This window comes from Rutilus rutilus, assembly GCF_951802725.1.
Source record: "Rutilus rutilus genome assembly, chromosome: 11".
Lineage (NCBI taxonomy): Eukaryota > Metazoa > Chordata > Actinopteri > Cypriniformes > Leuciscidae > Rutilus > Rutilus rutilus.
The window spans coordinates 38001282-38145460 of record NC_140216.1 but is presented as its reverse complement, the minus strand read 5'-3'; the positions used below and the strand labels follow the sequence as shown (position 1 = coordinate 38145460).

At 38.4% G+C, this 144179-nt stretch overlaps 4 protein-coding genes across 6 annotated transcripts; 2 read left to right on the top strand and 2 right to left on the bottom strand.

Moving 5' to 3' along the window:
* Positions 1 to 15181: 15181 nt before the first annotated feature.
* sh3bp5a (SH3-domain binding protein 5a (BTK-associated)) lies at positions 15182 to 32920 on the top strand. Its single transcript, XM_084424767.1, has 9 exons — positions 15182 to 15506; positions 16583 to 16645; positions 18951 to 19079; positions 26961 to 27125; positions 27249 to 27379; positions 28198 to 28240; positions 29202 to 29421; positions 30107 to 30430; positions 32076 to 32920. Exons 1-9 carry the CDS (start codon positions 15426 to 15428, stop codon positions 32261 to 32263), a joined length of 1344 nt encoding a protein of 447 aa, XP_084280893.1. The 5' UTR covers positions 15182 to 15425; the 3' UTR covers positions 32264 to 32920.
* Positions 32921 to 64539: 31619 nt separating this feature from the next.
* On the top strand, positions 64540 to 67207 carry btd (biotinidase). Its single transcript, XM_084422677.1, has 3 exons — positions 64540 to 65151; positions 65600 to 65749; positions 65859 to 67207. The coding sequence occupies exons 1-3, from the start codon at positions 64921 to 64923 to the stop codon at positions 67068 to 67070; spliced, it is 1593 nt and encodes a 530-aa protein (XP_084278803.1). The 5' UTR covers positions 64540 to 64920; the 3' UTR covers positions 67071 to 67207.
* An 820-nt stretch (positions 67208 to 68027) lies between these two features.
* ankrd28a (ankyrin repeat domain 28a) lies at positions 68028 to 103148 on the bottom strand. 2 transcript variants are annotated; one of them, XM_084423236.1, is made up of 28 exons: positions 102900 to 103148; positions 94589 to 94672; positions 93068 to 93146; positions 91130 to 91200; positions 90851 to 91051; positions 89080 to 89167; positions 88850 to 88992; positions 87682 to 87894; positions 85189 to 85267; positions 84994 to 85108; positions 84826 to 84908; positions 83627 to 83690; positions 83476 to 83544; positions 82910 to 83050; positions 81650 to 81761; positions 81536 to 81562; positions 80979 to 81053; positions 80425 to 80626; positions 79856 to 79943; positions 79649 to 79766; positions 79224 to 79434; positions 76618 to 76705; positions 76448 to 76531; positions 76230 to 76375; positions 75133 to 75215; positions 69684 to 69766; positions 69496 to 69587; positions 68028 to 68994 (listed from the first exon to the last, which is right to left on the bottom strand). In XM_084423236.1, exons 1-28 carry the CDS (start codon positions 102921 to 102923, stop codon positions 68705 to 68707), a joined length of 3153 nt encoding a protein of 1050 aa, XP_084279362.1. In that variant the 5' UTR covers positions 102924 to 103148; the 3' UTR covers positions 68028 to 68704. The 2 variants fall into 2 exon arrangements, with proteins under 2 accessions (XP_084279362.1, XP_084279361.1); XM_084423235.1 differs by lacking the exon at positions 102900 to 103148 and adding an exon at positions 97414 to 98041.
* Positions 103149 to 105736: 2588 nt separating this feature from the next.
* Positions 105737 to 140495, bottom strand: snx13 (sorting nexin 13). Of its 2 annotated transcripts, XM_084423844.1 has the most exons (26): positions 140340 to 140495; positions 131423 to 131535; positions 131242 to 131344; positions 129031 to 129120; positions 125238 to 125359; positions 124922 to 125043; positions 124537 to 124641; positions 122696 to 122784; positions 121001 to 121084; positions 120777 to 120915; positions 120452 to 120540; positions 119927 to 120026; positions 118185 to 118381; positions 117208 to 117312; positions 116993 to 117125; positions 116330 to 116367; positions 116175 to 116244; positions 115165 to 115307; positions 113380 to 113487; positions 113178 to 113288; positions 112104 to 112265; positions 111762 to 111833; positions 110863 to 111008; positions 110705 to 110773; positions 110512 to 110624; positions 105737 to 108318 (listed from the first exon to the last, which is right to left on the bottom strand). In XM_084423844.1, exons 1-26 carry the CDS (start codon positions 140349 to 140351, stop codon positions 108086 to 108088), a joined length of 2868 nt encoding a protein of 955 aa, XP_084279970.1. In that variant the 5' UTR covers positions 140352 to 140495; the 3' UTR covers positions 105737 to 108085. The 2 variants fall into 2 exon arrangements, with proteins under 2 accessions (XP_084279970.1, XP_084279971.1); XM_084423845.1 differs by lacking the exon at positions 112104 to 112265.
* Between the last annotated feature and the right edge of the window lie 3684 nt (positions 140496 to 144179).

Below are 144179 nucleotides of genomic sequence, written 5' to 3'. Positions count from 1 at the left end.
TGTGTGTTGAAATGGCACTGTAGGTTGTATCTATTGTGCTCCACTAGAGGGCAAACTTAATCCAGTGTTTGGAGCAGTGGGATAACACAGGGTTGTTCCATAAAAGATGCTAAGAAAAGCGGGGGTTAAACTCCAAAACCCGACTTGAATAAACCTAACAAATAAGTTGGGGCTAAAGCGGTTTCATAAAAGGTAATTAAAGTTCACGCAATCCCACTAATTTGATCCAGGTTTATCTAGTCTAAATAACTGCATGTGCACGCGTTTCTGAAGCAGCCCTAGAGGTCGATCATAGATCAAATCGATCCACCATCAAACAGCGTATATTTTGTTTGAGACATGGTGTTTGCAAAACTTACATTTCACAGGAATATTCTCCATCTGTAAATCTTAGAAAGTCGTGCAAATATTTCCATTTTGCTGCTAAACTTCACATTGAACGAGCGCTGCTGCGCGCATGCGCGCCAAATAGTAGCGCAATAATTCTGACCAATATATAAATTTTGCTTGGAAAATTAATAGGCTATGCGATATTTTATGACACCAGAAATATCTTCTAATTATAATCATTTATCTTTAGGATGTTGGATAAGTTGCAGTGAACTTATAGCTCATTACACTCATATATTTTATACAAAAAAAAAAAAAAATTCACAAGTAATTCAGGGAAGATTTTTTTAAGAAACCAAATATAATAAAGATACAAAATATAGTTTTGAGTTTAGGACCTAAGCTACTTAACAAAGATGACTTATGCTTATTTAGAATGCTGAAAATTACAGCTTTTAAAGCAATAATTGTTTTTTTGACAACATTAACAAACATTTCACATACAATTTAACACGTTTGTAGGTCTATATTGTCTCATTTATCATTGTAGCCTTATATAAGTTGATGTTCTTTACTGTATATTTATTTTTGGACTGACAATGGTTAATAAAGTCAAATAATGGTATGAGAGAGTGTCAGTCATTGTGTTCCTATTGGTCAGTGTTAGAGGATCTGTGTAACAACTGAGGCTTAGCCTGACAGTTAGCCTGCCCTGGACCAGGCTAGTTTCCCAGCATAAGTTGCCAGAGTAACTGAGTTCGAACTATTTTAAGTTTGCTTTATGAAACAGAATCATCTGACAATGAGTCTGACTAGCCAAAATAAGGCTGGCTTGTATTCTAATCTTGTTTTATGGAACAACCCTCTGAACTATTTGCCGTCGGATTCCGTTCCCCCTATGTTTCTTACACAGTGAGGTCACAGTGAAACAAATTACTATCCTCAATAGCCTAGTTAGTCCCCTGACAATATATATTTTTTTTAGCTTTGGGCGATCCGAGTTCAAGTCCCGGGTCGTCGAACTCTCTTGATAGTATACTGTCCTATCATGATAAAAGGCAGAAAAAAATGTCTTTAAACTGATGCAAGTTAAGCTCCATCCACAGACTATATTTTGCATATTTTATATGAATAAGCATATTTTAAGCCGATACATCAACATCTCTCATCATTGGGCTGGGGGAACAGATTTCGACAGCTGAACTCTCTGCCGTCGGATTCCGTTCCCCCTATGTGTCTTACACAATGAGGTTCAGATATTTCTCACATTGCAGCAAATTACTAGCCTCAATAGCCTAGTGGTCAGTGCCCTGAAAATATGTTTTTTTGTTTTTTTTTGGCCGACCCGAATTCAAGTCCCGGGTCGTCGAACTTTATTGATACTATACTTTTCTATCATGATAAAAGGCAGAAAAAAAAATCTTTAAACTGATGCAAGTTAAATTCCATCCACACACAAAATAGAATCAGCATTTTTTAAGTCATTACATCAACACCTCTCATAATGGGAGTGGGGGAACGGATTCTGACAGCTGTTTTTTTGCCGTCGGATTCTGTTCCCCCTATGTTTCTTACACAATGAGGTTCTAATATTTATCACATTGCAGCAAATTACTATCCTCAATAGCATAGTGGTTTGTCCATTAGTATATTTAAATAGTATATTTAAATATACTGTATTTAACAGGTACTATAGGTAAGCTATGTTAACCTCCCTGAAAATGATACATTCTCTAAATTGATAGATACATCTCTTTAAACAAGAAGCTGCTAATCATGGACACAACATGTCAAGTTGAGATTTTAATATGTGACAGAGATAGTGGTTATTGTATAATGAGTGGTAAGGTAGTGGTTCAGGTTGCAAAACGTATCTTTATTTATAAAGATGCAGGAGTGTGAAAACTTCTCTATCGCGGCGCACACAAGCGCATTCGTGGAAGCAAGCTAAAGGATCAATCCGCTATAGGCTCTTAACATTTTAAGCAACAGAACAACACCATTATGTTCTACTACACTTATTATAAGTTTATTAGTCCTGTGAAGTTTTTTAACCCTTCATTACCATCCTAGTACTACAACAGTATCAATAAAAAATCTATGTCTATTCCTTTAAGTGGTAAAGTACCCCCCAGTACCCCCTGTAATTCGAACTATGCTGTCAACCCTTATCAACAATTCACAAAAATGCCAGTTCTCAGCTTACTCTGAAAGAATGAATTAAAACTAAACTGAGTTCCTTTCCCATTTGAAATTTGTACATTGCAAAGTAAGACCCAATGTCTAGCATTCAAGGGATTTGTGAAGCGTGTCTTTTCATGAAAGCAACATATTTTGGCCCATATAAACTCATGTTTATTTGATCATAATTAAATGACAAAAAAAAAAACTGTTTTTATCCTGAAAACAGCTGAGCAAACTTTTACAATGTTTACATTTGAAAATAATAATAAAAACATTACATGGAATTACATGCAGAAAATGCCCTCTTTTCCCTCCCAGAAGACAGCATGAAAAATAGAAATTCATTCCCTTTTTAAAAAAAAACCTACTTTTAAATGATTAAATGTATTTTAAGAATTATATTCTTGAGGAATAGTGCAAAATCAAACTTATCTTTAAATGAACCTACACCCTAAATCGAGAGTGTGCTGTAATTGCAAATATTATAAGATACTAATATGCTGTTTAATTTGTTACAGCATGCCTTGCTGAACTCTCACATGTGGTTGATATATGATTAAAGGATCTACAGGAAAAGTCTTAATATTTTTCCCATAATAATGAGGCCTGTTGCTTGTAGCAGATGTGATTCAATCTTTGATGCACTTGAAGATGCAGCCGCTGTAGCAAGAGCTGTAATAGAAAGATTAGCAGATCAGATCAAAAATACCTTTTTTGCTTCATTCAAGTCAAAATGAGAAAAAAGTGAGGGTTTTGTATCTTGACCCTATGATAATAACATGACAGAAGAATGTCTATTGAGTAATAATGCTTACTGGAACCATTGACGGAAATTGTCTGAGAAATGATGTTCAATGGATTGACATTTCCTGGTTCTGCTGCTGTCAGGGTGTCTGGACTCTCTGTGCTGGATGGTAAAGATTGGTTGAAGCTGAAAACTAGTTGTGTTCTCCTGATGAAATATATTAAAAGGATGTAATAGGGGAATCCATTTTGCAAGCACATATAATTAAAAGTTCAATGTTCATGCTCAACACACACACACACACACACACACACACACACACACACACACACACACACACACACACACACACACACACACACACACACACACACACACACACACACACACACTTACCTATCTTTGACAACAAATTTCCAAAATCTAACACTGGGTTTGTAGACAGTTTCAAGCTGGAACAAATAACAAACAATAAGGAATATCCAAAGTTAAAGTGTTAGTCATTTTCTCCTCTGTTAGAGTGTTTTACAATTGCTAGATCAATCCCATAGAAATGTTTTCCTGTTGTGATATTTCCCACAATTAAACGATAATTTAAGAATGACTCTCTCTACTGTTCAGAATACACTGCAGTTTATGTTGCATTACAGTACAAAATTATTCCTAAGTTTCATAGATTTTTGGTGGTGTTTGTGTCTGAGTGAGAAAATAATCAATGTATTCTGAAATATGTTGTTATTGAATGCATTTTAGAGCCAAATCAATGACAAATGATCCACAGTTTAGCCCACATAAACTGCTGTTGTGCTCAATGTGTGTAGAGTTTTGACAAAGTGATTTAAGTATTGAGAAATGTGTCCTAGTGATTATTAAAAAAAAGCTACAGGTTTTAAAAATCAAGACATTTATCATCAGAGAGGCTCCAGTTGCTTCAACTCACCTGATCCTTCACAAGCTTAGACCTATTCTTGAACTCCCGAGACTCTGAATTGTTGAGAGCATCTGTAAATGTGTCAAAAGAGTGAAACTCCAGATCTGTTAGTAGCTCAGGTACTATTTTTGCAGTGGTTGTAGGCACTTTAGTTGTGGTGGGTGTAGTGGGTCAAGTTGTAGTTGTTGTGACTCCAGTGTTAGTGATGGATGATGGAGCAAGAGTTGATGTGGCTGTTGAGGATATTGTTGTAAGTGTTGTGGATGTTTCGACTGTACTTGCAGAAGCTGGTGAAAAGGAGCCGGCTGAAATCAAGGTAGAAGCTGTTGGTGGTGATGCTGTTGTGGTAAGTGTTGCACTAGTTGTGGATGTTGTGGTTGGTGTTGTGGATGATTGAGTTGCATGAAAAGCAGATGAAGAAGGAGTGGCTGAAGTAAATAAGCTAGTGGATGACGCAGCAAGAGTCGATGTGGCTTTTGTTGTGGATGTTTTGCTGTTGAAAGTACCTGTTGGTGTTGTGGATGATCCAGTTGTACTATGAAAGGCTGAAGAAGGAGAGGCTGAAGCAGGCAATGTTGCTGTAGATGCTGTTGAAGTGAATGCACTAGTGGTGGGTGGTCTAGGAACAGTTATTGGTACTACTATTGGAAATTCTGATATTAGAAAAAATTATAAAGTTAGATTGAACCTCATGCCAACACCGACGTCTGACAAAGAAATGTCATTGTATCATATTTAATGAATTTTCAGTTCAGAAATACTTTATTTTGTACATGACTTTTTCTGTAAGATTGAACACATTTAAAACAAGATTTATTTTTTATTTTTTTCAGGTGTTACCAGACCTACCTGAATCATTAACAGTGACAGAAGCAGAACTTATGTTCAGGTTATTGATTTCCAATAATGCAAGTGCTATCTCATCAGCTGACGGCACATCTCCTTCAAAAACGAGCTCTAAGTCTGTAACAATTGTCCCAGCTCTGGAATGAAATTCAGAAACAGTATTATACTGTGTTCCTTTATAATTTGACAATTTGGCCACAGTATATTTACTCTTGCTTTGTCCCAGTTTCATGCATGAACACACACACACACACACACACACACACGCGCGCATTCTTTAAATATTATAAATATTATATACTTACCTGAAGCCTAAGACGTGAGCTCTTATGAAGGAAGGATACTTCAATTTGTAGATTGTCTCAAGCTGTAACGAATAACAGACAGTTACAATAAACACCTGTAATTTGGTATGATTTGGCTTGTGAGTTGATGAAAAGCTTAAAATGCAAAATAAATATAAATAGCTGTACAGTTACAGTTTCTTCCAATTGCTAACACACTAAAATGACACGCACAGCACAGTTATTTAAACTGACACACAGAGAGCAAATCCTCTTCTCAAGTCTCCAAAAGTCTAAACACATTTTCTGCTTTACACACATTTTGCAATTCAAAATGGCACTTTTTAAACGCGCTGAACACGGTTCTCTGCATAAGACACAACAATCTGACATAAAGTCACATGTTTGCCATTTCAAAACACTGCCATTCAAAATGACACTCCATGAGCTGATTGGCCGACACATGTGTCACCTGACCAAACACCTCAATGGTTAATCAATAACAATTCAATATTTTTCAGTTTACTGTTTTTTGTGAGCATATTTTTGTGTGTGTGTGCCTGCAAATATTTCTGTGCATGTGAACAATCTGAAGAATTTTCTACAATTTGAACTATTTTAGTATTATGGCAGAGCATACTAAAGATGAGAGTGCTTTTCATTATGCCCAACAGTGTGTAGTTGGTTAGACAAAAAACATTTCGTGCAAAAGTTTGACTTTGATAATGCTATTTGTAGTTTTGGTTGCAGTGCTTCATTTTGCAGGATATATTAGGTATTTTGCAGTTTGGGTGTGTGGTTTTGTGAATTGTGTTAAGTATTTTGATAAAACCAGCCTGTTTGCAAAATTGTGTGTTAGCAAGTGGAAAAAACTGCAATCAAAATCAAACTGAAATCATGATATATCAAATCAAAAGCTGTCGCTGTTTTCAGGGTCTTGAGTCAGGAAATGCTTCCGACAAACTCTCTGTATATACTGTGAGTTTAATACGTATTTTTGGAAGGCAATATGCAATTTCTCACATTTTTGAGTGCAGAAGTTTACAGCATTTCACCAGTAAAATGAAATAAAAAATAAAAAAATAAAAGCTTGAGGATTTAAAATGGGTTTGGATGTTTGAAAGTGAAGATATTAGTGAAATATGAGTTTGTTTTATTCATATTTTTATTTTAATATAACTATTTAAGATGTTTATTTTGAAGTGCAATTATTATCATTATTAAAATAATAATAATTATTCCGTTTGATTGGGCTCCTATAACTCCAGTATGCATGTAATGTGGACTGTAATTTGGACACAAGAGGTTTGAGTTCACTCGCAAGTCTTGTTACAAAAACTACGACAAGGCATTTTTTTACAACCAAATAAAACACTAATTGAAAATTATTATTTTTTTAAAATATTTTATCTGATTACCTGCGTGTCATGTGACTATTAAACAACATTAGAGAACCGTGAAAATAGGAATGTGCCTTTATTTTATTAAAAAAAAAAAAACCTTTCCCTTAAAATCCCACTTATCATGCTTATGCTACTCTGAATAATGCCTGAACTTCGTATTCTGAACACTTCTTGCGTTGTTGTTGTCTTTTGCCTCTTCATGATGACTCGCTTAATTTAGTCCTGATTTGTAAGTCGCTTTGGATAAAAGCGTCTGCTAAATGACTAAATGTAAATGTAAATGTAAAATCTTAGGAAGTAGCCTATCAAGTAAAGTTTAAGGGGTTCAGCTAAGTTTGAGACTCCCTGATGTAAGCTGTTGTTATAGTGAATCAGTTAAGTGGGTTTAAACTCACATTCTCCTTAACATGCTTAGCCCTGTCCTTGAAGGCCTGAGAGGATGAGTCGTTGAGTTCAGGTATAAATGTCTCTGAACAGCGGATCTCAAGCAGTGCATTGGCTGTGAAAGGAGACATTGTTGCTGTTTCTGTAGCTTCTGGTGTTGTGGAGGATGGTTCAGCAAGAGAGGTTGATGACGGGGATGATGCCGAGTCTGTCATTGTGGACTGAGTTGCTGGAAAAATGATGTAAATTTGATATACAAGTGAATCAAAGATTGTTTTTAATGATAATTTTGATCTCAATTACTGTAAAGTTGATTCACCTACCAATCAAAATATAGAAAATAATAAAAGCTTTTCTCTCCATCTTGGAAAGCGTCCAGTGAGTCTGCAACGTGAGTCACTGAAGAGTTAATGAATGTGTAAACTTTATTAGTATAACCAGCTATAGTTTTATAATGCTTCTGGAATATTTTTTGTGAAAAACAAAACAATCCGGAAAGACGAGATGAGAGATGGCAACATCTGTTCAAATAAACCTACTATACAAGTAAGCTAATGTCAACATAAACAAAGTTTTACTTTTACTACTCTATAATTTACTCCAACACACATTTGACATCTTACTTCTGTTTATCCATTAGATATCACAAAATTCTAATCAAATTCTAACTGATTATTATTTACTACAATATTTTTCTATTATGACACTCTTATTATTAATATTTATTTGTGTTTAGCTACATTATTTTCCTTTGATAGTAACACCAGAATTTAAATGGATGCCCCTGACTGGAATTTGGTTCCCCCATAGAAAGAGCATTTCCCAATTAAGATATATAAAGTAAAGTAAGACAAAAGCTTATTTATATTGAACATAATATAAATATAGTTGTCACATAGGGCTTTACAATATAAACCATAAAGATTACTTGTAAACAAAATAATGTTACTGCAATTTTTTTTTGTAACTGAAGAAGTTTTACAATTACAAAACTTAATTATTTAATTTAATTTAATTTAATTTAATTTGACACATATACTGCTATGTCTGACAAAGACAAAACCAGGCATCCAATATAAATGTTTTCCTGTTGTGATATTTCCCACAATTAAACGATAATTTAATATATAAACATAATTCACACAATCATCTTTAGTGAAATAAAATGTTCTTACCAATCTTTAAGCAGATATATTACTGAACACGTTGATTGTAATTTCGCTGTTGCCTCGGTGGCTTAAGTCTGCAGGTTATGCCTCTTATACCTGTGGCGATACTGCCTTTTAAAAGCACATAATGACGTCCGGACGTTTTTTTCTGCCTTCATTAAAATACAGAATGTTCCTTGACATCTTGTACACATTTCTCATTAACTGGGTCACTTGAAATGATCTAAAAAAAATCCCATACAAAGATTGCATTGTAGCTGAAGAACTAACAATTTCTTTCGCATCAATTTCATTATCATCATTTATCTTAAGAATAAATTTGTAGTTTAATGTAAACATGGAGAATGTAGCTTGAATTCAATACAGTAGAGAGGTCCCTAGTGGAAAAAAAAAAAATATATATATATATATATATATATATATAATGTGTTTGGAAAACATTTATTTTGTGCTAAGTATACTACAAATACATTTACATATTTATGTGCTTAATAAAAATACCCTGCGATTGTTCTTTTGGTATATTAAACTGGTCTTCTTAAAGTCTGCTAAATTGGATGTGTAATTTTCTTTCTTTTTTTTTTTTTTTTTTTAAAGAAATGTTACTAACCAAAATGTGCAATGCTACCTATTGTTTGTGTTTTTTAGCTTAGTTTGCTTTTTGAATGTGAAATGAGCTCAAAGTTTGATAGGAGAACTGTGTGAAGACTTTTGAAAAAGTGACTTTTGGGTCACTTGGGTCCTAGCTACTTAAATAATAATAATAATAAACATATAAGGTAAATCTTTTGTAACATTTCTTTAGAATGTTCTTATCTGTTTTCTTAAGATTTAATCTTAAGAAGAATTTTAATTTAACGAATGATCTTAAAAATGCTACAAAAAGTCAAACAGTGTTCTCTGTTTGTGAGAATATGCATTTCTCTCACTGGTGTTTGCAGGTACATTGGCAGCATTGAACTGTTCACATGCTTCTGTACAGAAAGGACAACATGTTCCTAGATCTGTTCTGCAGAAACGGCCCTTGCCTCTTCAAGGAATTCCATCATTTATTTCCGTGAATGAATCATTTTCATCCTTCCTGTGTGTGATTATGACATGTTTCCAGAATGTTCACAGCACTAATCATTTGCTTTGTTTCTTAAAGGGATACTCCACTTTTTTTGGAAATAGGCTCATTTTACAACTCCCCCAGAGTTAAACAGTTGAGTTTTACCGTTTTCGAATCCATTCAGCCGAGTTTCTGATATTTAGAAGAATATCAGTAACCAGACAGTTTCTGGTCTCATTGACTTCCATAGTATTTTTTTTTTTTCCTACTATGGAAGTCTTCCTGAAGGTTGAGGAGCTCAGGGTGGAAGCTGGAGGAGCTGAACACGCAGCGCTTGGGCTTTGGTCCTATAGGATGTTAAAGGTTCCTCTTTTTTTTTTTTTTTTTTTATGATGATGTCCCAGTGTGATCACAGCTCAGTCCAATAGATGGCGGTAATGCACAATGATTGCAAGCTACCAATACAATTTACAGAAGAAGAAGAAGAAGAATGTTCCTCAACAGTTTTTCAGCATAGGAGCAGCAACCACAGCTGCAAAAAAAGGCCTCTCCCAGCACCAGATTCAAACGCTTGGTCGCTGGTCATCAGAAGCTTTCAAGAATTACATCCGATCCAACCGCTTCCACATTAAAGAAGCTCAACAAACACTTATCAGCTAACTTCAGCTCCAGCTCGTTCTCCCACTCAAACCCACAAGCCATCTGTTAGGGGTTAACAGTTTAGGACCCAAGGACCAGATGTTTGAAAGAAGACCCGGAGTCAGAATTATAAAAAATTGTTTTACTGAAGATAGTTTGCAGTTTCATCAACAGAAGTTAGCTTCAAGACTCACACAGGAGTTCGTAGGCCGCCCCGCTTACAGTTACAAAGATCACAGCAGTTATACCATTTCCAAGGTCTAAGCTACGTCATTGCTTACAGGCTGAATGATTCTTATTGGCCAAGAAATTGATAAACATAGTAATTTTCCACACATATACAGATAGACAGAAGCATATCTCCATAGATTATGCTGCTGACACTCGGACCCTGAAGTTAGGCACGTCATGACCTTCCAGGTCGCAAATTTGGGTTGCTGGGTGCCAGCATGTCCCGAACAACAACTCAGTCAATCTCCAACAATGCCAGTGGTTCCTTAACCTGTAAGCAAGAAGACTAACACACACACCGACACACAGCTTTTCCAAGGTTGGATTTGGCCAGGCTCTAACTATAAACAGGAGTCTCGTCTCAAAACATCAAGATAACAAGTTCTTTCTCTCAGGATAGGACACTTTATCCTAAATGGAAACTATAGGCTTTAACTGACAAATGGTCCCTTAAACTATAGACTTAAATGACCCCTATGTGTTTTAACATGTTGAAGACCTTTCTCAAACACAAAACCAGTCCCTATTTAATTTCTGGAAGCTGGGATAAATAGGCAAGCAATGTTACTGCATTCAAATATCAAATACTGACATTAATGAATACATGAAAAGAACATTTCAGTAATCACACTGGTAACTTCTATAACAAAGTAAAATCTTCAGAGAAGTCATTCAACTCATTTGATATAGAAGGAAAAGTATTGATTAATACCTTGATTATAATCACTCATTACATATACATTGAAGCAGCAGTGGATTCCAATCCACTCCCTTCACATCTTTTCCAACTCAAACCACTAAAGTAGAGGCTATTCAATTCCAGCGCCACAGCAGAGATGTCCTTTCCGCTCCCACAGGAGCTCAGTTTCTCTGGAAATTTCCTCAACTGCCGCAGCAGTGATGTTCTCACCCTTCTGACGCCACGACCATCAAAAAACTCATCCCATGACGCAAGAAACCCTCCTGATCCAGCAACACATTCCCTCCACAAGATAGGCACAACTTCAGCCTTCACACTCTGCAAAGTTTGGGGGGATCGGCATCATTTCTGGCGGCTGTCCCACGTTAGTTTTCAAATTTTGGGGGAGTACTCTGGGTTTGGGCCCAATTTCCGAGCTCGGAGCCCTCTACCCGGACAACACACCAAATATGCATACCATTTATTCTATCTAACTTATTTGTAAGTGTGAACTCGTGAAATGATGTTTTATTAACAAAGTTCGGGAGGAGCACATTCAAATAATTGATCCAATTATCACATCATTCCAACCAGCTGTCAACAATCAGTAATCAACATGTCTATCCAATCAGCATCAGTGGAGACCTGTATATATATATATATTTACTCATTTGACTCACCAATGTTCCTAGACAGTTCTTCAGCATCCCTCCACCACCCCGTCTCCTCACACTCGCCTGGTTACTTCCTAACCAGCAATATGGGGGGAGTACTCTGGGTTCGGGCCCAATTTCCGAGCTCGGAGCCCTCTCCCCGGACAGCACGCCAAATATGCATACCATTTATTCTATCTAACTTATTTGTAAGTGTGAACTCGTGAAAATAAGATCAAAACCATAATAGATCAGATAAAGCTTTATTCCAAATGTCTGAAACCTTTCACCAAATTAGACAAGCTCAAAGCATTTACATTTTTAAAAGCATCTTAAGACATATGTTTTTGCTTTTGAATAATTTACCTACCTTTATTTTATTTCTTTTAAAAGTTCTTTTTTTCCGAATTATGTCATTCAAAACCAAGGAAAAATAATAATAAGGTTTTGTTAGTGGTTGCTAGGGTGTTCTGGGTAGGTGCTAGGTTTCTTACTAGTCCTGCACCCTCATGTCTGATCTTCTGGTATCAGGTCAATTTCTCAACATGAATCTGTGGGGGGGGGGGGGGGGGGTTCACCTGTTTTATCATCTTGGAGAAAAGTGTAAGTCTCCTCAACAAAACACATAGGCCTAATTTAAGGTTTTTTATTTTTTATAAATGATAATAAAACACTATTTTAGCAGAGATCGACCTATAACCGGTTTTACCAATATTTCTCTATTTTTCCATAATCATGTTGTTGTCACAAACTGCTCAGAGATGCAAAGGTTGAGGATCCAAATGCAGCCTTATGTAGGCCTATCTACTGTACCTAATTTTTATACAAATGAATCGATATTGAATGACCACGACACGAGATTATTTTCAGTGGGATAGCACCAGAACAGGGGGCAGATCGCAAGGGCTTGACAAGCTTCACGGGAATCGTGCATGCGATGCGATAATATACACCCGTTTCCTCAAACTGCTACTATATAAATAATCATATATTTTTATGCTATTTATTTAGTAAATATAAATGATTATTAACAACAGCAACAACAACATTTCAAGTATATGCTGACGTCTTTTTTAAAGAAATATAGGCTATAGCCTAAGCAATTTATTTTTGTTTACAATTTTTTAGGAATTTAAAGAATGTAAGCGTCTTTTAATCAATTTATATTACAGCATAGATATCATTAAGATTAATTATTTATAACTAGGCATATTAATGCATGAACGTGTGTGTGTGTGTGTGTGTGTGTGTGTGTGTGTGTGTGTGTGTGTGTGTGTGTGCGCGTCTTTTACAGTCTATGGTGCGCGTGTGTGTGTTTTAGGTCGTATCTATTGTGCTCCACTAGAGGGCGCCATTAGTCCAGTGCTTGGAGCAGTGGGAGAACAGGGGTCAGATTCACGTACATTTTAATCGTAGGGTGCAACGAGGCTAAAGGCACACCTTAAGAAATAAGATTGATTTATGGAGCAATAGATTTTGTGTGAAAATTGTGTGTTTATTTAATTTAAAAATCGTATAAATGTATGAGGTTGCAATGTGGGCCTTTTACCCCACAGACACACGGTGTAAAACCAGCATGGGGCAAAAGAGACACAGTATTTATACAAATACTTTAGCTGAAATACTTTGTTTTTAATAATATCTGAGTTAATACATGTTCAAAACAATCACTTTAGCAAAGTTTGCACTGTTTTCTGTTTATTTTGATCCATAAGACAATTCATTTTTTTTGTTCAATAAATATACTGTCATTAGAATATGTTAATAATATATTAAAAATATATTTTAAAAATACATAAAATCATTGTAAAGTAAAGATTCTGAAAGCATTGAATGAGATCCCATTATAATTAAATTTAGATAACATTAAATCACATTTTATTATATGATATGATTAATGTATTTTTAAATATGTTTCATTATTAATATGGTGATTATCTCTAAGGAGAACACCCAACTTAATATATGATATTTACCATCTGAATCTAGCCATGTCATGTCAACATATGGAAAAGTCAGACAGATATTTATTATCATGTAAGTGTGCTGTGTTAGACTAAACTGGGAATGGTCACAGCACTTGCATATCGTTGTCCTATTGTTAGTTTAATGGCTTCTATTGCTCTCCTCATTTGTAAGTCGCTTTGGATAAAAGTGTCTGCTAAATGTAAATGTAATGTAAATGCAATTCTCTGTATATTCTCTCGCCTTACACTAACCCTACCATTAAACCTATCCATCAAAGGAAACTTTCTGCAATTTATAGATTTAATCTGAGCATCAAGTATCCTTACTGTGCGTGTGAGTTTATGTTTGACACAGTGCTTTTGTTTTGACAGCAAGTTACAGCAAACTGGACTGGAATAACTAGGAATGTAGGAAGTTTGTTTACCATTTTGCAAATATGGAAAGGGCAGAAAGCAATGACATTCCCTGAATGAGATCCCACACACATTCAACTATCCCTATTTGTTTGTAGCTTATACATAGGCCAACAGTGTGAGTTAGGTGAATTCAGGTTGATTGGAACCCTGATCTTCTGATCTGCTGCTGTAGAGCAATACCGAGACTTGCTACTGCCAATACATTCACAGTCCTGCTTCTGTGAGCATGTGAGTCATGATGTGACATACAAAGACCCGTAGCAGATCTATACAGGTGGAGCTGGGGAAGGAGGAGGGTTTCTGAAAGCATGCTGCACTGATAACAGCAACGCTACCATATTTAAATGTTGAGCCGCAGCTCATTGGCTGCTGATGCAACAACAACCAATCAGCTGTGTAATCGATAATGATTTGATCGCTACCAAATGAGTTAAGGACCATTCAGCCTGCGCCATCTAGAGTTTCATGCCAGAACTTGGTATTGCCTTCAAAAATATTTATTTTTAATATCTGACTGACTGGGTCATTTTATGACACGGCACCGTTGTTATTTTGAAATGACCAAAAAGAGTAAAATAAGATCAAACTTCTATTATTTGGACAAAGATTAAAATACTTTAAGTGCTAAAAATTGTTTCTTGTCATTCCTTATAGTAATTAAAATAGTCGTTTTAATATATTTTTATGAACATGTCTTCAACTATGAATTCACAAAGGTAACAAGAATTATATTTTTGTAGTTTATTTTGACGTTAACAATAAAATCATCTATTTTTAGAGAGATAATTCAATGCATATATGTAGGCCTATATAAAATGTAACATTTTCAATAACCAGTTCTTGCCTTTACTCAAAAAGATCTATATCTAATCTATATCAATCTCTCTCTCCGCTGTCTGTGTGCGTGTGTGTGTGTGTGTGTGTGTTCATGTTTTTCTATCCCGGTGGGGACTTCACACAGACTCATGGGGACTCTTGTCACAGTGGGGACCTAAATTGAGGTCCCCATGGGTAAACAAGCTTATAAATCATACAGAATGAGGTTTTTTTTTTGGAAATGTAAAAATGCAGAAAGTTTTCTGTGATGGGTAGGTTTAGGGATAGGGGCAGTGTAAGGGGATAGAATATACAGTTTGTACAGTATAAAAACCATTAAGTCTATGGAGAGTCACCGCAAAGATAGTAAACCAGACATGTGTGTGTGCGTTTGTGTGTGAACTGCAGTGACCCTCATTCAGGACACCGGAGGGGGCGGGCGAGATCTCACTAGATCTCCGAGCTTTAGCGGCTCCTCATTCTCATGTCTGCCGGTGTTCTGTGTGTTTGTGTCTCTGCAGATTCATATCTGTTGGATATGAGGGATCGTGCGTGTTTCTTTTAATCGCGTTTGTCTGGATGAACTAATGGAGTGACCGCAGAAGCGCGGCTCTGCGCGGATCATCGGAGCCCGTTATCCCGGACAGAGACCCGCTTTGTTCGGCTAATAATAAACGAATCGCGTCTACTATTAAAATGAACGACACAGAGAAAGAGAATAAATCTGATGAAGACTCTGAGTCTCTGGAGGAAGAGGAGGTTGACCCGAGGATTCAGGTACAGTGAAACAAAATCAATTTCGACTGATACATCTGAGAATTCACATCGACAAAATCCATTTAAAGCGGATTAACGAAACTCGACTGAATACTTATAGGCTATGTTGGCTGTATTGACATGTTATGTTGTTCTATATGTCGATTATTGTTCTATATGTCGATCAGAAGTCATTCCTGTTTAACCTTCCCGAAACCAGAACTGAAGTTAGACGGGGTCAAACTCTTTTTGGATTAAAGCTCGATCAGATCGTAGATAAATTCATCAGAAGTCTATAATATGCACCGATTATCCGATCAGATAATGTTCTGTTGGTTCAGATTGTTCAACAGCTGGTGTTTGATTCGATCAGGGGAACCCCATTGTGACATCATCTCTTATATTGTGTTACATTGTTTCGTTTGTTACATTGAGGAACCGCGTTGACAATCAGATACATGTTTACTTTGACGTCATGTTTAGAATTCGGGTTCATTTTTAAAGGAAACGGTCGAGTTTACGCGCCCTGCATGCAGAATGAAGACGTGCTTGTGAAGTGTTAGATTCCTGTTAGAATTATAATGTTTTTTATTCGTTAGAAAACGATCTACAATTAACCATTAAAAAGTATTTGGACACACTGCTATATTGTTTGACCCAGCACTGTCAAAAACTAAAATCACCAAAACATCACAAACAAATTTTCTATAAAGCATGTTTTTTGTGTCCAGATACATTATTATCAATTGTTTTATCATTTGAAACGTTATAGTAGCTACTTTCTTTACAATAAATGACACTTTTAAATGCATTTTAAAATGGTAAGAAAGTGCTCCAGAGAATCATGAAAAACCTTTATGTAAGACTGTTCAAGCTGAACTGGTTTTTCATCCTCCACCCATGAAAGAAATTAATCCCGTAATGAAAACAACAGTGTGAAACATCTGTGTGTCATCAACGTGTAGCTAACATGGGAGGAAAAGCATACATATGAGCTTCATTTCAGTGTTGGGTTACTTGAAGAACACGTTCCAGATGTTGCTGGCATTGCAACAGACATCTCACTGCGATCTCAACTGGCTTTCTCTCTTCAACAGGGCGAACTGGAGAAACTGAATCAGTCTACCGATAACATCAACAGATGGGAGACCGAGCTGGAGGTAAGGTTCACATGCCTGCTTTCTGCTGTCACTGTTTTTGCTGAAAATGGTTGCAGGCTGAATTCCAAAGACATGTCTGAAAGCTCAGCGCCCTCCCCCCCATCCGGCTCTGACCAATAGGACCATTCCTTCGTGCGACTGACACCCTTTTTATCTACTGAGCAGACAGAGGAAATCTCTTCAATCCGAGTCTGGCATTCCTGCTCTGAAAGCCTCAACAGCTAGGAACATATACTTCCTCGTTTCATTCCAAACCCCAGTGACTAACTTTCTTCTGTGGAACACTAAAGGAGATACAAATAGTAGTAAATTGCCAGTTGCTAAATTGGCACAAGAAATATCCAATTCCATGTTTTGTTTCAGCTGATCTATGATTTCCTTTTAAAATACAGAATACACTCTTACTAAAAAAAGAATGTGCTGGTACCACGGTAAAGGTAAGGTGCGGAGTGACAATAACATGGTAGTCCAAAGTATTTAAAATAATACCATGGTACTACCATGGTTCAAAAATACTAAGAAATAAGGAGCAAAATGCAGTCATAATCTATGTAAGGATTATTGTAAAATTAGCTTTATATATTTGTATATGTGATTATCAGATATTTTTTGTGTCAGATATTTTTAATCAGTGTTATTTTAGTATTTTTAGGGCAACATTGTAAAACTTTAGTTTAGTTTGTTATATATATATATATTTTTAAATTCCCTCATATTATTATATTTTATTTCAGCTTTATATCTATGAACTAAAATGCTTTTGAAAGTTTTAGTTAGCAATAATAACACTGTGTAGAATTCAGACATTCATAAGTCAGTAACACTTTATAATAAGGTTTCATTTGTTAACAAAATGCATTAATTTACATTAACTAACCATGAGCAATACATTTGTTACTTCATGTTAACAAATACAACTTTGGATTTCAATAATGTATTATTAAATGTTGAATTTAACATGAACAAATATTAATAAATGCTGTAGAAGTGCAGTTCATTATTAGTTATATTATTAGTGTTAACTGATAATATTAACAAATGAAGCCTTATTGTAAAATGTTTCCCATAAGTTCTCTTTTAGTCTTATTTCAGATTAATTTGTTCCTCATCCTCTTTTTTTTTTTTAAATGACATATGATCTCTCACGGCTCTCTGTATTTCACTGTATTTGGCCTGTGATTAATCAGCAGAAGGAACTTTCTGTCAGAGGAAGTCTAAATCCCTCTGACGTGTCTTTTGTCACCGAGGTCCTGTGTGGAAGGATGTAGATGTCAATGTTTTTAAATATGTCCAAACCCAGTCCACAACAGATTCATGACCGGCAGAACTGGACACGACACGCGGACACACGCACGACTCAGGCTCACAGGCCCCGCTGCTCATCTTATGCTACAAACGTGCTTGTTTCTTTCTGCTGAGGGAGAGTTTTCTGTCTAGAAAGCAGGGAGTAGATTCCTCCTTAACTGGGTTAAATGCTGAATTGAGTTAGCTGATCCAGCGCTTTTCAGGGAGCAACAAAAGGCTGGCTAGTGAAGCGTTGCATTGCTGTGAAAGTGAAAGATGGAAACTCATAATTCAGAGAGATTCCTGAGCATACAGTGCATGTTGCCTGGATATGATGAGCCTGGGATTTATTCAGGTTACACAGACTGCATGTACTGTAATTCACACTTCAGGATACTTGTAAACACAAGAATTCAGTCGTTCATACAGCTAAAAATGTTCAGGGAGTCAAACCTTAGACAGCACTGTTCACAACATTTTTTGTTAACACTTTACAATAAGGTTCATTAGTTAACTACCTTAGTTAACATGAACTAACAATGAACAACACGTCTACAGCATTAATTATGTTTAGTTAACATTAATTTCAACATTTACTAATACATTATTAAAATCAGTTGTATTTGTTAACATTAGTTAATGCACTGTGAACTAACATGAACAGCTGGATTTTTATTAACTACAATTAACAAAGATTAATAAATACTGTTACAAATGTATTGCTCATTGTTAGTTCATGTTAGTTAATACATGAACTAATGTTAACTAATGAACCTTATTGTAAAGTTTTACCATTTTTTTTAATCTGATTTGCTAGCTTTATGCAATATTTAGGAGTGTGAGTGCACTTTATCAAGAAACAAAGTTGTATCAAGTTCCCAGTGCTTTCAATGAGGAACTACCCACTGAATTTGACAGATCTGTGAGTTTGTGCCATTGAATACTGAGTTTTGTTTGAGACATGTGTGTGCGTGTGTGATTTTTAGATTCACTGTCTGTTATTGACCTCTGTTTTCTTTAGGATTCCCGGCAGAAGTTTCGCGCCGTCCTGTTGGAGGCCACCGTCAAACTGGACGAGCAGGTCAAGAAGATCGGTAAAGCCGTAGAAGACTCTAAACCGTACTGGGAGGCCAGGAGAGCGGCCCGCCAGGTGAGACGCAATAATGTTTGTTTTGCTGGATTTTTGCATGGTGTGGAATCTTCTGGAATCCCATCCAGGGAATAAATGATTAGGAAAAACACTTAAAAAGAACTTTTAAACTTTATGAAATATAGTCGTTCACTACTGTAAAAAGGAAAGCAGGCTAAAGAACAGAGTTATGTAATGAAGGTTTGGCTGTTGCCATAGAGGCCCGTTGAACAGCAGGAAACAGCTGGTGACCCGGTTCAGCGGGCATGACTCTGGTTCACCTCATATACCTCTACCAGTAGGTTAAACACAGCTATGTGCAAAGTAAACTGTTGAAATGACCTTGCATGTCTAGAGCTGGACAATATATATAAAAAATATTCATAATTCTTATGATATAAAATTAAGCAAAATCATGAATATTGCAATTATTTTTGCTTTTAGCTATTAAAAATACCTTTTTCCTTTGGCCATGAAGTAAACATGTTCATCATGATAATGATAGATAGATAGATAGATAGATAGATAGATAGATAGATAGATACAGATAGATAGATAGATAGATAGATAGATAGATAGATAGATAGATAGATAGATAGATAGATAGATAGATACATGCATACATACATTATACACACATACATAGATGCAAATCATATTTATATATACAAATAAAAAACATAAACATAATATTGTCAAAAGAGTGAAACATATTTAGGGTTCATATCAAGGGTTAATTGTCTTTGTTGTATTGCCCAGCACTAATCTTGATTTATGCTTAAATAGCCATCCATAATAGGCTATATAAAACAGAAAATTAGCCGTGCGAAACTATCTTGCTGACTTTACACTGTAAAGTGTCATGAACTAATAGTGTAATCTTTGTAGATTAACAGCAGATTAACATTAGTAATGTACTGTATTAGTGTGCTATGATCAAAAAAAGTGTGATGTTTAAAAAAAAAAGTGTGATGTTACAAAAGAGTGTGACTCAAATTTTGGTGGAAGAGTTTAAGAAAAACATGTTTGCCCCAGTTTAACTTCTCATAATCACATGACCGCCTTCCACCCCCAAACCCAGCCGGCGCTGTCAGCTTCTGAATAATGAATGACCTGCAGTGCAGCGCACAGACCATCATCATTTGTTTGCAAACAGGCCTGTGTATTTTCTATAGATAGAAACAGCTAAGGAGAGAAGACTGAACATGACGTCCTTCTAATGTGTCTAAATGCATGAAAAGCCTCTTCTCCTCAGAACATTTTTAGCATAGTGACAGTTATTACAATCAAAATCTAGATTTTAATATGAACAAGCATGTGTCATTAGTGTCATGTGAGTGTGCGTGAGGATGGACTTGAGATCCCTGCTGCTTTCAGCCATGAAATTCTCCATATTATCACCTTGTGACAGTGATAAATCAACACAAATGTCTCTGTCATAAAAGAGCTTTTTATATCCAAGAGGTGACTTTAGTGAGAGTTCTGCTCAGCTTCTGGCTCTAACGCAATTATAACACTGTCAAAACCCAACAGAAGTGCAGTGTTTATCTGCAGTGTATATTCGGTAAAATTTTTCATTTTTATATATATATATATATATATATATATATATGGAGAGAGAGAGAGAGAGAGAGAGAGAGAGAGAGAGAGAACTCTCATTAGATAAACTAATTTATTTCAAATGAAGTGATGAAGAGATTGACTCTCGTGAGAAAGCTGTGAGAAGCCTTCAGAAAGACAGAAGCTCCGGTCACTCGCTCATATTCTAAGTCTATTTTTAAACGCATTGAAACAAAATGATCTGACATTAGTCATGAGTCAGTATGTGCCGCCAAGAAAAAGACAACGCTAGCTAACCTTTTAAAAGCTGCTGGTAAAACCTGATTCATTTAAGCTGAAGTGTACACAGATCGTAAGCAACACATCTGTACGTCAGCATCTACTCACTAACTATCTTATTGCGAACGATACGATCAAAAGAAACATAATAATTCAGATGGAGTAAATAATACGCAGCACACACACACTGTTATTGATGTTAGCTAATATGATTTAATGGCTTGATTTAATCTTAATATGCATTATACCACTGTGTTTGATCTGTGTAAAGCTGAAGTCAGTGTGTGTGTGTGTGTGAGTGTGTGTGTGTGTGTACATTTCCCTGCGCTGGTAATCAAATGAAGGTGGTCTTTAACTGTCCTGTCATCACCTTAAAAGACCACCATGATCTGTCTGTGTCAGTGGGTGAGACACATAGCTAAGACTGGCAATGCCAGCTGTCTCTTAGTCAGAATGCCAACGCCCACTTTACAGCCAATCAGAACACAGTACACGATCACCTCCAATGAGCTACAGCTGATCAGACAGACAGACAGACAGATAGATAGATAGATAGATAGATAGATAGATAGATAGATAGATAGATAGATAGATAGATAGATAGATAGATAGATAGATAGATAGATAGATAGATAGATAGATAGATAACCTTGATTCGGTCGGTCTGTCCGTCGGAATATCTGTCAGTCTGTTCATCTAAATAGATAGATAGATGGATGGGTGTGTCTTTTAACAGTGTTCAGTGTGTTCTGGCGCGTCTCTCACCTCTCGTTCCTCTGGCATCTGTTCTGTCCTGTGACACGTGATCAGACATCAATGACAGGCGACTCCAACACGTGTCAGCTGACCTCACACCTCACGTCCCCTCACAGCGTGTGTGTCTGAGTGTTGATTAGAGATGAGCAGAGGTTTTAAAACAGACACACACACACACACTATCATGGTCAAATCAAGGTCATTTGAACTGACAGTACATGAAAGGTGTTATCCAGACTGAGACCGCACTGGATCTTCTGCTGCTGCAATGTCTCATATGCAAATGTAGAACTATTTTAGTTAACCACTCAGTTGGACATTAAAATATTCAAACATTTCTTTTCTGCTCACAGCAAAATGTTGTCCGAACTTCTGTTTGTTCAAAATAGCATACTACAGTACTACTTGTACTGTTTCTGCAGTTTACTATGCACTTTATATGCATGCAGAAAATAAACATGACATACTACATTTGCACAAGAATTATATTAGGTAATGAATGACACATCTTACTATCAACCCGCTCATTTTACTCATTATATTTGTTCAGTGTGCATTATGTATACAATATGCACATGTATTCATGGAATACCTGGACGACCAACTACATTTGCCGTAGTGTGCTTGTGTATAAAACAGTGCAATGAATATTGTCCCCGATTATGACCTATAACCTTGTATTTACAGTGTGATGATTGAATCAGAATTAGATTTTTCTCAAAAGTTTCTTAAAATTAATAAAAATGCAAAATAATAATCGTTATTTCTAAGATTATAACTGAATATGACAAAATACTACTGTTTATTGTTGCACACTGCATCACATGTCATTAAGAAATAGCAGGCAGCATACAGGAGACACTGTAGTATTGAACTAGTGCGCTGGAAATGTTAAACTTCCTGTTTTCTACACAAATATTTGGCCTCAACTTAAGATTTATGTATTTGAATTGCATATAAAACATCAACTTGCACAGTTTTAAGCAAATAAACTTAATGTAATGCATATTTTTCAGTCATATTTAAAAGAAACAGGTATGATTTGTGTAATAGTAAACATAAACATTAAACTAATCTTTGAACTAATTGAATATTGTTTGTTCCACATCTAGCCATATTCAAACTTTTTAAATGAATACATTTAATTGTTTTCACAATTATAATATGTATGCTCATTCAATGCATTTTGAAAATATGGTTATTTATAAAAAAAGTTTTAAATATATGCAAAGAGCTAATAATAAACTAGCCATTTAGTTTTTTACACTTCAGGGCCACTATATTGTTCTCTAAAAGCAAGACCATTTTAATTTTAAGTCAAATGAATTATGCTATAATAGGAAAGATTAAAACATCAACTTGCACAGTTTTAATATAGACAAGCTAATAAACGTAATGTAATGCATATTTTTCAGTCATATTTAAAAGAAACAGGTATGATTTGTGTAATAGTAGTAAACATAAACATTAAAAAAATAATTAAATACACAATAACCAGGTATATGTATTTATCATCAGTCAATCCAATTTGTTTCAATCTTTGAACTAATTGAGTATGGTTTGTTTCACAGCTTGCCATATACAAACTTTTAAAATTAACTAATTTAATTGTATTCACAATTATAATATTTATGCTCATTCTATGCATTTTGAAAATATGGTTATTTAAAAAAAAGTTTTAAATATATGCAAAGAGCTAATAATAAACTAGCCATTACACTTCAGGGCCACTATATTGTTCTGTAAAAGCAAGACAATTTTAATTTTATGTCAAATAAATTATGCTATAATAGGAAAGATTGCGGACAGAGAGAGAGAAGGAGCTCGTATTGCATAAATCATAGTCATGAAGAAAGATCCGGATTGTTGATCCCTGTGGATCTGTGCAGAAGGAAAACAGCCGTCTTTGTCTCATTTTGGAAGAGGTTGTGGAATTCCACTGGTTTGCTTAATGGATGCTGGGAGATCTACACTCTCGCTGTCATTTAAAAAAAGGGATGTCATTTAAAAGACCTTAATGTGTGATCATGCTAAAACCAGCAGGAGGAAGTTTGATTATTTACAGACAGTGAAGTTAACATGCACACATACTTCTGCATTTAATGCGAATGCTAATAAAACCACGGGGAAGTTTCCTGCGTTTAGTTGCTGAGGTGATTATGCATCTTCAGATCATACTGAAGTCTTTAAATGGTAATTCAACACGATTTCGTGAATGCTGCTCATGAAAAATTCACCGCGTCTGACCGAGTTTAGGAAGAAAATAGGTCAGCAAACCAGAGAAAATCATACTTGTGCTGCCTGTCAAACACATTACCAGGAGGAGAAAATGGGCAGTATAAGAAACAGACTGTTCCCTTCTCAGTCCAGACACACAGAACATAACAAGTGTGTGTGAACAGACAGGCAGATGAGCGAGTGTGTGTGATTTTGACCTTAAAAGCTCCACAGCAAGAGAGAACCTTTATTGACGTAACTCTAATCTGTCATTAGTGTTAACAGAGCTCAGCTTCACCTGACCTTGACCTTGACATCGTGAGGGAAAGTGTCTAAAGTTGATCGGATCACAAGTGGACGACACTAAATACAGGTGTAAACAGGGTCTTAAACGTTTTGAGCTTGTCCACTTTTGACCACTTCAACAACACATTAGACCGGATTGCTTTCGTTGTGTAAACGCTCATATGGTCTACTAAAAGACCGTCTACTAGATGTTTTTCCAGCTTCTAGCATCTCTCATTGTGCATCAGTATGTTAGGAATCCCTCAGTGGGTCACTGGAGAGTGTTCAGGAGCACAGTTCATCACGAGTTACATCACAGCCACAGTGACGGCTTTATGGCTGCCGTCTCTCCAGACTCCGGCGGGCCGACACACAAGCTCTTTGTGACTGAGCAGCTCGGTCAAAATCACAGTGTTATGAGTGACACACAATGGCCAGTTGACAGATCAGGAGAAATGCATCATCTCTTATCATCTGTGGGCCGCTGTTCTGGGTTACTCTGTGGTCATGTGCTGCACAACTGGGTGTTGATTGAGTCATGCATTTTGTAATAGCCAATACTGAAGAAAGAACATTTATAGAACAGTGTGCACAACGGCCTATATAAAGATTATAATAATATACACTACTGTTCAAAAGTTTGGGGTTTCAGTAAGATTTTTTGTGTGTGTAATTAATACTTCTATTTATCAAACATACATTAAATTGTTCAAAAGTGACAAGTGTTAAGTTTTCTATTTCAAATAGTTGTAGAAATAGTATCTATTTCTTACTTTTTGAACATTCTATTCATTAAATGTATCATGGTTTCTACAAAATATGAATGTAGAAACAATGTTTTCAACATTGATTTTAAAATTAAATGTTTCTTGAGCAGCAAATCCGCATAAGAATGATTTCTGAAGGATCATGTGACACTGAAGACTGGAGTAATGATGCTGAAAATGCAGCTTTGATCACAGGAATAAATTACATTTTACAATATATTCACGTAGAAAACAGCTATTTTACATTACAATAATTTTTTAATCAAATATGCAGCCTTGGTGAGCAGAAAAATCTCACTGACCCCACATTTTTAATGTTAGCGTGCTCATATAATACAGTTTAATGACAAATAAGACCTACAGAAAACTGCTCATATCAAACAAACACCTTTTCGATTAAAATGTTTTAAAAAATCACTAAAAACACTTAAAAACTGCCCCACTGAGAAGCCAAAGCAAATTTAGATTTTAATGTCTCAGTGTATTGCTTCAGACTTCAGTGTGGAGCGTTTGCCCACGCAGACATGCCATCATCACATCCTTGCATTAGCAGAGGCCTAAATAGAGCTATTGTTTGATGCTGTACATGCATTGTTTCATGATGCTGAAAGCTCGGTTTTGAACAATGGTCAGAAAGGTCAGTTCTGGAAACGTTTGACAAGACGCATTACCAAATGTGTTCGCGAACCCGAGGAAACCGAGCGCTCCGCTCATCTCGCTAATGCTAACTGACGTGTAAAGTGTGTGTGAGTCGTCTGTCTGGAGAAGTGCATGTCGTCTCTCGCTCTCTCTCTACCTTCACACTGTATACTGAGCACTTCTGGATTCTTCCATGCAAAACAGAAACACACTGACGTTAATTCACACACAGCGCTGACTCCAGCTGGGATTTTTAATGCACTGCGACACAGATAAAGCAAGCAAGACATAAAGTTAGTATGAAACTAGCATAGATAAATTCACTTACTAACCTTGTCTGTGTAAAGTTATATCCAGTTTTTGAATCTCCTGTCATGAGATTAAAGCTGGAATACTTTTTTAAATAAACACTCTTATAAATAAAGGTTCTTTATTGGTACTGATGGTTCCATGAAGAACCTTCAAAATCCATGGAATCTTTCCATTCCACAAAAGGCTTCATTAGAATTGTAAAATGTTCTTCGCACTTAAAAAAAAAGGTTCTTATTTCACTGAAATTTATTTTGGGGAACCAAAAATGTACAGCATCACTGGGAAACCCCCCTTTCAGAAGCTGAGAAAATTACAATTATTATTAGATTCTTTATAACTGAGAAAAGCCTCATGGATTTGATTGCACAGACCCAGGAGGTGAGATGATTGAGCTTTATGAAATATACATTAGCTTCTTTGTCTCAAGCTACTAGTTTTCTTTATGAATTCTTCAGCAGAATATAGATTTGAATAATGAAAGAGGGATCGTCTGTAAATGAGAAGCTCATCCCACAGAGAGACGGAGCCTGGTCATGTGATCTATTAAAGCTGAGCCACTAATGCCGTGACTGATGAAGCTTTATTGGAAATTAAAAGAAAACTAAAGATTAAATTGTGTAGTAAGATAGATTTAGAGTAAGATCATATTATGGGACTAATGCTAAATAATGTGGTACCAGTTGAACACACACTTTAATTCTTCCATAAATAGAAACTTCCCTGGAGAGTGTCTCACAATGGCACTGAATTGTGGGACATTTGCGTCATCAGTATATGAGCATTGAGTATTGACAGCAGTTGTTTACTATGGTATCTTGGTAACACTAAGGATGTGTCATCATCGTTTACGTAACAACGTGTGCACACTTGAATCTGTCTGCTGCGAATGCATTGCAAGAGATGAAGAATGTGAGCTGCTCGCTGAAGACATGAATTATACATTAGTCTGCAAATTATGCTTCAGCAAATTATACCGTATTGCATTCATACTAATTGCTTAATATATATACATACACAAGCTTAATTTCAAGAGTTTGGAAAACAGCCCAAAGACCTGAAACGATCGTAATATTGTGATGTGTTTCAGGCTCAGGTTGAGGCTCAGAAAGCCACACAGGAGTATCAGCGGGCCATGGAGAACCTGCGGGCGGCGAAGGAGACCATCGCTCTGGCCGAGGAGCGTCTGTTAGAGGAGGACAGCAGACAGTTTGACTCGGCCTGGCAGGAGATGCTCAACCACGCCACCCAGAGGGTGAGAGACACAACACCACTCACCATAAACATGCTAAACTATACATGAGTTCCTGTAGCTGTAGAACACAATATTCTGTTCTATGTTAATGTGATTCTGAACTGCTCTGATTGGCTCCTACAGGTGATGGAGGCGGAGCAAACCAGGACACGCAGTGAACTCGAGCACAGAGAAACAGCGACCAAATACAACGCCGCCATCAGCCACATGAGACAACTGGAGAAGAAGCTCAAACGCACCATCAACAAGTCCAGGTCAGAGGACAACCATCCATCTCTCCATCCATCCATCCATCCATCCATCCTTCCATCCATCCATCCTTCCATACACCCATCCATCCATCCATCCATCCATCCATCCATCCATCCATCCATACACCCATCCATCCATCCATCCATCCATCCTTCCATCCATCCATCCATCCTTCCATCCATACACCCATCCATCCATCCATCTCTCCATCCATCCATCCATCTCTCCATCCATCCATCCACCTATTTATCCACCCATCAATCCATCCACCATACATCAATGCATCAGTCTGTTTTTTATAAACATACACTACCACTCTAAAGTTTGAGGTCTGTAAGATTTGTTTTGTAAGAAATGAATGCTTTTATTCAGCAAGCACACATTAAATTGATCAATCAACAGAAAATCTTTTTTGAGGCATTTATAAAAATAATACAAATAAATCATGTTGCAATTGACATAAAGAAGAGACACCCTAAAATCTTGCTGAAACAAGTTCTGCACGCACTCATTCAGCAGGACATGCATAATTCATAATGATTCATTTCAAAAACATATTTGGGAATAAAAGTATGTTTGCTTCAGAAAACCCACAAAATGTTTCCTCTCTCACACATATAAATGACCAAAACTCTGTGTTTCCCCTTCCCGGGCCTCTGCTGTGGATGAAGTGTAGTTCAGTGCGGGGCGTCTCTAATGTGTTCCAGATGTGCTTCTGCTGATGGAATGTGCCGGTTCTTTCACAGCGCTCTGTTGTTGCCATGGAAACCGGCTCTGAGACTCACTCTGTTCTAATCGTCCTCTTTCTCTCCCTCTGCAGGCCGTACTTTGAATTAAAGGCCAAGTATTATCTGCAGCTCGAGGTATGTCAGTTTTTAATATTCATTCATTCATATTTATTTATATTTTATCTGAAGAAAATGAAGGCTATTTTTAAAACTGTTAAGTACTCATTTCACCCTTAATTCTCATTACAATTAAATTGTAATGATTTATGCATCATTGTAGTTTTTGTTGTACTGAAATTAACTTCTGTTGATATAAATCATTGTACTACAGTAATATTTGTAATATTTTAAAACTTCTTCAATTAAATTTAAATATAAATTAAAAATAATATTTGTCAAATATTTACAACATTATAATATTTTTTAAAAATGTGTTGAAATATTATGTTTTAATGTATATTTTATTTTAAAAAATACAGTATGTAAAAAAAGTAATCTCAGGAGAATCACCATTAAGAATAATGGAAATTACAATTAATAAATAAATATATATATATATATATATATATATATATATATATATATATATATAAAAACATACAAGCGCATTACAGTAATGAGACTAATTCAACTAAATGTATATTTAAATATATCATTGTTAAAAAAAATTGTTTTAATTTATTTGATATTTTATAAAAAAAAATACAGTATGTAATACAGTATGTAATACAGTAATGATAATCTCAGAAAAATCATCATTCAGAGTAATAGAAATAAGATAAATAAATACAAATAAATAAATATATAGATAAATAAATTTAAATACATACATACAAATTACAGGTGCATTACAATAATGAGAATTTGGGGGGAAATGTGCTAATATGTTATTAAAAATAATGTCACGATATTAAAAATGTAATGATCCAAAGGTCCCTTCTTTAGACATTATCTTTAGACAATTTTTGCATGTTTTTAGTCATTCAAGAGTATTCCTTTTAGAAACACAAACTAACATGTAGATTTGATCTGAATCTTGATTATGAATATATGTGTCCTGTTCTCCGCTTTACCTTGTCCTCCTTCTCCCACACAGCAACTGAAGAGACGGGTCGACGAGCGTCAGGCTAAACTGACCCAGGCCAAAGCCGAGTACAGGACGGCCCTTCGGAACCTGGAGACCATCTCGGATGAGATCCACGCACGGCGCCGGCTCTCGGCCATGGGGCCCCGGGGCCGAGGGGTGGGGGCCGAAGATGACGGGGCCGCTACCGACGACATCGCCAACTTCAAAATGGAGTCTGACGGCATATCGAGTGAGTGAGATCATACATAATGCGCATTGTAATTCAGTTTGTAATACATACAGCAGTCCTTAAAAGAAACATTTCACGAAAATAAATTCATTTGGTTTAAAATGGTATATGACATTTTATGATCCAAAATCATGCTGAATTACAATCAAATCTGTCAAGCAGTTTCACGCAACCTTATAATTCATTTTTTACTTCAGTTTTATTTTAGAGCTGAAACTAAACAAAAATTTTAAATGTTGCTTTGGCAACTAACTGCTGATACAAAATAATATTATTTTAGACTGACTACATAGTTTTTATTCATTCTTATTTCAGTTTGATTTCGCTTCAGCTGTGCCTGTTTTAGATCAGAGAGACGAAACAAAATTGAGCTTTTACAGTGGCACAAAAAAGTGAATATAAACTTCAAAAGTGTATATATTTTATTGCATCAGATAATGAAATATCATATTTGACCATTTCGCACCAAACCAAACTTCTATTAGTGAAATGTTTTGCCTACTTTCCAAGGCCGCTGTATGTATTTAATCATTTCTAGTCCCTGCATTTTTACTTTTACATGCAATTTGTCAAAAAGCCAAAAATAGTTATTAGATAACTGGATTGGTAAGCAAGCTAGAAAAGAAATAGCAACTAACAATATTCAAAATGCTGATGTAAACTCAAACGGTTGTGTTTTTTCTAGTGATGTCAGTGAATATGGAGGACAGCTGCACCGGCACGACATCAGAAGACGATCCCGAGACACAGTCCACCGGCAGCCTGAGCTCCACGTCTGCACCTCTCGACCTGGCCTGTCCGATCCCCTCCTCTCCCTCCTCATATCCCCTGCTCTCGTCCTCCTGCCCGTACCCGTCCTCCTCGCCCCCGTCGTCTCCCTCCGCCGCTCCTGAGCTGCTCCAGCTGCCCGGCTCGGGGTCTCTGGAGGGCTTCGAGCAGGTGTCTCCGGTGTTGGGCCCTCGCAGCGAGTGCAGCGGGGCCTCGTCTCCAGACTGTGAACAGGAACGAGGTGAGAGCCAAAAGACCTTGAACCATGAGGACTGACTCAAATGTGTGGAGTCATAAAGTTAACGGCCAACTAGCGAGTTTTATTCACTTGCCAAAGACAGTTTTACTTACAAGGAATTGTGGCATTATGTTGATTATCCACAAAAATTTATAAAAAATGTTTTTTATTTTATTTATTTAACAGATGTTGTGTCAGAGTTAGCTAATTTGCATCTGTGGTCCCTGGACATGTGGTTGTTACATAAAATGACAGCACTCCATTACAATCCAGAAAAAAGAAGAAAATAATAATAATAATAATAATATTACATCACAATATAACAAATTACAATATCACAATATCAAAAAAAATAATAATAATAATAATAATTAATGATCACATGATTGATTTTTCTTAAGCCAATTTTTTTTTTCTGTTTCTTTATTATATTTAAAAATTTGTGACAATAAACAAGCCAGAATGATTAAGCCATAATTTAAGTGCAGTTGCTTGTCCCCCATTTTCTTTAAAAAAAAAAGCAAAAAGGCACTTACAGTGGAAGTAAATGGGGCCAATCCGTAAACATTAAAATACTGAATGATTCAATAGTATAAGATCCTTTCCAATCAGAGTCTAAAAGCTCAATGCTTGAAATTAATTTGCTGCGTATCCCCAAAAAAGGATTACATGCACAATCTTCTTTTTATTACAATCTTTGGAAACATTTCGTCTTTATATACAATTTCTTACATGTCATTCAACACATGTACATTTAATTTAGCAATTGTAGACCAGTTACTCAATTAGAAATGAACAAATCCAAAGGAGGAGGAAAAAAACAGGACAGATTAAAGTTCAATCTATGTGCTTGTACAGTATTTAGACGAAAAATCCATTTGCTTTCAGTTTTTAATGATTTCTGTTCCATATTCGCACACCGACGCATTGGAAGTACCATGTCTATTCCACAAAAAGACATCTCATTAACTGGTATAATACACCTCTGGGAAATGTGGAGCAACTGGTGATTAACCATCAGCTCTCTTTATAGCACTCCTGTGTTCATTAATACGGAATCTCAGCTTTTTTGGAATATGCAGCAAATGAATTTCAAGCTTTGAGCTTTTTTTGGAAGGATCTTAATGTATCTTTGAATCATGTCAAACGTGGATTGAAAAATGCGCAAGATCCTTTTCTCTCTTTTTGATTCGAAAGTATCGCTACAAGATGTAAACAATATGCACGTAATCATGCTTTTAGTGTGAAAACGAAACAAAATCACTTACATTTTTGTTATATCCATTCTTACACCTTTGTCGCAATGCCATAAGCCCTAAAAGGACCGTAAAAAAATTACTTTAACAGCTCAAGTAATACACATGAACAGAAGAATTAATCATTTTACATTTGTTTAAAATTGAAATTTGAACATTTTTAAATCTTCCAAAAATTATCCCTATTCACTTCCATTAAAAGTGCTTGATTTTTACTTTATTTTAAAGAAAATTATTTTATTAAGGTGATAAACATCATGCCACAAATACTATCGACTCGGCTTAACTTGTTCTGAACCTGAACATACCTTCAATTTTAGATGTGATTTCTGACGTTCATTTGATGTGAATAAATGAACAGATTCTCATCAGTTGTGTGTGTTTTCGAACAGGTGAGAGAGCAGAGGGCGCAGAAGTTAAACCTGGCAGAACGAACAACACCAGCGGTCAGAAAAGCTCACGCCTGGAGAAGAGCCTGCGCAGTTTATCTCTCCAATCCGCAGACGACAACGACACGGACACTCGTTCTTTCACTGTGACCTCCAACACACCAGCAGTGCTGCTTCTCAACAGTGTTTAGGAACACAGACCTTCAGCACATGGGGCCAGAGCAGGGGCCCGGATCTGACACTACAGTATGACGAAGGAGCCATTGTGTGAATCTGTTATCATCTCAGTGTTATGGACATCTCATCTCAGACTGGTTTAAAACCAGAAAACCATGAAAGTATTAGAATTGCCATGCAGACATCAGCTATGAAGTGATGGGAGCTATATTGAACTTTTCATCATCACTGAGTGGATGCTCTTCATGTCTTCCTCAAATGTTCGTGTCGTGAATGGACACTGTTTGTATTGTATCTTCTGCCGTGGCGTCTCACTAGCTCACTTGAAACGGACTCCATTTTGATTGTTGTTGATGACACACTTACTAACTGTTGTAGCATAAACAATTAAGCGTCTGAATACGTAAAGAAAGCGTACGACTGAAAAGCGGCGAGTGGGACGCCAGCCTTAGCAGAAGATTTCTGCACTTGTTTTTCACTCTGTCGGCGTTGTGCGATGAACTTTCTCTACAGTCTTAGATTTACTCCACAGGTCATAACGTAACGAGGGACTCGTGTAGTTCAAAGCTATATATTTATACTCAGTGTTTATCTCGTTATCATGATGTTATCGATGTGTTTTCATGGCACAAAGTTCTTATTTGTGTAATAAACACATGCTCACAGCTTGAGTCTCTTTCCACTGTTGTGATTTCACACATTTAAGTTTTTACTCCTGTTAGGGGTTAACAGTTTAGGACCCAAGGACCAGATGTTTGAAAAGAAGACCCGGAGTCAGAATTATAAAAAATTGAAGAAAAGTTTTACTGAAGATAGTTTGCAGTTTCATCAGCAGAAGTTCAGCTTCAAGACTCACACAGGAGTTCGTAGGCCGCCCCGCTTACAGTTACAAAGATCACAGCAGTTATACCATTTCCAAGGTCTAAGCTACGCCATTGCTTACAGGCTGAATGATTCTTATTGGCCAAGAAATAGATAAACATAGTAATTTTCCACACATATACAGATAGACTGAAGCATATCTCCATAGATTATGCCGCTGACACTCGGACCCTGAAGTTAGGCACGTCATGACCTTCCAGGTCGCAAATTTGGGTTGCTGGGTGCCAGCATGTCCCGAACAACAACTCAGTCAATCTCCAACAATGCCAGTGGTTCCTTTACGCAAGAAGACTAACACACACACCCGACACACAGCTTTTCCAAGGTTGGATTTGGCCAGGCTCTAACTATAAACAGGAGTCTCGTCTCAAAACATCAAGATAACAAGTTCTTTCTCTCAGGATAGGACACTTTATCCTAAATGGAAACTATAGGCTTTAACTGACAAATGGTCCCTTAAACTATAGACTTAAATGACCCCTATGTGTTTTAACATGTTGAAGACCTTTCTCAAACACAAAACCAGTCCCTATTTAATTTCTGGAAGCTGGGATAAATAGGCAAGCAATGTTACTGCATTCAAATATTAGATTAGATTAGATTAGATTCAACTTTATTGTCATTACACAAGTACAGGTACAAGGCAACGAAATGCAGTTTAGGTCTAACCAGAAGTGCAATAGCAGCAAGTGCAGGATATACAGTGGTTCATAAGTGCAGAACATGGATATGTACTGAATAAATATAGAGTTGAATACTATTATAAACAAAAATTTACAGATAGATTGTCCTATGAATATAATATACAGATAACTATTACTGTGAACAGAATTTACAGCTAGATATGTACTGAATATAATAATATACAGATGGCTATTACTATAAACAGAATGTTTACAGATAGATATGTACTGAATATAATATACAGATGGCTGTTACTATAAACATAATTTTACAGATAGATATGTACTATGAATATATATACAGATGGCTGTTACTATAAACAGAATGTGAGCATAATATACAGATGGATATTACTATAAACAGAATTTTACAAATAGATATATGTATAAGTTAGGCTAATGAGCAGTATAACAATGGATTTAAAGTAGTGCAAATAAAGTTTGGACAGAAGCTATCCGAGTGAGTGCAGTGGAAAGTAATTGCATATTACAGTTAAGGTACGATATTGCAATGTATATATAACAGTCGGTACTGTAAATAAACAGTCGGCAGTGCAAATGAGCATATTCCAGTCAAGGTAGTAGTGCAAGATGCATATGTAAACAGTTGTTACTGTAATAACAGTCAGCAGTGCAAATGAACATTATAGTATTGCAAATAACAAAATGGAGGCAGGTGTGAGGAGGGAGAGCCGAGTCAATCAGTATATAAGGGGAGTGGGATCAATGAGGGTTAGAGTTTAATAAAGAGACAGCTCTGGGGAAAAAACTGTTCTTTAGTCTGCTGGTCCTGGTCCGGAGGCACCTGAAACGCCTGCCGGAAGGCAGGAGAGAAAACAGTCTGTGGGCTGGGTGAGAGGAGTCCTTAAGGATGCTGCGAGCTCGATGCAGACAGCGTTTCCTCTGGATGTGCTCGATGGCAGGTAGTGGAGTCCCAGTGATGCGCTGGGCGGTTTTCACCACCCGCTGCAGTGCCTTGCGCTCTGCAACAGAACAGCTCCCATACCACACTGTAGCACAGTTGGTCAGGATGCTTTCTATTGCACAGCGATAGAAGTTCACCAGGATAGTGGAGGAAAGCTGATTCTTCCTCAGTGTCCTCAGGAAGAAGAGGCGCTGGTGAGCCTTCTTGACCAGGCTGGAGGTGTTGGTTGTCCAGGTCATGTCCGCCGAGATGTGGGTCCCCAGGAACTTGAAACTGGAGACACGCTCAACAGCCATTCCATTGATGTGGATGGTGTCGTGTGTGCCTCTTGACACTTTCCTGAAGTCCACGATGAGCTCCTTCGTTTTGGTGGTGTTGAGGAGCTGGTTATTTTCGGTGCACCATGTGGCCAGGTGCTTGATCTCCTCCCTATAGGCAGTCTCATCGTTGTTGCTGATGAGACCAATCACCGTGGTGTCGTCCGCAAACTTGACGATGGAATTAGATCCGTACACAGGCTTGCAGTCGGAGGTGAAGAGGGAGTAGAGGAACGGGCTTAGCACACAGCCCTGTGGTACACCAGTGTTGAGTGTGATGGATGTGGAGCAGTTGGAGCCTGATCGAACATTCTGGGGTCTGTTGGTCAAGAAGTCCAAAATCCAGTTGCACATGGAGGTGTTGAAGCCCAGGTCTCCAAGTTTGGCTATTAACTTAGTTGGGATGACAGTGTTGAATGCTGAGCTGAAGTCAACAAACAGCATGCGTGCATAAGTGTTCTTATTGTCCAGATGTGTGAGCACAGAGTGCAGTGCCATGGAGACTGCATCCTCTGTGCTCCTATTGCTACGGTAGGCAAACTGGTGTGAGTCCAATGTGGATGGTAGAGAGTCTTTTAGGTGTGCCAGGACCAGCCGCTCAAAGCACTTCATTACGATGGGTGTGAGTGCTACAGGGCGGTAGTCATTAAGGCACTTCGGGCTGGAGTGTTTTGGCACTGGCACAATGGAAGTGCATTTAAAGCATGTTGGTACAGTTGCTTGGGCAAGAGACAGGTTGAAAATGTCTGTAAAAACCCCAGCGAGCTGCTCCGCACATGCCCTGAGTACGCGTCCAGGGATGTTGTCTGGTCCAGCAGCCTTGTGCGCGCTGATCCTGCTCAGTGCATTGCAGACATCTGTGGAGGAGAGTGTGATCGGTGGGTGGTCAGCTGAGGATTTGAGCTTGGTGGCAGTTTCTCTGTTGTCTCTTTCAAAGCGAGCATAAAAGTCATTTAGCTCGTTCAGGAAGTTGACATCAGTGGCTGCGGGGGTGGAGTGAGAGGGTTTGTAGTCACTGATGGCCTGAATGCCCTGCCACATGCGCCGAGGGTCAGCGTTGGAAAAGTGTCCCTCTATCTTAAGCTTGTAGCAGTGCTTGGCCTCTTTGATGCCCCTTTTCAGATTTGCTCTGGATGCGCTATAGGCTTGTGCATCTCCTGATCTGAAGGCAGTATTGCGTGTCTTCAATAGGAGTCGCACTTCCCTGTTCATCCATGGCTTCTGATTTGGGTATGTGGTGATCTGCTTCTGGGTTGTAACACTGTCAATGGTGGTATTAATATAATCCAGTACAGAGGAGGTGTAGCAGTCAATGTCCGTGTGAGAGCCACTGGTGGCTTGAGAAGCAAACATACTCCAGTCTGTGTGTAGAAACCTTTCCTGGAGTGAGAAATCTGCCCCCGCAGGCCACACCTTGATGGTCTTCACTGATGGCTTCACGCGATTGATCAGAGGTGCATATTTGGGGGTGAGGAACAAAGAAAGGTGATCTGACTGTCCCAAGTGGGGGAGGGGTGTCGCGACGTAAGCTTCAGCCATGTTTGTGTAAACATGGTCTAAGGTTTTGTTTCCTCTGGTGTGACAGGAAACATGCTGGTGAAATTTCGGTAGCACTGACTTTAAGTTTGAATGATTAAAATCACCCGCAACAATAAACGCAGCTTCCGGGTGAACGGTCTGTTGTTTACTGATGGCTGCGTGAAGTTCTTTCATAGCAAACTTGGCATCAGCATCCGGGGGAATATAGGCTGCAGTTATAATAGTGGAAGTGAACTCCCGCGGTAGATAAAACGGTCTACATTTAACCATGAGAAACTCAAGGTTAGCTGAACAATGTCTCCCAACAATAGCAGAGTTTGTGCACCAAGCTTTGTTAATGTAAATGCACAATCCACCACCTCTGGTCTTACCGGAGCCATGTAATGTTCTATCCGCCCGGAATGTATGGCGTCCCGCTAGCTCAATAGCGTTGTCCGGTATTCCGCTGTTTAACCATGTTTCCGTGAAAATTAGAACATTACAGTTCAAAAGTCTCTTGCTGTATGTGATGTTGAGTCGAATCTCCTCCATTTTGTTCAACAGCGACCGTACATTGGCAAGGAAAATGCTGGGTAAAGAGAGCCGGTGTGGTGTTAGCTTTAGCTTAGCTCTTCAAATATCAAATACTGACATTAATGAATACATGAAAAGAACATTTCAGTAATCACACTGGTAACTTCTATAACAAAGTAAAATCTTCAGAGAAGTCATTCAACTCATTTGATATAGAAGGAAAAGTATTGATTAATACCTTGATTATAATCACTCATTACATATACATTGAAGCAGCAGTGGATTCCAATCCACTCCCTTCACTCCAAACCACCGAGTCTTGATCTTGTGATCTTGGACTTGAGATCTCACCAGACATCAGACCTCATACGCCTCAGTCTCAAATTTAAAGGAATTATTCACCCAAAAACAACAATTGTCATCATTTACTAATCCCCATGTTGTGTAAAACCCATTTGATGGGTTTCTTTCATGGAACAGAAAAAGATAAGTTTTGACATATACCATATAACATGGGGGTGGGTTATATTTTCATTTTTGTGATATTCTTTGTCTAGATCTGGATCTCAGTTTAAAGCCCAAAGTATACTTACACTAGGGTGTGCAGTGCATTTGATGTCATTTTCATCCCCAGCATAGTACGTGGATATTGTACGCTCACTATGGGGTGTGAAACTTGACAACACTAAGCAGCCAATCGTGTCGATCATCGCTTACCTTTCCGTGAACTGATGTCGTGACCAATTACATTAGAGAAGATGTTTGACACTCTCGTTGCCACCCTCAGAGAATGCAGTAACTTTCTTTATTTACAGTTTAATCTAATGTTATAGCTTCCCAGACAACAACATAGAGTCGGCCCAGATCCGGCCCACATCTGGTTTGTGGGGAATCCCTGTGTATCAGTGGGCCGGATCTGGGCCGACACTATGTTGCTGTATGGGTTTCTGGTTGATTTGTTTATAGCAAGCAAGCCTTCATGTCAGTCTAGTTGCTGCCCTCCAACAGTGAGCCTTTCATCAGCGGGATTGGTTTTAACTCTTTAGCCGCCAATGACAGACATTTCTGTAATTTATGAGACAATTGAAGGAAAATTCTGACTTTCCGTGTTTTCACTGTTATACGGGAGGAGGGCGCTTCTTCTGAAGAGTGCTGAATCTCCTGATCAAAACACAGGCGAAGAAGAAGCAGAAACAAGCAATAGCATATGTAAGCACTAAGCAGATGCATGCGTATAAAAACATCAACATTAAACAGTATATAAATCAAAACTGCCTAATGTTACTGAGTGAAATGTCGACCCAGGATGAGCTGTAGGACTGTGAAGCTTTGGGGGTGTTGATGGACTTGATCTACTCCATCTGTGTTCTGATCATCGCTCTGAATCTGATCTAGATTCAGTTTTGTCTTTGACAAAAATGTGTTTTTCTCAGCTTTATGAAGCTTTTTGAAACAAAAAAAAAAAAAAAAAAAAAAAAAAAAAAAGAATTAAACTATGGAGTAATTTTTTTTTTTTTTTTAAAGCAGATGCTCTGTTCTTTTGATATATTGCATGTTCAGATATTAATACAACAAAATAGAGAATTTTGTGAAAATGATAGAAAATGCTGGCGGTGGCTGGCAACTTTAAGAAATAAAAAGTTGGCGGGGAAAGAGTTATTTAGAAAGTGAAGATAAAGGTCATTTCAAATGGAAAATGGTCACAATGCCATGCTAGCTTACATGGTAAGGGAATAAATAAGTTATTGCCCTGACAATCTTTAACCAAAAAGTAATCAAATGAAATTGGACTTATTGGAACCACAACAGCCCTTCAGCTAATTGGCCAGTTTGTTGATAGTATTATATCAATAAATTGGCCAAAATAATATTTCAAAATAATGTCGTCCCAAACAGTAAAAACTGCAAAAATTCAGTAAGGCTGAATCCATAGATAGACTATGATTGCATTATGTGTAATGTGCGGAGTCATTTTCTTGCACATTATTTGACACAGATATATATTTGAGTGTTCGTTGTAATTCAGTTAGAAAAAGAAGATATTGTAGCATAGGGACTAGATGTTGAGAGTCACAAGCCATGAAAGCCTGTAATTGGTCTTAAACTACATGTTTAAAAGCATTAGGCCATTAAGTACAAACATTTGTAGTAGTGCTCAAGATGTTGAAAAGACACAATATCACCTTCTTACCTGCAATATGGGAATGTGCTGTGGTTCTTATTTGGAAGGAAATTGGAGAATGGATTCAACAAATATAACTTTATATTTGTGTCTACTTGGTGATAAACACTTCTACCACAGGGTGTCAGCAAAGCACATTTTGAATTAATACTGACAGTCTTCATTATTGCAGCAAGATTTTTTGTGAAACTATGGGAAGAACACACAATCATCTGAACTCACTGAAGGGGTTACATGATGACTGAAACAGCTTACTCTGAATTCTTGATATCTGGAAGAAAAGAAAAGGGACATTTTTAGTAAGTCTGGGATCATTTTTTCCTGTACATTAAGGGCTCAATGCATTAACTAACAGTTTGTTAGAGGGGGAGATTTTCTTTCTATTCACTATTTCTTTCCAGAAGTTATATAAAATGTCTTTGCATTCATTTAAACTAGTTGCAGGTATCTCTTTATACCCCCTCACACAATCTCTAACCAAAAGACTTCACTTCACATACTTCCAGCGTTTAGTTGATCCTAATAAGCTTCATTGTCCCAGTTGTAAACATAAGGGGGTTTGGCGTCACGCCATCTTTGTTTCCAGGCGGACCGTTAAAGAATGCGAAACACACGTCTCCCGGAAATCTTGTAGAATTCAACTAATCAGATGATTTATTTTACTGTCAATGACAGATTTCAAAACTACTGAAGTGTTCCCAATTTTGTGTGCCATATATGACAGACGTTTACCAATGGTCCGTGGACGTGATGTCTGAGGCTGAGGCTAGCCTGTGCCTGGTTTCACAGTCGAAAAGATGGAACAACAAACTACTGGTGACCACAACAATAGACGCAATTTGTTATGCCCTTCCCTCGCTAACTAGGCTAACTTCCCTTTGTCTTATTTCCTACTTGATCACTACGGGATCCTGATAAGCCTAGGGCTTCTACCTATCCCTTTTCGAACAGATTATTATGAAAAATAATTTTATTGATGGATATTTTATGTGTTTAATTGTTCGAAATAAAGATTTCATTCATTCATTCATCAGCTATGGAGCTGATTTATTATTTAAAGTTTTTTTCTAGCGTGACTTGAAGTCACTAGTCAAGGAAATTTGCAAGAGGAAATATTTCAGTTCCCTAAAAATAATTTGGGCCAGAAGTTATTAATTATTATAGGTGTGGTGAATTTGCGGTGCCACATTGCCATGAATATAATCAGGGCGTTCGTACAGTGTGTGCCATCACATATTGTTCTGCAAACAGTTATTTTGATTAGTAAGGGTTCATTTTGTGCGTTGAGTGTGTGGTAATGTTTACTTGTACTGTGTGTGTACATTTGATTAGCTTGGCTGCTGGTTGATTGCAACCGAGCATTAGATGCAAAAGTCTGATGTCTGTATTTGCATCCTTCCAACACTCAACTGTCTTTCCTTTCACTTCATTCCGACAAGGTTAAACCTTGGCCTAAGTTATTTTTAGCAAATATACATCTTTCATCTTGCACTACAAATTCTGTCCAATCCAATTGCTCTCTGAAAATAATCTTATACCACATGCCTCTAACTAGCAATTAGAAGGAGCAAATCATGGTTCATTACTGTGACATACAAATGGAGGTCAGGTCAGTTGCAGGTACACAAGGAGTGTCTGATTCCCAGGGTTTTTTAGTAACTAGACAGAAATGTCATGTAGATTTTCAGATGCAGAACTACTTTATTTTATCGATAAAATCACAGGGGATCGCTGACAACATGTGTGTGATGTTTCCGTGTGTGTGTTTGTGTGGTTGAGAGAGCGCATGAAAGAAAGCACGATTTCCATATAGATAACAAATGGTAATTTACTAGGGAAAACAAGGAAAGTCATATTTGTTTGCTTTGTCAATGTCTTTGTGGGGTTTCGTTCTTTTGCTGTTGTAGGAAGTTATATGGGAAAGTCCTAAAACAACTACTGTGGATTTACTGAAAAATAAATGCACACCGTAGAACATTCATTATCTATTCAGAATCAAGAATTCAACAACCCAGCGGTGTAATCGGTTTTAACAAATGTCATAATCAAATGTTTAACCAGGACCTCATATCAGTGGTCTACAGACCATTTGACAAGATGACCCAACCAAAAACATTCAAGAGTTTGTGATTTTAATCAAATTAGCAGCCCTAATTTATATTTTTTTAATTATTTGAAGGCATCAAGTCCATGAGGAGGAGAAATGTAAAACTTTAAAAACACTCTACGTCTTCTACCAAGCTGGCACATCTAAGAATGGCAATCCTGATTTTTATTACATTGCCCACAGGTATGAACTTTACTTTTTGAGTCACGCTAACTCCTATTTCTGATATCATATATGATAACATTCCTGCGACCGTCTGTCATTAATATTAATCAAACATAAAAAAAAAAAAAAAGATTCATTCTCTGCTCTTGACTGAATAATTTCTGTATAGCTTTAATAATAATCAATGTATATTTAATTCTTACAGTGATGAATATGCAGTTTTTAATTTTACATTTGATTAGTTTATTCAATTTCTGTAGTAATCTTCTGTTATAGCCATAGCTGAAATACGTATACTTGCGTCCTATTATTTGTAAGTTTCTTGTAGTAAGTTTCTAAGTAGTTTCTTTCTTCTTATTTTAGTACTAATTGTTTAATTGTCTTCAATAAGCTTTGGGAACTTCTTACTTATATTAGTTAGTCTAGTATTAGCTTTCACCTTAATAAAATTACTCAAATGCCCACCCCTAAATGACACAAACAAACCCTTTTTCAATAATTTGCCTACATGTAAATGCCCATCCTTAACCGTTCTGCTGCTGGAAGGTCGTTTAGGAAAGACATCAAAGTCATCAAAAGTGTTTTTCTTTATTCTTAATATGAAGTCTTCATACGATCATAAAACATTTTTTTCTACATTTTAATAACATGCAGATAATTATCAAAGCAGTAAGTATCTGGAAAATAATCAGTAATCTGACACAGTTTGACATTAATTTCTAAAAGACATCTGCATCCCAGAAAGCAAAGTGCATCCCATCCCGTAGGTTTAGCCGTGTGACAGTCACAGACTGAGGGAGTTGATGATCAGATGAGCTGGAAGAGTTTGAGAAGCGCAGTGGAGGTGAGCGTGTAGATCAGAAGTCCAGACAGCCCCACCATCCCCATCGGTGAAGGAGATGCCGCAGTGCTGTTGGGGGCCTTGGTTGTGCTGTTTGTGTTGGTTGTGTTGGCGGCATTGGTAAGACCATAGCTTGCAATCATTACAGCCACTAGCAGTAGTAGTACTTCACTGGAAGCCATATTCAGGTCACTATTTAGATGAGGCAAACAACGAAATAAAATAATAATATTCAACCTTAAAAAAAAAAATCATACTATTTATTAATATTTTCTAACTAAGACACATCCCAAAATTGCCTGCATCTAATATGATCGCCTATAAAACATAACCTGTATACAGGTGAAACTCGAAAAATGTGAATATCGTGCAAAAGTTCATTTATTTCAGTAATTCAACTTAAAAGGTGAAACTAATATATTATATAGACTCATTACATGCAAAGTGAGATATTTCAAGCCTTTATTTTTTAATAATTTTGATGATTATGGCTTACAGTTTATGAAAACCCCAAATTCAAATCTCAGAAATTTTGAAAATGTTCATCAGCTGTAAGCCATAATCATCAAAATTATAACAAATAAAGGCTTGAAATATCTCACTTTGCATGTAATTTTCTATATATTAGTTTCACCTTTTAAGTTGAATTACTGAAATAAATGAATTGAAAAATACTGATTTTTTAGCTTCACCTGTATATAAAATAGTCATATTTACCGTTTGCCACGGATGATTGTTCTCTGTGTTTGTCGATTCTCTTGAAGGTTGTTAATGTGAATGCCAGAGTTGAGCTTAGGCTTTTATTTGAATATTACACCCTCGCTAGAGGCGGAGATGTGCTATTACTGCAGGATGGAAGGGAATGCATTTATAATGATTTCTTTGGTCAGTCTCTTCCTCTTAGGGATAGTCCACCCCAAAATGAAAAATCGGTTATCATTTACTTCCACAGCAGAAAGTAAGTCATAGAGAAAAAGGTTCCTACTTTAATCTGGAGTAATTGAAATGTCAGAAACAGCAGTGTAGTTTTTATTTACAGCGGGGAGAACAAGTATTTGATACACTGCCAATTTTGCAGGTTTTCCCACTTACAAAGCATGTAGAACTCTGTAAATTTTATCATAGGTACACTTCAACTGTGAGTGACGGAATCTAAAACAAAAATCCAGAAAATCACATTGTATGATTTTTAAGTGATTAATTTGCATTTTATTGCATGACATAAGTATTTGATACATCAGAAAAGCAGAACCTAATATTTGGTACAGAAACCTTTGTTTGCAATTACAGAGATCATACGTTTCCTGTAGTTCTTGACCAGGTTTGCACACACTTCAGCAGGGATTTTGGCCCACTCCTCCATACAGACCTTCTCCAGATCCTTCAGGTTTCGGGGCTGTCGCTGGGCAATACGGACTTTCAGCTCCCTCCAAAGATTTTCTATTGGGTTCAGGTCTGGAGACTGGCTAGGCCACTCCAGGACCTTGAGATGCTTCTTACGGAGCCACTCCTTAGTTGCCCTGGCTGTGTGTTTCGGGTCGTTGTCATGCTGGAAAACCCAGACACGACCCATCTTCAATGCTCTTACTGAGGGAAGGAGGTTGTTGGCCAAGATCTCGCGATACATGGCCCCAATCATCCTCCCCTCAATACGGTGCAGTCGTCCTGTCCCCTTTGCAGAAAAGCAGCCCCAAAGAATGATGTTTCCACCTCCATACTTCACGGTTGGGATGTTTTTCTTGGGGTTGTACTCATCCTTCTTCTTCCTCCAAACACGACGAGTGGAGTTTAGACCAAAAAGCTCTATTTTTGTCTCATCAGACCACATGACCGTCTCCCATTCCCTCCTCTGGATCATCCAGATGGTCATTGGCAAACTTCAGACGGGCCTGGACATGCGCTGGCTTGAGCAGGGGGACCTTGCGTGCGCTGCAGGATTTTAATCCATGACGGCGTAGTGTGTTACTAATGGTTTTCTTTGAGACTGTGGTCCCAGCTCTCTTCAGGTCATTGACCAGGTCCTGCCGTGTAGTTCTGGGTTGATCCCTCACCTTCCTCATGATCATTGATGCCCCACGAGGTGAGATCTTGCATGGTGCCTCAGACCGAGGGAGATTGACCGTCAGCTTGAACTTCTTCCATTTTCTAATAATTGCGTCAACAGTTGTTGCCTTCTCACCAAGCTGCTTGCCTATTGTCCGGTAGCCCATCCCAGCCTTGTGCAGGTCTACAATTTGATCCCTGATGTCCTTACACAGCTCTCTGGTCTTGGCCATTGTGGAGAGGTTGGAGGCTGTTTGATTGAGTGTGTGGACAGGTGTCTTTTATACAGGTAACGAGTTCAAACAGGTGCAGTTAATACAGGTAATGAGTGGAGAACAGGAGGGCTTCTTAAAGAAAAACTAACAGGTCTGTGAGAGCCGGAATTATTACTGGTTGGTAGGTGATCAAATACTTATGTCATGCAATAAAATGCAAATTAATTATTTCAAACCTCTACATGCTTTGTAAGTAGGAAAACCTGCAAAATTGGCAGTGTATCAAATACTTGTTCTCCCCACTGTATATATTTAAACAATTGGACCTGATGTGAAGAAATGGTAGTCTTTCACATCAGTTTGGTTTTTCAACCAGCAATATAATACATAATGCATTTATTTTCTAGATATTCAGGGAAGTCTTTGACTTTGAGCAGGTGTAAAGTTTTACATAAGCTGGAAGAGGTTCTTATTAGGTATTGGTTAATCATACTGTATGTTGGCTACTAATCTGGACTATATATGCCAGTGAAACTTGCGGGTAGGAAGAAAGTTTGCATATCATACCTGTAACATTTCTGAAGGTCAACACACAGCGTTTTATTGTTCTTTGGTTGTTCATTAATTCTGTTAAAACAACAGTGGGCATCTCTCTGAATGTTACAATGTAGCTATTTACTTGGATAATTTGTAACAATGGTGCTCATGAAATCTGTTACATGGTCAATGATCTTAATCTGAATCTGAACAGATTAAGACAAAGAAAAGTGCTTTTGTCCTTTGAATAAGCCAAAGGAGATGGTGGGAAGGAAAAATCCCAAAGTAGAGGAGGAAGAACCAAGACTCGGGTGGGAAGGCCCTGCATATTTAAAGGGGTGGTTGATTATGATTTCACTTTTCTAACTTTAGTTAGTGTGTAATGTTGCTGTTTGAGCATAAACAACATCTGCAAAGTTACAATACTCAAAGTTCAAAGCAAAGGAAGATATTTGCTTTTAAAGAAAAGGACTATAACAAATGGCTGGTAGGGACTACACGACATTCCTCCCGGGTTAGTGACATCACTAACCCTAGAATTTACATAAACCCCGCCCCCGGGAACACGCAGTCCATGTTGAGAAGAGGAAAAGTTGTTGTATAAGAGTACATTTGTGAGTCAGCCCAAACTTTAGCATCCATCTTTTCACATGCAATAGAAAGTCACTCTGTGTGCATCTCACAACAGTTCCTATATGAGCGATTTATAGATTTATCATGACAGAATATCTTAACTGAAAATAGTTAACTCCACATCAGCAACATAAATTCATCAACTAACCATTCAGAGACGTCCTGTTGCATTCTACATGTTGTCACTTCTTCTTGAGTCTCTCCATCTTTGTCTGACTCTGTTTTAACATTAAAGGCAGAACAGTTTCTGTCATTCTAGTGTGTCTGCATGAGGTAATAGCAGCTGCTAACACACACGAGCTCTTGAAACCCCGCCCTCTGCAGCAGCTCATTTGCATTTAAAGGGCCAGGCACAAAACGGTGTGTTTTTGCAAACCCTCAAAAAGTGACAACTTTAACTTGCTATATAAAAATATCTGTGGGGTATTTTGCGCTAAAACTTCACACACACACTCTGGGGACATCATAGATATATTTTACATCTTGTGAAAAGGGCATTTTACCACCCCTTTAAACAAACTGATGAGAAAACATTTAAGGCCGTTTCTCAATATGCGTTCTTGTCTGTACTTGTGTTCTTGTGGACTTGTGAAACCTCATCAGTCGCTGCCCAAGTACTGTCCCAATACACAAGTTTGCATTTTGGCAAGAACGGTTAAAAATCCCGGAAGTGTTCTTGACACGCCCATTTTACTGAGGATGCATTGGTTGGTAACTTGGGTGCTTCTCAATATCCTTCCTCGTCTCCTCTCTCCTCCGTCCTCCATCCTATGACCCGGAAACCGTTCGAGCTCAGCCATCTTGAAGGACATCTCAATTCTCTAATTGCACCGCGAGGAGGCGAGGATCGAGGAGTGAGGAGGCTTCCTGAGGAGTTATGAGCGAGGATACACAGGTGTATCCTTTGCGGAAGAGTTTTATCGACTAAAACGTGACGCACATATAAATTCTCCTCCCCCATCACATCACGATTTTAATTTATACTTTACCTTTGCAGTTTATACAAACCACACATCTCACATATTTCAACAGGACATCTTGCTTTATTATTATTTATTATGAATTTCTTAAATAACCAAACTTTAACAACATAAGGGCAGATCATTTGAGCGCAGTTGATGACGCTGTGTGTGGAGTGACGCTCGAGTGATCAAGTATTCCAATGTATAAATAAGCTTTCCTTCAATTCCTCCGTCCTCGCTTCTTTTCCTTGCAGCCTTCCCTCGCATCCTACAGGGGGTGGAGCTGAGATGCGAGGAAAGGAAGCGAGGAAAGGAAACGAGGATGCACAAATAAGAATTGAGAAGCACCCCTTGTGTGAACTTGACGGCAGAAATATCCCATCATTCATTTCGGCATTCGAGGAAGGAGAGGCAGGTCAATACAGTAAGTTGTTTTTCTACAAATTCATACGCTATTTCATTACTAAATTCACTTCTGAGAACATTTGATGCGAGAAATCAACTGTGTAGATTTCAAATATTGGCATTTTTACGACAAATTATGGTTAATCGAAAATGTGCTCAAACGTTTTCGGAAGTGAGAATCTCCATAAGTGTTGCTTTATTGTCATGAATATACATTACATTGTAGTGTACAGTTGTAGAGTAATCCCTTGAGCTGAGGGTAGGCTTGGGCGATAAAGCCTGGCTGTTATCGTCAATAATTCTCGTTATGTTTGGGTACTGCAGACGCCGTCTGTGCGGGGGTATTATTACACAATACCAGCAAGAACACGTCGTCTCAAACTGTCAGCAGCGTTCTGTGTGCTCGTCACCTTGTGAGTTCATTCTTCCAAGAACAACTAGCAAGAGCGTTCTCCCCAAGAACACAAGTCCGTTCTGTAATGATTAGATGTATTATGTGATGAGTACTGATTGATTCCAGCAGATGGCAGTAATGTGTTGTATAAGATGATGTGCATTTGCTAGAGGAAGAGTTGTTGTAATGGAGATATGCTTGTGCTCCACATGGAATAAAGTACCAGCTATTCCTCTTATCTTTATTTGTTGTTTCTTGAACAATACATGGTACCAGAAGTGGGGTCAGAAAGGCGCAATGGATGCCATTAAACCACCGGGGTCGTTGAAGTTGTGTGGAAATGTTTACGCAAATTGGAGGATTTTCAAACAGCAGTTCGAGTTGTATGTTGTCGCTATTGGACAAGGGGCTGCTGTGGATGAAAGAAAGATTGCCCTATACCATTGCTGGAGCTGATGCCGTGTAGGTCTATAACACCTTTAATTTTGAGGAAGAGGCAGACAAGAAGAAACTGGATAAGGTACTGGAAAAATGTGATGCTCATTGTTTGTCAAGAAGGAACGAGACATATGAACGATATGTATTCAGAATGCGAGTGCAGCATGAAGGAGAGGCTTTTGATTACTTTCTGACAGATCTCAAGATAAAGGCAAAGACTTGTAATTTTAATGAATTGAGAGATTCAATGATTCGTGATCAGATTGTGTTTGGAATCTATGAGAAAAAACTGAGAGAAAGATTGTTGCGAGAATCAGAACTCACCTTGGATTATGCTGTCAAATTGTGCCAATCAAGTGAAGTAGCGAGACCGCAAGTGAAGCAGTTTGATGGGGATAATTCGTCAACAATGTCATTTCAGAGCGCAACAGTAGACGCCATTTCATTCAGAGACAAGAAAAGAGGTAACTCAAGAAGTTTCGGAGATAATGACAATGAAACATTCTCTTGCAAGCGTTGTGGGACCAAACATAAGTTCAGACAGTGCCCAGCTTTCGGTAAAAGATGTTCAAAGTGTAATGGCCCGAACCACTTTGCAAAAATGTGTTTTTCGAAAGACATGAAGAGGGAAAATAAAGTGCATAGTGGAGGAGGCAGATGACAGTGAGTCTTTGAGTGACTCATTTTATGTGAACATGGTTTCCGAAGAAAATACACATCAGGATGCTGCAACATGTATCCAGTGAGGATTCGGTGAAGTCTTCGAAGTGGATTGTTCCTCTTGTGGCTAATGGGACCATAGTGCCTTTTAAATTAGATACGGGTGCAAAAGTTAATTTAATTAACATCAGAGATGTGAAAGCATTGAAAAAAAAACCCTCTAATTAAAAAACGTACAGTTCCCCTCAAAGCCTATAATGGACAACCAATTGAAACACGAGGAGTATGTAGATTAAAGATAAAAGTAAAAGGAAAGATGAAAAGTTTGATGTAGTTCCCAATGGCCATGAATCTCTTTTAGGAGATAAAGCTTGTGAAGACCTATTTGGTTAAAAGAGTATATCAAGTCAACAGGGAAACCGTCGTATTATAGACTGTCTGTGACCATGTAACTGACATTGTCAAACAATTTCCAGATGTTTTTGAAGGTCAAGGCACATTGCCATTTACCTATAAAATACAACTGAAAGATGATGCTACACCAGTCATACATGCTCCTCGGCGGGTCCCTGCACCTCTGCGCGAGCCCATGAAGTAGGAATTGGATCGCATGACCCAATCAGGAGTCATACAACGGATTGAACAACCTACAGATTGGGTAAACTCCATAACCTGTGTGAAGAAGCCTAATGGTGACTTAAGAGTGTGCTTAGACCCTAAAGACCTCAATGATAGCATCAAAAGAGAACATTACCAGATACCCACCCGTGAAGAGATCATTAGTGAAATGTCAGGTGCTAAGTTTTCAATTAGATGCATCTCAAGGGATTTAAAGCTCAATCAGAAAAAGTGTCAATTTGGAGTCACAGAGATCAAATTTTTAGGTGACAAGCTGTCTGCAAAAGGTGTGGAGCAACACCCAGCAAAAGTGCAAGCCCTCCTTGATATGCCTCCACCTAGTGACAAGAAGGGAATTCTGCGGGCCTTGGGAATGGTGAATTTCCTAGGAAAATTTCTGCCAAATCTGTCAGGCAAAACTACCCATATGAGAAAGTTGTTACAAAATGATCAAGAGTTTGTGTGGGCTACATGATCAAGAATGGAAGAGGTTAAAGGAGATTCTTACTACTGAACCTGTCCTTGTTTTTTTTTTTATCACACACGGCCAACTAAGATCTCTACAGATGCCTCTCAGGATGGATTGGGGGCGGTGCTTCTTCAGGCCATTGGGGATTCTTGGAGACCTGTGGCCTATGCTTCTCGATCTATGACAGAGACTGAAAGAAGCTATTCTCAAATAGAAAAAGAGACCTTGGGTTTAGTATTTGGCTGTGATAAATTCCATGGATATGTTTATGGATTACCTACTTTTACAGTAGAGACGGATCATAAACCATTAATATCTATCATTCAAAAGAACCTAAACGATATGTCACCTCGAATTCAACGCATGATAATGAAATTACAAAGATATGATGATCTAAATCTAGTGTATACACCTGGAAAGTATATCATTGTGTCTGATGCACTGTCTCGAGCACCAGTAGCTTCAGAGGAGATCAGCAATATGGACGAAGTTGAGAGACATGTGAGTATGGTGTTTTCATCTCTACCAGTTTCAGATGAGATGTTAAGACTGATTGCGGAGGAAACTGCAAAGGACGCTGAACTGCAGAGGGTTATTGCACATCTTCGTCATGGATGGATCAAAGGCAAGTGTCCACAGTACTTTCCATTAAGGGCAGAACTGAGTGTGGTTGAGGGCATGCTGTTGAGAAAAAACAGAATTGTCATTCCAGTGTCAATGCGCCGAGACATGCTTCGTCGAATTCGTGAGGGACATCTTGGTATTGAAAAATGCAAGAGAAGAGCTAGACAAGCTGTATTTTGGCCGGGAATTAATGTGCACATTGAGAAATACATCAGTCAGTGTGACGTCTGTCTGAGTCATCATTATAAACTGGCTAAAGAACCTATGATGATAGCTGCTCATCCTACTGAACCGTGGCAAAAAGTAGGGACTGATCTTTTCCATGTTGAATGGTAAGGATTATTTGGTGGTTATCGATTATTATTCCAATTATCGTAAAGCTGAACAGCTCCGTCATACAACATCGAATGACATGATTCAACGCATGAAATGCATTTTTGCAAGGCATGGAATTCCTCATATTGTGCAAAGTGACAATGGTCCTCAGTATAATAGTCGTGAATTCAGGCTGTTTGCAGAACAGTAAGGCTATAAGCATACTACGTCAAGCCCCCTTTATCCAAAGGCAAATGGTAAAGCAGAAAAAGGAGTACAAATTGTAAAAAGACTTTTGAAAAAAGCCGCGGCAAGCAATTCTGATGAAAATCTGTATACTGAGTTACTGTTCTTCTCCACTCAGTTGTGGATTATCTCCTGGTGAGTTATTGATGAATCGTAACCTGCGTGACACACTGCCAAAATTATCCCTGAAAACAGAAAACCACAGTTTGTCATTGAAAGAGATGCAACATCTTAAAGAGAAGCAGAAAGAATACTATGACAAGGGAGCTCGGCAACTGAAACCTCTTTCTGAACGAGATGTAGTTCGAGTTGAGGAGCCTACTGGATGGAGAAGGAAAGCTACAGTCCTAAAAGAGGTAAATCCAAGGTCATATCTTGTTCAAACAGAAGATGGGCAGACCTTACGGAGAAATCGACAGAGTCTGCATAAGACTGCAGAGAAATGTCCTTTGGATGAGCCAACCCTGTCTCCAGAAATGCAGTCTTGTGAAATGCCTTCTGTTGATCTGCAATGTCCTGAAATGCTATCTTCAGATATGCTTTACTCTGCAGGCCAAATTCCTGAACTTGATGTATCTGTACCAAAGACTGACATTCCTGATTTACGGAGATCTAATCGAGTTCGAAAACCACCTGTTCGAATGGACTTATAGTAAAAAAAAAGAAAGAAAAGGATTGATTAACTGATTGCTGATTTTTTTACAGGTAGGCTGGTATGAATTGTTAGTAATTATGTGATTCTAATATGTAGAATTGTAAAAAAAAAATAAAAAAAAAAAGGAAAAGAGATGTAATGATTAGATCTATTATGTGATGAGTACTGATTGATTCCAGCAGATGGCAGTAATGTGTTGTATAAGATGATGTGCATTTGCTAGAGGAAGAGTTGTTGTAATGGAGATGTGCTTGTGTTCCACATGGAATAAAGTACCAGCTATTCCTCTTATCTTTACCCACATGTTCTGCCCCAGCTCCGGGCCACACACTTTTCCCTCGGCCCAAGTACCGCAAAGAATGACGGCCCTGAAGTGGCCCAGAACTGGATTTAAAAAATGTAACTCAATTGTCATGTTAGGAAAATGTATATTTTGTTCAGGTCAAATGGATTTTGGAATTTTTAAATGATTATTGAATTTTGTGATCATTGCTGAAAACTAAATACTATTTATTAATTATTTATCATTTTTTCTGTACATAGATTTTTTTCACTGACTCATAAGTCAATTCATATTATTATTATTATTATTATTATTATTATTATTAATTATTAAAATCATTACATCTCTTTCGTAGTTTTGATAACTGCACCATCCATGGACAACACTTTAAACTGTTTTATTTCTCCCGTGAAAAATTGTGGTGGTGGGGGGGACAATCCTTGAATATATAGTAGCGGCCTAAATACTTATAATTGTCCAGTACACAAAGCACGGCCCATAGTCGCTACACTGATCTGGGCCACACACCTCCCTTCCACAATCGGCCCAAATGTTGTCTGCCATCATGCATGCAGTGCCATCATTGCCACGCATGGCCCACAGTTGGCTGACATGATGCATGCCATTGCCGGCAACACGCCAGCAGTGCCATTGTGAGGCCACATTTGGGCCAAGTCCGTTTGCTATGTGTGTATTTGTTGTTTCTTGAACAATACACGTTCTTTGCATTATTGGTTTTGAGAAACACCCTTAAACTGGTTTCAACCTACTGTTTTCCGCTCAGCACCAGCTTTGTGTTTTTTCCTCCTCGTTTGTTGTTGTAAGCACAATGAAACCTATACATGTATACTAACTTTTAAATGTTTAAAATTCATCAGGTCTAATAAGAGATGCACCCATATAAATTTATTTTATTGCTTATGATGCGTTCACTAACTTTCACTAACTTTATGATGCGTTCCGCCCACTGATAAAATAGCTAGCGCTATTCACAATGGAAACAGCAAGCAACATTAATGAGGACGACATCATTGCTAATATATTATTTACCCCGTTTTCAAGATTAACTTTTAAAGAAAAGCTGCAGTCAGTCGGCAAAGGAATACCAACACCAGAGCCTAATCTTCTGCAGAAAGCCAAAGCTTTTTAAAGCATTTCAACCACAGCAATTAATGATACCCCTGGATGACAACATCAGTCAAGATCAGTTGATTAAATATACAATGTTCCAATGGTGAGAAAACACTCATTAAAAATGAAATGATTTCTGTAAATCCACACTGACGAAGGCAAAGAGCCGAAACGTTTGTTAACTTTATCTCCTGTTACAATAAAATATTTTAAGAGTGCAGACCTATTTTGCATTTTTGTAAATCCAGTGATCAAATGCTGTGGGTCTCAGTTTTCAGTGATAGTCACATGACTAGTGGCTGGTCTGTGTGTGTAATTCCACAAACCTGGAAGATCTTCTGAACGTACAGTATATAAACAGAAGGCTTTAGAAAATTACAAATATAACAAAGAAGTAGAATCAATGAATTATGAATACTTTACTGCCATTGTGAGGATAACATGTAATCATGTAATCAATAGAAAATTAATTGGAAGGTCTAATTAGAAAACTTATGCAAGGTCGTTTAGGAAAGACATCAAAGTCATCAAAAGTGTTTTTCTTTATTTTTAATATGAAGTCTTAATACGATCATGCATTTTTTTTCTATATTTTAATAACATGCAGATAATTATCAAAGCAGTAAGTATCTGCAAAACAATCAGTAATCTGACACAGTTTGACATTAATTTCTAAAAGACATCTGCATCCCAGAAAGCAAAGTGCATCCCATCCCGTAGGTTTAGCCGTGTGACAGTCACAGACTGAGGGAGTTGATGATCAGATGAGCTGGAAGAGTTTGAGAAGCGCAGTGGAGGTGAGCGTGTAGATCAGAAGTCCAGACAGCCCCACCATCCCTATCGGTGAAGGAGATGCCGCAGTGCTGTTGGGGGTTCTGTGGGTTGTGGTGGCGGCGGCGCCAGCGGTGCCGGCGGCGCCAGCGGTGGCGGCGGCGCCAGTGGCGCCAGTGGTGCCGGCGGCGCCAGTGGTGCCGGCGACATTGGTAAGACCATAGCTTGCAATCATTACAGCCACTAGCAGTAGTAGTACTTCAGTTCTGGAAGCCATATTCAGCTCACTATTTAGATGAGGCAAACAACAAAATAAAATAATATTCAACCTTAAAAAAAAAAAAAGATACTATTCATTAATATTTTCTAACTAAGACACATCCCAAAATTGCCTGCATCTCATATGATCACCTATAAAACATAAGCTGAATACAGGTGAAACTCGAAAAATTAGAATATCGTGCAAAAGTTCAGTGAAACTAATATATTATATAGACTCATTACATGCAAAGTGAGATATTTTAAGCCTTTATTTGTTATAATTTTGATGATTATGGCTTACAGTTTATGAAAACCCCAAATTCAAAATCACAGAAATTTTGAAAATGTTCATAAGCTGTAAGCCATAATCATCAAAATTATAACAAATAAAGGCTTAAAATATCTCACTTTGCATGTAATTTTCTATATATTAGCTTCACCTGTATATAAAATAGTCATATTTACCGTTTGCCACGGATGATTGTTCTCTGTGTCTGTCGATTCTCTTGAAGGTTGTTAATGTGAATGCCAGAGTTGAGCTTTTATTTGAATATTACACCCTCGCTAGAGGCGGAGATGTGCTATTACTGCAGGATGGAAGGGAATGCATTTATTATGATTTCTTTGGTCAGTCTCTTCCTCTTTGGGATAGTCCACCCCAAAATGAAAAATCGGTCATCATTTACTCACCCTCATGTACCTCCAAAACTCTCTTCTGTGGAACACCAAAAATATATAGTTTGGAGAACACTGGATCGCATTGACTTTCACTGTATTGCCAAAAAAAAAAAAACACCTACGAAATTGAGAAACACTTGAGTGTTCCACAGCAGAAAGTAAGTCATAGAGAAAGAGATTCCTACTTGAATCTGGAGTTATTGAAATTTCAAAAACAGCAGTGTAGTTTTTATTTATATATTTAAACAATAGGACCTGATGTGAAGAAACGGTAGTCTTTCACATCAGTTTGGTTTTTCAACCAGCAATGTAATACATAATGCATTTATTTTCTAGATATTCAGGGAAGTCTTTGACTTTGAGCAGGTGTAAAGTTTTACATAAGCTGGAAGAGGTTCTTATTAGGTATTGGTTAATCATACTGTAGGTTGGCTACTAATCTGGACTATATATGCCAGTGAAATTTGCGGGTAGGAAGAAAGTTTGCATATCATACCTGTAACATTTCTGAAGGTCAACACACAGCGTTTTATTGTTCTTTGGTTGTTCATTAATTCTGTTAAAACAACAGTGGGAATCTCTGTGAATGTTACAATGTAGCTATTTACTTGGATAAGTTGTAACAATGGTGCTCATGAAATCTGTTACATAGTCAATGATCTTAACAGAACAGATTAAGATTAAGACAAAGAAAAGTGCTTTTGTCCTTTGAATAAGCCAAAGGAGATGGTGGGAAGGAAAACTCCCAGAGTAGAGGAGGAAGAACCAAGACTCGGGTGGGAAGGCCCTGCATATTTAAACAAACTGCTATGATTATGATGCGTTCACTAACTTTAACTAAGTTTATGATGCGTTCCGCCCACTGATAAAATAGCTAGCGCTATTCACCATGGAAACGGTAAGCAACATTAATGAGGATGACATTGTTGCTAATATATTATTCGATTAACTTTCAAAGAAAAGCTGCAGTCAGTCGGCAAAGGAATACCAACACCAGAGCCTAATCTTCCGAAGAAAGCTTTTTAAAGCATTTCAACCACAGCAATTAAGTGATACCCCTGGATGACAACATCAGTCAAGAAAGATCAGTTGATTAAATATACAATGTTCCAATGTTGAGAAAACACTCATTAAAAATGAAATGATTTCTGTAAATCCACACTGACGAAGGCAAAGAGCCGAAGCGTTTGTTAACTTTATCTCCTGTGAAAAGGAGTAGGAGGATGCTTAGGTAGCTAGCTTGAAGCCAATGGGGCTGTCAGTAAAAACAGGTCCAGTCTAGTCACTCTGATGTTAAGGTCTTTTATTTTTCTTCTGATTCAGGTATTGGATATGGGTGTGTATGTAGGGGTGTATGTGTGTGAGCGTGTGGTTTCTACAAAGAACAGAAATACAATGTTTTAGTTCACAATAAACATAACATGGAATCCACAGGAAATAAAGGAACTTAAACAATACATGAAGCCATCTACTCATAATATAATCTCAAATACATATGTAAATAACTAAAGAACATGCCTAAGCAGGAAATACAGCAAAATAAACACATTTAGGATAAACTTAATACAGAATAATAATTAAGTGTCAAAAAAAGCACTTACATGGTCAAATACACACACGCAGGGAAAAACAAAGGAAGAACTCAGTCCTCTGCACAGTACATCCATGTGCACCAGAATGAAGGGGCTGTGGGCACAGGTGCCATTTATAAGGCCTGATAGTGTCCTAATTGGCTTGAGATTAGGTGGGTGGAGCTAAAACTTAAATAGGAAAATTAACAAGCTAAGTGGGGTGTGGCACATGCTTGGCACCTTGACGCTTAGGGATACACAACTTCTCAACAGCCGCCCCCAAATTTGTATAGCAAATTTGATCAATCAGGGGAGATCAGGCAGGGCAGGAAGAGGAATGAGGCGGGCAATGGGCCTTGTATATGTCCTGTCCTTGACTTGGACATCAGCAACCCTACAACGGCCATCCTTGCTGGGATGAAGGGAGATGACCTTACCCACTGACCATTGGGATCTGGGAAGTTGAGGATCTAGTATTAGAACAACAGTGTTAGGTTGTAGGTTAGGATGATCTGTGCGCCACTTCTGTCTGGACTGGAGAGAGGGAAGGTAATTTCGAAGGAAATGGGCCCAAAAATGATCAGAAAGGATCTGGCTGTGACGCCATTGACGGCGACTATGCAGCTCAGAGTCTGGATATGTAACCAGAGGAAGGGAAGCATCATGCCGCCCCATCAGCAGCAAGTTAGGGGTCACCGGGTCAGGGTCAGCAATGTCAGAAGACACATAGCCTATGGGTTTGGAATTTAAGATGCCTTCAATTTCAATCATTACTGTGCGTAATACCTCCTCACTGACAATTTGAGCACCGAGGGTAGTCCCCAGAGCGATTTTGATGGAGTGTATTTCACGCTCCCAGGTTCCACCAAAGTGAGGTGCGTATGGAGGATTGAATTTGAAGGAAATCCTCTGCTTAGCTAGAGCTTCCTGAAGGTCAGGGGTCAGGGATTGATAGGCATGTAGTAAATCTCTCTTACCGCCAATGAAGTTGGTACCTCTGTCAGAGAGTAGTTCAAATGGTTTACCTCTGCGAGCAATAAAGCGCCTGAGCGCCATCAGGAAGGAATCTGTATTTATGTGACTAAGTAGATCAGGATGCACGCACCTAGTCGTCAGACATTTGAAAATGATTCCCCACCTTTTCTCAGCTCGTCTGCCAATCTTTACTGTATAGGGCCCAAAACAATCCATCCCAGTGGAATAGAATGGAGGTGTGTTAAGGCGAAGGCGAGCGGGAGGGAGATCCGCCATTTGGGGAATAATAGGACGTGCTCGGAACTGTTGGCATTTCGGGCACCTATGCTGATATTTTTTGACTGCCTCACGACCCCTCAGGATCCAGTACCGCCTCCTTAACTCAGCGAATAGCCTCTCTAGCCCAGGATGTTGTAAGTGGTCATCACAATCCTTAATTATAAGCGTTGTGATTGGATGGGCAGGATCCAGGACTACTGGATGAATGGCATCAGGGGGTAGATCACTACTTCGCCGTAACCTTCCACCAACTCGAATGAGCCCTGATGCTGGGTCTAACTCTGGGGCAAGGGAGAGTAAACGGCTTGAAGGAAGAAGGGGCTTTTGGGTTTGAAGGCAGGCTAAATCATCCCTGAAGGAATCCACCTGGGCTTGTCTTAGGATGGCTGTCTCTGAATCACGGTAGTTTTCTGCTGATGGAGGCTTTGCCACTCCATGAAGGGATGCAGCCATGCAGTCAAGGAGATCTTGGAGGGTGGCAAATTGACTGGGGTCAGGGATGGAGGGGTATGGACTGAGAGAAACAGCACCACAGAAGCTGGGCTTACGGCACTCTTCAGCGTCATCAGATTGATCTATAACAGGGCTAGTGGGCCACAGTTCGGGGGATTGGAACATGAAGGCAGGTCCTTGGTTCCACCTGCAGGGCCTACTAAGTTCAGCAAGTAGCTTTCCTCTAGTTAGGTCGTCCGCTGGGTTGTTCTTAGAATCCACATAACACCACTCCAGGCCTTTAGTGAGCTCCTGAATCTCAGCTACCCTGGTTCCAACGAAAACTTTGTAACGGCAAGAGTCAGAGGTGAGCCATTGAAGTACAGTGGTAGAGTCAGTCCATAGAATAGTCTTTCTGATACGGAGGGTCAGCTCTGTTTGGAGGAGACTGAATAGCTGAGCTCCTATGAGGGCAGCACATAATTCAAGTCGTGGAATGGATAGTTGTTTTTTGGGAGCAACACGGGACCTTGCCATGAGGAAGGACACATTCCCTTGGTGCTGACCATCTTCTGTGCGCATGTAGGCAACTGCACCATAGGACTTCTCTGATGCATCACAGAAGATGTGGAGGTCTTGAGTGGTTAAGGAGGTGTCTACTGAATGAGGTGTGAGGCAGCGAGGCAAAGTGATGGTGGAGAGGTTAGGGAGTTCATTCTCCCATGAAAGCCAGGCTTTTAAGAGATCATGAGGGAGATTAGGGTCATCCCATTCTCGTGCCTTTCCCCATAAGTGCTGGACGATGATTTTGGCCCTTGTGGTGTAAGGGGGGATATAGCCAAGAGGATCATACTGGCTAGCAAGAACTCTGTAAATATGACGCATAGTTGGAGTAGTAGATTCAATGGCTCTGTGCCTGTATCTGAGAGTATCTGTATGGCAGTTCCAGAGGAGGCCTAGAGTAGACTCTAAGGGATCAAGAGAAGGATGGTGTGATAACCAGAGCTCTGTTTGTTCTGACCTGGCTTCAGGAGGGAGGTGACAGATGACCTGAGGATCATTACTGGCCCATTGTCTGATTTCGAAGCCACCAGAGGAGAGGGTAGTGCGCAGGCTATTAAGGAGATCTCTGGCTTCCTCTGGAGTAGGGAAACTCTGTAAACAGTTATCCACATAGAAGTTACTGTGTATGGAATGGTGAATGCACTCATCTGCCTGAACATCCTTGATGATCCTCTGGAGGATGTAAATGGCACAGCAAGGGCTTGAGGTTGTGCCAAAGGGGAGGACTTGCCATTCATACACAGTTGGGGGAGCTTTACAGTCCAGGTTACGCCAGAGGAATCGCAGGAGAGGTTTATCCTGGGGTAACAGGCGCACCTGGTGAAACATTGATTTAATGTCTCCACTGATTGCAATCTTGTGCTGCCTAAAACGGAGCAAAACTCCAAGGAGGGAAGGCCCGAGGATTGGTCCAGAAAGTAACTGTGAGTTCAAACACTGATTTCGGAAGGAGAAGGAGCAATCAAACACAATGCGATCTTTACCATTGTGATGCACATTGTGGTGGGGTATGAACCAGGACTCAGGAGTATCTTCTATTTCAGAGGATGACAACTTCTTGACATACCCAGCATTAACTAATTTCTGGATCTCGCCAGTATAGTTCTCTGCCTGTTGTGGATTTTGAAGGAGTCGCCTTTCACAGCTGCGGAGACGGGAAATTACTGCCTCCTTGGGGGCCTTCAGAGGGGGCCAGGGGTCTACACGGAGGAGGGGTGCCGCATATCGTAGGACGCTGTCAACAGGTGTTCTGATAGTTTGGGTCTCAAGCTGGTGCATTGCCTCTTGATCCTGTTTGGACCGAACCACTGCTTTCATGCTTTGCTGTGGTAACGCATCAATCTGCCATAGTTTCTGAACATTATGGTGGATGTCATCAGGTGGGCATTTAAAGGAGATATAATGAGAACAAGTAGAAGGTAAGCTAGAAAGATCTCCTACAGGACCCTGCAGTGTCCAGCCAAGCCGGGTCTTGATTGCTACAGGGGTTCCAGGAGGGCCTAATTTGACAGGTTGTGTTGGGATGATAAGGTGTGTATGATCAGCTCCTATAAGGAGAAGTGGCCTTACTCTATTAAGCTGTTTGAGAGGGAGCTGACGGAGGTGGGAGTAGCGCCGCTGGAGGAATTTCACCGGGTGAGAATGTTCTGACAAGGATAGCTGTTCAGCAGTGAAGGCTTGACTGATGACATAGGACTTATTAGGATGCACTTTAGGAATAAGGGTGAAGGATACAGAAGCTCCATTAAGAGTCTGAACATCCTGTCTCACAGTTCTCAGCTGTAGACTCTCAGATTTACCTTTTAGCTGAAGTGTTTGGGCAGCAGGGTGAAGGAGGATTGTTCTTTCGGACCCATCATCCAGTATGGCATAAGTGTCTAAGGATCTGTCTCCATTGCGCAGGGTCACTTCAACTACCTTCAGTAGTACTTTATTGCAGTCACTAGGGTGGTCAAGATATAGATTTTGCACTTGCCTCTGGTTAACGTTGCATAGGATGTGTAGGTGTTTCCCATTACACTGGCTGCAGCGTCCTTTCAGGTCACATTGGGTTGTAAAGTGATCTCGTAAACATCGCCAACAACGTCTCTTTTCCTTGATCCAGTTAGTTATCTGGTCTTTGGTGAGCTGGAGGAAATCACCACACTTACTGACATGATGTTCGGTAGAATTGCAGTAAGCAGACACTGGATAGGATTCAGCCAAGTTGTTAGGAGGCTGAATAACTTTCGGTGAGGGAACTTGGGCTTTGGAGGAGGTCATATGAGAGGAGGTTTTAATACCATGGAGTATGGTTGTACCTCTTAATGGGTGAGGAGGTGGAGGCCTTTGCCGGATAGGCTGAAATGTCCTTTCTCTCCTAGGCTGGCAGCGGGCTTCTTGTTGTAGCCAGTTGGAAAAATCTAGGAGGTTATAGGAAAGGGAACCTGGTCTACTCAAACATATCCATCTCTTAAACTGGCAGAACTGCTCATGGGGAAGTTTCTCTAGAAGTCGCTCTACATGTGAGCCACAGGTAAGCTCAAAGAGACCCTCAGGGCCCATGGACTGAAGGAGGCCTACTAATGCTTGCACTCGAAGAGAAAATTGGTCTAAGCCTCTACCATCACCTGCACGAATAACAGGCATCTCCATGATGGACCGGAGCTCCTTCAAAGCAAGCTGTCTAGGTTGACCGTAACGCTCATCTAGGGCTCGTATAGCTTGAGTGTAAGGATCTGGGGCATAAACATAAGCCAAAGCAAGTCTCCTCGCCTGGTCTACCTTTAGATGATCCAACAGGATGTGGTATTTATATTGCTCTGATTCTCTTGGATCTAACAAGTTGGATAGGGCCATCTTTAACATCATGTACTGACATTCATCCTCTCTTGTGAGATCAGGGAAAGAAGGACCTTCTACCCTCCTATGGTTTAACTGCAGGGGGCCAATAGGAGGAACTAGCTGGTTTAGAGGGGCAGCCGATGTCAGGTGGTGGGGCTGCACATTGAGAGACTGGTATGCAGGCTGGAAAGAATAGGACAAAACACCAGGCAAAGGTTGGTTTGGCAGTGTATAGGCTGGGTGCATGGGGTTATATGAGGCTGGTGCTTGATATGTGGCAGGAAACTGACCACAGCCAGGAGGATGCGTGCTCTGCAACGACTGTGGCATAGGTTGGGTAAGAGGGGTACGACTTGCAGGAAGCGGAGGAGATGGAAGCTGTGGCTGAAGTAGAAGAGGAGGGGGCCTATGGTCCTCTGTATGGGCTTGTGGAGATGCTGCTGATTGAAGGTTAAGATTATCGGGGCAAGGGGATGGCAAGCGAGACCGTGAGGAGTGAGTGCTGCTTCCAAGCATACACTGCTGGATTAGTCTACCCTGATTTCTTAATTCTTCTACCAATTGCTGTAGGAGTGCAGTCTGAGTATCAGGAATGGGAGCTTTGGAGAGGTATGTTGGTGTTCAACATCAGGGGTTTGCACTCTCTCAGATAGGACAGGTGAGTAAGGATGTGGAATGTCCTCCTGAATGTCTCCCTCCGTGGGCAATTCCAACTCCTCTAGCTCTTCCCCAGACTCATCCTCTTTCCAGGGTTGATAATGAGGACCAATACCAGGAATATCTGCAGGATGGAGCAGTTGTTGTTCTGGTGCTTCTGCTGTAGGTTGCGACCGCTGATGATGTTGTAGGATGAAATCATCATAACGTGCGGGGAGCTGAGCTTGGCGACGTGGGCGCTCATGCTGTGACAATAAGGGCAGGGAGTGACTAGACATATCCACTGATCATCAATGAGCTCCGGCTCGAAGGACCATGAAAAGGAGTAGGAGGATGCTTAGGTAGCTAGCTTGAAGCCAATGGGGCTGTCAGTAAAAACAGGTCCAGTCTAGTCACTCTGATGTTAAGGTCTTTTATTTTTCTTCTGATTCAGGTATTGGATATGGGTGTGTATGTAGGGGTGTATGTGTGTGAGCGTGTGGTTTCTACAAAGAACAGAAATACAATGTTTTAGTTCACAATAAACATAACATGGAATCCACAGGAAATAAAGGAACTTAAACAATACATGAAGCCATCTACTCATAATATAATCTCAAATACATATGTAAATAACTAAAGAACATGCCTAAGCAGGAAATACAGCAAAATAAACATTTAGGATAAACTTAATACAGAATAATAATTAAGTGTCAAAAAAAGCACTTACATGGTCAAATACACGCACACACACACACACACACACGCACACACGCACGCACGCACGCACGCACGCACGCACACACGCACACACGCGCAGGGAAAAACAAAGGAAGAACTCAGTCCTCTGCACAGTACATCCATGTGCACCAGAATGAAGGTGCTGTGGGCACAGGTGCCATTTATAAGGCCTGATAGTGTCCTAATTGGCTTGAGATTAGGTGGGTGGAGCTAAAACTTAAATAGGAAAATTAACAAGCTAAGTGGGGTGTGGCACATGCTTGGCACCTTGACGCTTAGGGATACACAACTTCTCAACATCCTGTTACAATTAAATATTTTAAGAGTGCAGACCTATTTTGCATTTTTGTAAATCCAGTGATCAAATGCTGTGGGTCTCAGTTTTCAGTGATAGTCACATGACTAGTGGCTGGTCTGTGTGTGTAATTCCACAAACCTGGAAGATCTTCTGAACGTACAGTATATAAACAGAAGGCTTTAGAAAATTAGAAAATTAAAAATATAAAGTAGAATCAATAAATTATGAATACTTTACTGCCATTGTGAGGATAACATGTAATCAATAGAAAAGTAACTGTAGTCTGATAATGAGTATTTTAAAAGGTAATATAATCTAATTACAATTTACAAGTAGGCCTAATTAATTTTTAAAATTAAAGTAAAATTACCCAGCACTGACAGTATGCACATATGCTGGTGGTGACAAAAATGTACTCACACTGTACAGTATACACATACACCCTCATGTATGTGTCAAAACCGAAGTATATTTGGTTACTTTGTGGTGTCAGATTTCTGATAATCATTCACCCGTTTCCTCAACAACCGATCTGCATGGTCTCTGTACAATATTTGCAGCATTGTCTTTATTTGAGTTCTTTAAAATTGGTCTGAATCTAGGGTCAAGTCCTCGTCTGGGTTTTAAAGGATCTGATCTTGACATAAACTCGAAAACATTTCAATGGTTATCTCCCTCAAAACACACGCACACACACACACCAAAATAATGGTGCTGACAAACCCTGAAGATGCAGGAATTAGTCGGCAGTCTCTGCACATTTGCATCATATTAGAACACCCAGACAGCTCGTTTCAGATCAGTGTTTGCAGTCATTTTTCTGTCTGACAGACTCCATTTGCCATAATGTACAGTAGGCTAACAAGAGCACACTGCATGAGATACTATATCCCACAATGCAATATGCTCAACTTCGCCATTCATCTCCATCTAATGAATCAGAGATTAGATCAGCTGTAGTGTTAAACATCTTTGTTGACTCATTATTTTCCAAAAGTAAGACATTTTTACACAAAATTTTAATCTGAATTGAATAAAAACAGCTTAATAACAATATCTGGCTGCCACACACTATAATAACAATATTTACAGCTAGCCTGCAAGTGTATTTTTCCATATGCCATTCAAAAAAACATTACATATGGTGCATTCAAGTCCTCCTGGGAAGTTATTTACGGGGTAGGAAGTCATGTTCAGGAGCGTTCAAGTCACTTTCGTCGGAGTAAGATGGCGGTGTACCTTCTCTTAAATAACTACACAAAAATACAGCAAGTCTTAACTCTATTTATCTCTAGAAAACTCTATTTTATCTCTAGAAAATGAAGAACAAAGACAATCTTGCTTTTTTAGGTTTCAGTTAATTTATGAAGCCACTGTAAACTTTATCCTTGCTTATTATATTGTTATATTACAATGCTATCATCTTTTGTAGCAAGCAATTAGCTTACTTCACTCACAACTCATAAACATCGGGGTTTGAAGAAAACCCCGAGCTTCCCACTCGATCTTTCCGACAAATGGATTACGAGTGACGTAATGCCACCCGGAAGACGATTAACAACAATGAATGTGCTGTTGTTTACGATTGTTATTATTATTTTTAATGGAAGTGCATGCAAATATATTTTTATAGGGAAAAGCGAATGTAAATGATCCGAAGGGATATAAATAAGCAGGGAGCGACACGTTTCTAACTTAAGAAACCGTTCCTTTGTTGTTTACCTTGTTGTACCGCATGTTTATGTAAAATTGTTTTTAACCACGCTAATAAGACTTCTTAAATCCATGACAGATTTTGCAATGATTAACCTGAACTTTTGGACTCACTTTTGAGCTCATGACAGCCTGACCCACGTTTCCATGTCCACCCTCCTCCTCATGGCGCTCGGGCTCGCCGGGTTTGTGCTCTGTTTGAGCGGACTGAACCTCATCCTCGCCGCGGATCATCCGTCCTATGTGGCGGCGGTGTACGAGCACCGAGTGCGGCTGAACCCGAACCCCAGAGTCCCGCTGGACCGGAGACCCGCCCTGGAGCACATGAAGCAGAACCTGCGTGTGTTTGAAGAGCAGACAGTGCTGGCAGCACAGCAGGTACACTGACAGATAGTGTGTGTAAGAGCTTCAAACACTGATCAAATGACAACAATAAAAGGAATGCAATAATAATTTGTACCCATTTAAACACGTACCATATGCAAACTATGCAAATAATACCAGAAAATGTCACAACCTTTTTAGTGATAAACATCTCTCAGTGATTTGTAATTGTTTTGTCAAAAGGTTATTTCACAAACACTTTGCACTTGTCTTGAACACGCTTCTTTCTAAGATAAAACGACCCTTAAAATGGCATTGAACAAAATACATTTTTATATAAATGAATGAGATACTAGTTTGCCTAAAAGTAATGGCTGCTAATGTGAAAGAATTGCATTAAACCATAAAAATGCATGTTCGTTAAGTCTTTTAACTGTGGATACACAGACATTCCTAAATGATGTCTACAGGACCCTTAACGTTTATATCATGTGTTAAACAGGGTGCCCAGATCATAGTGTTTCCAGAAGACGCCATCCATGGGTTCAACTTCACCAGAGCTTCTATCGCTGGTTATCTGGAGACCGTTCCCAACCCTCAGGAGGTCACATGGAGTCCATGTGCTGATCCACACAGATTTCCAGACACTGAGGTACAAAACTGATATTTACCACCCTTTTTAAGGATTATTTAGACATGATGAGTGCCAGTTTTAGAGCCACTTTTTTCACAGTTTCTAACAAGTTATGTTTCTTTCTCAGGTCCTCCAAAGCCTCAGCTGTATGGCTCATAAGAACCGTCTCTTCGTGGTGGCTAACATGCCGTCCCGTCAGAGCTGTAACCGGACCGCCGACCCTCGCTGTCCTGCGGACGGCCAGTACCAGTTCAACACAAACGTGGTGTTCAGTGACCAGGGCGTCATCGTGGCCCGATATCACAAATATAACTTGTATTTTGAGGCGGCGTTTGACGCTCCACCGGAGTGCGAGTATGTCACTTTCACCACACCGTTTGCAGGCTTATTCGGGGTGTTTACGTGCTTCGACATTCTGTTCCGTGACCCGGCGTTGACTCTAGTAAAGGACATGGGTGTCCGGCAGATCGTGTATCCCACTGCGTGGATGAACCAGCTCCCCCTGCTGTCCGCCGTACAGTTTCAGCGCTCGTTCTCGCACGCGACGGGCGTCACGCTGCTAGCCGCCAACATCCGAGCCGCTCAGTATGGCATAACCGGCAGCGGCATCTTCACACCATGGGATTCGCTCATTCATCACGATATGAAGGGGGATTCTGGGAAATTGCTGGTGCGTAGAGTGCCAGTTTTGGATCCAGCTTTTATTGGGGACGCAGCATGGCCTACACTGATGCCATTTTCTGGGTATCCAAAAGAGAAACTGAGGTCAGAAGAACCAGAAAAGATGCATGTTTGGCCTACAAGTAGCTTTGAACCAGATGATGGTGTAAAATACTGCCAAAAGGACTCTGAATGTGCACAAGAAGCCACATCTACAACCTTTACCTCCATCATGATGTATGATAATTTCACTTTGGTTCCTTTGAGAGGCCGTAAAGGGAACATTAGCATTTGTAGTGGCTCTGTCTGCTGCCACCTGCTGTTCCGGAGGTCCGACACGCATGAGTTTTACGCTCTGGGCGTCTTCAACGGCCTCCATGTGGTGCACGGGACGTATTACCTGGAGGTTTGCGCTCTGGTGAAGTGCACAGGTGAACATCACAGCAGCTGCGGAGGAGAAACCGAACACGCTCGTACACCGGTGGACTTCAGGCTGACGGGGACCTTTACGACTCGACATGTGTTCCCTGGAATTCTGGGTAATGGGATGACTCTGGATATTCCGGATCATTCTGGTTGGGAGAGAGGAAACCGCTTTTACATGAGCCGGACGGGAATGAGCGCTGGACTCGTAACAGCTGTGCTGTATGGGAGACACTATGAGAAGGACAATGATTAAAACTTTCATAGGACACTAATTATAGTGCACTACAAATAACATGAATCATTTCATCTTAATGAACTGCATTTCTTCACCCAAAAATGAAAATGAAAAATTCTGTCATAACTTTTTAATAAAACCTCATTCCAAGCCTATATCATTGTTTTTTCTGTCAAACAGTTTTTAAGAATAGTTTTGCTCTTGTATCACCTTATTTTGCAACGTGGAAGTACGTTATATTCTGTGAATGCGCGAGACTTCTGATTCATTAACCGCTATAGGTGAATAACTAAAAGAATAACTACGTGCAGTAAATGGTAAAACTATTTGTACTACAAACCAGTGTGTTTATAATTATGACAAAACATTAAAATAATATGATAATAAATACCAGTTTGCAATATCAAGCAACATAAGCTGTTTTGTAGTTTAAATAACTGGAAGCTGAGGACACCGAAATAAAGAATTCTTTTTTATAGAAATAGAGGGAGGATAAAGTGATTTTGATTAAAGATCACGACAGCACATCAATTTATAAAATGATGTGCACGGATAAATAACAGTGAAAGAGACACTCAATTATCGACTGGTGTTTACCTACAAAAATAAAACTTTCTGGGCATTAAGGTTTTACAAAACATTTAAATATTATAATTTACAGTATTTACAAAATATACTTCAATAATAGATAATACGGAACATTAAACAGGGTGAAAAATATACCTGAAACAAAGAAAACTAATATATAAATATTAAAATAGATAATACAGAACATTAAATGAGGTAAAAAGATTTCTGACAATAAATATATTATACGCAAATATTAAATAGATCCAAAATTCAAAAACTATTGGATTGGATAAATAAAATGTTTTCTTGTATGCAGACTAATTTATGTTCTGATATATATATAATAATTACATACATAATTTTTTTATATTTGGCAAGTTTCTGTAATAAAAAGACACTGTAGAATCTTATGGCAAAAGATTTATTTAGAATTATTAATAATTATTAACAATGTACCAAAAGGTCAAGTCACACACTTGATCTTTTCATTGTATTTGAATTATAAAATAAATCACACACTCACACAACCATTCGAATTCACAATCACACACACACACACACACACACAACAGGAAGAACGCTGTAATTCCTCACAGCAGAGGAATAAATACTCAGATTGATCCTGAAAGTCTTCATGTTTTTTAATAATAAATAATCCATGATGATGCAAACCTAAAGTCAATCTTCATGCACGAACGGGGATTAAAAGTAAAGCTGGAGGAAAAGTCTGCAGCTCTTGGTCCCTGACGTCCTCTGCAGTTACAACAATCCGTTGCCTTCTCACGTTTCACGTGAATGCTGGCAAAAACAGGCCATTTCTTCTGATAAAGGAAAGCAAAATGAATTTGGCTTTAAATAAAGAGGATTAGAGATGCTTGAGAGTTCAAACATTGACATAGTAGAGAAGAAACAGTAATAGACTGGTTAAACTGCAGTGTTGGCCACTTATTTTCCTGTTTCTCCGTTTTCTCCTGAGACTTTCGTACGCACCGGTCATTGAGAGACGACCCTAATTAGCATAGTCACCGTTCGGCCAATGAGGCGAGAGTTTAAGACACTGAGGGGCGGGACAGAGTGTGTTGTCAGTACGTTTCCGAGTCTGAATCATTGAGTTCATCATCGGGGACGATGAGGCCGTCCTCGCGACCCAGGCTGTTGAATTTACGGTAGGAGACGTGCTCGGGACGCAGCATGGGTAAAGGGTCAAAGGTCACGGTCTTGGATGGGCTGGAGTAATGGTTAATGGTGGTAAACGTGAGATTTGATATGGTGCCGGGACTGCTGGGAGAGATGGGCATCATGGTGGAGAGTATCAGCGCCAAACAGTCGGCCACGTCTTTGTTCGGGGCACAAGACAAAGCTGGAGTGTATCCTGGGAAACACATTTGAGCCAATTCAATTCATGTTTATATGTATAGAAATATTTGTATGCATGAGCGTGTCAAAGTAACGTCCATATGGCAGTTATATGCAGCTATTACATAACACGTTATGTGGTCAAAAACTTGCTTGGAAACATTCAACCCAAGCGCAAATTTTGTGTTGATGTAAATTTGCATGATGCAAATCTATTGCACAGAAATAATATTATCAGCATATCCGTTTACCTGGAATTTACCCATAAGCACACTTCCGTTCAAAAGTTTGGTGTCAGAAAGATTTTCTCATCAAGGCTGCATTTATTTAATCATAAATACAGTAAAATACTGTTACAATTAAAAATAACTGTTTTCTGTTTAAATACATTTCAAAATTGATTCCTGAGATGCAAAGCTGAATGTACTGTCGCTTGTGATACATTTTATGCATCCTTGCTAAATAAAAGTATACGTTTTTTTTTTTTTTTTTGAAAAATGAGCCTTTAAGCGCTCACCGTTTTCATCCACGGCGAGGACACTGGCTCCTTTACCCAGCAGCTCCTGCACGACCACCGTGAGCCCGTTACGAGCCGCGACGTGTAGCGGCCTGAGACACGAGAGAGAGAGAGAGAGGCAGCTCTCTTTAATCTCGAGATGATGAGGAGGAAGAGGAGGAGAACATGCGTGAGGACACCAAACTTACGTCTGCAGCGCTGCGTTCGTGCAGTTGATGAGGTTTCTGTCCGTGACCTTCTCAAGAATTAACAAGGCACTGGTTTCATGCCCCTAAAAACAGAAACAATACAGGTGAAGTTAGATTTGCATTTCCACAAAGTGCGAGTGCACGCAAGACATGCTAGATACTCTATGAACAAAAAAAGCCTTTGTTGGATCGTGGTAATTAACCCTAACAAAAGAAAAAAATAGAAAAATCTAAATTTTTAAATGATCCATTGATATCACATTTGATACCTTTTAAGTCTTTTATGGCTCATACAGTCTGATATCGTGAGAATATGGAGGAAAAAAACACCTCAGTCTGATTTAGAGGCCCAAACTGAGCAAAAAAATCTAATTTGGTGCATTTGTTGATATACACTAGATTTTAGATCGGTAAGATTTTTTATGTTTTTAAAAGAAGTCTCTTCTGCTCACCAAGGCTGCATTTATTTGATAAAAAAAAAAAAAAGTATTATTGTGAAATATTATGACAATTTAAAATGACTGTTTTCTATTTTAATATATTTTAAAATGTAATTCATTCCTCAGATGAAAGCTGTATTTTCAGCATCATTACTCCAGTCTTCAGTGTCACATGATCCTTCAGAAATCATTCTAATATGATTTTATGCACACAAAAAACAATCATTATTATTTTAAATGTTGAAAACAGTTGTGTACAATTTTTTTTTTCAAAATTCTTTGATGAATAGAAAGTTCAAAAGAACAGCATTTATTTAAAATAGAATATTTTCTAACATTATAAATGTCTTTACTGTAACTTTTGATCAGTTTAACTCATCCTTGATTAATAAAATTATTGATTTATTTTATTTCTTTTCCCCAAAATAAAATTAAAATTCTTACTGACCCCAAACTTTTGAAGGGTAGAGTTTACTGTTACAAAAGCTTTAGATTTCAGATAAATGCTGTTCTTTTCAACTTTCTATTCATCATAGCATCATGAAATAAAAATGTAAAAACTGTTTTCAACATTAATAATAATCATAAATGTTTCTTGAGCATCAAATCATCATATTAGGACGATTTGTGAAGGATCATGTGACACTGAAGACTGGAGTAATGATGCTGAAAAATCAGCTTTGATCACAGGAATAAATTACACTTAACTATATATTCACATAGAAAACAGCTGATTTAAATTGTAATAATATTTCACAATATGACTGTTTTTGTTTGTATTTTTAATCAAATAAATGCAGCCTTGGTGAGCAGAAGAGACTTCTTTTAAAAATAATAAAATTCTTACCGGTCTAAAACTTTTGCCCGATAGTTAGTTAGTTAGTTAGTTAGTTAGTTAGTTAGTTAGTTAGTTAGTTAGTTAGTTAGTTAGTTAGTTAGTTAGTTAGTTAGTTAGTTAGTTAGTTAGTTAGTTAGTTAGTTAGTAAGTAAGTAAGTAAGTAAGTAAGTAAGTAAGTAAGTAAGTAAGTAAGTAAGTAAGTAAGTAAGTAAGTAAGTAAGTAAGTAAGTAAGTAAGTAAGTATCTATCTATCTATCTATCTATCTATCTATCTATCTATCTATCTATCTATCTATCTATCTATCTATCTATCTATCTATCTATACAGTACCAGTCAAAAGTTTGGAAACACTACTATTTTTAATGTTTTTGAAAGAAGTCTCTTATGCTCATCAAGCCTGCAGTAAAAAAAAAAAAAAAAAAAAAACCAGTAATATTATTACAATTTAAAATAATGGTTCTCTTTTTTAATATACTTTAAAATGTAATTTATTTTTGTGATGCAAAGCTGAATTTTCATCAGCAAGTACTCCAGTCTTTGGTGTCTTATGATCCTTCAGAAATCATTCTAATATGCTGATTTATGATCAATGTTGGAAACAGTTGTGCTGCTTAATATTTTTTTATAACCTGAGATACTTTTTTCAGGATTATTTGATGAATAAAAAGTTAAAAAGAACTGTATTTATTTAGAATAGAAATCTTTTGTAACAATATTCACTACCGTTCAAAAGTTTGGGAACAATAACTATTTTTTTTTTTTAAAGAAATTAGTACTTTAATTCAACAAGGATGCGTTAAATTGATAAAAGGTGATGGTAACGATTTATATTGTTAGAAATGTTTTTATTTTGAATAAATGCTGTTTTTATGAATAAATGCTGTTAACGTTTTACTCATCAATGAATCCTGAAAAAAGTATTCCAAAAAAATATATTAAACAGCACAACTGTTTCCATCATTGATAATAACTGAGTATCAAATCATCATATTAGAATGATTTCTGAAGGATCATAAGACACCAAAGACTGGAGTACTTGCTGATGAAAATTCAGCTTTGCATCACAAAAATAAATTACATTTTAAAATATATTAAAAAAGAGAACCATTATTTTAAATTGTAATAATATTTCATAATATTTCAGTTTTTTTGTTTTTTAACTGCAGGCTTGATGAGCATAAGAGACTTCTTTCAAAAACATAAAAAATAGTAATTTCCTTTTGACTGGTACTGTATATTGTTATGACCACTAGGGGTATAGTCATATATACAGTGAGGAAAATAAGTATTTGAACACCCTGCTATTTTGCAAGTTCTCCCACTTAGAAATCATGGAGGGGTCTGAAATTGTCATCGTAGGTGCATGTCCACTGTGAGAGACATAATCTAAAAAAAATTATCCAGAAATCACAATGTATGATTTTTTAACTATTTATTTGTATGATACAGCTGCAAATAAGTATTTGAACACCTGAGAAAATCAATGTTAATATTTGGTACAGTAGCCTTTGTTTGCAATTACAGAGGTCAAACGTTTCCTGTAGTTTTTCACCAGGTTTGCACACACTGCAGGAGGGATTTTGGCCCACTCCTCCACACAGATCTTCTCTAGATCAGTCAGGTTTCTGGGCTGTCGCTGAGAAACACAGAGTTTGAGCTCCCTCCAAAGATTCTCTATTGGGTTTAGGTCTGGAGACTGGCTAGGCCACGCCAGAACCTTGATATGCTTCTTACAGAGCCACTCCTTGGTTATCCTGGCTGTGTGCTTCAGGTCATTGTCATGTTGGAAGACCCAGCCTCGACCCATCTTCAATGCTCTAACTGAGGGAAGGAGGTTGTTCCCCAAAATCTCGCAATACATGGCCCCGGTCATCCTCTCCTTAATACAGTGCAGTCGCCCTGTCCCATGTGCAGAAAAACACCCCCAAAGCATGATGCTACCACCCCCATGCTTCACAGTAGGGATGGTGTTCTTGGGATGGTACTCATCATTCTTCTTCCTCTAAACACGTTTAGTGTAATTATGACCAAAAAGTTCTATTTTGGTCTCATCTGACCACATGACTTTTTCCCATGACTCCTCTGGATCATCCAAATGGTCATTGGCAAACTTAAGACGGGCCTTGACATGTGCTGGTTTAAGCAGGGGAACCTTTCGTGCCACACATGATTTCAAACCATGACGTCTTAGTGTATTACCAACAGTAACCTTGGAAACAGTGGTCCCATCTCTTTTCAGGTCATTGACCAGCTCCTCCCGTGTAGTTCTGGGCTGATTTCTCACCTTTCTTAGGATCATTGAGACCCCACGAGGTGAGATCTTGCATGGAGCCCCAGTCCGAGGGAGATTGACAGTCATGTTTAGCTTCTTCCATTTTCTAATGATTGCTCCAACAGTGGACCTTTTTTCACCAAGCTGCTTGGCAATTTCCCCGTAGCCCTTTCCAGCCTTGTGGAGGTGTACAATTTTGTCTCTAGTGTCTTTGGACAGCTCTTTGGTCTTGGCCATGTTAGTAGTTGGATTCTTACTGATTGTATGGGGTGGACAGGTGTCTTTATGCAGCTAACGACCTCAAACAGGTGCATCTAATTTAGGATAATAAATGGAGTGGAGGTGGACATTTTAAAGGCAGACTAACAGGTCTTTGAGGGTCAGAATTCTAGCTGATAGACAGGTGTTCAAATACTTATTTGCAGCAGTATCATACAAATAAATAGTTAAAAAATCATATATTGTGATTTCTGGATTTTTTTTTTTAGATTATGTCTCTCACAGTGGACATGCACCTACGATGACAATTTCAGACGCCTCCATGATTTCCAAGTGGGAGAACTTGCAAAATAGCAGGGTGTTCAAATACTTATTTTCCTCACTGTATATATATATATATTAGGGCTGTCAAAGTTAGCGCGTTAATAACGCGTTAACGCAAAATCATATTAACGGCACTATTTTTTTTAACGCTCGATTAACGCAGCGCGTATTTTCTGTTTGACCCGTGGCCCAAAACCTAGTTGGAGAAATGGAGATACACAGTGTTGCCAACTTAGCGACATTGCAGACCCATTTAGCGATTTTTTCCCTTCAACAAAGCGCCCAAACCTTATTTAGTTTCTGAGAATCTACCGGTACCGCCGGTACTGCTCTCCCAGCACGCGCGCGCGCCTCTCTCTCTCTCGCTCTCTCTCTGCGTCTCGCGCTGGAGAGAGGAGCAGCGCTTTAATTCAGTTAAACACAGATATGATGTTGCTTCTCTAATTTTACATGCAAGTATAGCCGAAATCGCAAAACAGATATTGTGTTTATCTTATGTGTATTTGATTTCATCAGACGACGGCTCGATTATTAGGATTATTGTGCATCTTGGAAGGGAGAGCTGGTTATGTCTTAATGGGTCGCGTTTCAGTCACCATTTCATATTCATTCCGTTGTTTGACAACAGAAACAGTAAAATATACCAATGAAAACCGTTTTATTGAGAATTTAGCTTCATCAAAATGGGCACAGAGAGAGACAAACTATAATGTAGCCTAATAATAAATGTACATTTAGCATTTTCAGAAGAGCTGCCCTGTCATGCAAAAATCTAAACATGTTTGTGTTAATTGCTCAGTGCAAAGAAAGAGAAGTAATGGGAACCTGGTATTTATTTGTTCTTTCTACATGTGTCTAATAGACATGAACAAGTTCTTTGAAAAACATCTATGACCTTTGAAACGTCTCGTCTTCATGCTCTATGTTGACTATGGTTTCAATAATAAAATACATTTGCATAAAGCATCCATATTTATCCATGCCCACGTTGATTAGAGTATTACAAACTTGAAAAGTATTAATTTAAGGTACATTTAGAACAAATAAAAAAATGTGCGATTAATCACGAGTTAACTCATGACAATCATGTGATTAATCGATTGACAGCCCTAATATATATATATATATATATATATATATATATATATATATATATATATATATATATATATATATATATATATATATATAGTCAAAACCAAGATGAAATTCTGATAGTTTGCAGTGTAAATCTATGAGATCTTTACAATTTATATAAGTCAGCAGTTTTTCTATATCTGCCAATAATATGTCTTAGTAAGCTGATATTAGATGCTGGACTCATGTAAAGTCAGTATTCATCACTGAGTTTGTACCTTACTGCAGGCCAGATGCATTGCTGTGTTTCTGTGCGCGTCCTGTAATGTGAAGTCTGCTTTTGCGCTGCTCACCAGCACCTCTGCAGAAACAACACACTCGTCACAATCATATCAGCATCAACACATCCAGCAGCGTTCAGACCGACCTCGAGCAGTGTGTCGACATGTTTACAGCCGCTTCCTGAATAACAACACTTCTGAAACTCTATCGCCCTCTAGATCCACAACTCAACAACATCAATCGATGAAAAGCCTTGGCAACTAATGAAATTCAAAAGACTGCAATGCAACTAAAATGCAAATAAAAGATAAATAGAAATAAATAAAAACAAACTAACAAAAATGACAAAACTGTTATTAAAACAGACTAAAATGAAAACCAAAAACATATAAAAGCTAATTCAAAATATTAACAAATACTGGTATAGTGGTATAATAATAATACTAAAATAACTAAACTAACTATATAATATAATATAAAATGAATATATATATATATATATATATAGCACTGTTTGGCAGTGTTGGGGAATGTTGTTTACAAAAGTAACTTCACATTATTACAAGTACAAGTAACTAATTGTTACATTTCTATTGCATTTGACAGTTAATAAATAGAACATGCGTCTGTGAAAAGAGTGTTTCAATGTTTGGGGTTAGAACGATTTTTATTTTATTTGAAAAAAATAATTATTTTATTCAGCAAGGACGCATTAAATTGATCAAAATAGACTGTAAATACATTTATAATTATACAAAACATTTATATTTCAAATAACTGTTCTTTTGAACTTTCTATTCATCAAAGAATCCTGAACAAACTTTTTTTTAACATTGATAATAATCAGAAATGTTTCTTAATCAGAAAATCATCATATTAGACTGATTGCTGAAGGATCATGTGACACTAAAGACTGAAATAATGATGCTGAAAATTCACAGGAAATGTTAAAAATGTCCAAACATTTGAATGGTAGTGTATTTAAACAAAAAATGTTTTACTTTATTTTAAACATTTAGTTACTTATACTGATCTGCTGTTTGATCTCTGAACTCTTTCTAACTGAAGAAAAATACTATATTTGGCGTCTCACCTACGGCGTTTGTTTGCCCGTTCTCGGCCGCCATCATGAGTGGTGTTCTTCCCAGCATGTCGATGGAGTTGACCTGAGCGTTGTGACCCAGCAGAAGCTGCAAACACTCCACGTGATCAGTGTAAGCGGCGGCGTGCAGCGGCGTCCTACGGGACACACAAAACACGTCAGCTAAAGAATATAAAGCAGTGCTGATCCTATAGAAAGCCTGTTCTTACCTGGACTGTGAGTCTGTGGCGTTCACGATCGCTGGACCTAAAGTCTCAATCAGCATCTCAGCTGCAGATTCATTATCATTAATACTGAAACACACAGAGAGAGAGAGATGTGATGCTTTCAGATGCGCTTCTTCATCCAGGAGGAAGCAGATCATGTGAGTGTTTCTTACACAGCGCAGTGCAGCGGACTGAAGGAGTTTCCCTCCGGCTGCCGAAACACCTCCTGCTCTAAGAGCATCTCCACACACGCGTCGTGACCTGAGAACGACACAACACGATTCTTTGATGAACAGAAAGTTCAGAAGAACAGCATTTATTTGAAATGGAATCTTTTGTAACATTATAAATGTCTTTACTGTCACTTTTGATCAATTTAGAGGAGTAGTTCACTTCACAATTAAAATGTCCTGATAATTTACTCACCCCCACGTCATCCAAGATACCCTGGTAATCCAGAGTTCTCTCGAGAGCACAAGTTTGAATTTGCTCAGCGAGTTACTCTGGTGTCTAGTAATGATGCTCATTAAATATGCCCCTCGATCTGAGCTGCACCAATCACATCGGGTTATCTGATATAGGCGGGCCAGAGGCGAGATGACGACAGCGCTGTGACGTCGAAGTCATTAGTAAACATTGCAAGGTGGCTATGGATGAACACCAGTTGTTTGAAACGGCTTTGGCCGCTACAATGAACGAGTTAGACTTGGCTTTTTCTCTAAAAGAGATGACGACAGAAGACGCCGCTCGAATCGTTCCTTTGCAAGAAGGAGTTTTTGCTGACCGGATACGGCAAGAGTCTAATCCACCAGTTAGCCCCGCTGGTAGCTAAGCGTATGGGGCTCTGGATACGTCACCCCGTGTATTGCTGTGATTGGTCGTAGTGTAATCCAATTGACCTATGGCTAAGCCACACCCCCTCCACTCACTCGGACAAACAGTCAACATTCGGTAACAGGCGCTATGGCAGCTGTCACAGTAGGAGACATTTCACAGGAGGCAATTGATGATTTTTGGAGACAGAAAGATTATATATCATCTTGAAGTTACCAAAAGAGCCTTAACTATGCATTGGAGGGTTATATTAATAATTTTATTGTTGAGAAGGTCGATGAAAAGCTTCAGCTCCAGTCAAAGATTTACAGGTCACAGTGTAAACGTTATAGTTTGGTGCTGTTTCGCTTTAAACGCTCGCTTTATACGCGCGTCCTATTCGATTTGGAAGCGCTAATGGATTCAAAATGTTCAAGCGTCGAACTAGACGCGATAAGCGCGAATTTGACGCTCTATTCGCGTTTGGTGTGAATGCAGCATAATGAACAGGCTGCGATGTCAAGATTGCAATGCTGAAATGTGTGTGTGTGTGTGTGTCAGAGAGAGAGAGAGAGGCGCGGGCGCGATCGAACAGTGGAAACATAAAAACATACTTTTGTTCAGCTAGAAGCTAGGCTAACGTTAGCTAACGTTACGTTAAAGATACCGTTCAAATACGTTGTTGACTTACCTTAGAACAGATGTAGACATCCTTGTTTAATTTATCCACGTTTAGTTAGTGTTGTGGTCTAAGTTACCGCATAACTTAATCCAGATTAGACACTTATCTCGGTTGAGATGTGGCTTGGGAAAGGGTAAAAAATACACACCGTCGCCCAGCCTCTCAGGATACCTAGTGTCAGAGTTGCATGTACCCCATGCACACCGTTTGACCATTTTAAACTTAAAATGACAAGAAAAAACATATAAAAACGAATGAAAACTGACTAACTGCAATGCATTTCAATGGACGTGGAAGCAGGGAATGTCCGAGTGTATTGGGTTAGCTATGCGCACTGTGATTGGCTCATCGCATTTGGGGGCGTGGCTTAGCCATAGGTCAATTGCGTGCAGTGAGATTTTCAAATGCATGCTTGGTGCCGCCCCTCGAGCTGGCCGATTTTCATTAATCGATTCCAGACCATTAATCTTTCAGAGTTAGGTCTGGATTTCCAGGCTACATCCAAGATGTTCATGTCTTTCTTTCTTCAGTCGTGAAGAAATGAAGGATTTTTGAGAAACATTCCAGGATTTTTCTCCATATAGTGGATCTCAATGGGGCCCAAATTGCAGTTTCAATGCAGCTTTAAAGTCTCTACACGATCCCAGACGAGGAATAAGAGTCTTATTTAGCCATCATTTTCCAAAAAAAAACATTTATATACTTTTTAACCACAAATGCTCGTCTTGCACTAGCTGTGATGCGCCACACATTACGTAATCACGTTGAAAGGTCTCGCATGTTCCGGTTCAAAAAGGTATACGGTAAGGTGAAAACATCTCATTCTCTCCTACAACTTCAAAATCGTCTGACATCATTGTTTTACCATTTATTTAAAAAAATGTTTTGTAAAGAGTTTGACTCAGTCTTTGCACATTCGCTTTGTAAACACTAGGTCTGGACTTCTGCCTACGTCACGCGAGACCTTTCAATGTGATTACGTAATGCGTGGTGCATCGCAAAGCTAGTGCAAGACAAGCATTTGTGGTTAAAAAGTATATAAATGTTTTTGTTTTGGCTAGATAAGACTCTTATTCCTCGGCTGGGATCGTGTAGAGCCCATTGAAGTCACTACATGGAGAAAAATCCAGGAATGTTTTCCTCAAACACCTTCATTTCTTTACGACTGAAGAAAGAAAGACATGGACATCTTGGATGACGTGGGGGAGAGTAAATTATCAGGAAATTTGAATTCTGAAGTGAATCCTTTAATGCATCAGTGTGATTGGATGGTGGCATGTTTACCGTTATAACAGGCCCAGTGCAGCGGTGTGAAACCACAGTTGTCCTTGAGGACGAGGACGGTCTTCTGGATCTTGAGAAGGGCCCTCAGAACCCCGACGTGACCGGAAGCAGCCGCCAGGTGTAGAGGAGAGCGCCCCCTGCCGTCCTGAACCACGAAACTGGAGCCGTGCTGCAGCAGCGCCTCCACACACGCCTCGTGACCCATCACTGCCTGCGACACACAGTCAAGAGGAGAGAAGCTCTTCGTTTAGACAGATCGTCATAAACACCGCGGGAGAGCTATTACAACAAGCTATCTTTAATTAAGTGACACCCTAGACACAAATCAGCTTTCTTTCGTAATATTCTGGGCTCAAATGAATATGATGGCAGATGAAGGCATTTCTCTCCATTGAGACATTGGTGTTTGTGTGTGTGTGACTGACCCCGCGGTGGAGGGCCGTCCTGCCAGATTTATCTCTGGCCTCCACAAGGGCTCCTTTACTCAACAGAAGATACACACAGTCTGTGTGTCCGCCCAGAACCGCCAACATCAGAGGAGTCCTGACAACAACAACAACACACAATTAACCTATTCATCAGACTGACAGCATTCAAGCATATAGCGGAGATACAGAAGCTCTGACACTCACTGTCCCTTTCCGTCACGTATATTGATGGCTGTTTGCTGGTCGGAGTTATGGATGAGCAGACGCAGACACTCAGAGTGACCGTTCATGGCTGCAGATGGACCAAATCAAACACACACAATAAAATAACACACACAATCTGACCTGACACATCAGCTCATGTACCATCAGTCTCAGTCAATGCTGTTCTTTTGAACTTTCTATTCATCCTGAAAATAAAATGTATCACAGTTTCTATAAAAATATGAAGCAGCACGACTGTTTTGAATACTGATAACAATCAGAAATGTTTCTTGAGCAGCAAATCATCATATTAGAATGATTTCTGAAGGATCATGTGACACTGAAGACTGGAGTAATGATGCTGAAAATACAGATTTAATCACAGGAATAAGTCACAGTTTACAATATATCGGAAAACTATTTTTTTCATTCTCTTAGTGTCAGCAGAAAGGGGGGTCCTCACAACATGCTATTGGGTCATGGTCCTCATAAGTATAGCAAAACACGTGTGTGTGTGTGTGTGTGTGTGTGTGTGTGTGTGTGTGTGTGTGTGTGTTGTTGATGTTGACCTGCAGAGTGTAAGGCGCTTCTCTTGTGTGTGTAGTCCTTCAGCAGCATTGACGCGCCCTGATTGATCAGAATATCCACACACTCCACGTGACCCTTAAACGCAGCCAGACTCAGAGCTGTGTGACCCTGAGGCGTCCTCACGTCCAGATCCAACAGAGACTGGACCAGAACCTCAAGAGCATGGTGGTGACCGTGATATGCCTGCCAAAACACACACACACACACACACACACACACACACACACACACACACACACACACACACACACACACACACACACACACACACACACACACACACACACACACACACAAGACGTTTTAATGCACTAAAGCAGACTTTTGACTTGCATGTTATAGTTGACAATCAAACCTACACTTAGACTAATGAACAATGTTATTTGGTTGAATAGTTGTTTATTTTGGTTATTATTAATAATATTTATTGCCTTTTATTTATTGAACTTCCTGCCAAGAGAACACCACCTAACTGAGGCAAAAAAATAAATAAAATAATAATATTTATATATAGATTTGGTGATCTGTAACTCACCGCTAAGTGTAAAGGGCTGACGGGAGGCTGGACGTCTGTGTCGTTTAAGAGACTTGATGCAGACGTGTTCATCAGCTGAAAATATACATGCATTCATGGCTTTATGAAATTACACCATTTAAAACAGCTAAACAAAGGAATAAGGTGAAAAATTATGATTTTTTGTATATACTTGAGGACATGAAATGCCATTCAGAATGCATGCAATTTAGAGAGAGAATTTATTTTATTTTATTCATCAGAATGATATTGGACCATGAAATGTTAGGCTATAGTTATTAATTACTATTATTATTCATTAATAGTATTTATATCCAGTCTTTGCTTGTTTATGTCAACAGAAAATGGTTTTGCAGGAGAAAGGTGTTACATTTTGATAGATTATGAAAGAATACAAAATGTTTTTCTTCATGCACTGATGAATCACACATGATAAGAACAGAAACATTCAATACAGTACACAGGGTTACTTCTGAACTTTATGTGGCCATTAGAGGGCAGCACTGGCCAGATCGTGTGTCGTTTAGCTCAATCCACACAGAAGTACAGATACTCACCACATCTAATGGTGTTTCGTTGGCGATCTACAAAACAAAACACAGAGATTAACCCTGAAAACAGAGCGGTGTTGAGGAGTGTTTAAGCTCACTGTGTTTAAATGATGAACTAACCAGTTCCAGACACACTCGGTGACCGTACACTGAAGCGTAGTGAACAGCGCTGTATCCGTCTTTATCCCTGAGACCTGGATTCGCATCATTCCTCAACAGATACTCCAGACACCTGATAGACAGACAGACACAGAGAGAGAGAGAGAGAGAGAGAGAGAGAGAGAGAGAGAGAGAGAGAGAGAGAGAGAGAGAGAGAGAGAGATCAGCTCAAACATTCACTGAGTGCAACAGACGGAAGTAAAACTCCATTCATTTTCTCCATAGAGAAATAGATTTTAATGATATTTTGATTTAGATTTTAATGATACATTTTTAAAGACAGACTTACTGTGAGCTCTGAGGTAGTTAAACGATGGTATGCGTTCTTTATTTCACATTATTTTATTTTAACAGCGGAACAACTACATTACCCATGATGCTGTATAGACAATTCCACCAATCAGAGTCGCGGTGAGCAAATTGAGCCAAGAGTTCAACAGTTGCGTTCCAGAAGTAAGAACTCCATTCATTTTCTCCATAGTGTGTTTACAACGCAGTCTTGTAACCTTTGGCTGGTTGGCTTGGTTCATGGCTTATGCCTCTTTAACAAAGACTTTTTTAAAACCTTCAATGAATGTAAAAAAGGACCTTTCAGGGAACGCCATACACTCCTCAAAATACTAATATATACACATACTGTATATATGCTGATTTTGCAATAAATTTAAAATATGTTCCTGAAGGAATAATCAACAACTTTAAATGAATAGTTTCATATAAATCACCATTGTTTTTAATTTGATTATGTCATACGCTTCATGGGATTGTAGTTCGTCCCCTCACTAAAGTATGAAGTACACAGTTTTGTCCATTTTCAAATGCTATTTTGCTTCGAATCAAAGTTTGTAATGTTGTGATTCTCCTCATAGTGTTTTGGCTTGATTCATGGCTTATAACGCTTTAACAAAGACTTTTTTTTTGTTTTAATCTCTGTGCTAAAGATTTATGCAAAAAATACTTCCAAAACAAACGTAGCTGAAAAAGCGTGTGTGCACAATGCACTCTATGGCACATTAGCTCATATTTGTGAGATATCTGTGCACAGCAAACACATTTTGTGCCTGTAATACCCGGAATGGATGACCTATAACATTTGCGGATACAGTATGTGCAACTAGAGCACATTCCTTAATGTGTCTCCGTATCCCACAATGCAGTGCGCTTGACTCGACCTTCCGTTTCCAGTGTGTGTGTGTGTGTGTGTGTGTGTGTGTTGGTCACCTGCCGTCGGAGTCGGTCGCAGCTGTGTAATGTATTGAGCTGCAGCCTCGGACGTCCCGCTCGTTCACACTGGCCCCGGAGCCCACCAGAGCAAACAGACACTGATAGTTACAGTTAGCAGCAGCGTAATGCAGCGCCGTCCTGAGAGAGAGATAAATCATACATGATAAACACATTCCTCCTGCAGGATTCACTGTGATGGGAATCTGGAGGAGAATATACAGTACATCCCAGGCTGCTGTAATAAAACCAGCTGACTGTAAGTGTGCAGACTGTCTACAACATGCCTGGGTCATATCTGAACCCAATACTATATACTAAAATATCAAGCAGGAAATTCAATATTTTAGAATGATTTCTGAAGGATCATTTGACACTGAAGACTGGAGAAATGAAATGATGCTGAAAATTCAGCTTTGATCACAGGAATAAAGTACATTTAAAATATATATATTCAAATAGAAAATTTCACAATATTACTATATTTTTTTTTTGCAGCTTCTTTCAGAAACACACACACACACACACACACAAAAAAACCCTTTTGATCATCTAATGTAACTCACCTCCCAAATCTGTCTTTCCTGTTAAAGTCTGCACCTGTGTTGAGCAACAGATTTAAACACTCCAGATTCCTGGAGAAAAGAAGGAGAGACGGGACCATAAAGCATCCAGGCCACAGGGGGAGCCGATGAGCCAATCAGAGAGAAGACTCACCCTCCTGCAGCAGCCGCATGCAAACACGTCCTGCCAAAGTCATCTGGCGTATCGACGTCAAAACCTGAAGCAGATAACCATTAATCAAGAGCAGAACTCAAATGCACTTCCCTGAGAGAGGGAAAAATGTGTTTACAATAGCAGCTCTAAAATTGATTCCTGAGTATGAAAGGCATGGATAAACATTACCCTTTATGATCAGGGTTTAAAATTAACTTTTACCCACCGGCCAATTTGGCTACTACATTTTTTATTTATATGTATGTATATATTAAATATATTGTCTATATATTAAATATGTATATATTGTCTATATATTAAATATATAGATATGTGTGTGTATATAGATAGATAGATATGTGTGTGTATATAGATAGATAGATAGATAGATATGTGTGTAGATAGATATGTGTGTGTAGATAGATAGATAGATATATGTGTGTAGATAGATAGATAGATATGTGTGTAGATAGGATAGATAGATATGTGTGTAGATAGATAGATAGATATGTGTGTGTAGATAGATAGATAGATAGATAGATAGATATGTGTGTAGATAGATAGATAGATATGTGTGTGTAGATAGATAGATATATGTGTGTAGATAGATAGATATATGTGTGTAGATAGATAGATGTGTAGATAGATAGATAGATATATGTGTGTAGATAGATAGATAGATGTGTGTAGATAGATAGATATATGTGTGTAGATAGATAGATGTGTGGATAGATAGATAGATATATGTGTGTAGATAGATAGATAGATGTGTGTAGATAGATAGATATGTGTAGATAGATACATAGATATGTGTAGATAGATAGATAGATATGTGTAGATATATATATATATATATGTGTGTAGATAGATAAATAGATAGATAGATATATGTAGATAGATAGATAGATAGATAGATAGATAGATAGATAGATAGTGACAGGCATGTTCAAGTAACCCAGATATGCACAGATTCTGTGTAATACGCTCTATTTAATTTATCATGACTCACGAGTTGAGTATTTGCACTAAATCTGTGCAGATTTGGCTTACACGAACTTCCCAGCAAAGTGAGTAAATATAATAACACGCCAAATTGGCTCGTGATTTGACAGCGTTACCCGCCACAGTGGATTTTTACCTGCATTTGGCGGGTTGGCGGGTGTTAATTTCAAACCCTGCTAATGATAAATGTGTTTCACCTGAGGAGAGCAGTTTCCGGCAACAGTCTGAAAATCCACTCAGCGCCGCCAGATGAAGCGGGAACATGCCGTGGATGCCCCGCCTACAGGGGCGGAGTCACAGTCACATGATCAGCATCTGCTCATAAATCAGGCCTTAACTGTGTACACACACGTCCTGTCACTCACTTTGCCGTATCCGCACCGTTGGTTATGAGCGTGTTGACGAGCAGCTCGTGACCGTATCGAGCCGCTATATGAAGCGGAGAGTTTCCGTTCTCATCCTCGCAGTCGATCTCTGAGCCTACGAACCACAAAACAAGAGGATGAGAAGAAACTGGAGAGGAAGACACACAAGAAACGGCAGAATAACAACACACTCACCGTTCTGAATGATGGCCTGTGATCTGGAGTATCGCCCGTGAATGGCCGCCATGTGGAGAGGAGTTTTACCATCTTTACTCTGGAAAATAAGTTATTTAAGTATTATAAAAGTATTAATTTCTTTAAAAAAAAAACAATCTTACTCACCCCCACACTTTAGAATGGTGTAGTAGTTAGAAAATGCATCAGAAATATGCAAAATAGAAGCATTTCCACAAGTGGTTTTGGATTGCATCATGCGATAATATGCGAATTATGGGATATCGCATAAAAAAAATGGCTGGATGGAAATGCCAAGATATGCATAAATGCATAAAACACATGCGCTTAATTGAGGCGGATACTTTGGAACGATGGGAACACATTTACAGAATAAACTCCTGCGCAACAGAAGACTCTGTGACTTTACCTGAACAGAGGATGTGATTGGATAACTGGAATAACCAGTGGACCAATCGTATCGCACATGGTCATTCTGAAATGCCTAAGCCAGTCTGTCTGTCATCAGAATGATTTTGTATAATTCCCTCCCAGAAGTACCCTGGTAATCCAGAATTCTCGCGAGAGCACAAGTTGAATTTGCTCAGCGAGTTACTCTGGTGTCTAGTAATGATGCTCATTAAATATGCCCCTCGATCTGAGCTGCACCAATCACAGCGGGTTATCTGATATAGGCGGGCCAGAGGCGAGATGACGACAGCGCTGCGACGTTGAAGTCATTAGTAAACATTGCAAGATGGCTATGGATGAACACCATTTGTTTGAAACGGCTTTGGCCGCTACAATGAACGAGTTAGACTTTTTCTCTAAAAAAGGAACAGAAGACGGCGCTCGAATCGTTCCTTTGCAAGAAGGGCGTTTTTGCTGTTTTGCCGACCGGATACGGTAAGAGTCTAATCATAGACAGTATATAAACTGGACACAGCGACCCCATTGGATTCAACGGAGACAAGTGAAGTCAATTAGAGGCACTAACTTCCTGATGGCTGAGCGTACTGCGCAGACTCAAACTGAGCTTGACGACGTAGATGTGACGTGAGCAACCCGTCTGTCTTCTAGTAGCTGTGCCAAGCGAAATCTGAATCATTCCCTTCCGAAACTTGCAGAGACGGAGAGTGTGAGTAGGAGCTGTCCATGAGCTAGGAGCAGGAGAAACTTTTGCTAAGTATTCTGATTCATTATTTTGCCATTTTGCCTCCATGTCCCCCCGATTGCGCGCGAGCTTCTCCTCCTGTCCATACGGTAATCTCTCTACTGTGCGACAGAGAGTCGCGTTGGTATGACGCAATCGTTAGCTTATTTTAACAAAAACTGCTTCTACGGGGCCATAACGTAAGATACAAGGTAATGGAGCCTTTTATACATTTTCGTGTTTCTTTAGAAATAAATAATGGACAAATGGAGTCTTTAAACGCCTCAGATATTCGCTGTCAAAGTGACGCCAAAATGAATGGGAGTCAATGGGATGCTAACAGCAGGTGATGGTCTGATAGCCAATGGCGGCGCCCGGGGAAGCTTCAACATAATATGAAACGCTGCCCCCCTGAGTCTAATCTACCAGTTAGCTCCGCTGGTAGCCAAGTGATAACTTGCTGTGATTGGTCGTAGTGTTATCCAATTGCGTGCAGTGAGATTTTCAAATGCATGCTTGGTGCTGCCCCTCGAGCTAGCCGATTTTCATTAGTCGACGCCAGACCATTAATCTTTAAGAGTTAGGTCTGGATTTCCAGGCTATCCCAGAAGCGTCTCACAGGATTGCGTTCACAAACACCAGCATCCGAGCGCAGGAGAACATGACCGCGTTTACGGCGTTTCGTCTGCGCGCTCTAAGATGCAAGTCATTTACAGTATATGTACTAAAAAAAGAGAGTTTCCTCCCCGATTGCAGCCACTTCCATTTTTATTACAGATATTTTGCTCCAATTTCCCAGGAAGTGACGATTTTGTTCTCTTGAACACACGGGACAGAAATTCTGCTTTATTCGCAAATGTTTTATCCGATATTCCAATTTTGCAACTTTGTATGGAAACATAGCTAATATCAGTGCATTAACATGAGTGACATTTATATTATCAGATAAGATTTCTGTATACTTCATTAAAGCATGTGAACAACCAGACTTTCTTGTTTTGCTTTGCTCTTCTCTGCTATTCCACTTATCCATTTCAAGTTATTGCATTATTAATCTGCATTCATCTTTATGATGATACTGATCTCTTTACTGTATTTTTTATCAAATATATGCAGCCTTGGTGCAGATTAAAAATTAATAATAATGCAAGATACTGCATTTTGAAGGGCCGGTTCGCACAGAATGCATTTTTCCATTCCACTGGGATGTTTTTTCTTTGTTAAACACACACTAGACAGACGTGTTTGACTTTTGCACTCTCTAATCTAGATTTCATGCTTTTTTTTTCTGTTCCACTGCCCTGCGTGGTGTTTAACTACAAAAACGAGTTCTCTGTGAACCGTTGAGAAAAGTGCCTGACCTTGTGGTTGACGTTGGCCCCGTTGGCCACGAGCAGCTCCAGACACAGCGCCCCCTGGCGGGAGGCAGAGGTGAAGTGCAGCGGAGAGAAACCCTTCTCGTTCACCTGATTCACTTCAGCACCCGCTTCTATCAGCTCATTCACCACCACGTCCTGCCCGTTAAAACACGCCAAGTGCAGAGGACTGTTTCCATACGCGTTCGGCTCGTTAATCTAACAGAGACAGATCATTTGGTTAATGGTTCAATAGTTATTTAACACTTAACTGGAATAATAAACCATCATAATAAAGTATTACTGTGTTATTGATCAAATAAATGCTTTGGTGCAGATTAAGTAAATACAATTCCAGTTTATTAAATGTCAATAATACAGTATAATATTTTTAATGTAGTTATTTTGTATAATTACATTATATTATACATGCTTTCTGTTGGATGACTAAAATATGACACATATATCCTTTTACAACTGAACACTACAGTAGATGATTGGTTATGACATGGATTTTTTATTATTTGAATATGTTCACTGCGGTTCACTACAGTTAATAAAGTTACTTGCACAAAAAATTATTTTCAATCTTCATTCTCCTCTGTCTGAAATGATCAGTTTTTAAGGCGTGGCTCCTTTAAGGCTTGTCAGTAAACGCCCACTGTTATGATTGGCTAACGTCAGTGCGTAGTAAACAGTACCAACGCCCAATCGCTATTGCACGCGAGTGTTCTGTAAACATTATCCATAGAAAAAGCATTATGCATTATAACATTAGGGTTTGTGATGCAGCTTCTGTCAGATCCAATACAGTCGGCTGTTTTACCTTACAACAAAAGTTTATTTGTGAACACTTGTTCCTGATGCTGCTAATAAATGCTAAATAAGCTATGAAACCTGCAGGATAATTTAATGGTAAAAAGATCTTTTATGTGTCAAAAGATCAAGGCAAATTCGATTTCTCATATCATGAACCCTTTAAATTCTTTTATAATTTAAGGAAAATAACAATGTGAGTTCTATGAGTGTTTGCATGTAGTAACTTGTGTAGGGTATTTGAACATTTGTAGCTTTGGCTAAACATAAGGATTGTTTTCTCTGTATAAAAACAAGCACAGTTGACGTGACGACCAATGGGCGGAGTTGTATGTACGTGTGGGTGGGGCTTGCTTACATCAACACCCAGATTCAGCAGGTATTTGACCACGTTGATCATTCCACTGGAGGCAGCGGCGTGAAGCGGAGTGTATGATTTCTTATCCTTACAGCAAAGCTCAGCACCATGAGACACCAGGAACTTCATCACCTCTAAATGACCTGAGACAGAGAGGGAGAGAGAGTGAGTGATTTCAGATCAATGACAGAAACATGTTTTCTGTTTGTTCTGATGTTGATGTGTTTCACCCATGTATGCGGCCCAGTGAACTGCGCGTCTGTCCTTCTTATCAAAAGCGTTGATGTTTGCTCCTCTGGACACAAGCAACTGAACCATCTGCAATGACAGAGAAACTAGAGATTTCACATGCACACATGTCCGATCTGATGATTTTAGCTAGAGTCATGATGGGAAGTACAACTTAAAACGCATTTTAATGCTCCAATATGTTCCAATAAAATAAAAAATTCCAATAAATTAAATTCATGTTATTTGACTTTGTTTGGAGACCTGAGCTGTGTTTGAAATCGCCCCCTATAGCCTCATTCACTACATTACTCCCCTAACGTAGTTCACTTGAAGGAGTGAATGAAAACGAGTGAGTGATTTCAGACACTGAGTGCGCCGGACGGGCTGCCGCTTTTGCATGGTTTGCGCTTGCCGTTTAATAATCATTTGACACGTAGCAAACTGGCGGCTCCAGTAATAATGAAAAGAGTTATCTTGAACTCTGGAAACTAGCATGTACAAACCTTAATTAAACAATTTAGTAATCAATTAAAAATGTATGATATTATGCTGTAGCCACATTTGGAAGGATGGATGGATGGATGGATGGATGATTCAGCTGCGGGCGCCATCTTCTGGTCAGGAGCGGGAATTCATTCAGCACAACCCTCACAGTGCATTATGGGTATTCTCTAGCCAGTGAGTGTGCATTGGTTGTACACTCGTTATTGCAGTGCATTATGGGATTGAATGAGTGCACTCGATAATGTCCACTATGGTTTCGGACACCATTACAAATGGCTGTCCCCTCAAATAACACCCTATTTAAGGTATGGGGATGGGGGTGTGGTTTCAGACACAGCCCTGGTTGTTTTTCCCTAGCCTGCCTGACTGATCAATAATATATCAGCTTTTGGGTCATGTGTCCGCTAGCGGCACTCTAGACAGACCTCAATCTGTTGATCTCAGTGAAGAAAGAAGATATAAAAGAGCAAAAAGAAGGGCAAAGTTTGTGGCAATTAATTGATTAGTTCTGAGGCCGTCAACAAGTCTTGGGTCACATGACTTTTAAGATGGTCTGATATATATAAATATACACTAGCTTTCAAAAGTTTGAGGTCGGTATGATTTAAAAAAAAAAGTCTCTTCTGCTCACCAAGGCTGTTTATTTGATCAAAAATACAGTAAAAACAGTAACATTGTGAAATATTACTCAAATTTAAATTAGCTTTTTTGTATGTGAATATATTGTAAAATTGTATTTATTCCTGTGATCAAAGCTGAATTTTCAGCATCATTACTCCAGTCTTCATGATCCTTCAGAAATCATTCTAATATGATGATTTGCTGTTCAAGAAACATTTATGATTATTATTATGTCGTGCTGCTTCATATTTTGTGGAAACCGTGACATTTGTTTCTTAGATTAATAGAAAGTTCAAAAGAACAGCATTTATTTGAAACAGAAATCTTTTGAAACATTATAAATGTCACTTTTGATCAATTTAATGTGTCCTAAATTTTTTTTTATAAACTAGTGAACAATAGTGAAGTCTGTAAAATTTGAAAAATACATTAATGTGAGTGAAATTTACATGATCAGATACTATTTTTCAGTATTTTTTGCATTGAAGCAAGTGAACAAGCAGACTTTCTTATTTCACTCTGGGTGTGAATATGTCTTTTGTCTGTAACACGTTTCCCCTTTTCTGTAATTCTTTGTGTAAACGGGTCTCGTAACCTCAGCTGTGATTGTGCAGCTGTAGATCTGTGTGAGAGTGAACATCTGACCTCCAGGTGTCCGCTGAAGGTCGCGTGGTGCAGAGGCGTCCGTCCGGCGCGGTCCGACACGTTGACGTTGCTCAGCAACGGGACTAAAGCCTCGGCGCAGCGCACTGCTTTGTGGGCCGCGGACACGTGCAACGGCGTCTGCCAGTTTTTGTCCCGCGCGTTGACGTCGGCAGAGTGTTTCAACAACACCTGGACGGCCTCCTGAACACACAACGAGACAATTAACGAGCCTGAAAACCTTTGTTTGTTTTTATTTGTTGTTCCGTGGACGTGTCGTACCTCGCTACAGGAAGCCACGGCCCGATGAAGAGGAGTGAGCCATTTATTATCTTTGGCATTTACTCTCGCCCCTGAGAGAAAGGATATGCAAAATGAGTTGCAGTTATTAATGTCACAGTTGAAGCAGGATATATGCAGCTTCCCGTAAGTCTGTTTCAAATAAACTCCCACAATCTTCTGGGATCACATCTGTTGCTTAAAATACAGCAACACCTGTTACTTTTACTCTGTCATTCATGAAGACATCTCCCCTGTACACACGTACACACTGGAAGTCATTCAAGAAGTCACATGATGTGTATGTGTTTTGTCAGTGTTTCAATGGTGCAAAATCTAGAAAGGCTTCTGGCTGATATAATACACATACATTAGGCATTTTCTATTATATACAGTACACAAAGTCAGAATAATGTTAGTGATTGCTAAGGGTTTCTAGGATGTTTAAGGGCTTGATATATTTTATTGAGATGAAAACACATTAAAAAGATGTTTTGGTGACACACTATCGTTCAAAAGTTTGGGGAAGGTACGATTTCTTTCCTTTTTTATTTTCTTTTATTCAGCAAGGGCGCATTAAATTGATCAAAAGTGACAGTAAAGTTTATAATGTCACCAAAGATTCTATTTCAAATAAATGCTGTTCTTTTGAACTTTATATTTATCAAAGAATATTAGAAATAGAATCATGGTTTCTATAAAAATATGAAGCGGCACGACAGCAAATCATCATATTAGAATGATTTCTGAGGGATCATGTGACACTGAAGACTGGAGTAATGATGCTGAAAATTCAGCTTTGATCACAGGAATAAATTACACTTTACAATATACAGTGCTATGCATAAGTTTAGACACCCATGCTAAAGTTGACTAAAAAAAGGAATAAAAAATCATATTTTGGAAATTGAACTTAATGCCTTAATTAAAAAAATTAGGAAAAATCCAACCTTTAAGGACACCAATTTTCTTTGTGAATGAATAATGTATCGTAAATAAATAAATGTTCTTCCTTAAAATACAGGGTGCATAAGTTTGGACACCCCTATGTTAAATTCCCATAGAGGCAGGCAGATTTTTATTTTTAAAGGCCAGTTACTTCATGGATCCAGGATACTATGCATCCTGATAAAGTTCCCTTGGCCTTTGGAATTAAAATAGCCCCACATCATCACATAGCCTTCACCATACCTAGAGATTGGCATGGTTTTATTTCAGTTAGCCTAAAAGCTAGTTTGATTTGCATTGAGAGATGATCTTATGGAAAGTACCCCATGCCAATCTCTAGGTATGGTGAAGGCTATGTGATGATGTGGGGCTATTTTAATTCCAAAGGCCAAGGGAACTTTATCAGGATGCATAGTATCCAAAAAATAAAAAATAAAAAAAATACTTACAAATAAAAATCTGCCTGCCTCTATGGGAATTTAACATAGGGGTGTCCAAACTTATGCACCCTGTATTTTAAGGAAGAACATTTATTTATTTACGATACATTATTCATTCACAAAGAAAATTGGTGTCCTTAAAGGTTGGATTTTTCCTAATTTTTTGAATTAAGGCATTAAGTTCAATTTCCAAAAGATGATTTTTTATTCCTCTTTTTAGTCAACTTTAGCATGGGTGTCTAAACTTATGCATAGCACTGTATTCACATAGAAATCAGACATTTTACATTGTAAAAATATTTCACATTATTACAGTTTTTACTGTATTTTTGACCAAATAAACGCAGCCTTAGTGAGCAGAAGAGATCGAAGAAATCTCACAGACCCCAAACTTTCAAACAGTTTTGAACATCATGGAGTTGGAAATGATGCATTGGCTGTCAGTAGATTTTGGAACATATACACAAGAGGTCTGCATAGTGAGCATATTCTTTATCCAAAACAGATGATACAAAAGCATTGGTATATTATATGTGGAAACGCCCCTTCATACCTGACAGGATGAGCAGCTCGATGATCTCAGCGTCGCCCAGGTACGCAGCAGCGTGAAGCGGCGTCCTCTTCTCACTGTCCTGAGGATTCACAATCACAGACATTACTAAAAACCACGTCGAAAACTGTTAGCAATACACAACATACACAACACTAGTGTTTAAACGGTCGGGTCGCTAAGATTTCATAATGTTTTTGAAAGAAGTCTCTTCTGCTCACCAATGCTCGTTTATATGATCAAATATACAGTAAAGACAGTGATATTGTGAAATATTATTACAATTCATAATAGCTGTTTTCTATAGTAAAATATAATTTATTCCTATGATAAAAGTTGAATTTTCAACATCATTACTCCAGTCTTCAGTGTCACATGACCCTTCAGAAATCATTCTAATATGATGATTTGATGTCGTGCCGCTGCTTCATATTTCTATACAAACTGTGATACATTTTTCAGGATTATTTGATAAATAGAAAGTTCAAATGAACAGCATTTAATTGAAATCTTTTGTAACATTACAAATAGTCATTTTGGATCAATTTAACGCATCCTTGCTGAATAAAAGTATTAATTTCTTTAAAATTATGCCTCTACATCAACAAAACAAATTCTACTGCAGCTCCAAAACACAGATACAAGGATGAAGCTGGTGGTTTTACACTCATCTGCTGTCTATACATCGAAAATGATCATTTTGTAATTCACCTCTTTATTTGCATGCGTTTTGTACTCCATTTGAGTTTGATGCATGTGCGGTTTCAGCAGGGTGTGTGATATATGATACACACAAACACACTGGATTCTTGCGCATGGTGGCACAATGATGCATTTCTGTGTGTGTGTGTGTGATCCACACTGATCAATGCGGCCACAGATCTCTTGAGAGAGCATGCAGAAACATGAGACACACACACATTTTTCTGTTTTTAAGGTTCCCGAGATCTTCTGCGATCACTGTAGCTTTAAACATTCCTCCAGATGCCCGAGTAAAGCTCCTTCTACATTTCCATCAATAAAGGCAATTACGAAAGAGCCGTAATCATTCATTCTCCATGTCATGCCACCCTGCAGGCTTCTGTTTTCCATCTGGTCTGGAATGAGAATGGAAAACAGGAGGCCAAGCCACACGGAGTCATGTGACCCAAAAGGGCATCACTGATTGGTTGGCAGTCAAATGGGCGTCGCTCCAGACCAGGCCTGGCATTGGCGACGAAAACAGACTCCTCATTAAACAGTGAGCGGTAAAATAACCATCTTCAGTCCAAATGCAGGCTCATAACAGCGTATCAAGCTCTCAAGATGACGATCCATTATGAAACTAAGAGTGATAACGTACAAAAACTGCCAGTGTGTCCATTTCAGAATGGTTTCCAAGACCATCCATCACTGAGAGATCAATGAACTGGTCTCAATACCTGGCCAAATGCAATGAAGACTAAAAAGGCCCCACATACAGAGAATTTCAATGGGATTTAATGGGAAAGTTCACCCAAACAATAATCAGTAATGGACATTTACCTGCACATTCACATCTTCTTTCTTGAATATGAGAGAGCGAACTTCATCTGCGTCCACATTAAATATGGCTTTAATCAGAGAGGGCTGTGGAGAAATGAGAGAGAAACTAGTTAAATACAACACTGAAGAGAAACTTCATATCGATCAAAACTGAAATTATGTTGAAAATGTCGTGTGAAGATGAAAAGAAGCTGAATGAATGAAACACTGTGTTTTGATCTATGCAGAAATGACTTCTGAGAATCAAATGTCAAGCGTTTTTTTATAGACAGCAGAAGAAAGGAAACCATTGATTCATCGAGACGCCAAAGAGGAAAATCCATTCAAGCTCAGGATGAAATAAATGTATTTAATAGTGTATGAAATCAGTCCTCACAGCATCTGTGATAATATGGAGAGATTCGAGAGTTAAACTGTCCCTCTGTGCTCAGTTACTTTACTTTAAACAGAATCAATCAACCTTTTATATTGAGCAAATTATTAGTGTATGGTCAAAAACAGGTCAAAGGAATACAGTATGATGGGGATATATTAGAATATAGAGATTTGGGGTAATATAGCCAATAATCATATTTACATTGTAGCTGATAATGAGAATTAGGGATGCACGATATATCGGCCACCATATCGGTATCGGCTGATATATTTTCATTTTTAACGTTATCGTTATGGGCCCGATAAGAAAATTTGGCCGATAAATCAAAGCCAATAAATAATGAATTATTTTCTTCAGATGCGCACTGTTCGCCATGATGGTTTTGAATTGCTTGAAATATGATTGAAATCACTTAAAAAAGGAAAATACAGTGAAGTGCAACATCGGCTACATCAGCTTGTTCACTAAAACTATAACAAACATTTTTGTTAATTGAAGTAAAGCTAAAAATAAAATAAAACAAATATTAGAAGAAAAACTTACATTTTTGTAATAAAATTAGAAATGTTGCCTTGGCAACTAATTTACTGAAATTACCCAAATGAAATAAAACCTAATAAAAACATAAAAAGTAATAAAACATAAATGGTAATTCAAAATATTATGTTTAAATAATACTAAAATATCACTGTAACCGAACTGATGAAAATTTGCCATAACTATCTCATTCAAGGTTATTCCAAATAAGGCCAGGCTACATTACAGCCACACCCTGTTTGGCTCCGCCCACAAGCCTGACCCTGTTTGGCCCCGCCCACCAGCAACAACCTGTTTGGCTCCGCCCACCAGCCACACCCTGCATTCTCAGGTGTCATTACAAGAAAGTAGCAGACACTTACTGAATGACACAGACACACACACACTGCAGGTTTCCTGTGAATTCACCTCACAAACACATGAAGATGAGCAGCAGAAGGCAGACTTTGTTTTTAATAACAATGACGGAAAGACGGGAGGGAATGCCATAAAAGAAAGAATGCAGGTTTCCTCTGTTCAAGGAAACGTGGCTTGTTACAACAGCAAAAACTTTAGCCTGAAGGTCCTAAAAACTGCTTAGACCGGGTGCTTTTAACTATTAAAGGACAAAACCTGCCTGCAAAATCCACAGAGCTGAGACCTGTCTGGTTCTGCCACTAAACTGCTGATTATCCTGCTAATTTGTCGAGAGTTTCCATCCTAACACCTGCTGTTGTCACTGATCATGAACACTTTTAGCTACACAAGATGCAGTTTGGTCTGAAATGTGAGAGCACAAATCATAACGCAACAAAACATGTAGCATTCTCAACACTGCTAGTGAGCATTAGCATAAAATGTGTTCCTCTTTTATAAGCTTTTTTTAGGTGTACTACAGTTTCAGTACAGAGATTTTATGAGTATGTTTAGCTCCATGAATAATGGCCTAGACATGTGAAAGTAACTGTACACAGTCAGGTCAAAATAAATAAATAAAAATAACTAACCATTTTTTTCATGTTTATCTTTTATTAAAAAATAAATACAAAAATAAAAACAAATAAATATTAGAAGTAAATTAAAACAAAATGTATTAAAGTTTTTAAAGTTGATCTTAAATAACAAAAAAAAACTAAGATAATAAATAAACTATTAGAAAAAAATACATTTTAAAAATAAGGTTTTTAAAGTTTATATTTGATGAATGTAAAATATTTATAATTATTAAAATTAAATGTAGAATTAATTTAGATTCAAAATATATGTATAAATTTTTTTTACAAAAGGTTTTTCAAAGGTATCTTTCTTAAATAAAAACTAAAACTAAAGCGGACTCTACTTTAGTGAATATCTTTTCACATGAATCACAAAGAGAGCATGCGGTTTGTTTATGTCTGCATTACAGCTGATGTCAGCCTGAGGCCTGTTGTTGTTCACACAGAACATGTTCTAGCATTTTACTGCAGCATTTTGTCATTTTTGATGGACATCTTTGGCCTTTGCAAATCCATCTCACTGTTTTTCCAGCATCTCACGTTAAATTTGTAGAAACGCTGGTGTCTTTTGACTGTAAGAACGTGTTAAAGTGTGTTAAGCGGTTGTGACATTTGCATCTGACAGCTGCGTTTCCGTCCAGAGGCCAAAGGTCACCAGGTCAGATGATCCAGGGTTTCCAAAGGAATTTTTGGACCTCAGCTGGCAGCACCAAAGATCTCCTTACCTGGAACCCCAACCAGATCTGACAGACTGATGAGCAAGTCTGTATCTGTCTCAGATAATAATGGGGACAGATCATGACATGCAAAGCAACTGAATCATTTAGCTTTTCTTCTCTTTCACACTGATACCTGCTGCTGTACACACACACACACACACACACACACACAACAAAGAAACTATTATCATATCCTAATAGTCAAATCAGCCACCTCACCTTCTCGTCCTGAGAGGAATTCTGGGAAATGTGGTCCGGAGTGGCTTTGGAATGCAGAGAGGAAGGTTCGTCATCTTCCACCTCCTCCAGGACCACGATACACACGCGACTCATGCGCTCCGACCGCATAGCTGCCTTTCACACACACACTCACACAAAACGCCCCCTCGACGCGCGCGATCCGACAGCGATATTCAGGTCCGGTTCCATCAGTATCCGTTAGGAGCGTTAAATCCCTCTTCCAAACACACACACATCCCAGTGAACAGGGAATTCCTTTATTCCTCAGAGCAGGAACATCAGCAGTGCTGCAGTGAGGAGATGCGTGCAGCGTCCTCACACAAACACACACACACACTCACTCTCACTCACTCACTCACTCACACACACATTACACACACACACACATTACACACTGTGATCTGAGGACAATGGTGTGTGAGCTCCAGCCTGCTGAAACCTGCACTTTTACACATACACACACACAGATCCAACCCCCACCGACCGCAATAACACACCAGCCAACCCTACTGCAGCGCGAGAGAGAGAGAGAGAGAGAGAGAGAGAGAGAGAGAGAGAGAGAGAGAGTGTGTGTGTGTGTGTGTGTGTGTGTGTTTTCTAATGAGGCAGCGAGCTTCCGACAGCACGAGCCTTTAACAGTGAAATATGAAGCGCAGAGCTGATGGGACAAACACACTCAGGAACAGATCAAATTATTCTTTGTCAGGACGATGGACAAGGTCACGGTGGTTTTTTTGTGTGTGTTTTTTTTTTTTACTTTAGAGACAAAATTGTTTCCAGAAGTGAGTTCAATCTGGAAAAGGCTTTGGGGATTATTTTTATTTTTTATTTTTTTATAAAGGAAAGCTGTAACAGATTGCTATTGGGGTATATCTCATAAAACCTGTCAAGAACATGCTGTCATATTACAGCTCAAAATCAAAAGAATTTAAGTCTGCATATGGAATATAAAGCCTGATTTTAGGACCAATGAAACATCCAGGACTTTTTCAAGCACATTTAAAATTCTTGTTAATGTAATTGGAAAAAAAGTTGATAAAAAAATATACATTTTAAAAGTAATTATGCATCTTGGTAGAATTTGTTATACAGAATTTAATTAATGCTGATTTGAATTCATTATTGAATATAATATTATTAGATAATTTCATTAAAGTATTTTCAGTAAGTTCAAGTAAAACATTCAAATATATTATAAGAATTTTAGTAGAAAAATGTGCTTAACTGTCATAAATAATATCCAAATTAGGCCTAAAATAGGCTTCACTTTCTTTACACAAATTTTTTGCGAGAATGTGTGTGTGTATGTGTGTGTGTCCAGTCTCTCTGAGATCATGTCTGATCTGTGACTTATCTTCATCTCATCACCCTCCTCTTCCTCTCTCTCTCTTCCTCTCTCTCTCTATCCCACAACAACAAACTGCTGACAGCCTGACACTCGTTAATGGAGAGATGTGACGTGAGACGCACACACACACACACACACACTTCAACTGTCACACAGAATTATTAATCAGATGTGATTTCTGCACAACACAGTGTTTCTGATTTGAGGAACCACAGCGCCTAGCTCAAAGATATCCAAACTAATTCTGCCGGACTGAACACTAGCAAATGCACAACAACACACTGGCAAACACTCGCAACACCTCAGGTGATTTTCTTCAGACAAGGTAAAAATGTAGCAGATCGTTTTGATCAGAGTCTCCAGAACGCCTGACGACACTGAAGCCTGTAACAACAAGACTCAGATGCTCTGACGCTCTCGGCAGACGCTCTCCAAACAAATGATTTATCCAAATCACGCTTGTGTCAAAAAAAACAAGACCATAAATGTGAGTCTGATAATCACACACGTGTTCCCTGAACACATTCCAGAGGTCAGGGATCTTTACTGTACTCAAAGTCACGGGTTCAGAATCGTGACAGTCTACAACATGCAACGCTTATTTTAAGGAGCTTTCCACAAACAGTGTAGAAAACAGCAAAACTACAGCTTGAAGCCGTCGCTCACTCATTAGGGACCAAATGTTGCTTTGTATTTAGTGATATATTCATAGGATATTTTACGACACAACATGTTTTTTCCCACAATAACTCTGATAACAAGACCGAATGATCAAGCTTGATGAATGAACGCAGGCCACACTACAATCTGAAGGGATTGATTAGTTATTTGTCTTCTTTTAATGCATTTATAACTATAGTAGGTTTGTTAATATTGATGTTAGGTAATACTTTATCAGCTATATAACTTTAGAGTTAGATTTTTATTCATGAAAAGTAACTTTAAAGACAAACCTACACTAACAATTAAACTCAAATTTCTAAATATAACAGTAAAAATTGCTAAATGATTTTTGCAATGATGAACTAAAAAAAAAGGGAGTTTACAATTAATTATGACTGCAAAGCATTTCTGGGACTGCAGGAATCTGTTGACTTTTTCCTGACATAATGATGCAAGATACAGCAAGACATTTTCCTCCCTGAACCCTGGAGTCTAAAACTGAGTTATGAAATAAGAACTGGAAATGACTGAAGACGTTCTGTATCTGTAAAAACCCTGCAGCATTGAACAGTCCTCTAAGCTCCGCCCCCTGAGCCCCTGCAGCCAATAACGAGCTCCTCTACCCGAGACTGCAACCAATGAGAACCTGCCGTCACAAGCTGCCTGCCAGATACAGAATCTCATTACACACACTCTGACGGTTACTGTTATATGGCTGATATTATCAATCTAGTCGGATTTGCCACTATGAAATACTATTTATAATAAGATCCAGTGCAGAATGGAACTTGAATCAAGAGAAATCAGGCGTCAAAACAAGCTAGTTCCATACTTTTGAAACCCGCCATAGATAGATTTTGCGGACTGAATTTGAATACATAATCCTTAATATAATTCGTTTAGTATCAGCGAATCGCGACCTTCACTAACCTCTTTAAAAACAAGCAGAACTGACAAAAATATCATGCTAGACACAAGCTATATATGCATTACAGGGCAGATCCGGATTTTTGCGTGAAACAGGATCTTTAACAAGGAAAAACGTGAAAGTTGTGTTGTATTAGGAGGGAGTTTGCAGTTGATTGTGTGTAAACTGTTTTACATTAACCAGCATAAAATGACTGTTATTAATAGCGATTGATAAGACTTGAAAAAGTAATTAAACATGTTGGAACTTGTTTTAAGGCCCACTGAAGTGCTTTGTTCAATGTGTTGATGTGATTTCCACTGAAACAGGAAGAAGGGGCGGGGCATATCAGACAGCTCCTCCCCTTTTATAAAATAGCCAATAGCGTTTCGTTTCTATCACAGTTCGTCCAGAGCCGTTGAGTTCAGTAAAGCTGCAGTTTCCTCCTGATCTCTAACAGTTTCTCCTCATAATCTCCTCCATATCGCTTTAAAATACATTATTCTGTGCAGAATTCAAACGGGTCCGATTCATTTTATGATCCGCTCTGTGTTTCGTGTCTCTGGACAGGAGCTTTGGCGGTTCATGTGACACTAACGTAAAACCAGACTTCATTCGTCTCAGATTATTTACACTGTCTGAATCGTTCCCTATACCCTATATAGTGCACTGTGCGCCATTCAGCATGTAGAAAAATAGTAAATGTGTGAACAAGTGACTGATTTCAGTGTCTATTTATAATGAAGGGGGCGGAGCTTAAGATTCTAGAGAGCATTGGATTGGACAGTGAGAGACTGTAAGTTTTGAATGCTTATATCTTTTAAATGTGAATTGTGTCATTGTTTTGGAGCACTAGCTTATAGATAACAGTAAGGCTAACATATTCATACTAAAATCCAAAAAACACTGCATTTTGATTTCATGGGGACTTTAAAAGTCTCAGAATAGAGTCTGGATTTGATGATATCAAACGCCCTCTAGAGGACGCGAGAAGCACAACCACATGAGAAAAGGTGTCGATTCATGATAAACAGTGTTTACTGTACAAACAAACGCAGTGTGTTTTAGCTGTGCTGGTTTTAATGGTTTTATATGGGTTTTGGCCCTGCAGAACAACTAGACCAGTGTAACCCAGTTCAGTTTGAGCAGGTTTTTCTTTAGCAGGTTCTGGCTGATGTTTCAGTCTTCATTCTCTCTTTGTTTTCAACCAAAGACTACGGCCTGCTGTTCTGAAAGACAACCGGTGTGTGTTTTCACTCGTTTCTAACATCAGTCTCGTGCTATTTACATGACTATTTACAGAATCTCACAAATATCATTCATCTTATGAAGACTTGATGTTTAGCATGAACGCTTCTGTTTGGTCACTATCTTCTCCTCTCAACCTAATCTAACTGCCCAATACGAAGAAAGTGGGAAAGGGTTTTATACATGCAGGTTTGGTTTAGTTGCGTGAATGATGCTTCATTTAATAAGCAGACTGCTGTTAAACTTTCTTTCTGTCAGTCATAAATCCCTCATGTTACACCAAGCAGAACTTATTTAATAACAATAACAGCAGCCAGAATTTGTCAATCTCACAGCTAATGATGCAGATCAACTTGACTGTAAAAGGCAAATATTAAAGATGACTGTTTGCTTCTAAAAAAAATTTAGCAAAAAAAGGCAATTTAAATGAACTGCAAAACAGATTTAAGACCAAAAATAAAATAAAAAATCATAATAATATTAATTAATTACTTTATTTTAAAATTAAACGAAATGGCGTCAAAAAATATAAAAATATTTTAATTTAGCCAAAAAGACCATTTAATGAAAAAAATATTATTTAAGAAAATTAAAAATATAATAGTAATAATAATAAATTAATAAATTAATAAATTCAAAATATTTTTTTTATGTAAATGAAATGTCAACCAGTCTACGGAAGCCCTAAAAGGCAATGGCTTTTTTTTTTAAAAAAGTAGTATTTGTTGTTTTTTTACAATAATTGTTTGATACTGAAACAGAGAGTCTACTGTCGCTACACTGCCACCTTTTGGCACAGTTGTGTAACTTATAGAACAACTTTTGTTATGTCGAGATCACGAGAAAATTTAATTATTGAAAACAAGAAAAAAAAAATAATAATAATCCATGGCCTCTTAGGGCTTCTGTAACCAGTCAATGAAGTGACAAATATAAAAATACTATTTTTCTAATACAGTCATTTAAAATTCAAATGTTTATGTTGCAAAAAGTGAATGTCCGTGTTATCCTATTTGAGCACTACGCAGATAATACGCACATACTTTAAGGGTATTAGGGCCAAAAAATTAAATGCTAGGTAAACAGAAAAATTAACCCTTAAATAAGCTTAGAGTGCATTAATGCAACAACGCATCATTTGCAGCAACAAACCCAACGCCGAACCACTGAAACCTGCGATTATTAAAAGCTTAGCCTGCTGTTTGATTGACACACTTTCGAAGCAGCAGCAGCAGCAGCACAGCCTGAGATGCGAGCACAGGTGAGGTGAGGTGATTCAGGTAACTGATGACCACAGACCTGCTCTCGGATCCGCAGCAACATCTTCTTTCTCCTCCAGAGCCGGAACTCATGCGCAAATCAAGCCGGACTGGCGCTTTAAAAGCCTAAAAGAGCCCGAAACATCTCAGACAGCCGCGGGAGAATGTTCTGCCACACATGCCAGGGCTTGAGTTTCCTCTCCTCTTCCTGAAATAGACAAACACAAGCGGCACAAACACACAGAAGCTACAAAAGCTCGTTTCTAGTGTCTCCACTCTGCGGTAGAGCGACTCTCGCTGCAGTTACAGGGCGAGATCGACAGAGGGCGCCGAAGACACGCGAATGTCATTAAACATTATTATGAAAGTCAATTTATCTCAGTCTATTAATTATGTAGCCCAGCATTACATCCACAAAAAGCACAAAAAATTACTATAACTTCAAATAAAATATTATTTTTGTATTTACCATTAGACTATTTATCGTTGAGACATTATTAGTGATATGCGATGTTCTTATCATGACGCAAAAAGAGAGAGAAAATTTTCATATTTATTTGTAATATTTAATATTTCATTTTTAAGCAAGAACAAACAACAAATGGGTTGGTAAATTATATAGATATTCAAAGTACAACGTTATGGTAATACACCAGGCTATTTAAGACTTATTCATGTTAAACTCAAACGTTGACATTGATCTGAAAAGGCCTATTAATGTTTGACAGCTTATCAAAGATTATTATTGTGCAAATCAAATCATTTGACTCAATCCGGAAGTAAAACCAGAGTGGAAGTTCTTTTGTCGTCTGAAAACATCTATGCCTGACATTCCACAACAAAGCCTAATCGAGGACGCCCCTGATTGGCTGAAACCGAGCGCGATGCGAAGTGAGGTCATCGATGATTCCTTTCCAACCATGTTGTTGGTTGTTTTTCTCATCAAACTGTCCAAAAACTGTTCAAATATATTCGTACAAGCTGAATGTTGTTCATTTACCTCGTCTTAGAATCAGTTCACTTAAAAAAAAAAAAAAATCTACAAATGAGTTATTTATTTGAACAATTAATGTTTTTTTTATTTTTATATTTAATAATAAAAGAATCTAACTAAAATAATTTGATTGTAAGTGAATAGTTTAAAATACTAAAATGTTTAAAAATAATTAAAATGTAATAGAATAAATAAACGTATATATTTTTTCTCGCTCAATACTACAAACACGTGATAATGTCTCCAGTCTTGAAAATGTTCAGATAAACTCACTAACATGAACTCAAATAGACCGCTTTGGCATGTGAGTAATGCCGAAGTCAGTGCTTTAGGGTGCAGTAATTAGACAGATGGTCATTTCTCCTGCTGGCGAGTCTGTGGCTGGAATAAGATAAAAATACTACAGCTCTGTGTGTAAGAATAGCAGAAGAGTCACTGAACCACTCTGGCCTTTAGATGTAAGGAAGAGCCCGAGGCCATTCACACAACCTGACATTTGTCGAAGAAGTTCCTTCCCATAATAACCACAGTTGCATCTAGAAATAATCTCGTTCATTACTGTGTGCTTTTGGCGCCACCTTGACGTCACCAACTATAATGCCACGCAATGTAAGAAGAAAACACCAAAACAAACACGCGTTCAATTATTGAATGAATTCAGTTTATTGCAATACATGGAATAATTATGGCTGGAACTTAAAATCAATAATAAAAAAAGGTTAAAAAAAGCTGAAAGTAAAATATTGTTAAATATCAGTTATTTTTGTATCCACGTTTTAAATATCGGTTGGCATTTTAACTCTTTCCCCGCCACTTTCATGGATATTTTCACAATCTCAACTCAATATGATTCACAAAATTTTATTATATAACATATAATATATCAAAAGATAGAACAGAGCCGCTGCTTTTAAACAACAACACTAATTTTATTCTAGTTTCATTCTTTTTTAACAGTAAAATGTGGGTAAAGTTTAATAATAATAAAAAAAGAGCAAATTTTTAATCCTCTTCCTGAATGGACATTTCATCTGGTAACGTTTGGCAGTTTTGATTTATATGTTTGACGATGGATTACACGCACGTAAGCAATGCTTCTATCACGTACGTATATATTATATAAGCAGATCATATCAGGGCTTTCTGTTATTATTATTTATTTATTTTATTTAAAAAAAATTAAAACCCTACACATTTTTCTGTTTCAGTTTTCAAATGTAGGCTACTTAACACATCTAATCATATCTCCAGTTGTTTGATGCCTGATATATCTAGAACAATTATAATTTTATCACGAGAATGCCGTTTCTGGCGTAGATTTTTAATATCTTCCATAACTGAAACATTATATTATCAGCATTATCAGTTTCTAAGATTTTTTTCTGGTTAAAAGATCTTAAATCAATGCAAGAATCACATAAATCAACTTAAAATGGTTTAAAACAGACTTGTTGCCCACACTTGTGAGATATATATATATAGGGCTGTGCATCCAAAATAAAAGTTTGTGTTTACATAATATATGTGTATGTGTGTGTACAGTGTATGATTGTTTTGTATATATAAATACACACATATGCATGTATATATTTAAGAAAAATGCGTTATTTATATATAAAATATTAATATATAATATAAATACACAGGTATATACAGTATATGCATGCACATTTTTCTTAAATATATACATGCATGTGTATTTATATATACAAAATAATCATACACAGCACACACACACATATATTATGTAAACACAAACTTTTATTTTGGATGCGATTAATCGTTCTATATACACACACACACACACACACGAAAAATAAATGTAAAACTTTCAGAGTTCCCATTCTTAATTCTAGTCCAGACTCTTTATTTACGTCTCCATCAGACGTCATTCATACACACACAGTAACGACAGCAGTCTCATCAGGGCAGTGAGTTGGAGTTAATTTTATTAGTGTTATACTGAGTTAAGCTGCTCAAAATTAATGTTTTAGAAGCATAATGCAAAACACTCTACTCCTTTTAGAGTCCTTTTCAGTCTATTAAAACGACCATGACATTCAAATCGACTTACTTCGTTAAAGAAAAATAAGAAAATATAATCGACAGTACATTTAGGCACACCGCTGACACATACTATACACCAATATGCACAGTTCATTTTCATAGATTCATACAGACGGGGGGATTCAGAGAGCAAATCAAAAGAGGAATCTGAAACATGTGTATCAACCACTGAGTGAATTTAAAGGGGAAGTGTGCTCCTGTGTGGCTCGACCAATCACAGCAGATTCTAGCTTCTCAGTGCCAGCCAATCACAGTAGAGAAAGAGTAAACCTGCGTGCGTCACGCTGGCCAATCACAGCAAACAGCCACAAAATAAGAGCATCATAAACAATGTTCAATTAAGAGTTTAAGTGCTATTTTTATTTTAAAAATCACATACTTAGTTCTTGTCTATTCGCATCAATATCTGGATGAAGCTCATGAAACCTGAGACAGGTCATATTCACTCCAAAATCTAAATAAATATTATATTTGCGTAAAAGACAAAAACTTTCCCATGACGATTTCTGATCCAAATTCTCATTACTTAAATTGAAAGAAAAATTGAATTATTACATAACATGAAAAAATTCAATTATTTTTATATATATTATTATTTGAATCGTAATATGTATTTATTTCACATTACAGTAATGAGAATGAAGGAGGGAAATGTGCTCAATCGTCATGAAAATAATGTTACAAAGCAAAAAAAAGGGAATTATTTTCTTTAGTTCAGGGTGAAACATGATCCGTGCATGTTTTTGCAAAGTGTAGATCTATCATAAGCGTGACTGGAGAAGTGTTCAACCTGTGTGCTCTAACGCCAGACGACCTCTGACCTCTGCTTGCATGTTTTGAGCCAACAATGTGCTTTCACTCGTTCCTAAAAGCAAAAAAAAAAAAAATCACGCCAAAATCCATCGTCAAGAAAACGGCAGGAGTGACGAAACATTAAAAAAAAAGAAAAAAAAAGCGTCCCCAACACAAACATAAAAGCCAGACTTATAAAACAAGTCCTTTAAAACAAGCCATTTACAACAACGGAATGTTCAGGTGGTTTTTCTGAAAGAGTTTCGTGTGGTTTCCGATTTTCTTCACTCGAATACACTTGAAAACTATCCCATACACGATTATTAAGAGAACATGCATTAAAGAAACATATTGCACAACAAAGAATAACGTATTCTCTGATCAGGCCGGTCGAGATCTCCTTGATGCGTGTGTGTTTGCGGGGGGGAAGCTACGTCTACAGCACACGTCTCTTGGTCTTGGATTTAAGGCTCTATATATATATCTCACACGCAAACAGTCTTCGGCATCGGACAGTTGCAGTTTAGTGCTACACTTGCTATTCTAAAATAAAGTAGTTTTAAAAAACAAACACATGTACACGAGCCTTTGATTGAGTTATAAAAACAGGACACACACACACACACACACACGCACGCACACATCGGCTCACTAGAGACGGGTACATTCGTTTAAAGCATATCTCCGTATGCGCCGAACTCCACGTAGCCGCCGCCCGAGACGGCCATGCAAACACACGCTAGGTGAAATTCACCATCTCTGTCCCCGTTCGATGTGTTTGAGGGCTTTAGATAATGATTAAGTCATTTTTATGTTATGTGTAAGTGAAAGGCTGAGGGGGCGTGGCCTGTTTTAAACCCCACCCACTCTATGCAACCGATTGGTTGGCAGGATAACATTACGCTTATTTCAGTGTCAGTGCCACATAACGTTTGCAGATGAAGATCGTGACGCATTGCTGCCGACCCTCATCGTACGGTTCTGCTTGTAATGAGTGTTAAGGTGCATAGGTTGGTTCGGTCAGATTTCGTTCACCGTGCTGTATTGACGATGAGTTCGACCACCGCCGAATACAAAACAAACCCAAAATAAATCGCACGTATCTACACAGTGTCATCCCAGCTAACATACAAACGGAGAGGACGATCGCTCAGTGTTCAGTCTTTAGTGGTTCAGAGGTGAGCGAAGTGTCGGACAGTGCGCTTCACGATGGTAAGATGAATCCTCTACGCTACGACCGTGTCGATGCAGTGCTTTAAACGAGAACAGCCAGGAGGCACTAAGAGGGAGGTGTGCGTTCACCATCCGGGTTGGGGAGAAACACACGCGCCTGACTCCTCCTCTTCTGCGTCGGCGGGAGAGTCGTCCGTCTGTCACCTCTTGTGCAAGCTGCGCAGTTTTAGTGAGTATTTAAGCACACGCGGCGAGCGCGAGTGGAGCTTCACGAACAGGTCGGAGAACTTGTACTGAGGAAACAAGGTCTCCAGGAAGCCCTCTAGAAAGACGTAGACCAGCCGCCGGTTCAGAGACTGGTGCTGGAACATGTCGAAGACACGCAGGATGCCCTTGCGCGTGGTGTCCGCCCCGATGATGTGCTTCAACTCATCTGATGGCAGGAGAGAAGAGTCAAAATTATTTGTATAGCACAGAGCGGCACGATTAATCGCTAAAAGATCACAATCTCCATTCAAACTAGGGTTGTCAAATTAAATACAATTTGAATATTCGTCGAAAAACCTGCACATTCGAATGCAAAAACCGTGCATTTTCATTTCTGGTGTGTCAGGAGGTGCGCGAGACATGATGATGACTTAACTGACGCGGTTTGTTTTTGTTAGCTTAACCATTATACAGCGCGGCACAGTGCGGCTGCGTTCGTTGTTAATCAAAATAGAGTAAATTAACTTTTGAAAGTAAATTGATTCTTCAAATAATGATTGTATGCATGACATCGTAACGCCACTAGGTGGTGAAAGTGACTGTTCAATAATGTATTTCTTTGAATCATTCATTCAAGAGATTTGTTCAAAACCGATGATTCATCCAATAATGAAAGTCAAGTATTTGAGTGGTCAGTTTTGCGATTTTGGGCTAGTTTACTCCTTCAATATGTGTTCTTTCAAGCTGCTATAAAGAAAACGTTGAAAATATACATTAAGGTGTTTATTTGATCACATTTTGTTTACTTGCGGCATTAAGTTTCTCCCGAATTTACCAGGAAGTTAGCATTCCAGCGCGACACGCCGAGTCACGTCTGTTTACTGAAGTCTGTCATGACCGGTATCGTTGTAAAGCTCCTGCACAACGCTATGTAACCCAAATATGGGCATTTCCTTTCTATCAGTAACCAATCGTGAATGTCCAAAGGGGGATTTAAAGCTAACGACGAAATCTCATTTAGAGCTTTTTAAATCTTTAAATCTTTCTCAAAATGAGTTTTTTGTCATTCTCCAGTACACACATCTCAGCCTATAGCCGCTTTCCGACCAAGTAGTTACAGGAACTTAGTTATAGGAACTGTCCACTTCTAAACAGTTCTAAGCACTACTCTCCCCCAAACTCAGTTTTGCTGTTTGCGTTCGCACTGGCCAAGTGGCCATAGGAACTGGTAGGAGGGGTAAGGGAGTGACGCAAGCACGGTGACTTTTACTTTGACGGCGCGACGGACCTTTATTTTGGCGGCGCTGAGAACGCCAGAGCAAACAATGCTCGCATTCTCTGTGTTAGTTAGTGATCTGTATAACAGTACTGTTTAATATGTTATTAGATAGAACTGTTATAGAAAGTAGACAGTATATGAAAAAAAGGTTATTAGCCTATGCCGTGTGGTTGATGTCCAGTGTTGCTAGCTGGGCAGATAAACAATCATGTTTGGCTTGGTCCCCTCAAAGTTGCGTTGGATTTTCTCTTCAGCATAAAGGTTTAGAGACCCATCTTTCACTGTTTTCCATGTTTGTATAGTTAGTTTATGGAGTATAATCTGTGTGTTTACATTCTAGCTGTTTTAAAAACGGCGGGTGCTGGTGTTTCGCGTGTGTCGGTCATCAGCGTACACTAACGTCACGGGTAGTTCCTACAGTGCTGGTTTAGACCCTACTCTGAAGTAGGACCTAAATTAGTTCCTCCAAATGGAGTTCCTAGAACTAAAATCGTTCCTAGTTCCTGAGGTGCGAACACGCCGACATCCGGGTACTTTAGCCAATAGTTCTAGGAACTGTGAAAAGGTTGCTCCGGTCGGAAAGCGGCTAATGTAGCACCTGTGTACACCAAACTTTCCAGTTATACACTTAGCAGTATTCTGAAGATATTTTCAGAGGGATTTGTTAATAAATCATTCCTGGCCTGATTTATGTGACATTTTAATTAAAAAAATATGGCGAAAATCGATTTTTTAAGGCTATGGACAGAATATTTAGATTTCCTAGGTAATGAAAGCATATATCCTGAAATCCCTCTGAATTGTTTTCTTCATCTTGTGTGTTAACAAAATGAAAAAATAATTTTGCACCTGGCTTTATCATATGTTCAGATCTATCTCCTGAAAATATATGCAAAATCGTGCATATTTAATGAGATAACGCCTAATTTGCATAATTAAACATACAAATTTCTACAACTTGTAATACATTTTTTTTATATACTTGTGTAAGTAATCAACTGAGGAAGTTTCATGGTGATATCTATTATTTTAAAATTTTACCCTATTCACCTGTAGTGTCTCGCCTTAAAAATAATAATTCATGTATCCAGAATCATGCAGCTCTAGTATAGCACTTTCCACAATGCTCATTGTAAGTACCTGGCATGATGCCCAGGAGTGTGGTTTTGGCGGCGACCCGCGTCCTCATACGGAGGCTTTTGTCTCTGCGTGGCGGCGTCTCGGCGAGAATCCCGTTCGGCCAATAGGAGTCTCTGAGGAGTCAAAAACCCAGTCAGAAGAAGAACCACAACCATATATATGTCAGAACAGACAGTGCGCATGCAATCATCACCTGAATCTCTTCACATAATCAGACACTTGCTCAGGCGAGGTCATGTACTCCACATGATCCACGATTTTCCTGCAGTGAAGCAAAAACAAATGTTTGCCGTTGAGCAGAGAGGAGAAAAACTGTGGTAATGCGCGCGAGAGTACACGTGTCCATCGCACCTGTTAATGGTGTCTCCATACGTGGCTTTGATGAGCTGCTGCAGGAGGTTCTTGATGTTTCTCCGCAGCCACTGATTTCTCTCCTTCAGGTCAAACACTTCGTCCATCAACAGCAACATCACCCTCAGAGGAATATTATCATCCACCTTACAACAAAACAACATTTATGAAACACAATATGATCAGATAGACCACATGCAAAATCACTGAACTACCAATAAACAGGGATGTAAACTAATCGGGGTAAAAAAGGTGACGAGGCAAACCCTCATAGAAGGGTCTGAGGTCCAGGAAGACTTTATTTTTTTAATATCCCCTTTAAAATGTGGATTTTGCATTGATACCCATTAAAAATGACTATATTTGTTCAACTATAAAAGTAAAAATAAATAAATACATTACTATGCTAATAATACTATTGTACTGTAAAATAAAAAAAATCTTTAAAAACAAATTATTATTATTATTATTATCATTTTATATAAATTCTATAAATTAAAGTATTTAATAATTATATATATTTTTTTAAATAATTAAAGATATACATTTCTATGGCTATAATAATAATATTGTACTGTAAAATGAAAAAAGCATTTAATAATAATAATAATAATACTTTTTATTAAATTATAAAAAGTAAAAAATCAAAAAAGAAATATTTATTTATTTAATAATAACTGTAAAAAAAAAATCACTAATATTAATACAAACATCATAATTTCTTTGCTTTTAATCATTAAAATATAAACCCTTCAACTAGAATTGTTTATTTTAATTATTAAAATAAATGTCATTATTTATCAGTGCCTTAAAACATATTGCGCTGCGATACAAGACCACAAACCTCTGAGGCTGTGTTAGAGTGATCTGGCCAAGTGTTTGATGTGATGTTGACTTACGTTGTCGTCCAGCTGGGCCGAGACGCGGCAGTGTTCGGGATCGATGTCAGACTTCTGGATTAGAGGAGGAACCTGTGGAGCAGAAACATCTGGAGTTCATGTCATGCATTCACTGATAAAAAAAAATTAATATATTCAAATAACGCCAGTCGAGCGCAAATGCTCTGCCTACATGTGTTTTGCTCCTGCTCAGCTATGCATGTGAAATTACTGACTAAGTGCAGAGACAAAAGTTTCCCAGTTATACAAAAATAGCCTAAATACAAATGTATGTAAAGCGTCCAGTTTTTGAGGTCTTTCGCATTTCTCGCTGTGTTCTGTGATTCTCTAGTCGTGCTCTACCTTAAATATGGATTGTTTAATATCCTGGCCAATTTTCTTAATATCCTGGCCCATGTCCGCCGAGACTTTGGACACTCCCTCAGCCAGGCTGTCCGGCAGTGACTTCACGGCATTGGACACGTTCCGCATGGAGCTCCGGAGAGGATTCACAAACGTGTCCATCTGTCCGAGTCCAGAGAACAGGACAAATTTACAAAAACTGCGAATCCCATCAGACAACAAGTATGCCGCTCCCCTCTGGATGAATACATCGGGTTGCGTTCAATTTAATCACTGTTAGTCGCTATGTTAGTATCCAAATGTATCAAGACGTGGATCATGGGGAGCTTAATTGTCTTTGCCACTGCTAATCCTGCTCAACTTTCCCGCTCCACCAGTGGTTGCTTTTCCTCGTTGTCCAGAATCGCCAACTCTCATTGAATTGAATGACTTTTGGCAACTCCAAAATGCTGTTTGTGTGAACGCACCTTTAGTCTGTCAATCTCTCCATCAAAAGTGTGACAAGAATATCAAGTCCGACACAGTTTGTGTTTTAGTCTATGGGTTTTTCCATCTTAAATTTATGAATGATTTCGTATTGATACGAGTAGTTTGCAAAAATATACACCTCTGTTAAAAAAAAAATTTGGTCAGAATGATTTTGTTTTTTTTCAGCAAGGATGCATTAAATTGATTGGTAAATTTGAGCAGCAAATCATCATATTAGAATGATTTCTCATTCGAGGATCATGTGACTGAAGCCTGGAGTAATGATGCAGGAATAAATGACACTTTACCATATATTCACGTAGAAATCATCTATTTTAAATGTTAATTGTATTTTAACAATTTGACTCTTTTTACTGTATTTTTGATCAAATAAATGCATCCTTGGTGAGCAGAAGAGACTTCCCTCTATTGATGCATTGAAATAAAAATGGATAAATATGATTCTTTCTTGTGATTATTTGGTAAAAAAAAAAAAAAAAAAAACATGCTTAGATTGTTTTATATCAAGTGATTTCTGGCTATATCTGGATATATACATCTTCACTGATTATTCAGAGCATATTTTCTGCATGTGGCGTTTCTCACCTTGCGTGCAAAGTCCCCTTTGCCTTTGCTGTACGCCTTGTTTTCCAGGAAGTCATAGACGTAGGGTATCAGCATGGGACAGGCCTTCACCATCTCAGGGTTCAACAGCAGCTGCGGGACAAATTCAGCTCTCAGCACACCTGGATCCAAACACCTGAGCTAGCAGAATCCCAAATAAAACACACGTCCTTATCTGACCCACCTGTAAATATGAGTTCAGGTCCTTCTTCCTTTTCTCCAAAAACTCCCTGTCCATGTTGTTAAAGGTCTTTTTGCCAGGAAGCTTGAGAATCGGACCAAGGCTCTCAAACTACAGATAGGAAACAGATCTCAGCAAACTCCACAAAAGCCGTTTAGGTCAGAAAATGACTTTGTTTACACTGGCAGCCCACATTTTTAAGCTTATCCAGACCAACATGCAATCTGTGTTTGCAGAATTAGAGCTCTAGTTTTTCTACACTTCCTTCGTCCCTTCCATGTTAGTTTTGTGAATATGTTGGCTAGTTGATTATTCATTCACAATCAGCACAGAAAATGTAGAAAAATGTTGATTAAAATCAGATTTTTACAAAGCCAACACAAGCTACATCCATATATATTTTAAAGCTACACTGTGTAACTTTTTAAGTTGATTCTTAGCAAAAAACACTTTGTTCTATCAAAAGTATATGTGCTCATTCATGTGTAATTACTTCCACCAACTAATAAAGTATTCTCGTAAGCGTAGAATCTGCCATTTATAACACATACGAGCGAGTCGCTCGAATGGCGGCAGCCATGTTGCGCCTCCATCTTGAAAATACATTCGCCAAAGAGGGACATACCTGGAAATTCAAGCTTCGCCTTTCGCATTTTACACTCAGTGACACCGTGACGAATGCTAGGGGGAGATTACTCGCGACTGCCGGCAGATTTGAAAGATTGCTGATGGAGGATCACGCCTATTTTCGAGGACATGTAGCAGAGTCGCCAAGGAAGCGAAAGAGAGAATTAAAACGTCAACGCGACAGGCAAATCAGCAAGACCAAAGTCAATACTGGAGTAACTTTTCCCAGATGGAAAGAGCTCATGAGGAGCAAAGATTTTAAAATGGACGCCGAAGTTGCCTGCTTTCTTCTCGACGGGTAATTCAGCCTATTTGTGTTTTTTAGGCTTATCTTACCATAGCATGGTTGTGCATAACGCCGGAACGACCGCTAGTAGGCTATAACTTGCGTTACTTTTCCTCGCGTCAATGGTGGAAAAAGTATTGTTTACCTTGTAACATAAATCTTGATATTACAAAATCACTTTGTATTAGTTTTCTAAAGTAACCTCATCACTTGAAGGAACACTCATGGACGAAGTCGAACTGGAAGCCGTGTTAATCTTGGAATAATACGGCCACCGTAGGCGTTAAAACGCCCTCGGGATTGAAAGGAACAGAAACTAATATTCACTGGGTAGTCATATACAATTTCACAGCTAGATGGGGGAAAATATCACACAGTGTAGCTTTAAGATGTTTAAATTCAAACCGTTGTGAATTTGTTTCAAGAACAACCAAAATTAAAACAATAATAAAAATACCTATTTTGCTTCTAGAGAATGAAAATCTCCAAATTTCAAATTCCCAAATAAACAATTCAAAAAATTATTATTATTATTATTATTATTTTTTAAATGAGAGCAGTTTGGGTGAAATTACATTATTCATCATTGTGACTTAAGCACACCCCCCCCCCCCAAATCTCATTAATGGCAAAAACAAACATTTATTACAATTGTCAAGAATTTATACATCAGGGTGGTTTGTTGTACTTGCCTTTCAAGTTATACAGATTACATTTTTTAATACATTTTTACTATTATATAGTAAAAAAAACGTAATGTAAAATGTAAAAAATACATAATAAAAATAGCAAAACATAGTTAAAAAATTAAATCTGCATAACTTGAAGACTGTAAAACAATCTTCCCTGATCGGTGACGCCTGATGTTCGCTCACCTGCTCCGTGATGCGCATGTGGAAGTCGTGGAAATCGCTGTAGCGGCGGTACGTCTTCCAGATGTCCTCGCTGCCGTCCGAGTTCTTGCGTATGACGGTGACGGTGTAGAGGGCGTACGTCTTCCCATGATCGTTGCAAACGCCTGCCATAGGAAGTTGGTTTAGAAAAGCATCGACTACAGGGAGGCAGGAGCGATGGAAATGAAGGAGCAAGAGCCGGCAGGGGGCAAGAGGACAAGAAACGACAAGACGGACACACAGCAGAGAGAGAACGACACAGGACAAAGCCACAGAGGGACAGAGGGAAAGAAAACGAATGTAAGAAAATAAAGAAATAAAGTTGATGGAATGACAGTCACAAAATAAGAATGAAAACAAAGTGGCAGGAAAAGTGTTGCGTCCTTCAAAGATATGAAGCTTGAAAATGAGAAGAAGTGAACACTGAACATCTCTTTACATCACACAGACTTCTACTTGTAAGTGTAATTACTTATTTACATTACAGATCTGAAATAACACGTTTAATAGAAATGTAACTGAATTAAATAGAAATCAGAACTCGAAGAACATCTGCAGATGAGAATAGGCCAGGGATCATATTTCACCCCAGAATCAAAAAGGAAAAATAAATTATATTATGCATAAAGAAGGTGAAACTTATTTTAGGAGCATTAGGATATTTGTGACATTATATTCATGACATTTAAGAACATTGCCTTGTACAAAACCTGTTTTTTTGTGTGTTTTTTTTTATATTATGGTGAAATATGACCCGGTTATTTCTCATTAGATTCACCTCTGCAGATTTGCGTAAGCATGTGCAATGCAATCAAGACACAAGCATTGCACATGGTTACAACCATGCTGGTTTAAGTTTGTGTCCAGCCATGATGAGCGATAAGCAACAAGACAGAAATGACTAGACGCATACTGAATGATTAGGACACAATGTTGAACTCTTGAAACAGTAAATTTGAGTAAAAACAGCAAAACAAGGGTAAAACTCTGACCTGTATCAGAGATAAAGGCATGAAGCTGAGCAGACTCATCCACGCTCCCGCTGCTGAGATCATCTAACGACTACAAAAAGCAGACATTCATTAGAAACAAATCGAATGCATTCAGCACAATGTATGTAAATATAGAGATGTTTTATTTTACATACTAAATTAATGCTTCCTGTTGGAGACCCGTTGAATGACTCTGGAGAAACAGAAATATTAACGGTTACACAAATCTAGATGCATTTGAAAACTGAAGTGTTCGTCCACACTGAAGTGTTTATGTCCTACGAAAACTGAGGTATTTGAAAACGATGACGCATGTTTAGTCATGTGACGCATATCGTACCAATAGATATCTATGTTTATACCAGTATGTACCTGCTATGTGCTATTCATTTTCACAAGATAAATGTTGCTTTGTACAATCTTTATTATTATTATTACTTATAACTGCCCTCATGTTTTGCTGAAGGAGAGCAATTGCGTTTTAGACCACACATGAAGTGGTGATTGAGTTCGACCTGAATGCATCAGTAAGTGGTGAGATATTGTGCAATTAAAATGATCGTGCCAGAAGAATAATATGAGAAATGTATTGTGTCTGATCTCTTGGCATCATCCCAGTGAGCTTTTATTATGTTTTAGCGTGTGCATTAAGATGATTTAAGCTTCAGAGTGGACGAGAAACTTTTGGAAAACGCTTGAAAATGCTAGTGTGGACGGAGAACATTTTGAAACGAAGACATAGTCTAAGAAAATTATGCTTAAACAGACTCATTGTCGCTGTCATTCATGACAGATCTGATCCCGTGTGGGTTTCTCACCTCCGTCCCCATCATCAGATCCCCTGAAACTGGGTTCCTTCAGCATGTCCAGCTCGGCCAGCATCCGCACATACAGCGGGTGCTGCCTAAAAGACGGGTAATACCGCTCATCCCTCAACATCATATCATACACCTGAAAAACACAGTGAGCTCAGTCAGTGGGCTTTTTATTGGTCAGAATACACAAATCACACATATATGCACAGAAAACTGACCTTTCTCTGGATCTCATCAAATATCTCAGGTGTGGGATCCTCTTTGCTGAGTTTTTGAGCCAGTCTGGTTACGGACGCTTCGTCCACCTCCACCCTAGGAGAGGCCTGATTGAAACAAGAATCTGTCAATTATCACTTCATGGACCTACTAGACAGGAAGTGACCATCTGACTGACATGTAATGGAATGGACGATATTACCAAAATCTTATTTCATGATAACAATATATGCCATATAGTTATTTCAGTAATTAAAAATACAAACAAAGAAGTATATTACAAACAATAGAACAAAGACACAAAATAAAGTTTGTCAGTTACAGTAAGTTTACTTAACATGTAAGAAATACTACAGAAATTAAAAATCAAGTCATCACTGTATGAATTATGAATACATTGATTCTTATTAAAGCTGCAAAAGTTATTCAGTCAAGAGCAGTGATTTTCACTTTGTCTTTTGTTGTTGAATTAACATTAATGACACAGACAACAGAAGGTCTTATATATTAGGACAGGTATATGCTGTCACTTTAAGACCTGAAGCACTGATCTAATAATGTGTTTACACAATGGGCATCCTAACACAAATGTGTGTATTTAACCATTTAAGTCACGAAAAAGAACTGAATTTGGGATTGCATGTTGTCTGAGAAAGGCGTTTTTCTGCATGCTTCAGCGCGAGTGACAACATTGATTCTTTTTTCATGGCTTACTGCACTTCATTAAAAAAAAATCTGTATTTAATCATTCATGCATGTTTCTTTATCACTAATGTGTCAATAACTTCATGTAATACTGTGCTGCACGGATATATTTACATACCACAATATAAATGATACAGCGAAATCTCTAACGATAGCCACTTTATATCTTCACTCGCCACAATATATCGTTATACCACTAGGCCCTATATGAGACAAACCTCAGTTGTGTTTTTTTGTGAAGTTTAAGAACCGGTAAATCTAAAAATCACCCCACCTTCTCAGACAGGTACTGGTCGTAGACGCCCACCGCAGCGGCTCTCAGAAGCCCTTTGGTTGTCTGGCTGCTCGGCTTCTTTCCATCTCTCTGGCTGCTCTGTAGGACCTCCAACTGCTGCTGCGCCGTGACCCGATAACCCTCCACCGTCAGCCAGAAGAACAGGACTGCCTGACCACCCATGTGCTGCATGTAGTCTACACAGAGAGAGATAAAAAGCAATAAGGGACGAGCTGATGACGTATTTCCAGTGTTTCCCCAACAATGTATTCAGCAGCGGCGCAGCGGAAAATCTTCACATGATCAGTAATTTTACGACATTCACTTCATTCACTTACGCACCTAAAAACACTGAGACATGGCGAACGGCGGCGCTGCTAATGCTGTGGCTCTGAATCCACTTGTTGACAAGAAAGGAGGAAAGAGCCACATATGGAAATATTTTCGATTAGGCTAATGAGGGGCCGTTTTTTTGCGCGTGCAAATTCGTTATTTCAAATGTAGGCGTTCATAACAAGCGACGCGGCACGTGTTGTGGCAAATTCAGAGTTCTTTTTGGTTCAGGTCTCGAAGTTTCTCAGAGTCGAGGTTCCAGGTCAGAAGAATTAACTTTATTGTACAAACAATAAAGGAGAAGCCAGCTGGTCATTCTGAAGTTACAACATCCAGCAGTCATTTTTTATATCTTTTTCATATCAAGTCTCCAATGGATACCCTCAAATCTATCTCTTTACGCCTGGCGACCTTGACACAGTTAGAAATGTCTTCTCTATTGGTCAAACCTCACATAATGGTGCTTTGTTTCATACAGTATTTTGACACCTTGCATATTGGGTATTTTTCCATTCTCTCATCCTTTTCAGACCTATTTTTTCATGCTTGTCATTTTCACTGCATCATACTTAGACATGAATCAAGGGAAAATTCTCCAACACGCGCTCGTTTTTTCAGGCGCGCCTCCGTTCATGGTTGCATAGCAACGACAGACGCCACGGGAGAGCAAGCGCTTGTGGAAAGGAGAAAGCGGTGCTAACTGCGAAATTGGTACCGAGAACCGTGGATTTTCACTGGTATTGGTACCGAATATTGAAATTTTGGTACCGTGGCAACACTATTAGGTAGTTATAAACAGGCTAATCGCAAACAGACCTTTTTTACGTTTAAGGCATTAAACATACTGTAGGCTACATTCTCTTATCACTAAGTAGAAAGACGTGTTCTGATAACTTGTCACCCACAATAGCATTTAATTACCAAAGAGCCTTAGAGATCATCTATGAAGTGCTCACAGATTGGGTGTGGCCTTTGCCATTAAGATAAAATTTTCAATAAATTGTAAATCTTTTTCTGGGTTGTGCCATTTCATTTTCCCCCTATCATTTTCTACCTTATAGCTGAAAATGAACACAAAAGAAAAACATGAATAATCCTGTCTAAAATTATAAAATGAAGGTTTCTGTTCGGGACCAGTTCAAGGTACGTGCTGCAATAATCATGCCTTGAATCTGTTGATGGTATGTCATATTTGTATGTCTCAAAAAGTTCATTTCTATCCACAAAACTTGGCAGAATTCATGATTTAAGGGGTTATTTTAAAAAATATTCTTCCGGAGGTGCACGCCCCCGGATTCGCGGCTTGGTAACAACATCCGGCACATAACAGCACCGCTGCTGGAAAAGTTTCTAGGGGAAACACTGATTTCAAACGAGAGGACAGTTCGTGTGCATCCGTCTCGACTCACCCATGAAGAACTGCAGTGCGATGTTATGCACTAGGATATGTTCCAGGGGAATCACACACAACTTCCCAAAATTAGCCGCGAGTTTCAAAGCGTCAACTTCCTGTTTGGCAAAAACAACCAAAACATGTTAGTCTTTCTGAGGGTGAAATGTTACATGTCAGACGGCTGATATAATTTGTTATATCAGCGAGATGATTTAAAAAGCTCATAAAAAGTCAAATTTGACATAATAATAAAATGTTGAAAGTCAAAGTAAAATCCGATAACGGTAATTATTTGTTATTTTATTTGTCTGTATAATTACTTGTATAACTTTCTTAATTACATAAAACAAATGAAACTCCTACAAAACATACATTAATTAACAGTGCATGCTGAAAATGCATTATTGTTTATTGTTTAAAATAATCTGAAAAATATTCCTAGCAAATTGTATTGTTTTTAATGAATTAATTATATAGATTTGTAACAATTTTAATGAATTATAAAACAGGAAGTGTAAATGAAACTGGGGGATTTGGTTACCTTTCCTGATTGTAGCCTTTGTATCCTTGTTTCACAGACTTTCTTCACAAAAAGCAAACTATTGATTTGATTTTTTATTATGTTGATATCTGTGAGTACGGAGAGAGAGAGAGAGAGAGAGAGAGAGAGAGAGAGAGAGAGAGAGAGAGAGAGAGAGAGAGAGAGAGAGAGAGAGAGAGAGAATGACGAGTAAACAATGTTTGTTATTATAAAGCCCTGAACTTGCTCTCATATTTTCCAAAATAAACCACAGAATTCATTGTTTATTTTCCGAACAAAAAAAAAAATGCGTGTACAAATAAGTGTGTAGCGAGTGTGTGTGTACCGTCTGCGCCCGTGTCCAGAGACCGGAGATGCTGAAGCTCCTCCAGGACTCGGTCTTTCACAGCCTCCAGCTCAGGCGGTTTGTCCGTCAGCTTTAAGATGTTCATGAAGGCCTCATAGTTACAGCTTGAGTCACGAATCTAAACACACACACAGAATGTTTTAAAGGGAAAGCATAAACATTTACAACACACTCCTCTGCTATAAGAACAGAGCAGGTCTCACCATCCAGATGACGAACTGATTGATGTAATCCGGGTCACTGAGCTGGTTAATTAAGGGCAGCAGAACTCCTCTGGCCAGAACTTCCTGTTCATCAAACAATCAATCAATCAATCAATCAATCATCATCACCAACAAGTTTGTCCAGTTGCAAAACACCAAGGCTGGAGCTCTAATCTTGTAGTCTCAGCAGCGAGACCTGTCAGGACCACATTAGCCACTTCATGAGTTCAGAAGTCCTGATCTCAAAACAGAATCCTGCTTTCCGTAAATCCCAGATCTGGTGTCTTAAAGGATTAAACACTACTTAAGCTCCATCAACAGCATCTGTGATATCCTGTCAATAACCACGGATTATTGAAGCTGGGATATACATTTACAGCAGATTAAAATACAATGAGTGTTATTTTATATATTATAATAGTATTTATTTGAGTTATTTAAATGTTAGTTTAAAGGTATAGCGGAGGATTTTCTTTTTCCGGGTGGATCATCAAGACTATTGGTCCTCCTAAGTGTCAATCATTCTGGTGATATATTTACGTAAGGCCGTCGTACGTGCTCGTGCACACGATGCACACGATGGCGTGCGCTCAAAACACAGGTTGGGCTTCCCACTGATGCCTCAGACACGAAGTTTCTACTTGACATGTAAAGTTTGGCTTGCTATTTGGAGAAATCCATTTAAAATCACTGCTAGTAAAAGTTAATGTAAGCTATGATTGGCTCGTGCATGCTCTCTCGTGCACACGTTTAATAGGCGTTCCCTCTCGGGAGCATGTGCATTTTTTCAAAAAGTGGAGAGGGCGGTTCTTTTCTAAAATTCGGGAAAATCCTCCGCTATACCTTTAAGTTTTTAGTAATTTTGTTATATGCTTTTGTCATTTTTATTAGTTTATTTTTTATATATTTAAAATTTTTTTTTATATTTGTCATTTTTTATATATTTCTATTTAGCTTTACTTTCTTATTTCAGCTTTAGTTTTAATAATTTTAGTATTTCAACTAATTTATTTCAGTTAGTTTCCACGGCAACATTTCTTAAAGGAACACTCCACCGTTTTTTGAAATAGGGCTTATTCAGGCGAAGCTTCCCCCTAATATAGTCCTTAATATATAAGTCAATATCTGCCTAGGAAATCGCCTAGTGTTAATCTGCATCGATATTTGTACTTGTTGTGAATACGCAGGCCACAAGAAGTAATTAGGTGGGTTTTTTTTTTTTTTTATATCACTTTTACTCAGGACATGCTAGCTGGCAACAAAGGATTCCATTCATTATGCTAAGCTAAGCTAGCGCCGACCCTGTCAAACTAAAACAATGCATGCACTGAGACAAAAATGCATTTGCCCACCTATCTAAATGTAGGAAAGAAGGTGAATAAGCCCTATTTCAAAAAACGGTGGAGTGTTCCTTTAATTTCTTTAAAATGATGTTATCTAATATTTATATTCTACTTTATTTGAAATAATGAAAACTATTTTAAATAGTTTTAATAGACAGAAAAGGTTACAGTGTTTAAAAATTCAGAAAATGCTTGCATAAAATGAATGTTTTATGGTTTCCTCCGTGTAAACGCTGCTTTACAGTATTCCTCCCCTGTTCATTTCTTTAGCCGGCCATGACTAGCTGAAAGATACAATATTATTCGGATGCATTTGGGACTGATTTAGCATGTGTGTGTGTTTATGTCTCACCCTGAGGAAGTATCTCATATTCTTGTTGTGGAAATCTCCAGAAGGTAGTAACAGGTACAGCAGCACTTCACAGAGATCCCGTAAGTACCCTGCACCAGAAACACACTACAGTCAAATCTACAGCACAAAGACAACGCACAGGACAGCCTGATCCTCACACAGAGCTATTGCAGGGGGTTTTAAATCAAATTTAATTCAATTTTTAAGATTAGCACAAATAAAATGTCAATTCAAAACAAATCTCAAATTAAATCATGCATCTCGGAGTCTTTTACTTTATTAAACACACATTCAACAAGGATTTAGTACTGCTTATCAGCACAACAGGGTAACTGCAATCATAAAACAGTCAATATGTACTGAAAAAGGTTTATGTACCAACATATCCATACATGCGAATTACAGATTACTGTGCCGATACTAGTAATCACTATATATACTGAATGTGTTAAATTATGTTCTAAGTCTTTCCTTCCAGTGACGGAGAGAGAAGCTACAATATTTTACACTGAATTTGATGCCAGATACCATTAATAACCAGAACAAATTGTTTTTTTTTGCATAATGTGGAACTTTTAATTGTAAACAAGCCTGAAATACTAAAAATAGTCTGAAAAATGGGGGGTCGTCTTATATTCGCGATATAGACAAAATCACGGGGGGAAAGGGAGAAAGAACAACGGAATTAATATGAAATAGTGACTGAAACGCGACCCATTAAGACAGAACCAGCTCTCCCTTCCAAGATTTTAATCTGCACAAAAATCCTGATAATCGAGCTATTAACTGAATTAAAACGCTGCTCCTCTCTGCCGCGCGAGACGCAGAGAGAGAGAGAGAGAGAGAGGTGCGCGCGCGAGACGCAGAGAGAGAGAGAGAGAGAGAGAGAGAGAGAGAGAGAGAGAGAGAGAGAGAGAGAGAGAGAGAGGTGCGCGCGCGAGACGCAGAGCGAGAGCGAGAGAGAGAAAGAGAGAGAGAGAGAGAGAGAGAGAGAGAGAGAGAGAGAGAGAGAGAGAGAGAGAGAGAGAGAGAGAGAGAGAGAGGTGCGCGTGTGCTGGAAGAGAGAAAATGAATTGCAATTTTCCAATAAAATTATTTTGTTGAAAACCAATTTTTTTCCACAAAAATCTCTTTTTGTCCCAAAAATAAGTCTGGAAAATGGGGGGTCGTCTTATATTCAGGGTCGTCTTATAGTCGGGTATATACGGTATTGTCTTAATTCATCAACAGTAGATCAGGAAGCGATCACTTGGCATACATTTGCAGTATTCATTGACTGCGAACTGCTCTTCTGTAAAACGGATAGGACCCACGGAGGACTTGATTTCTGAAGTCTTGGAATATAACGCACGAGTCGTGCAAGTTCCTAATCACTTTTAGTGTTTGAAACATTGCGTGAACATTCATCACAACTTCTTTTGTGTTCCACAGAATAAAGAAAGTCATTTGATTATGAAAAGACACAAGGGTGAGCAAATCATTTGTTATAAATATAAAGGTGGATTCACATGTGACATCTTTATTCGCAAGGCACATACATACACACACACACACACACACACACACACACACACACACACACACACACACAACAGTGTTCTTGCCTTCTCCCGATCGTCTGTCAGTCACTAAAGCGTTTTCAAAGCATTTCACTGTATTAATGACTGGGTGTGTGTTTGTATTTTCTGCTAATCAAGTCTTTCAGCTTGTCTGGCCTAAAAGATCTGCCCTAGAGAAGCATGTACAAGTTATTCATGACTATTGTTGACATAAAATGTGCCTTGAATCACTGGCCTGGAGTCTTTGATCTGTCTATAGACACAAATCTGTGTTTGTCTTACCTTCTTCATCCTTGCGTGACATGCACACCATATCTCTACAAATATTCCTCTCCATTTCCACCTCCGCCTCAAAAAACGAGTCCAGCAGCTCCTCTGGATCGTCACCTGCCGCAGACACACGAATAACGTCATGCACATGCTCACACTTTTGAGTCATTAAAACCAAGTTACAATTGAAGCCCTTTACACAGTAATTAAGCATTAGGAAATCAACTATTTATTACAGGCTATAACAATTTTAGTCCTGATATTGAGATCTTTAACATTAAATGAATGGGACCTTATTGGAAAGTATAACCATTATTGCTTTTCTTGGTTTAATCTGTCCATTGATAAATGTTTTGTCTATTGACGATGTGAATTGAGGGGAAAGAATGATCATTACGTTGTTTAGGATCTTCTCTCTCATTCAGCCTCTCTTGAGCTTTCCTGAAAACACGCAGATGAGTTGCAAAATCATCCACCAGTCTGGTGGTGAAATACGGCTGCCAGTCCACCTCTTTAGACCTGAGGAGCGGAAAGATTGAGAATCAATGAATCATGGGAGTTACATTCTCCGTTTCAACATCGTGTTTACCAAGGAAAATGAGTAAGAACATCTGAATGCAGTGTTTGGTTTGTGGTTGGGTGTTGCATCAGCCCTGGAAAACCACAGTGCCGTTCACAACAGTGAGGGTGAACGGGTCGGACGGGTGCCTCACCTGGTGGAGAACTGGACGAGGGCGTTCTGGACAGTCTGACGGATCTCCAAGAGGAACGTTTCATCATCACTCAGTGTGTAGTACCAATACTGGATATAGTCCCTCAAAGCAAACTGGATGACCTGAGGGATGACATGAGAAGAGGATCAGAACAGGACACTATTCACTTAAATAATGTCAAAAAGTCATCTAGTATAACAATATCACGCAAGCAAAAGTTCTGTTTTTCCCAATTGTAAAAATACAATACAATTCAATAAAAGTTAACATTTTGAGTAACATTTTAGACGCAGCATTGTCAATTTTATCTGTTTTTGCTTCATTTTGGCAACGAAAATAGTTCCAAACAAAACAACGATCCATTTGTAAACACAACTGTTAATGAATCAGAAATTTGAACGAATCGGTTGAACGAATGATTCAATGACTCACTCATTAAGAAAGTGACTTGCCGCACTTTCATATTTAAAGTGCAATTATTCATTTAGCAGACTCTTTTATCTCATTTTAGGTGGCAATAAACATGAGAAGTACTAGCAATACAAAGTTTCAGACATCGCTCAGATTAAGTATTTAATGTAAAAAGATGACACGTACATCTAATAAGGTTAGAAAAAAAAAGGTAAAATTGCCTCTGGAAATCAAATTAAGGTGGAAAATGTCACCCCATAATGAGAACGTTATTTTCTGTTAAACTCTTAATGTACATGAAAAACATCAGGCACAAGGAAATGTATTTTTCTTGATCATGTGCCCCTGAATTCTTCTTGGCACAGACACAACAACCCATAGCTTCTACCACAAAGGAGTCCACACTTAACAGAAAAGCTTGCGAACCTGCTGACACACTCTCATGACTGTTTAACTTTAACACAATTTCCTCAAAACGTCAGACTAGTTTAAAATGAGTTGCGTAATGATTTTGGTCATGAAGAGCTTATATACTATGGTTTTAACAGGGTCATGTCATGAAAACGGCACACTGCCCACAGCTGTTCAAAACAGTCGGTAACATCATGTTGCCTTCGACTAAAATACCTTGTTTAAGCTAATTTCTCAGGCAGACTAATCCAAAATGCACTGCAATGATTTAATTAGAAATGAACAAATTATGAACGTAAAATTTATTAGAAATTGATGAATTAATAATAATGATTTATACAACAATTTAGTATATCCAACTTTACCCGGATACATACAGCACAGTCATGTTAAGTGATATGTACTACATAGCAAATCAAAACTATATTATCGCCCAGCTCTCTATATAAAGTTGTGTATATATATATATATATTAGTGTTGTCACGATACTAAAATTATTGTTTCGATACCGATACCAAGTCAAGAATTGTGATTTCGATACTTTTTCGATACTTTTCCTGAAAAGGGAGAAACACTCTCAAATATCATTGCTGTGCTTTATTTTAAAACCGGGACAACATTCTAATCATATAACACACTAATAAATAATAATAATAAATAATAAATGAACATATGAACAGCAGATATATTAAACATTTGAACAAAATATGAAATATCCAAATATCAAAAATAAATTAGAGCAATGACATTCAAGATAAAAAAATAATACATTTTTAACAGCATTATCTCAGTTATCATAAGAAACATAAGATAATAACTTTATCTTGATTCTGAACTTTGAATAAAAATATGAACAGCGATTATATTAAACAATGTTTAATATTGGTAACATATGTGACCCTGGATCACAAAACCAGTCACATGTCGCACGGGTATATTTGTGGCAAAAGCCAACAATACATTGAATGGGTCAAAATTATAGATTTTTCTTTTATGCCGAAAATCATTAGGATATTACCTAAAGATCACTTTCCATGAAGATATTTTGTAAATTTCCTACCGTAAATATATAAAACATTTATTTTTGTGAGTGAATGCAGCACAGTCGCGAACATAAATGGACAACTTTAAAGGCGATTTTCTCAATGTTTCGATTTTTTTGGCACCCTCAGATTTTCAAATAGTTGTATCTCGGCCAAATATTGTCATATCCTAACAATACGTCAATGGAAAACGTATTTATTCAGCTTTAATATGATGCATAAATCTCAATTTCAAAAAATGTACCCATGTGACTGGTTTTGTGGTCCAGGGTCACATATGATAAGCCTCATTGGTGATATATTTGACATGTGGGGAGAGAGTTGTGGAAGGCCTATACTTCATGTTAAACATAAATATATAGCAGCAAAGACAACGTCGGCAGTGTTGACGGCAAAATAGGCTACAGAATATTTCGTTCTGTATTGAGAGGTGCAGTATTTGAAAATCGATAATATTTTTTTTTAATTACATTTATATCTGCATTTATGTCAAAACCTAGAGACTTTCAAACATCAAAATGTCATTTATTAATATGTATTCGTGTCAAAATGACATAGAAACATCTTTTCCTATTCTATTTTGCCTGGAAACGCTTCCAACACGCTTGCGTGTCGCGTGAAAAATAGGCGTCGGTTCTATTTCTAGCATGCGCGCATTTTCCGCGCGGCTCGGGCGCGCGTGTCACGCAGGCAGTGTGCTAACCTGTTAACAAGGGAGCCGAAATAAAAACGGACACGCCACGCAGCGGAGACGCTCACGCCACGCATCCGGTGTGTCGCCGGCCTTACAAATCTGGAACGCGGTCATTCTTAGAAGTATCGATACCAATAAATGTAAGAATCGTGACGTTTTTAATTTCCGAGAATCGCGATACTTTTGAAATATCGGTGCACCGTGCAACACTAATATATATATATATATATATATATATATATATATATCCATCCAACTTTATTTGAATGCCTAACATACCCTTATATTAAGCATAATATGTGTATTGTGAAGCAAATCTCAGATGTCTATCTCAGAACTCAGAACTCTAATCTGCTAAATTTGACTATTAGGCTTTAAGATATTAAGATATCATAAACATTAACATCACGATTTTCTGTAAAGCTGTTTTGAAACGTCTATTATAAAAAAAATTATACAACACAAAAAAATTATAGCTCCATCTAATTAAAATAAACCATTTTAGCCAATATTTTGAGTGTACTTTGAATTGTACTGTGTATTTTTATGCTTCTTGGAATCAATCATTAATTTAGAAACGAGCCTCTTGTACGCTTAGTGATACTTTTGGCTCACAGAAGTTGCTGCCTATGTAGAGGGTTCCACATCACGGTACATGACAGTCATGATGTCTTGGAAGCGGTCTACGCAGGCAGCTCGTTAGGTGTTGGAACAGAGCCAATAACGTACAACCGCTCATGTTTTCAGTATTCTGCAACTTAAACAACCGTTTCAGTGACACTGGTACATTGGCTGGTACGACACATATCTAAGGTGGAGTAGTAAAACAACCTGTTTATGACAAAGAAAGAGTAGAACATGCAACATCAATAGGAACCTATTTGACTAACAATAGAAGTGGCCTTTAGGGAAGCAAAAAAAATAAATAACCTAGTGTAGAAAATAGTTCCATCAAAAAAAGTGACACTTGCAGAATATATGCATTGTAAGCAGACTCAAACATGATTCAGTGAAGCATGTGAGAGCACTGAGTGAAAACAAGCTGAAGCGAGTGTCATGTGCTCATCAGTTGAACACCAGTTCAGCCTAAATCCTCAAACTAGCTGATCCAGCGTCTTACTCATGTCACATGCAGAAACAAACGACTCGACAGTCTGAGAAAAATGCTCATCAGTAGAGAAACCACAGGTTCCTCAAACACACACTCCGTCGGTTTGGTTTGGTTGACAGTACCTGCTGCAGTGGCTCATCTATGATATTGGATCCTGTCAGACGACGGTCTATCTTGATGGGTTTGGACTCTGATTTCATCTCCTCCGAAACCTGAGGAACAAACAACAAACAGACTTAAAACTCAGGAGTGGAACACAAGCACAATTTTAACATTTCACAAAATGTACTTCACTTTCATATACACAGAAACTCAAACTTCTTCACTACAACCAACCAAAATAATATATTATTACAATTATTAAAACGTAATTTTTATAATATATATATATTATACTTTTTAGAAGATATTATTTTAGAATTTTTTATTGACAAATACTAGATTGTATGTTTTCTTATGAAATTTTAGCATGAAAACCAACGTTTCAATTATTAAAAGTGTGTGCGTCGACTTTTTGTGACAAAGGTCAGATCTCCTGTTATTAATTATGTAGATTTTTTGAGGTGCACTCTTGTCATAAATTAATCTATTTCTGTTCCTACATAATTTGTATCAAAAAACTGTGCTAAAATATCTATTTAGGAGTCTTAGACCTTTCCAGCGATATATAGTTTGTCATGATTAGATTAGGATTTAATTGTAATATAGTGAAGTCAACTTAAACGACGGTGACACTTAATTAAGGAATATCATAAATTTTTCTTCCATCCTCTAATATTGCCAGTAAACCTGTTTAAAGTGCAGCACTATGTTTGGCAAATATTAAATGAATTGTTAAATTTTCATTTGATTACATTTTAGAATATTAATGACATTTTTATTAAGGTTTTATGCCATCATTGGATTACCAATGTTTTTGATTAATAAATTTGTATTCAATCATACATTTACCTCCCCCCCCCCCCCCCCCCCCCCCCCCCCCCCCCCCAAAAAAAATCGTAAAAGACAACCGAGAACTGCTGAAAAAATAAAACAATTTAATTGACCCTTCGCTAAGCCCCGCCCTCCTTAGTTACTGTTGCTACGCCTGTCAAGCTTTTGCGCCTGGCACGTCTATTACAGTATGTATGCACCGGTTTCAGACATTCCTAAGGAGATAATTAGTCATTTTTGGCGAACAGGTGAAATCTGAGAGAGCAAAACAAAAGGGACTGCAGTATGCATTCGAGGGATATATCCACGACATAATACGCAACCGATTAGAGAATAATTTCATCAAAATTGAAGCTTAAGCCTATAGCGTTAGGTCCCAGTGCAAGCAGCAGCCGCCTCGTACGCTGACCATTCAAATGGGAAACACACAAATTGAGGAACAGCTATGTGCATGCACAGCAGGGTGAGTGACATTTGAAAATAATCTAATAATTATAAATCAAACAGCTTATCCATAAGTATTGTGGAATAAACACAAGACATTAGCCTGACCACTTTGCAATGATAACATTCTCCCGCTTATATTTGTAGCGCGCCAGGCTAACGTTAACTGCTCACACGTCGTGGGTCACATTAGTGACTACTGTTATGAACTGATTAAGTTTGCATACCAACCTTTTCCTTGGAGATCTCCGGCAAACCCCCTGATGTTCCCTCCTTTTACTAACTACCTTTTACTTTTACTAGAACTAACACCGGGAGAGTCGCGATCGGATTGGGGTACTAGTTTGGCCGTCGATTAACAAAATGCTGAAATATAATTTTAAGTAACGTTAAGTTATGTCAGTGAGCCTCCGTCTTGCCTTTAATCACACTGCTTGATCCACGAGCTGGACAATAACTTTATTCTAGAGCTGCTATAAAGCCAAAACACTTTACTTTTAATTTCCTATTATCAATGTAAAGCTGCTTTGGAACAATCTACATTGTTAAACGCGCTACATAAATAAAGATGACGCCCGGCATTTCTCCCCTTGGGTTTTAGGTTTCGGGAAGGGAACAAAATCCACCACCCCGTCCAAACTTTTAGGATACCGGGTATCAGATTTGCACAATCCATACGCACAACGCTTCGCCACGTTTCCCTCGCTCGAAAGCTTGCCTAGTTACGGTTGCTAAGCCACGATTGGCCTGTGGCGGTTTTCGGGCGTGGCTTAGCGAAGGGTCAATTGGGCCGTGTTATTGCAACATTGAAAAAAATATTGAATTGTTAAAGTTATATGAAAAAAAGCTGCATTACATACTATATTACTTAAATGCATTACAAATGCATTTGTGTGTTGTGGCAAACATAATTTAAAATGCAATGATAAGGAAGACGGATGCAAGCGCTTGCACACCTTCAGTATGGCCGTCTGTGTCGATGGCAGGTAGGAGTGTTCGCACCTTTCCAGGTGTTTCTCTGAGTTTGTCTTTCCAAATAAAAGCAGCACTACAAAACCCCTGGAGAGAGAGAGAAGGGAGAGATCATGCTAGAGCATCACCAGGTGTTACGGAGGGTCTAATGTGGGATCCACTTACCCGCCAATGAAACAGAGGATGTAGAAGGCCAGATAAAAGATGGCAAAGGGTCCAAATGAGATGAGGAAGAGGACGACTCCCAGACCCCCCCATCCCCAGACGGACAGACTGGCCTGAAACACACACACAGTTAACAACATTATTTCTTATCTTTGGCTCACTGTGAGATCAGAATGAAAGCAGCATGAATACAGTATACATGAAAATACAGAATAAAAGACACGCCTGCAGCTTCTGAACAACTCAAATTGAACATCATCATCATCAGGGTCGAAAATATTTTTCCAAAAGCGGGTGAATTGAGGACATTTCAAGACCAGGAAATTGTATTTTGCACTATTTCATTAACTTAATGTTTTATCTTTAGGACAAAGGCACTGTTTTGCTGCGAGCACCTGTCACAAAAACATCAAGACTCATTGTGATTTTGTTTGTATTTACATTAATGTGAACATGCCTGAGCTCTTCTTTAACATTCATATTCTCTGATGTGATTCACTCTTGCCAGATAAAGTCAGCAGTGGTCAGATTATCATTCTTGCATTGCAATTAAAGTGGCAAAGTTACAGAACAAAATGCTAAAAAGTTGCATTTTGCTCCTGATCATCATCATCATCATCATCATCATCATCATCATCATCATCATCATCATCATCATCATCATCATCATCATAACAAAGACCCAGAAGAATTGAAATCGCTGCTGGAGCTTTTCAGCAGACGGGTAAAGGTTTTTAAAAGACTATACGGGGGATGAGACAGATGAATTGAGTGTGACAGAGAATGTGTTCAGTGGACAGGTTTCCTGTTTTTTCCAGGACAGGAAACTCAGTGACCCAATCTCTGCCCTTTCTCTTCCTTCTCCTGAAACACACACACACACACACACACACATCTCTGTGTGCCTCAGATCTGAAGGGTCGGACCTGGAGTATGTCCTGCTGACGTGTGTTAAATAAACATCTCCCAAAAATATGATCAAATGTTCACGGACCCTTTTCAGAGACTGCGATGACGCATTTCCACAGTTATTAAAGTCGGCATGAAACAGAAGTTGTGATAGTCTTTATTTGCCCATTGCGACGAATATCCGAGTGAAACGGAACAAGAACTTCTGGAACAAGAATAAATGTAGGGCGGGGCTTGATTTGTTTTCCGTGGGGAATTGATTGGTTCTGGTTTGCTATTGGTTGATCTCATGTGAGTGACAGGTTGCCCCGCCCCCATCGTCAGAGAAGAGATGCTGCGAGAGGGAGGGGAAGCTATTCTGATTCAAGATTACGTGACACTTCAATGTAACAAAATTATAAATAATTTATATTAAATACTGCAATATTCCTGAAAAAACAACATTTGTTATTTTGATTTCTTGGTAACTTTAACAGCGTAAATCTAGCAACTATGGGCTGTGAAATATAGCTAAAATAATTATCACAATATAATGTTTCGTATCATTCGGTATCGATAATTATTGACATTTTTATAACTTTTTTTTTTATTTTTTTTTTTTAAATGTTTGAATTTAAACCAGTTTTTTTATTTATCTATTTACATACTGTTTTATTACCCTGACATTAAATTAACGAGAAAAATAGTTAACGCTGCTGAGTGAGTGTTTCCAATACAACTGATTAACGTAAATTAACCTCTCTGGGTTTTTTTTGGAAAGTCATAGAAACTCTTGTCGTGGATTTTGTCTTTTGCAATTGGAGGAAATGAGCATGTAAAAATGATATTGTTGTAGTTTCCGTTCACCACTACATAAAACTAAGGCAACTTCTGCTTCTGAGAACCCCGGAAATGCTCGTAATGAAGAAAATAATGAGAGCAAAAGAAAATAAGAAAATAAAGTGCAAAGAGGGTGCAAAAAAAAACAGAAAAGAAAAGAAAAGAAAGACTGCAAAAGAGTAAAAGAAAGCGATCTAGATGAATATGAAGAAAGTCAATCAAAAGTCTTTTCCTGTCAAAGTGTGCAGTTTTTGTTAATTTGTTGAAAGCCTGGCCACACAAGACCATTAGACCACGTATTCATCCCAAGACCACAAACCCTAGTCCTGACCTGCTGACCTCTGTGACCCGTGAATCATTCATGACTTGTGCTGACATCATGTGGATTTAGGCAAACAGCCTAGCAAACCCAGTCTGGATGCGGCTGTAGCGTTCTAGAGATCATCCTATGCCACAGACACAATGCAGGTATGTGTTATTACAGGGACAAACAAACGTGGTGTGGTGTGTCACAGGACTGCAAAACAGGGCGCTGGCAAACTATCCCAGCTGAAACACCAGCTTACACACAACACAACACTATGGTGGATGCTATTAGAGCAAGACAACGATATATCGGTCTAGTTATAGCATATAATATATCATATACTTTCTGATTTGTACATTTTCTTGCTTGGTCTTTTTTTTTTATGATGATGATTGCTTAAGACTCAACTTATAAGAGTATTGCACCCTCAAGTCTCTGGATCTTTTGTCTCTAGACAAGGCTTGGGAACATCCTTTAATGTGTGTCTGTGGGGTTTTATTGTCCAGTATAATTGCATCTGATTACTTAGTAAAGCAACAGCCCGTCTTCTCCTCAACAGACTCATGATCTGAGGAATCAATAATGTCTGTTTTGTCTCAATTAAAGGGATAATTCACCCAAAAATGTAACTTCTGTATATAATTTATTCACTCTCAAAACAGATTCTTTCCTCCACGGAACAAAAATGAATTTCTGTAGAATATTCTTGCCTAAAATTACAAAAAAGCACAACTTCTGTGCTGATATTTAAGTCATTATCATCAATGTTTGAACCAGTTCACTGTTAATTTGAAGGGAAGATTGACTTAAATGTTGATCAGTTGAAATTAAAGATGGGTAAAAAAAGTCATACAGGCGATTTTAAAGGTGCTTTTGTGCTCATTATGAAGCATGAACGTCACAGCCAGTGAGCAGAGCACATTACTCAAACTTTCTCCTGTGCTCTGTGGAATAAAGTCAATCATACAGGACAACATAAGGCTGAGTTAATACAAAACAATGATCAGTTTAATTGATTAAATAGCCAGTGTAGTGGCTACGAAACAGTCCTGATGCGTCTACCTCAAAATGATAGTCTGCTTTGCATTTGGTCTCAATGTGTGCAAGTAAACGCCATCAAAACAGTGACACCGGACCACATAACAGAGAAAAAAAAGGTATCAGGCATGAGGGAAAACGATATCTGAATGCCACCTTGCCAAAAACCAAAGACAAAGTTATCCACTACATCAATCAAACAACATGAAGGGGAGAAAAATCTGTTCAGAATCAACATTCACTGGTTTTTATCAAAGTTCAAAAAGTCTAATAATATATGGACTAGTTAATATTAGCAGTTTATGCTTTGTGTTTTTTAGATAAAGAGATTTGCACAAACGCACATACAATCTAACTGTTTGGAAAACGTCCTTGACTGTGGGAAGTTTTCCGTGTGCTCTCTAAAAAACAGGTTTCGGCCCTTATCGCCACCAAACTCGTACCTCTAAAGAAGATAAAAGCAGATTATGACATACGGGGGACTAGAAAACCAAAGCTGATCTCTGTCGTCAAACACACAATAATCCAAAAGCCGTTTTATCTTTTAACATGTTTTCACATCACAGCAGATCACATGAGGGCTGCATATATCATTTTAGCATTGATATAATGACGTGCGAATCCATGATGGTCACACCGCAGGGTGTGCGATGTCGAGTAAAGGGATCGTACTGTAGTTGACCCGTACAGGCCAGTTATCTGTGCTTGTGCAGATTCATGTCAATAATTGCACAATTATTAACTCTTTCCAAATAGAGCTATTCAAGTCATCTGGTGAAACTGTTTTCATATCACAATAAATATAGCAGAAAAACAAAATATTGCAATATCAGGTTTTTTTTCCCCCAATATCGTGCAGCCAAACATGAGGTGACCGTCTCTACCAGTAGGAAGACTAAGACAAATAAATCAACCAATTTAACTTAGCCTAATCATCAGGCTTTCATATGAGACAGAAAGGTGTAAAGATGTAACCTTAATAGGACTCTTAAAGGGATGGTTCGGAGTAAAATCAACCTAGGGTCCTTTGCACCATGACCTCGAGCCAAACACCCCCCCCCCCAGAAGCCTTTTCCCCTTGGCTGAACATTATTAAAGTTAGAGCTTATTTAGAGATATCAGCCGAATGGTTTAGTGCAGGCGCTAATGGATCCAAGGTTGTATCCCGTAAATTACCCCACTAATAATGCCCAGAATGGTACCAAACTTCTACAGTAGTACAAATAGGTTCTGTACTCATAAAACAAGGCATTGGAAAGTTTGTAAGTACATCAGGAGTTTATTTAAATAACACTTGCCTGATGGCTAATGCTACCGCTAACCTGGACGTCGAGGTCACTTCACTGAGTTGAGAAAAGCAAGTAAAAGTCCTGTCAGAAAGCGATGCGTAAGGATGCAGTGTAACGACGAATTATTATTTTTTACGAAGTGTTGACAACTTAGTGTTAAGTAATAATTGTTATAAACTGGTACTACCAACAAAATATTAGTGTATTCCTGGAACTGGGCGTCATTACACTACATCCTAATGCATCGTTTTCTGCCAGGACTTTTACGTGCTTTGTTTTCCCAAATCACTGAAGTGACCTTGACGGGCATTATTAGTGGGGTAATTTACAGGATACAACCTTGGATCCATTAGCGCCTGCACTAAACCATTCGGCTGATATCTCTAAATAAGCTCTAACTTTAATAATGTTCGACCAAGGGGAAAAAAGGCTTCTGGGGGGGGGGGGGGTGTTTGGCTCGAGGTCATGGTGCAAAGGACCCTAGGTTGATTTTTCTCCAAACCATCCCTTTAACAGCAATGATCTCAGTCTGTTATGTCAGAATGGGCCACCAAAGACCTCAGCCAGGTTAAGATTATTATCCAGCGACGGTCATTCAATCATCTACAGCAAACAAGCTCCGCCTTCTTAATCAAAACGCAAAATGCATTCACATTACGCTGCGTGGCCATGCTACGGCTACCGGCGCGTGATACACGGTCACGGATGTTTCCAGAACATGATTCTCAGCTCAGATCGAGGGTGACTCGGCACTGAGAAGAGCTCATCAGAGATCCCAAAGGTTTTCAAGAGTGATCTGGCACAACTCCTCAGACTTTGGCGTTAATTCAGGCTTGTCACCGAGATCTATTTTAAGACGTGTGTAAATACCCCAGGCTCGAGTGCCGCTTCCCAGAGACCAAAAGCTGCGTGTATAATCCAGATCTATGCCAACTGCACTTATATATAAAAGAGTTAAAGTTCTCTACAGACCAAATTACTACATTACACGTATTGCCATGTTCTTAAAAAGCTTACTTGAAACATGCAAGTAGTAGCACCTGTACTTGGCCGCTCGCTCTAACGTTAACCTAGATAAATGTGCGCTATTATTAGGCGCATATCCAAGTGTTTGATAACAGTGGAAACAACTTAAAATGCTCATTTTTGGTCATGCAGATAAGAGTTATACATCATTGCTCTTATTTGTGGAAACTCAAAATAACAACAAACCGTTGTCCATTTGTAAAGTAAAGAAAACAAACTGAACTGTACCGAAGCTCAGCGTATACTTGCCATACTTAAAGACATGAGAAATATGTCTATAGAAAGCTTGAAATGTCTACTTTTAAACAAACCAATTCAGATAGAAAACAAATGCTCTGATTATGTAATCCGTTTGAAATAGAGTTGTCAAAAAGTACCGACTTGGGTACCAGTCGCTTAATGTGTCGCTTTGAGCGCTGTTGAGCGCAATCGTAAACACCTCTGATTGCCCATTGTACTCACGCGCTCATCGGATTTGTCTGTGATTGGCTACAATGATCAACGCACGGGAGCATTTGAGAGCACACGGAAGTGTTTGGAAGTGTTTTAAAAAACGGGAACGGGAGTGTTTGCATCTATTAGCGGACCGCTCTGCTGAATGACGCCTGCTTCTTTCAATCACTCCCGTGTGTATCGGTGTAAGCGCTCGGTGAAGAGCGTCATTGATGTATATTTACACCATGTTTTTGAAACGTTGATCACTGTAGCCAATCACAGAGATTTCCGATGAGCGCGCGAGTACAATAGGCAATCAGAGGTGTTCACGAATCGGCTCAACAGCGCTCAAAGCGTCACATTTTTTCAATTTCTATACCAAAGTCAGTACTTTTTGACAACTCTAGAAAGGCACGTCCACTATATCTGCAGCGATGACGAGTCAGCATCGCCAGCTTCATCTCTGCAGCCGACACTGACTCAGAAAGCACTAGTTTATTAACAAATAATTAAAATGTCTCCTTGCTATTTTTTTTATTACTTTTGTCAGTGCTTTGCGGCAAGCTTACAGGCTATATATTACACCTAGGCTGTATATAGTAAAGGCTCATTATGGTTTAGTATTTCCCCCAGTATATATTTAAGTAATTAAATATTAATATGCAATAGGTCAACTAATGGCTTAAGTGAACGACAAGTCGACAAGAAAAAACTTTAGCCGGAGGGAGCCCAGAAATAATATTTTTGCCTGGCAGATGATAAAGCGGGTGAAACAAAATCTTATGTCTAGGTACATATAACTATATCACAGCAAAAAACAAGCAGCTTCCTTCTCTGCACAGGCTACGGTCACGGTGTTACTGTGAAATAATTGTCAGTATTAGATAATAGCACTCAGCTAATTAGGCTAACACCGCATCATGACCAGGAGCTTCACAAAAGCTTTGATAAGGATCAGATAATACGATTTACATCAGCATACATCTCACAGCTGTGATGGGCATAAACAGGGCACAGGCAGAGAGCATGCTGGGATAGCTTCAGTGCGCAGGTGAACTGAGCCACTCGTGTCGTAACACGAGTCTGATAGTCAAGTTCTGGACATTTACAGTTTGGCATTCCTCGGCTGACACACAACCTAGCGGCGGCACACTGTACAAGAACACATAGGCCTACTTGTAATTTACTGAGGAAACAAAAGGAATGAAGAAACAAACATGAAAAAACTCTGTCGTTTGTGCATGAAATTCCTATAATTCTATTCTATTTGTACTTACTGCAAACAAACGAAATGACCTGTAATATAACATCACATGCGTCACAGCAGCAGGTTGACCTGAAACTCTGTGGTTCAACGCCACGGGCTAGTAAAACATTTGCTGTCGTGCATTAACTTCGAGGTCCAGCCCTAAAATGCAAAGACGGAGTGAATGCGTTCAAGTCCTGATATGCCGGCAGAGACACGTGAGGACGCTCTTACAGCGGGTCAGGCGACTCAAGAGGATCCAGCTCATCCACCTGTCATCAGGAGACCAAACACACACAGATTTCAACAATGCACTGACCTTTTGACAAATGCACGATTTTCATTGACGAAATGTGCCACGCAAACAATTGGCAAGCTTGTCTTCAAAACAAAACAGGTGTTTAATAATCTTTAAGTTAGTTTCTAATTAAATAAATGTGATGACCTAAAATAACCCCAACAGAGGGCAAGTATCACACAACAAGCCTGTCATGATTAACTAGCCTATACTACAATATTTGCATGAGTTTAAACAATCATTCACAGCTAAAACAAAAGGCAACACACCTATTCACAAAATAATCAGGTTCCCAGAATTCTCACCAATTCATTTCTATGAGTTTTCCTGTTGTTCTTGATTACAGATTTGATGCTAAAATTGCATACAGTATATATGCACCTGAAAACAATAATAAATTTGCTTATTGCAAATGTCCCAAACAGGAGTTATGTTAAAACTATATAATTAGAGGGTGAAATGACACATCCAGACAGTAGGCTAAGTGTAATGAAACCAGACTGTTATTTTGCCATCATAACCAACCATACCACAATGTTTGCATAGTCTAAACAAGTATGTCACTTTATAAATATGCTCAGAAACTGAAATAAAATCCACACGTGACCAACTTTATCATCCAACACAAAGTCTGCATGGGTTTAACTGCCTCAATAAGGCAAATTAGATGTTTACACTTTACAAGAACATATTCAGAGACCGAAATACCACATACAATCAGGCATGATTTAACCAACATTACAATCTGGACTACATTTAGCCAAAACAAGTGTTTATAATTTAGTATATTGTTAATTTTAGTAAACAATACACATATATTGATAGGTTAAAAAAAAAACCTAAGACAAGGGCAAAACAAACAGAACCAGGCTTCTCATCATAAACACATTACAGTTTACATTATTATTGCTTTTTCAGTATCAACACATCAAGATCAGATACTGATATGACACTAACAAACAAAACCAGTGTCTGTTATCAGGTGTGTCATCATAATCAACCTTATGGCCTGAACTGCAGCCTTTACAAGGTTTTATTTCTCCCATACACGCAAAACTGGCATTTTATTTCAACATATGTCTGTAGTGTAAATACATAATCATACGCTCAAACGACACGTACACATATGTATGATAAGTTTAACACACATGCCACGACGTATCTCAACATCAACAAGCTGAGACACGCAGAAAACACACAAATACCCATCATCTCCACCCATGGCCCCTATACACACAACTGTCTCTCTCTCTCACACACACACACACACACACACACTACTCATGTAAACACACATACATGTAACAGACACAGCTGATGTTAGCTGAGCTAGCTGAAGACTTACTGTCAGTGCTCAGAAACATATAATCCCCTCGCATTACTGTGTGTAATCCTGCACACAAGACGCGCGTGTGTGTGTGCTAATGTGTGTAACTGTGTGTGTACTTCAGTGTGTGTGTTTATTTACCTGCTCAGGTAACACACGGCTAAGCTAACAGCAGCTCAATACAGCAGGAAATACAATAAAAGGACAAAACATCATGGCTTACCTCTGCAAACATTATTTAAAATGTAAAAACGGTTGTCTGGTTTATCCCCGCCACATTATTAGCGCATTTCTTTCTTCTCACGTTCATAAACTGAGGCGCTTCAGGACTGCGCGCGCCCACCCTGCAGCCGCCATGAGCGCGAGCTCGACAAGCAACGCCAACTAGAGCAAACACTCCGGAGCGCTTCTGGGGAAAGGTCATGTGATGAGAAAAGCGGGCACTGATTGGTTGGCACAATTCAATCACCCGGAAGATTGCCTGCGAAGCTACGATTTTGGCAAATATTATAACCATGAGTTATTGATAAATATCTTCTAAAATTATATAGACTCATATAGAATTTATTTTTTATAATGATAGTTAGACGTGAGCCGAATGGCATTCTTCTCCCAAGCAGAAGTCTCCCCTGCGCTGTGTATTGCTTGGCGTTGTAGAGTGGGCACACTAGTCTAAAAAGTTACCTGTAGCGTAACCTGTGATTGGTCAGCGTGTGATGATGACACGCCTTTCTTACCCGTGACTCATGATTTATTATATTTGGTAAATTTAAATAGCACAGACTTGTGTAACGATGTAAAGTGCCTCGTATTGTTGTTTTTTCTTCTTCTTCTTCTTCTTCTTCTTCTTCTTCTTCTTCTTCTCAGGAATCGTGCGTCATTTTAACGCACTTCTGCTGAACCAGCACTGATACATCTGCACTGATACAGCAGTTGACCTACTCAATGATCTCAACATGTGACACAATAAAACTCTAAAAGTGTTCTAGTGCACAACTTGAATAAAAGCATTTTCTTTCTTTTGACATGGCATATGTCAAGAACTATAAGTAGAGCCTATTATCTGTGTAAACATGGCTAAAACATAAAGGATGTTCCCAATCCCAGCTAACAGGGAATTCTCTCAGAACTTTGGCTTTTCTGCACAAACATTCTTCCAGTAAAGTTATCTGGTCTTTAATAATGTTTTTAAAACGTTAGCACAAAAACGTTTATGCATCATTAATGAATGTAGCCTAGCACTTTTTAATAATGTTACTACTTGTTTTAGAATGTTTTGAGAACATTCAAAAGTAACATTCCCATAATGTTTGCAGAATAATGAAATGCAATGTTCCCCTAACGTTTGAAAACTGGACATTTTGATCATTCAGAGAACATTAAGAAATAATTTCATAACTTGATTGGAACATAAGCTGTTCCAGAACAAAATGTTTTAGGACACATCTTTGTTAGCTGGGTTGCGTGGTGTGACAGCTTGATATATATTTTTTGTATATATATATATATATATATATATATTAAATATGAATCAGCTATTGCTGCATTGGCATTACCTGTTTCCAGTTGCTCAAAGCCCCGCTCGGGTCACACTGCAGGCAGGGGTGAGGAAGAACCATCATCAGAGGTACATTAGCGACTGAAGGGCAAATGAAGAATAATCTTCACATTTCTATTCCATTTCAGATTCCAGGTAAGCCTATGCATCATATGTCTTCATTTAATAAAGTAGTCCAAGTTAGAAATAATTATGTTAATGTGTTTCCTCCATAGACTATCAGTCACACAACAGGATAAAGACCAGCTGACGCAGGCCATGACGTCACACTGAATGATCCTAAATAAACTTTGGACCTTATTTATGTTTATGACCATAAGTGAGAAGAACAGAGATGAGGAAGAAGCAGGAGACGAATGCACAGAGTAATGCACATGAAATTGATGTGATGCCTATGATAAGGCTTGTTCATATTTATGAGCCTGTGATGATAAAAATGGAATGCATTAAAGAGTTGCTCACTCATGCTGAATGTACATATGCTTTGATGTCATGATTAGTCATGCATGAGTAGCTTATAGTTGACAAATGACATGGACATTATTTTTCCCCACAGCAAGATTTTATGACAAAGTTCAACAGACAAATCAGACAAAAATATCTCATTTGTGATTTTTCTTTTCTATTGGAACAGTTTTTTTTAGTTTTTTTTTAACTGATGCTGATAATAAAGCAAAATAAAAGTTGCTATAGATTTTATCTTTGATAGCCTATATGCATTAGAAAGATATATATGTCCTGTAGCCTATTTTGTGCTCATGTGAAAGATCATGTCACAGTCATTGCATCAAGCTATTCTCACTGTCAGCATCTCTTGAGTGATATAAGACAGCACTGAGATGTGAGAAGCAGTCAGCGTGGGTAACGCGTTATTCCACTGCATCTGTTCTGTTGCGCGATGCGCTATTTTTAGATCTCGCGTCTTGATGCTGCGGGCGCGCGCGCCGTAGACGCGCGCTGAAGATCCGCGGTGCGTTTTTATGAATGAGTGTGTGATCGCCATCGTTCCTCTCATAGCAACCCATAAACGAGCAGGAACAGATATATACTTTTTCAGGTGAGTGCCAACTGCATGTCTCGTTTTATCATCCTCTTGTCTTGGATAGATAGATAGATAGATAGATAGATAGATAGATAGATAGATAGATAGATAGATAGATAGATAGATAGATAGATAGATAGATAGATAGATAGATAGATAGATAGATAGATAGATAGATAGATAGATAGATAGATAGATAGATAGATAGATAGATTGTTTTTTTGTTTAAAAAATTGTTAAAAACTTGAATTAGATCATTGCTTTTGTGTAAAATTAGGTTCATGGATTTATGACATTATGCACTGTAATGCATGTTATGCATGCAATTATATGGAATTAATTAGAGCAATTTTACATCTCATAAATGTAGCATATATAAGGGCTTATAATACAGTCCAATCAGTACTAATAATAGTAAATTGTAAAAACATATAATGCATGACGATTTTGTAGTTTTCCCCTTAAAGAAGGGTTTAGAGCTCTTGGTAACAGGTACAGAATATATCCAGCATCGTCTGCTCATAGGATGCATGGAGGACACATCACTGAGCTATAAATAGAACTGACAGCGCACACACACACACACACACACAGAAGCTGTTCCTCCTGAGCATCTCAGGTTTGTAGGCATTATTTTGCACAGATGAGATTTCACATGATTCATCCACAGGTGAATTGTACAGCGACAGGGTGAAGATCAGATCCACAGGTTATATCAACAGGTCTGCTATGAATAAACGTGTGAATACAGTATGCCACACACGTACAGTATGCACTATTATTTCACAGCCTATATCACAGTAAAATAATTATGAAATGCAAAATAGCTTATGAAACAGCACAAACGGTAAAGGAAAAATATCCAACCATTGTTTTGGCTGAGAGCTAATATTGATTTGCATGCAATTACATAAGGAGCTGTAGTGTATTCTGCATCTCGCTTATAATGTGTTCTTGTGTGTGTTCTCGCTGTTAAAGGACTCACGTGATGCTGTACGCTCTTCATCATTGGCTGACATCTGGATGAGCTTACACACAGGTACCTCTCCATCACTCACATACTCACAGCTTTATAAATTATGTAATCTCCTATAAATAAATGAAATAAAGGTTTCACAGCAATGCCATAGAACAATAGTATTAGAACAATTCAGTGAACATTTTTTCTTAGTGTAAAGACAATGTTCAAAATCTATAGAACCCTTTTACACTATAACGAACCTTTTGTGGAATGAAAAGGTTCTTAATGGAATCCCAATAATGAAGCTTTATTTCGAAGAGTGCAGCTTGACCTTTTGACCTCTCCCATGCTCTCACACACACCTGGACTGAAGGTCGATGTCTCTCAGTGATGGCTTTAGATATATTTAGCACACTTTGGATGTGTTTCTGGCAGATATTGTGGCCTTTATTGTGTGACTGAGTCTCGACGGAGAGGTTTTGAAATGAGTTCATGAGTGTGT

Coding starts and splice junctions, on each gene's coding strand:
- sh3bp5a (XM_084424767.1), top strand. CDS start 15,426: ATGAACGACACAGAGAAAGAGAATAAATCTGATGAAGACTCTGAGTCT. Junction 16,646..18,950: donor GATGGGAGACCGAGCTGGAG/GTAAGGTTCACA, acceptor TGTTTTCTTTAG/GATTCCCGGCAGAAGTTTCG. Junction 28,241..29,201: donor AGTATTATCTGCAGCTCGAG/GTATGTCAGTTT, acceptor TCTCCCACACAG/CAACTGAAGAGACGGGTCGA.
- btd (XM_084422677.1), top strand. CDS start 64,921: ATGTCCACCCTCCTCCTCATGGCGCTCGGGCTCGCCGGGTTTGTGCTC. Junction 65,152..65,599: donor CAGTGCTGGCAGCACAGCAG/GTACACTGACAG, acceptor TGTGTTAAACAG/GGTGCCCAGATCATAGTGTT. Junction 65,750..65,858: donor ACAGATTTCCAGACACTGAG/GTACAAAACTGA, acceptor TTTCTTTCTCAG/GTCCTCCAAAGCCTCAGCTG.
- ankrd28a (XM_084423235.1), bottom strand. CDS start 97,542: ATGCGGTCGGAGCGCATGAGTCGCGTGTGTATCGTGGTCCTGGAGGAG. Junction 81,762..82,909: donor GCGACCGACTCCGACGGCAG/GTGACCAACACA, acceptor TCTGTCTATCAG/GTGTCTGGAGTATCTGTTGA. Junction 81,054..81,535: donor ACGAAACACCATTAGATGTG/GTGAGTATCTGT, acceptor GTATATTTTCAG/CTGATGAACACGTCTGCATC.
- snx13 (XM_084423844.1), bottom strand. Junction 116,368..116,992: donor ATCTGATGATGGGGACGGAG/GTGAGAAACCCA, acceptor CTGTTTCTCCAG/AGTCATTCAACGGGTCTCCA. Junction 113,488..115,164: donor ACATGCGCATCACGGAGCAG/GTGAGCGAACAT, acceptor TCCTATCTGTAG/TTTGAGAGCCTTGGTCCGAT.